The sequence below is a fragment of the Thalia democratica genome, chromosome 3 (genome assembly GCF_965202585.1).
Source record: "Thalia democratica chromosome 3, ktThaDemo2.hap1.1, whole genome shotgun sequence".
Taxonomy (NCBI): domain Eukaryota; kingdom Metazoa; phylum Chordata; class Thaliacea; order Salpida; family Salpidae; genus Thalia; species Thalia democratica.
In genome coordinates this window covers 41,494,267-41,638,445 of record NC_139167.1, presented here as the reverse complement: position 1 = coordinate 41,638,445, position 144,179 = coordinate 41,494,267, and the positions used below count along the sequence as shown (strand labels likewise).

Sequence of the window (144,179 nt, the reverse complement as noted above, 5' to 3'; positions counted from 1 at the left end):
ATTTTGTTGTCTTCTTCACATAAAAAATCAGTAAGATTTTTTTGTTGTATGCTAACATATCAAAAAATGTATCGAAGAAGAAAAGTTAAACAATTTTAGAATAAGTTTAGAATAGATACGTGTCTTCATGCATTAATATACACTTAAATAAGAAATTTTCAAGGGTTTTCTTTAAACATTTACCGGTTAATCAAGTTTACTGAAAAATATTTAATATTAAAACATTAATTTATTTGTGAAGTTACACTCAAAAAATTAATAAAGAAATCTGCAATACTTTATTTGCTTACTTCTACAACTAGTATCGATTATCAATCATTATCAAGTAGAGACAAATTTTTGATTTTGTAATTTTTCTCTACTTGATAATGATTGATAATCGAAACTAGTTGAAGAAGTAAGTAAATAAAGTGTTGCAGATGTTCTTATTAATTTTTGAAGTGTAACGTCACAAATTATTTAATACCAACAAAGGAAAAAGAAATCCAATAGAAAACAAGGCTGTGCAAAAAGGAAGATTTAAGGTAATTTTCATATTATTTTGTATTCTGTATTAAAACATTAAAAATATCTTATATCTTCATAAAAAACAAAAAATCAATGATTCTTTAATAATTTTATTATACTTAAATATAAAAATATTAAATCACTGTAAATATTGTTTTTGAAGCATTTTTCATTTAACTTATGGAAATAATGTTGATTACAAAGTTTTACAGTATTATTAAAGATAGAAATTATAAGGTTATTAGAAACAATTGTAGTATATGAGATACCAATACAAGTAATAGTAATATTACTAATGATAAAATAAATAAAAATAGACCTACAACTAGAAGCATTCTTAAAAATCTAACTAAAGTAATAAAAGCTACAGTTCCTAAATATTTTTATTCTAATAACAGAAGTAATAACAGCGAAAGTAAACCTAATTCGAAAAAGTAGGAAAATGAAAGCATAAATTTTTAAGTGTCGCTAGTAAAAGAAATAATTCTACCATTTAAGGTGACTAAATGATTAAAAATGTTGTATACAAAGTAAACTTTAAGTGTAATAACAATAGTGATGGTAGAACTATTATCGGATCGACGGCTGGCCATCTAAAAATAAGTGGTCTCAAATTTACTTTTAATTACGTTAGTAAAATAAACAGCACTAAAATTATCAGATTTTACTTGGCAATATTTTTACAGGTACGGTATTAGCCGGAAAATTAATGCAATATCCATCACCATGTCATAAGTAACATGTCGCGAGGAAGATCTGCTAAACATGCAACGTTGAGCGTGTGGCAATAACAGATGAAAATAAAAACACCTGATAAACAGAAGGGGAGAAATTTTAACAAGTTTGTACACAATCAACGGTTTTCTTCAAATATTTTATTCGATTATTCACTTTTTACTTTCATACTTTACGAAAACACAGATATGTATCCAAAACATACTTATACACTTGTATAAATAACCTAATTAAATACATCATTATTTTTTATCAATTTTATTCTGACTGCATACCTCTAATTTTATTACATTGTGTTTTATGTGTTACTTTTTTACTGTAATTTGAAGTCTTTACTCATTTAACGGTAAATCCGTATTTTTTTAGTCTTATTCACATAAAAAATTAGTGAGATTTTTTTACTACAGGCATAAATAAGAACATGCAGTTTGTTTTGTCACTTTACATTTATAATGACTGTAAAAGATATACAAATTTGTTAGATTCTAAATGCTTTCAAAAAAAATAGTAAGATTGTTTACAAGTAAAAACTATTTTCAAAGCTATAAAAAATTATAACAAATTATTAAGTATAATAATACAAAATAATTATACTTTAAAAGTCTATCGATACTGTTGTAGCTTTAAGTAAATACTTACAACTGCATTATGATCTTTTTGTATTTTGTTTTTATTATGACTAACCTGTTTTAAACTGTTCCTAACTTAGATCGTTTTGAATAATATAAGTATTTTATTTTAAGTTGTATTACACAGTTATTTTACAATATTTTATAATTTTATAGTTTGAGTTATAAGTCGACGTTTTGTAAGATAATACATTATACTATTAATACATGTTGTAAATTCATAACATATTAGTTTGTTTAACTATGCTTATAGTTTGTACATGTTTATGTTCATAAAATACACACATTTATTTTATACTCTTCATCTTTTAAACTTAAAAGCTCTTATTGTTCTTGCTAAACCAAAGTTTGTGTAATATATTTTTTTAAACGTTTTATATGAAAATTTTTGTAAACAAGATATAAAACATTATGAGCATCGATAGGTTAGTTTTAAATGCATTTTTATATTGTTTAAAAATCTAAAACAGAATAAAATCAAAGCTGAAGCTGAAAAATTAGAAACAAAAAAACTTACTTTTTGTTGTTTTGTAACAACAATTCTTTTTACTAGACATGCACAAAGAATACCTAAAGTAAAGCTAAAGAAAAGCTGAACCAACTTATTCAAACGTATTGATGCAGCCATGTAAATAAAAACTTTTTTGTAGCTTTACTCAACATGTGCAATTAGTATTTAACGTTGCTATCATTAAGCCTAAGGCATTCTTGTATTTTTATCGAAGTAAGTAATAACTAAAAATTTATAACAAGTGTAAATATAAAAATTAAACTTTTCATACAGTGTATAAAGTTTAACAAAAATTAATTTGGAATAAATTATACTTTAGTTTTTGTTATAAGTATCAAATTATAGTTACAATAATTCTTTAACTGTGACAGGTTGGTTATAATATAAGCTTATTTAAGCTGTTTTGTACTTACTTATAGTTTAAATGTAATTAAGAATTATTTTACAATCATGACTAAAAAAATAGAATGAATACAGTTTTTTCTAAAAATCATTTTTGTACAGAAACTTGCTTAGTTGCGCTTTTTAACATTTTTCACATTACAGTAAGATTTATGCCTTATAAAAAAAATTAACTTGTAATACTAATTTTGCATTATTTTTTATTTTTTGTTTGTTAACTAGTAAATTTTGGATATTTTTATTTATTTTTTAACAGTAAAATTAGAGTTTAAGCCCTTAAAAGTAGTGGTATTTTGAGTTTTTTAACGAAAAAAATTAGCATTAATGGAATAAAAAAATATATTTTCTATCTTTTAACCGCGATGTACTTTACTTTTATTAGTTATCAAACAAATCAAAAACAATCTACACTTTGACATGCTGTTATCATTTTCACTGAACCAAAAAATAAATCTTAATTAATAACGGAGTATTAAGAGTGATTTTAACTAAACAAACGAGTAAACATAATTATGATTAAACGGCAAAAAAAAGTAATTAAAATAAAAAGTTATATAAATACATTTAAAAGCTAGCTTGCTAATGTTAAACAACTATTTTGGTTTTACAGGTATGAAACTAGTGTTTTTTTTATCTAATTAAACTGAACAAGACATTTTTATTTTTCACTATTTATCGCTTTTGTTTTCTATCAAATAATAAAACATAAAGCAATAAATATTTTAATTTCATTTTTTAATTTTAAAAGATCTGAAAATTATTTTAATCAATTTTTTAGAAAAATAAAATGTACTGAATTATAAAAACTATAAAAAAGTATAGTCAAGACTCGATCTTAGCTTTAATCTTGTAGCTTTAACAACAAATTTTATTTTGTTTCAAGTGTATAAGTTTTAATACCATTGTCTTTAAAACAAACTAAGTTTATATATAATTATATATTTTGTTATATTTGAAAACTATGAAGTTATAGCTTTGTTTAAGAAATGGGCTAGGGTTCGTTTGATTTTAATGAGGTGTAGTCCAGGTTTATTTACTTAAGTTCTTCATGTCGTTGGTTATAATAATTTACAAAAATCTAAAATTATATAGAGAAAATATAAAAGTTAATATAGTTTATTATAAATTTTCGAATTCAAAAAATACTGCATAATAATTTCATACAAGCTATTGCTTGTAACCTTCAGCTGTTTAAGTTCGAATTGAACTTTAGCATTAATACACAAATTATACAAAAAAAAACATAATGACGGTTTTATAAAATTTTGCACTGGACAAATTTCAATGCAAAAATTTAAGTTATATCTAAACAAAGAACTAAAAATAACAAAATCACAAATAACGGAAAAAGAACAAAAATTATTTGACATCGAAATTTTTCAACCCCTAGTGTGTGCAAATAGTTTTTAAGATTTTTGTAAGTAGTAATTTAATTCAATTTTTTACAAAAGATGTAAATTCTGTTTGTTGTTTTAAGTATCTATATGTAAACTAGGATTGGATCGGCATAGTGCTAATGAGTTGGTATGCCAACTGACCAAGAATGATTTTTAAGCGTAATTTTGCTTTAACTTTAAAAAGCATGCGCGAGTAATTTTTGTTGGATTGATAAATGGCATGCCTGAGTTTAAGTACATATTTAAAAAAATCTAGCTACGTATTTCAAGGAAATAGATATATCTTTTATCTAAATTGTAACGTTATAAAAATTTTAGTCAACAAAATATTAATTTTGTCTTTAAAATTAGTCAGAAAATATTTTTTAGCCTTTTGTCTAAATTAAGGAGGTATTGTTACACTTATTATTAAAAAACTTGTCTGATTAAACTTATAATACTTTTTAATAACTAATTTTTTTTACATTTTTCAAGAAATTTAAGTTTACATGTTCTTTTGGTAAATAAATTAAGCCTAAATTAACTTTTATGTAAGTTGAATCTAGTGGACACGGACAGTGCATTTAAATAAAGTTTGGTAAAAATCTAATAAATAGTTAGTAAATAATTTTTTTTTAGTTTAGTTTTTCTTTAAAAATAACTAAGATGTTAAATAAAAAAACCTTGTTGAATTAGAATTAATTAGAAAACGTATGGACTATGGAGTGATAAATTTGTTATGAGTTTTTTTTTTTGATTAAAACCTAACTTTACTTTATGGTCATTGAAGATTTTTTTTTTAAACATGTAAGTTTTTTTATTAAAAAAAATTAAATAGTAAATAATTAATAAATTTGTTTTACACGAAATGAAAACGTTTAATTAATTTACTTAATTGTGATAGTTATAGTCATTCAGATATCAATTAATATTATAATTTAGAAAGTGTTTTAACGTAGTTTTCTAAAAAGGGTAAGTTTTAAATATAATTAACATACTAACCATTAGCAACTAGTAAAGCTGTATGTTTTAGAAGTTTAGAACTTAAATCATTTAGCAAATATGTGCATCAAAATAATATCCAAAATTTCATCAACTTCTGACTCAAATCCCTGAATTTAATTTTTTTTTTTTTATCAAATTTCTTTTAATGATCTCCAAATGCTTTTATTCTAGGGATATTGTCAAAAAACATCAAATACCAGTTAATTTGTTCCAAAAATCTACTTTCAATTTTTTAATTATAACTTGTCCAAAAAAGCCTCAATTCTCTCATGAATATAGCAATTCCTTTAATGGGATAGTTATAGATTTTTTTTTAAATACAACTTTTAGAATTTACTCTATAATCTTTATTCAAAATCCAGTTTTCAGTTAAATTTTATGATTGGCTTACTAATGTAAAACTGTTACCATAAAGTGTGAAGAAATTTGTTATGTACTGTATAATAATAAGGTAAAAGAATAGTTTGTTAAAATAACTTTCCATGTTCATTTAGAATATTAAGATATATGTTTAATGCATATAAAAAAGAAAAATAAGTTAAGTATAGTAGCTATTATTTACAAGTTGAGATAAATATTCGAAATCCATAAAAATAACTGCTTTGTTAATATATAAATTTCAGTGGTCTTTACAGTAATCAAATTTTGTGCCTCTAAACTAGAATAAAAACGTTCTGTACATCCCAAGCTCAAAATAAGCCTAAGGCCTTTTTTTTCTACATCAGAAACTCCAAAATGTCTAGTGTAAATATTTTAGATTTACCTGAATAAATAGTGTAAGTTTCAAAATTTTGAGGTAATATCTAGTGTAAATATTAAACTCCCTACAAAAATGCCTAATATTTTAAGATTTGTGTATTCCAAAACAATTTTTGTTTACACTGTGAAAACCACTGCTATAGATAAAAATATCAAATTTTTTATGTTGACAAACATAGCTTTACAGATGTTTTTGTAAGATTTTTTTTTTGATCTATTTTAAAGACAAGTACAATGATTATTGATTTTCATTTAAAGTTTCGGTAAGTATAATTCAATCTGTAAGGATTTAAAAGTATGAAGATAAATGAAAAGAAAACTACTAATGAACCTGGTTAGAATTTTAAATTTTTGAATTTCTTTATAATTAAATAGTATTTATGCTTGTAAAAGCTCGAACCAAAAATAAAATTCAAGCTAATTTATTCCTAATTTTAACATTGCTTTTGATATAAAACTTAATTTTATTTAATAACTATTTTTTATAACCATGAAATTTTACTAAACTTTTGATATGTGCTTTTTATTATACTATGTATATCGTTCAGATAGCTGATATATTTTCACTGTACAAGTAGCACTATATTGCATTTTATCCATAGTAATTCTGCAGCATTCTAACCTTGATTTCATTTTTAACTTTAATGCTAAATAAGAACTTCATTTTAGTTTTATCAAATAGCTTTAGATAGTTTAGCACTAAAGCATCTTTTTGTATAAAGTTTAAAAAGACAAAACTAAATTGTCACAAGTCAGTGTCTGAGACATAGTCAGTTTTAATGTGAAATTGCAGTTAAAGGCTTATAAATAATCAGTAATAGTCAGTAACAGTCTTAAAACTTTCCATCAAAGTAAAGATGCTAATTGTATGAAACATCTATCATTTTGTATGATAAAACTTTGTTTTGGATTTACATTAATTTTTGTTAATCATTGCAATTACTTAACATTTTTTGTCATCATATTTAGAGTGTAAATAATTTTTTTGTCACAACTACTACTAAGTTTTTAATTCTAGTTATAGTGGGTAGAGTTTTATTTTCATTACCTGCTAAATTATACTTTTAACGTTTTTTATTAATAAAATGTTATATTTTAGGTTTATAAAATTGTCACTCCAAAATAAGTTTAAAGTTAATGTTTCAGTTGAGTTACAAAAAGTTAGATATGTAATATATATTCAAAGTTTAATAAATATTTCTACAGTTGAGACAAAGCTCACAAAAAATTGTAGAAGGAAGTTTAAAATTATCTAGTTTCTAGAGTGTGTTTACAAATCTTTGAAAACAGCTTGTTTGAACTATTTTGTTACTAAAGGGAAAAGTAGTATAAAACTGTTAACAAACTTTAGAGATTACTTAAATTGTAGCTTATAGTTTTACTATGTTGGATAAAGCATATTTTTGTATTTATTTTAGAAATAAAAGATGAATATAGAAGCAACAGCTTATCAAGTTCGAAATCAAGTTGTGATAAAAATGCTAATAGCAACCAAACTATCAACTCCTCAAGGTATATAATGTTCTTGTTTTGAAAAATAATTAATACAAAAAAATTATTGAAACTGACTCAAAGTTTGTTCCAAGATGTTGTTACATGAACTTTTATAATCATTTTAAGTGTTATTGATTTTGCAAATTTGTTTGATAAATGTTTTTTTTAAGTATTGCAATAGTTAATAAAATGTTTTCTAATATAGAGTTAAACTTAAAAAACCACAAACTAAAAAATACATGTGTAATAGAATTTGTGTTCTTTAGATACCAAGATTAATTTAGCTACTTGAATGTTTGTTAGAAATTTAAAATTCTTATAGACTATATATAAGTTATATGCTATATAAGACATATGTGTTATACAATCTATCTAATAGATCCATTTGTATAAATATGGTTTTTTTTTTCTTTGCTGCTTTAATTTAAACAATTTGCAGTGTTTTTAGTCAAACATAAATATAGTGATTTGACATAAAGAATAACCACTACTTATTTGTAATCGTTATGCATATGTGTGTTTTCAGATTATGTACTATTTTCTTTCTATTAAAATATTTGTTTATATTATAACAAACTCAGTGTTTTCTTTATATACAGAAGTAAACAAGTAAATTTTTAAACCAAAATTTTGTATTTTTTTAGATCTCAGAAAACCTCTACATTTATAAACTGTTTTTTTTTACAAATACGTTAATATAAAATGAATTATTTTTGTATTTATTTTTGTAGGTTTTAGTCATTAGTTTAACTTATAAATAGTAATTTTATTTTAAAACAAGGGATTTCAATTAATAATGTTTTAAAAGTTTCAAATACAAATCAAGAATAAACTTTATCCTTTATATGAATAAGTATTGTCACAAGTAGTTAAATGTAAGGTAAAAAAAATTCGAACATTTTTATAACTGGTATAAAGTTTAAATCAAGTTAGAATTGCCATAAACTCAGGTTAACTCCGGATATATAATTTTATCACAGTATAATAGATTAATCACAGTATGACTCTGGAAAGCTCAAAATGTTTTATTTTCTTTTTTTAACCAAGGCTGACTCCAGATATTTTTGTTTTTTTATAAAAAACTCAAGATATTTTTAAGAGTTTTAAAAATCTTAGTAAAGATTTTTATAGATTTTGAATTAGATTTAGTTTCAGTATTTACTACTTTATAACTAATATTTTGGAAAAATTTCATTTTTATAATTTTTTTTTAAGGATTAAAAAACTCAAGATGAATCAGGACAATTTTTTTGACTATAAAAGTGTCAACCCTTTTAGATATTTTAAACTTTCGTTAAAGTTAAGTTGTTGTTACCAAACTGTTTTCTTTGTTTATGGTTTTATTTTAGTGAGCAGATTTTTTATCATTAAAATATTTGTTTAGAGATTCAGCAACACAACGGTTAGTTCATCAAAACGAAACTATAGATGAAAATGCAAACCATTCAACAGTCAATTTTTTTAAAAGAAATTTTAACAAACTGAAAAAAAAATCAACTTTTTACATAAGTGGTCAAAATGGTACAGCTCTGTTAGTCTATCGTACTATTTAGATTATGATTTTCTGTATATAAAATTTTTTGATGGTCTAGGAATGTATTTTGAAATTTAAAGCATATACATCTTTAAAAATAAAAAAAAAAGCTAGCATATTTAATATATTTACTTATAAAGCTCCTACTGTCTTTTATAAAATAATAAAAAACAACAACATTCTTTTTGTTATTTTATTTATTATTTATTCTATCTTTTATTAAAAGTTATAAATTCTATTTATTTTTTTATCTACCAAAAAAACTACAAAGAGTTTTAGTTGGTTCAAGGATTTATTCTTTTACTGTTGTGGTAAATAAACTTATCAGACAGTTATAAACTGACTAAACTTTGATTAAAATCTATAGATCTTCGATGTTCCAAGTTTGGTAAGTTATATTTTGAAACCCTGTCTAGTTTTCTAGTTTAATCACAATGTATTTAAAGAAGCATAAAAAAAGTTTGAATTTATACACAACTATCAGTGTCAAAATGTTATGTCTTTTTAAAAAAACTATATTTTGTCATGTTGTATTGTGACAATTTAGTAAAGCATAATAAAAATTGTTTCAAAAACTGTAATTTTAATTTTTTGGGTTACATGATAATTCAAATTCGAATAGTTCAATTTTTTTTCATATTAAGGGACACAACTCAAGTAGTAATATATATTTGGTAAAAATAAAAAATGTGTATGTAGGTCTAATTTATACCTACAAAAACTTTTTTTGTTTTTGCAAAAAAGTTTATTTATTTAAAAGATTTTTATAAACTACTATACTTTATAACTTAATTTAGCCATATCTCCAAAAGTTTTAAGTTTTTTAAAAAAATAAAGTTTATAGTTATCAATTGACCTACTATGTATTTTTATTTTTTTCAAATATATATTAGATGTTGAGTTGTGGCCCTTTTAAAAAATTTAAGAATTTGAATTGTCCAAAATGGAATAGTCGTGCACTTAATTTTTTGCGTTTACAAATAAACCTAAATTAGTTTATGTTTTTGCCTAGTAAAATTCGTAAAGAAGTTTTCTGCTTTCTTATATTTGTTTTTAACCTGAAACACTTTTCCTTTTGTAAATTACTTAAGTTTTGTTGTCTAATAAAACTTTTAAACATTTAAAGTTCTTTTTTCAATGTATCACAATCTTACAATGTTTTGCTTTTTTAAACTGAATGAAGTATATAAAATAAATAAAAGCATTAATAATATATTTGTATTTATTTAAGTTTATAAATACAATTTCTTGTAGAGTTGAAGTATACTTGCTAAAAAACGGTTGGAAAAGGGATTTAGAAAAGAATTGCGAAGAAATTAAATTGCGTTGGTGTGAAATTAAAACAAGCAACAACTACAGTGAATTTAGGGAAGGTATCTAATTGTTTAATGTAATGTTTTTTAATTATTTCGATAGAAACAAAAAGTGTAAATGAAATATTTTCGTAGAAACATAGTTATATTTTTAAGGATAGTTTTAAAATCTACATTTGATTTAATGAAATTTGGAGTCCTACTTGTTTTTTTCAAGTTTTTTTATGTTTTATCGCAGCCACCAGATAGCTTGGTGAACTTTACACTTAAACAAAACTCAAAATGTTTTTTGATATTTAAGAGATCAAGTTTGGTGAGTTCAATAACTTACAAATACAAGTTGCGAAATAAAAAGTAAACAAAGATTATTTTATTTAAATTATTTCTTCTTGTACAATATTAAATCAAGCATCTTGAAAATTTTAACGTTGATTCTCAACAATTTTTTATAAAACTATATTTGGAATATTTTTTAGAAGAAGTTAGGTACTCAAAACTTTTATCTTTCTGAAATAAAGTATGGGAGCTTTTTAAATAAGTAAAAGGGTTATCTCCTGAAAATTTGAAGTCTCTAGCTCAAAAAATAATAATTTAGTTAGACTTTTAATCTTTTTTTTTTCGATTTCAAGAATATTGACAATAAAAGAATTTGGGTCTATTATACGCTTGTGTACCAAGTTATTTATAAAACTATCTAATAATTTTTTATCTCTTCTAAAAAATGTTTTATAGTTAATACTTGAGTGTTTCATATAAAAGACAATATATTTCTTCAAAAATTTATTTAGCAAACTGAGTTTTGCCCTTTGAGCTCTTCAGTGCATTAAATAAATTGAAATTAAAAAAACATGTTAAAGTCATGAAGAATTTCAATCATTAGTTGAGAAATTACTTTTAGTATGGAACAATTACAAGACTAGAAAATACAAACCGAAAACAATTATTCTTTTGAGACAAAAGCTAAATTAAGTATTTCATAATTTTTAATTAAGAACTATAGTTTAAAAACTTTTAAACTCTAAAATTAAATTGCTAAAGTTGCTCACTTGCGGTTTAAACACTTTAATATAATTGATCTGTGTAAATAGCACAAACTAGGCAACTTATATAATAAAAATCTGCATAATACTCTAGCTGCTTTTTAAATTGAATTACAATTTAAGTTATAGTTTAGCTGTAAATAGATAAAAATAGTAAAAGTAATAAAGCCTAGTAATTACTTCTTTTTCAGCTGTGGACAGTGATAAGCATTAAAAATAAATACCAATGTACTTTGCTGTTAAGGATAGATAATGTTGAAAATTAAAAAAAACATACTTAGCGATATTTAGTGCAAGAGTTCAGTAAAAAAAAAGTCCTCATAGGGTCTAAACTTCCACTACCCTTAAATTTTTACAAGTGAATCACTCAATTAATTTAATATAAATTTAAAATAAAAAACAGTTTCGTTTCTGTCAACTAACTTAAAAAGTTGTTAAAACAAAAATGAGATTTTATTCAAAAGTTTCAAAAAATTTCACTTACCAAGTTTACTCGTGCTAACTTAAAGAAATGCTCTATGATGTCTAAGTTTCGATAAGTACTTTAAGTAAAAGAATATATTTAAAATAAGTTAAATAAAGTTTTTTTTTATATATCAGTATAAACAAATAGAAAGCTTTTGTTTTCTAAACCAAACTTTGCATTGTATAACTATGAATGCAACATATACAAAGTTTATAGTAGACAATATACTATCAAAATTAAACAAACTAAACAATAAAGATATATTTTTTGTATCTGAAACGTACAGTTGTATCTTTTATACTACTCATTACATTTCTAGACTAAAAAAATAATGTCACATGTAGTCTGAATTTTTCTTTTTAGTTTTAGTAAATAAGTATATGTGGCCAGTATCCTTACCTTTTAAATATACGCTTGTAGAACTCATGCAAATGTCATCTGAAACACAACCTTGACTATTTAAAATTAACTGATTTATTACTTAATAAAATAGATTTGGGAAAATTAGGCGCTTTAAATTTTTGTTTAAAAATGATTACTAGTTTACTATATTTACAACTATAAGTATTTTTAGTTTTTTCTACATAATATTTAAAGTTAAAAATACTACCTATAAAATAAAATCAATAATTACACCAAATTATCAAACTAATTTTGCTAGCACAACGTAGTGTCGTAAGTCTTGTAACATTGAACAACTTTTAAAGACTGGTATCAAATATAAACGATTTTATATTGTCTAAATCTCTTATTGTTACAATTACTTAAATACTAACATTTTAACATAGTATGCAAAAATCAGAGCAGTTTTTTTTTAAGAATGTACAAGAATATATGTTTAAAACATAAGCAAGAAGTATACTCTGATTGTGTATTGAAGTTTTAACAATAAAGAGCTTCACAATTGAGGAGCCTTTATACAATTATGACAAAAGTTAAATTGTTAAAAAGTTTATTACTTAACAATTGTTTCACGCTAGTGCGATGATCACAAGTAAAAACGTAAACAAACTAATAAGTTGCAACGGACAAACATTTTATATTGTTTTAGATAAGTAATTAGTTGATTAGGTGATTGGTTAACTAATTAAATTTTAGTAATATTCAGCAAGATAAATTATAATTAACGTAAATACAACTATAAAAAAAATCAAACGACAAAACAGAACTATATAATGAAAACAAAGGTAGATTAAACTAAAATTTAGTAAATTAAGACTTTAAATAAAATTTTGTAAAATGTCTACATTCATTTTTACAAAGAAAATGCTAAGAATATTTATATGAACTTTAATTCAAATCACCCATACCCAATAAAAGAATTGTCCAATCACAACCAGAAATTACTTCAAAACTCAAATGATACAAATGAAGAAAACTGCAAGTTATGCAACTGTAGATCAAAAAATAATTGTCCAGTTAAAGGTGAATGTCTTACTAAAGGAGTCATTTATAAAGCAACAGTATGCATAACAAAAAAGAACATATTTACATTGGTTCAACTGGAAGACAATTCAAAAGTAGATTTTACGAACATACACAATCCTTTAAAAATGTAAAGAAGAAAGAAAGCACAAGATTAAGTAGATCCATTCACAAAATCAAAAATTGCAACCCTGATTGGAGAAAAATAATAAAATGGGAAATTATTCATCACAGTAACCAAAATAAGCCCAGTAAAATTTGCACCCTATGTAATTTGGAAAGACTCGAAATTGCATTTGCAGACAACAACAAACTTTTAAACTTGAGATCAGAATTGGTGGGAAAATGTAGACAGTTTACAAAATTATATTTAAAGTCTTAATTTACTAAATTTAAGTTTAATCTACCTTTGTTTTCATTATATAGTTCTGTTTTGTCGTTTGATTTTTGTTATAGTTGTATTTACGTTAATTATATTTTATCTTGCTGAATATTACTAAAGTTTAATTAGTTAACCAATCACCTAATCAACTAATTACTTATCTAAAACAATATAAAATGTATGTCCGTTGCAACTTATTAGTTTGTTTACTTTTTTACTTGTGATCATCGCACTAGCGTGAAACAATTGTTAAGTAATAAACTTTTTAACAATTTAACTTTTGTCATAATTGTACTCTGATTGTGTCTTGAGTCTAAATTTATTAAGATAACTTTTCATATGACTAACTTCTGAGCTTCGTATGCTTTGAAATGAGGTTGAAATTGACCATACATTATATATTTTATAATACATATTAGACAGTACATTAGTATACATTTTATAAATTAAATGTCCTTGTTTTTATATTAAAATTCGTTATAAAGTCTACCTTTTTTTTATTTGCAAATGAGTGTCAATATGTATACATTTTTTTACCTTTTTACTTTATTAATTACTTTTAACTAAACATATAAACTCCTTATTAAAAAGTTCTAAAAGTGTTTTGGAAATATTTTATATATTTGAAATATATTGAACAGCTTACTTATTTGTTAATAAACTACAGGAGAACAGATGATATACCAAATACCAAATAACAAACTTTTAACAACGAAAATTGGCCTACTTGTTTCTCTTCGAGATTACGATAGAGTTATGACTAAAGTTCACAAAGGAAAATCGAAGTAAGTTCGAGTCAAGGTAATTTTTAACTTTCTTTAGTGTTTAAAATAATTTAGTAAAACATTAGTCGTCAAAGTTAACTTTTTCTAAATTTTCAAATCGTGATTGACTAAAGGCTTTTAAAATATAATAGATAAAAAGAACTATAGAAAGCATAAAAGTAATATAAAAGTTACTTATTGCTCTAAAACTTATTGTTAAGTGAAAAAAATATGCACATTTTGCATTACAATACGTAAAACATTTAGTGTATTCGATAAACTTTCTTTAATTTACTTTAAATTATATTTTTGTTGAATTTAAAACACACACAATAAGTATGTTTCTATTATTTATTTATAAATCTAATCATAAAATTTATATTATTTTTTGTCAGAATAATGCCATACCAAAACTTCTTTCAAGAATCTTACAGACTTGACGTTAAAGATGATAGAAATACTTTCTTTGACACATACAAAGGTAGTGCTTTAAATAGTTATTTTGTAACTTAATTCCCTATTTGAAAGTTCTTAGAATTAAAGTTTAAATACTTTCATTTTTTATTAAAAACTTAGTTTTTGTTTTCTTTAAAAATTACTAATAGTTAACTTACTAAATCGTGTTGGCCTTTTGATAATTTTTAATTATGTTTTAATCTATAAAACAAATAACACTACACATTTCAAGTAGTCATAAACTATATTCTATGTAAGTAATTATTTTAACGATCTTAGTTCTGCAGTCCGTTTTTTTTTTCTGCAGTATATTTTTCCAATATTAGTATTATAACAAATATTGTCTTCCTCAAAAGTTTTTTTGGTGAAGTATTTGTTCACTTGTATACATATTATATGAACTAAGTATACATATTAGGACTACTTCTCACTCAAACTCACTTAGATGTTTTGAAGTATATACGGTAACGTTAGACTTAAGCTTTTTTCAGTCAGGCTGGATTTAGAATAGACTAGCATTAAATACAACTAGTTTTAAAAACTTGTATTTATTTAAAGGAACTATATAAACAACTTTTTATCTAACTTTTTTCATTAAAGTAATAATTGCTCTTACACTTATAAAATACTCATATACTATCTACACTTTGACATGCGTGCTTATAAATTTTTTTTTATCGGCATTTTTTCAATTAAGATATATGGTAAAGTTTTGTTAAATTTTATTTTATTAAATAAAACTGTCATTGATATTACTTAAATTTTTTAAATTTATTAACAACTGAAGATCTCGTTTATTTTTTTAAACTAGTGAAACATTGTTTTGATAATGAAATTAAAAAGTTTGAAGTTGTTTTATTCTCCTAAATCAAAAGTTGAGAACTATGTTTGTAATCTTAAAAGTTGAAAGTATGCAATTGATCTTTTAACACTTGTAAAATGTTCACATCGAGCTAAACACAAATCTATTAATTCACGAAATGTTCAACTTAACAAGCTTCGTTGTTATTTAATTGTAAATGCTTAAAGAAATAAAACTTAGTTCTTAAAAAACTAGAAAAAGAGTTATGGATTTCGAAACCTACCGGAGCAAATCAAGGCAGAGGAATTTACCTAATAAGAAGCACAGAAGAAGTAGAACGCATTAAGTATGATTTTCTTGTTTAAAAAGTATTAGTAAGAGTTAAAAGTTTTCTAAAACAAGTTTAGTTTTATATTAAACCGTTCTAAGTATAAATATTTTAGGTGTTATTAGCAGCTTTTTTATGTAACATGTTTTTGAACAGTGTAAAATGTGTTCTTTTTTTTAAGTCTTGTTTTTAGTGTACGATTTTGTTGTTAGCTTGTGTTCTGATTCTTATTTACAATTAATTAGTTCTTTTATATAGTCATAAAAGAGTTTTAAATAAAATTGAATGTTATGAGAGGTTTAATAACAGGAGCTTGTATACTGAAGTTGAAGAAAAAACCAAAAAGAGAAAGAAAATCCCAGCAGCAAGATTGGTTCAAAGGTAACTAGTACTAATACTTTTTTACTTATTAAGTATACTTTATCCTCGTAAGTAAAACAGTTTGATAGTTGATAGACGTTATTATACGTATAGAAAGCTAGCGTAAAAATTTTTATTAATAGTTTAAGGGCATAGGGGGGGGGGGGGGGGTAAACACCCTTTTTTGGTTTTTTATCTTATTTTATATAGTTTTTACTAAGCTACAAGATGCTTTTTACAGATTTAAAAAATTCAAAATAATTTTTGAGATATAGCCGGTCAAAGTCGGAGGCAACAATAGGATCCTTATGGGAGGCGCAAACTAAAACGGCAAAAATAGACTATTTCACTAAAAATCTATCTCCTCCTACATTTTTTGAGATAACTACTTCAAACTTTTAGGAAATGTTCCTTGATATATTTAGAAAATTCTGTCGGAAGGAATTTTGAAAAAAATAAAAAATAAAAATTTTATATAAAAAATAAACAAAAAAAACAGTTTTTTTTTTGTTTTTTTGTTATAAAATTTTTATTTTTAAATTTTTTCAAATTCTGTTCCGACAGAATTTTCTAAATACTGCAAGGAACATTTCCTGAAAGTTTGAGGTAGTTATCTCAAAAAACCTAGGAGGAGATAGATTTTTAGCAATTTCTAGTTATTTGCTGTTTTAGTTTGCGCCTCCCATAAGGATCCTATTGTTGCCTCCGACTTTGACCGGCTATATCTCAAAAATTATTTTGAATTTGTTAAATCTGTAAAAAGCATCTTGTAGCTTAGTAAAAACTTTATAAAATAAGATCAAAAACCAAAAAAGGGTGTTTACCCCCCCTATGCCCTTAAACAACTTTCATTTTCTTTTTTCAGTGTAAAACTCCGTGTTAGAATAGGCTTTCGAATTCGACACTTAGAATAAGTACTTTAAATCTAGATCTAGTACTTTAAATTTAGTTTTTATTAAGTTACACTACAAAATGTGTATTATGTCAATTGCTACTTAATGCAGTTCGTTATTGGTTTTTTACGTAGGGCATAAATAAAATGAGTGATTACAAGAATATTACATCATATTTACCTTAATAACTACTGAAATTATTTTATTTACTTTTAATTCTTAGAAACAACATTTATAAAAAGATCAAATCAATTCAGACTTATTTTAATTTTATGGAAATGTTGCTATTGGGATACTTACAAGAACAGTTTAGCTTTTTTTTTACTACAGCAGATACGCTGTTGAAGAATTTTTCTTTTATTGTAACTGGTGCTAAAGAAATCAAGTAATCTATATATTAAATTTCCATTTTAAATTAAAACAAGTATTATTTGTTTAACAGAGAGATAAAGCTGGCTATAAATAATAACTTAATTTTAAATAATAATAATATAAAATACTGAACAAATAAGTTAGGAAAGCTTAACTATGAAAACATACTATGTGACTTAGTAATAACCAGCTTATAGTTTTCAGTTTAAAAATTTCTATAGCTAACCAAATTATAAACCTGTAAAGCTATTAAAGTTTCAAGGAAATTGTTTGTAGAGCAACCAAAATTATCAATTTACTCAAACTTTTTCATTATAAAAAAGTTTATGCTCAAAATATTTTATATATTGTTAATTAATTTTTTCTGTTTCAAATCATCGATACACTTCATTGCTAGTTAAAAAAACTCACAAATATAACAGGTATGTGACCAACCCTTTACTGCTTGACGGCAAAAAGTTTGATGTGAGAAATTATATGCTAATAGCAAGCGGGCAGCCTTATGTTGTGTTCTATAGAGATGGTTACTGCAGACTCACTTGTACTCAGTATGATAAAAACAGTAAGGATCTTTGCTCCCATCTTACTAACCAGGTTGTTGCCAAATAAAGCTCTAAACTTGTTAATTCACGTATAATTTAAACACTATGTGCATTGTGCATTCCGTATGCTATAAAAAGTTCAATATGTTAAGTAAACTTAAGGACTAGTTGATAAGTTAAATGATTTTGTAAAACTTTAGTGAAATATAAAACTACTGCCTAAATGTTTTATAATTAAAAAGTTTATCTTTGAAAATAGTGTCTAGTTGGTGCTTAATTTAAGTTTTCGATTTTCTAAACTAATTATTATTACAAAAATGTAAAAGAATTATTTTGAATGAGTAAAAAGGTTATATCAGCTTTCTCCTGAATGACGCCAGTTTTCTATAATATTTAAACTCTGAGACCAAATGTATTGAAAACAACTAATTTATTTATCTTTATTTAAATAACTAATTGTTTCATCTAAAAGATTTATCCTGAAACAGCTAGCGGTGTCCTTTTTTGTATACAAAATTTCATCTTCAAAAGTATAAGTATACTTAATGAGATTTTCAATGTAACGTTTTTTAAAAGTTCTTTTGTGAAAAAAATTAATGACGGTTGTATAGTTTTGAAATTTATGTGCAAAATAGATAAAGAAACACATATCATATGTATACTAAAATTTAACACTTATATGTTGTGCTTTTATTTTCTCTACATTTTTATGACTACATGATGACAAAACATATTTTAATATATCTGAATATGCTAAAATTTAATAAAAAATATGAAGTTTTAAATTTTTGGAAAAAAAACATGAAATATCATAAATTTTAATATTATAAACTTCATTGAGTTTCCTTGAGTTTTGAGCATTTTTTTATATGCTAGACTTATTGACTATTTAAAGTTTGACTGTTTATTTTTTTCTATTTGTAATAGTAACTTATGAAATTAAGTAATAATTATTGCTAGGGCTGACTTGGTTTTTACAAGCTAGTCTTATTTGTAGATCTCTATGTTAGAAACTAAGTACTTTTTAAATTTGTAAAAATTTCACAGTATTAATTGACATGCAAAGGTGGGTTTAGTAGATTTTTATACAATACACGAACTAAAAAGACAAAATAAATATCATATTTAATTAAAACTATATTTTCGTCTACAATTTTAACCAATCTTATTTAAGTTTTGACAGCTAATCAATCGTAACAATTTTTATCTAAATTCAGGAAGTTTTGTAACTTTGATAAAAAGTCCCTTTGATATTTTATATAATTAAGTATGTGAAATTTTAAAAACTAATAGAGGAATGTTCCCCAAAACTCAAAGTCTCTAGCTTTAAAAAAAAGTTTTGTTTTTAGTGAACTTTCAACCTTCCAAGAACATTAGCAAATAAAAAATTGCAGTCATTGCGTATGAATACAAAACTTTTTGAAAAGCAGCACGAAGTATATCTGAGATAACTCCTTGGAAAGCACTAGGCAGTGACGGCATACCGGCGTATTGATTTTGTCACTGCAAGTTGATATTCGATGGACAGCTATTCAACCTTGCATGTCTGATAGCAAAAAGAAAGTTAACTGTACGCGTCTTTGCTGATGATTTTATCCTCGTAGCTCACTCTACCTAAGATCTGCAAACACGCATGTCTCAGTCTTATAAAGTCAAGAAACAAATTTTTCACTAACAATTAAAGTTAATGACAAATGCATTGTAGTGTGCAAAGCCTTGTATACTATTGTTCAAGTACTTGATCTAACGCATAGATGGATAATGAAATAAAGGCCATAGGGAGTCCAGCATTTTTTTTACAAAAAAATAACATTGGCCCTTTATGATAGCTGAATTGTATACTATACGACACTTTTCAAGAACAAAAACATTTTAATTTAATTTTTTGATACAGTAAGTCGTGTAAAAATTTTCTGATACAAACGTATGAAATAGAAAAAAAACTATCGAATTTCTCCGATTTTTAAGTTTTTTATTGAATTCTATGTTTTTCTGCATTTTTTAATCAAATATCAAATTTTTAGAAAATGATCCTTGTATTACAATTAAGAATTATTTTGTAACAGTTTTTTAAGTTGAAGTTTAGAACTTTATGACCAAAAAAACAATACATTTCACTCAGATTTAAAATATTTTACAATAAGATTATTTGTTTTTTAGTTAAGTTTAAGCTGAGAAAGTTTGAGAACGATTGCTTAAAAACCGTAGGAGAAGATAGATTTTTGATAAAAGATTTTTTTTTCCTTTCAGTTCAGTTTTTACATAGGGACCTTATTAAACTCTTTCGCTTTGTATCCTCACATCTCAAAAACACGCTAAAGATCTTTAAGATAAGATTAACATGTATACAAGTGCATTATTTCTCATGACCTTAATTTGTAATTTTAAGCGCATTTTTTCGACTGTCTGCGATTGATTGGAATTTTTCCAAACTATTCATCCGCACAGATTCGGCTGCATATTGTGCTTGTGTATGCAGTAATTTGCTGTACAGCAGTGAGACTTGAACTCTGGCAACTGTGCGTAGAATAAAGTTTACACCTTTCACCAACAATTCCTTCGTAATTTTCTCAAAACTAAATGGCAACATAAGATTAACCTTTAGCTTGTTTATGCTCTGAGAATGAAAAAAAAACTTTACTTAGTTCCTTGTAAAAGCTTACTTGTTACTAACAAAAGTGTTTTTTGCAACAGTTCTTACATTGAAAAACTTTCTTCAATTTAACAAAGAGTTAATTCACATACTATATAATATATGAAAATATTTATATGCTGTTTAAAAGTAGATCACTAAATTTACTTTTAAAGAAGTAATAAAAACTAACTTTTCTTAAAATTTAAAATTTATATATTTTTAATTAATATGTTCAACCAATATTTAAATAGTATGAACAACAAAATAGTTTTACATGCTAAACTTTTATAATGCTAAGTAAAAGATGATGAAACTGTTTTTACAGGCTATGCAAAAGAAGTCACCATTATATGAAGAAAACAAAGAAGAAACCGTTTGGTCGATGGACCGATTTAACAACTATATAAATGAAAATTATTGCAGTCAAAGTAACAATAAAGTTCCATTAAACTGGGTTAATACTGTACTTAAAGTAAGTCAAAAATGCTGTTTTAAATTTTAATTATAATTTAAGTTTTTGATCAAATACGATAAGTACCATTTCAATGCTGTTTAAAACATCTTTTTTAGACTATTAAGGATATAAAATCTTACATTATTTTCAATTTTTTACGAACCCTTTCAATACCTTGATGACCATTAAATTTAAATTATGTATTTACCTATTCTAATTTCAGTACTAAACCCCAACCTACAAGACTCAAAGTCGATTTTCTTGACCATATAAAAGTACAACAAAACTTAATTTATAAAATTCTGTACATGTTTATATAGATTCCCAGCTACTATTTCAGTTTTTGATAACGATCACTAGAGCAAATGAAAAACATTTGTTTAAGTTTGAAGTCATGTAATTTTTTACAAGTGTGTTTTATTAATTATTTTTTTTTTTCTTTGTTTCAGGTTTCAACTCAGTGCACATTTAAGTCTGCCCTATACTTTTAGTCTAATAACAAAAATATGTTGATCGTTCACTATTTTTAAACTATATTCAATTATAGAATTATTTATAATTAAGTTATAATTTTTTGCTGTAAAATTTCATTAAGTTTAAATGCATTTTTAATCTATAATTTATATCCGTGTTTAATTAATTATAAAGTTTACTTTTTCCACAACTTTTTTTTGTAAGAAAAAATTTGAAATTTACTCTTAGTTTGGTTTTGTTACATGATAGCAGTGCTTATTTTATCATCTTATCATTACAGTTGTTTTGGTTGTCCGACGGGCTTTGCTTGTCTGAATCTTAAAGGTTGAACATCTTCTCCTTAAAAAGTACATTTATAATGTTTATAACTTTGTTAATTAAAATCTAGATAATAAGAATTTCAGTCACCTAAGTTGATTTAATTTTAACAAACTTAAAACACTAATCAAACAAAAACTGTGCATAGAATTACGTATATTGTTGTATATTTTGATGTGCGTTTGTTTTAAATTAGATTTGCAGAGGTCTTATTGATTTAGAATTGTACAGTTTTTGTTAGATTAATCATTGATTTCTGCGCCTAAAAGATTTGAATTTGATATATTACTATCACAATTTTTGTTTAACTTGTAGTCTTAATTCTAAAAATTTTAATAAAATCATTAACATTGTTTGATCCTAAATTTGTTGTTAAGATGCAACAGATAATTTAAATAAGTTTAGTAACTTGGATTTTTTACACAAATTATCATTTTTATATTAACCATTTTTAATTGTTTACAGTTAAAAAGCTTTTATATCTGATACTTAAAAACATACATAAACAGAAAAAATGCCAACAAATCATGTTACATTGTTTCAACGCTGTGCGTCATAGATTGGACGGAAAGCGCGGATACTTCGATCTGATTGGTTGTGATTTCTTGGTTAGTGACGACTTTCAAGTGACCCTGTTGGAAATGAACAGTAATCCGGCATTACACACCAACTGTTCTGTTCTTAAAAACGTCACCCCACGTGTGGTCGAACAAACTCTTGGTCAGTCAATTTACAACTCAAACGATCCTTTGTCTTATATTTTAAGTGTGAAAATAGATAAAGGAATTTATATTTTTTAGTACGTACAGTTGTAGAACTAAGTTTATATTAATATATGAGTTACACAATGAATAATATTTAGTAAACTTAAGTAGTTGAATGCGTTAACGTATGCGCAATATAATAGATTTAGGCATTGATATCAGGTCTATAAGTCATGTCTTAAAAAACTAAAACTTTTGATAACGTAGATATTTTCGTTATCTTTAGGTACCGTTTGCTGTAACTCAATCTTGTTTATATTTTATTTAAAAAAAAATTAGATAAGTTTGAGATCTATAATAATTAGTTTAAAACTTAAGGGCATTAAAAGACTTTGAATGTTGGAATTTTACAAATATTAAAAAATAAAAATTTTAGATTAAAACAACAAAAAAATAGGTGGTTTTTTTTTATAAAATTTTTATTTTTCAAAATTAAAAAAAATCCTGCATTCAATCTTTTTAAAATTTAATAATACACTTTCTGTGAAAATTTAAAGAAGATTGCTTAAAAAATGAAGGAGGAGATAGAATTTTAATGAAATGGTCTTTTTTCGCGTTTTTAGTTTGCACAATCCATTAGGAGTTTGATCGCTCATATCTCAAAATTAACTTTGATTTTTTTCAAGCGGTTAAAAATGTCTGATAGCTCAGATAAATCTCTATAAAATAAGATCAACTTGTAAAAATCAAGGTGAACACCCCTCCCCCCTATGCCCTTAATGAGTTTTTAACTGTAAAGTTGTACTGACTAAATAAGCTACCTTTGAAATAAAATGCCGTCTAAACTTAAAAAATAACTAAAAGTAAGATTAAATTTCAGATATATTTTTGACTCAATACTACAACCGCATATCTAATTAGTTTTACTATTACTTACAGCAGCTTAACGTTCTTGAAAATATATTATAAGTTTTTACTTTATTGTTGATCCTAGGTTTATCGATTGAAGTTTTTGAGAAAGCGTGCCGCGGAGAGCGAATTTTACCTCTGACAACCCAGCATGACTGTGTGCTCTTGTACAACGATGATCATTTTGAACTTATTGAAAAGCAGGAAAAAATTCGTCAGTTGAGCGAGTTACGACGGCAGGCTAAGAGTGCACAACGTCGTAGAAATTTTAACCCTAAAAATTTTATTGTTAGTTTTTAAAATTATGTATTTGATAATAATAAATTGATTAAACTTTTCTAATGTATTTTGTAGTACAGAAGAAGCTTTAACACGTCTAAGACTTCCACAAAATCAGATCAGCAAAAAGAAAGTCCGGCTAACTGTGTAAATGCAAAAAATAGTAGCACCTCTATTAACAAATCGGCTATCAACAAAAGTACCACTTCTACATCTGGTATTTTTTAAGTGTTAATTTTGTATAAAATAAATACTTGTAGTGATTTACTCATCATTTTTTGTTGTACAACTAAAGGTGTTAAACTAAAGAACTTTTAACTACATCATAATTTATTCAAAACCAATATTTCAAAAATTTCTCTCTATTTGTAGCAAACTATTGCATGTATAAAATGTTCGTAAAATTAAGGAGCTCAGTCCTCGAATCGCGTGTCTTCACCACCCAATGCAGTGACGCTTTACAATAGAAAGTACAAACATGTTGTCAGTAAGGTTGGTCAGATGTTCAACGTACCAAATAACAAATCAGTGAGTGATTGTGAACTTACTTCTACAGAAGCCACGCCAACTGCGATTGATAAAACTACCAATACAGATCAGCAGAACAAAAATGGCAAGTTTTTATTTTGTTATTTTTTGTTGTATTAATAAAAGCTTTAATTCTATTGAAAAAAGTAAGAAAATATATTTATTAAGTATTATTTTATTAACTATTATTCTAAGTGTTTGATAATCAGTAAAATGTGATGTTTTATCTAAAAGTACTTTGAGTAATTAGTTGTTTGAAATATTTAAAATAATGTAGCAGGTTTTTCATAATAGTTTTATTGTTTTTTCAGATTAATTTATGTAATCATATAATTTTATAAACTTTATACTTGTAATGTAAAAGTCTGCTTTGTTTTTATTTTTATTAGTATTAGTACTATATTTTAATTGAAATGTGCTATATTCTTTTAAGTGTTGCCTATTTGAACACAAAAGTTTGTTTTGTGCATAGTTCTTTGTAATACTTGCGAAATTTTAAAATCCTGTATAATCTCAAAGTAAATACATCTTAAAAACTAATACTACAAAAGTGCAACAATTTTTTATATAAATATTGAAAGATGGTTTCTATATAATTTGAATAACAAAGTAGTATTTGTATTAAAATTCTAATAAAAAATTCCAGAAATTTCAATTTAATTATAAAAAAGTTACAAAATTTCCTATGTTAAAATGTAAAATAGCCTACTTTTAAACATTAAAACTTTCTATTTTAGTTTACCTTTAAAATGATATTATATTTTTCACTACTGAACTCGTATATAAACTTTTTTCCCTAGAAGTCCTAAAATTGAGTTAATTTTTTATTTAAGTGCAAAGCATGACTATTGCTAATTTAGGTAATTTTTCTACTCATTTAATAAAAATAGAACAAAGTTGTGAAAATGAATCAAAGGTGTGTGATTATGCCAAACAATCTGGTAAGATTTCAACAATGCCAAAAAATCTTAAATTAAGATCAGTTGATGTCAAGTATCCACCTTTGCTTATACGTTCTCAAAACGAAAGATTATTAAATAGAGTAAATCGAAAAAGTACTAAATCTCATAAAATTGCATCAAGAAATTCTGATGAATCAAATGAAGAACAAAAAACATTTTCCAAAAAAAGTATTTTTGTCTTTTTTATTTGTCTAAACTATGAAATAATAGTATTTATTTAAAGTTTTTTTATAGAGTTTTTTATAAACATACAATATTAAAAATGTTAAGACTATTGTAAAATTTAAGCTATTTAAATAAACTTGCATAAATTTGTATTAGGTTGTACTAACTTAAATACCGAATAACATTTTATTTATACCAGTTTTAATATAAAAAGTAGTAACCTTTTTGACAAGGTGTAAAAAATTTATGTAGACTTTTAAGAGTTACATTAAAATAAATACAACCAAGGTTTATATTTTGTTTCGAAAAAACTAATTAATACAATAATGTAGTAAAGTTCGCAAAATAGTTTAATTATTCAAGCTATATGTTTAGTTACTACGTTTTTATTTCATATTAACCTTCCCACAGCTATACTGCTTTCAAAACTAAAAGTTTTTGTTCATTACAGCTAATGTTTGTAAATTCACATTATCACTCGCTAAAACAAGCCGAAGGAGTATTTCCTTTTTTTTTAATACTTATAGTTTTTTTTTTTCATAGTTAGTTATGTAAAACAATAATTAAATATCAGTATAGTTGCAAAAATATTGTAGTTTTTACCAATATAAGAAGTTTTATAAAATGCTTTTAATTAAAATTAGTACTGTTACGTTCATATACAACCACTAAAGTTTAGTTTTTTGAAATTTAATTAATCGTCTCTCAAATTTTACAAAAACTGTGCCAGTAAAATACTTTTTTTTAATTATGCACACTGAACAATTTTATATTTTCTTAAATACTTGCGAGTTTTTCTTATTCAGGTTTCATTACATTACAATATTTCTCCCAGTGGCGCTCTTAACTTGTAAGTTAAAGTGAAAAACTTGTTATTTATCGATTTAGATCTAAAAGTATAAATTTTCAGTTTTGTTACTGAAAATATCGATATTTGGTCTGTTCCTTTATATTTTTTATTGAAATATTAAAACTCCTTTATGACTGTTAAAATTAGTTTTTGATAAATAAGTAAGGGAGAGTACAACTTATATTTTAGAAACACTGGTACAGTTAAACACTGGTACAGTTAAAAAAAGAGCCAATAAAAATATTTATGTATAAATCAATTTTGTATAAATTATATAAAATATGACTCATTTTAAAGACAAATAATAGGTTTAAATAGGCAATGTTTTTTTTTCTAAAAGTTTATTCTTAATTCCGAATTTTAGGTTGAAAAATTTTTAGTGAAAACTATAAAGATTTTATTGAGAGTTTTTAAACTTTTATCATTAAGTTTCTTATTTGCTTCACTGTAGTCAACGATGAGAATGAACTTAGTTTTTAAGGATTTTCAAGAGCATTGATAATAATTTCAAGTGCATTTGCGTTTTTAAGCGATAGTTTAACTATCATGTTATGTTTAATAATTAATAATTTAGCACTTTTCCATAACAAAAATAAAGTGAATAAAGTTTTGTAAAAGTTCAAGCATTTTGAATACTTTCAACGTTCTTATTTTTAAAGATAACATGATAGCTCAATTAAAAACGCAAATCTTATTAACAATACTCTTGAAAATCTTTAAAAACTAAGTTCATACACAACATAAAATTTTGTACGGGTTTATTCCACAGAAACACAAATATTTTAAAAACTATTATTGTTACTACATTAGAAACTATAGCTACCTTAGTTATTGTTTTATTTAGAGAATATTAAAACCAAATTAAAGTTTAGTTTTATCTTTATTGCCAGCTTTCTTAATGTTATAGTTGTACATTATTTTGAAAGTTCAGCTTCTTTTTTATGTCTTTTTTGAGCTAGAAATAATAATTGTTACAAGAGTCTTTTTTTTTAGGTTGTAAGCTTATGATTGTATGTACATTGATTCTAACGTTATAGTTTAAAGCATTATGATTATTTTATAAATTAAAGTCAGTAAAGTCACCACTGAAAGCATTAATAGTATAAATTATGTTCATAGTTAGTTTATCAGGCTCATAATTCGTTTTATCTCTTAGGTTTCAGTCAAAATTCAAATTGTAATTTCAAAAGTATGTCGACAACGTCAGTTAGTTCTTTGAAAGAAGCGAGATTGCTCGGTTGGTTACTTGTTGGAAATGAAGATGAACAATCGAATACATCTTTGTGTAAACCTTCAGTGGCCCATTACAGTCGTTGCTTTTATGTACGTTTCTAAGAATAAAACACTGATACAGATTAGTTTTATTTTACTCAGTTTTCTATTTGTTTAAAAGCTAGAACAATTAAGAGCAGTTGTGCTTTAGAAAGACTTGAAGTAGTTTTAGTTTAAACAAATTTTGACACAGAAATTTTTTTTTGTCAAGAAAAGTTTTTATCAATGGTTAATATTCTTTTAGATTTCACAAAACATAATTTTATATACTAACAAAATGTTTTTAGTTAAACATTATCAAGTAAGCTTTAACTATTCATGCCAAAAAACTTATTAAGTATATTTTGTTTGCTATTTATTACTAAACTTTTTTTCATCGATTTATAAAATAATTAATATACTTAGTATACTACAGCCGAGCTAAAAACGTGAGCTTTTTTAAGTATAAAAAACAAATTCATTTTTCCAAATCATGTAGTAAATTTTAAACTTAATAGTGTTAATGATTTAAATACTGAAGCGATCTAACATTTTTAACGTTTTCTGCCAAAATTTTTACATTAAATTGTATTAAGACAACATATAGTTAATATAGACATATATTAATATAGACACTTAATTAAATAATTATATATCTATATAATTACTTAATATCATAAACAAAATATTAACTTTTTAATTAACTTCTTAGTTAGAACTTAATTGTTATAAATATAATTTTTTTTGTTAAAATAAGGTTTTATAGTTGTACTATGTTATTAACAAGCTAATTCGTATCAATTATAAAGGTTTACTCAAATTCCAACTAATGAATTTTAGGGTTTTAGTTATAATAAACAAAAACTAACTTTTTTGTTAAATTAAGTCTATTAGCGTGCACTTTTTTATTAATTATATTTATAGTTTGGGTATCGGACGTTTTAATGCTATGACGACTTTTTTCAAACTATATGAGATAGATCTTTGAAAAATACTGTAACTCATCTAACCATATCTTAAGCGGTCTTAAAGTGACTTGTCTTTCTAAATAATTTGTAACTAAACTACTTTATGAATTCGTAATTTATTTACTTTTTTTGTCTATTAGCTCATTATTTTCAATTTTAGATCTTTTTTTGTAATTTTAGTAAAACTAATCTACTTTTTGTTTTTTCAACAGAAATAGTTCGTGAGTTTCCAGTGCGTTTAAGTTTGCAGCCGAGCACAATATCAGTTGTCACATCTGACTATGATGACAACTATTTCCGCTTGTTGCAATTCACGTCTTCTAGGAAAAAAAATGAAATTTTAATGCACTACAAAAACGTAAAAAATAGTTTTAGACACAAGCCGGAAATGCATTGGGGTGATCAGCAAACAAAAAAAGAAAATTTTATTTCGTATCCCGTTAGTCATTTGACAGATGTTGATTCTATTTTCTTAAAATTTTATCATATGTTTTAAGTTTAGGTAGTGTTGTAAACATCGGTAGACTATAATGTTTACCCTTATTAAGTAAGTCTGTTTTTTTTGCGATGCTTGTCCAGGCTTGCAACTAAGTCAGGAAAAACGAAAAAAAAAGACAAAAGTGAGGAAAAATAGGGTTTTTGAAAAAAGGCAGGAAATTTAATATAAACATGCTCTTAGAAAGTAAATTTATCTTCCATAAAAACTGCATTTTGCTAATACTATTTTCTAAATGATATTGCTTTTGCAATTTTTTATTTTTATGGTCTTATTGAATTTTTGGAATAGGTTAAAGTCTTTCAAGTCTATTTGTGTATTTTTGAATCGGTTTTAATTAAGAGTTTGTTTAAAAAATTCAAGAATTTTTTTTCAGCTCGACCTGTGGCAACCCTGCTTGTCTATTGTACAAACTCATGTACAAACTAATTGTCAATGTCGGTATTATGTTTCAAATTATAATAATTTATGCAAGCAATCTTTAAAGTGTTAACTTTTACACATTGAAAATGATTTATATTACTTTTTACCCTTTTCTTATACCATTGAAACTTCAGGTTATTTCTACTTGTTTTATTTCATGAGATGAAAATAATTAAAAGAGTATGTTTTAAGCTTTAACTATGCCGTTGATGCAGTTTGAAACTTATTATTATAATATGCGGCTCATTGGATTTAATGTCTTCATGGACTTAAACTTAAGTTTCAAAATTACATTAAACAAAGTAACTACTAATTATATATATTTTTTTGTTAGATAAAGGTTTGTTGTAAAATATTTTCCTGCAGCTAATGGATAACAAGTTTATCAGATACTTGGAAAAATTTTAATAAACAGTCATACAATAATCTTTAATTAGTAGACTTTAGTTTTAAAGTTAAAAAGAGAATACGCATCTTAATTTATTTTTTTTGTAAAGTGTTTCTTTTAGATGTACCTTGTTTATAATAATATTATTATAAAACTTTGTAAATTTAAAGTTTTTTTTTGACCTTCTATTTATACTAAATATCTTTTTTTTTGTTACATCTAAGGTTTAGTACTATAACTACAATATATATTTAGAAAAACATCAATTACGGCTTGTCGTCAACAAGTATTAACATACCAGCTTACACTACCAAACTAGTTTCTCCTTTTATTGAGAAAAATAAGCAGCACAGTTGTCGAAACGAGCCTATAACTGTTTGGAAAAAGCAAGCTCGTTTGCAAAAAAATCATCTTCGTTTGCAACACAGGCACAAGTTTGACAATTCAGCTGTTGAGGAGCAGCTACAAGTTACCAGTTTCAATCACAGCTAGTTGAGTGTATTGCATTAGTTTTTTTTCTGCAAGTCATAACTAATTACTACTTTTTTCTTTTTTTTACGTAAAGCTAAAAACTGAAATGTGCCAAAAACAACACTACCTTGTATTTTAGCCTGTTTTGTAGTTTTTAATTATTATCAATTTTTTTTGCTAATTATCAAGTTTTTTTTTTTTTGTTTGTTATGTTTTTGTAAAGTCTTACACTAATAACTCTTGTTTATGCAAATGCTGTACTACCTAAATAAATAAACACTTTGTGTTTCTTTTTTCAAAACTCGTTATGATTATTTTTTATCACAAAATGTTATTATCAGCTCATAGAGACTTAAATATTAAGTAGCTTAGATTAACACTTTATTTCATAGTAATTTACGTCTGTAAGGGTCTCTTGAAATGTACAGTACGTAATATGTTTATATAAGGGCATTACTTATTGCTATTATAGTTCATAAGTAAAGTTGAAAAACAGTTTAAACTTTTGTTTAATTTAATTTCAACAAGTGCTCGGATGCCAAACATCTTTATTCATTTAGCCAAATTGCAGATATAAAAATTTAATTGAGTCGCAAAACGAACTATGGTTGTTGCCTAACCAAGAAAATGTTATCGTTAGAATATACAAGTTTTTGAAACACGTTGTAATTGACAAAATTTTACTCGATGCTCTAACAGCAGAATTTGTTATTATTTTAGTATTTACACCAAATGTTATAAATAAGTTGTAACTAGGTGTATTCATAACTTCATTTAATCTTTAGTGGGATGCATAAAACTGTTTTAGGTCGCTGTGTGGCTCGCGGTCCGCCGGTTTGAAAATAACTAGTTTATAAAATTATTTTAATTCATTCTAGAGAAATACTGAGTTACTGAAGAACTACTTATAGAAAAAGGTTATGTCGCGTAGAGTCAAACAAAGTTTAAACAATAAGGCAGTCTTTTCGGGGTTCCAAATTTACTAAATAAAATACCTTGTTATAAACTTGGGTATAATTAGATCAATTAAACAAGCTTAAAGTGTTTAGAGTTTTGTAATAATTTTTAACAAAGGAGTTAATTATAATTAAAAAACGAAGATTGAAAATATCTAATCAGAGAAAGTTTTCTAGCTTAAAACTATGTATTTTAAAACAATCGTTTTCAGCTAACCGCGATCGGCTTTTAGTCAGTTGACCACAGTGATTTAGAAAAGATGCGAAATGATGAGTTATACAAATTCATTTAACTAAAGACTATTTTACCAAAAAACTAAAAAATTTTGACTGAGTGTAGATTAAAAACTAATAAAATTATCTATAACTAATTTGATACAGTAACCTGTCAATTAGGTACGAACTGCTGGTATATTACACACTTTTTAGCCGAAAAACGCTGTGTTCAAAATGCAATTTTTTTGGTTTAAAATTAAAAAAAAACCTTACAATAGTAATACAAAAGCATTATAATCAAAAATAAGTTGTACTGCATCAAGTTAAAACAATTTCAAAATAAAGAAACCAGAAAAAAATTATGAATTTAAGAACTGAATATCAAAACCAATTTTCAAAACAAATTTGTTACATAACTTTTTCGGGGTACAAAATTTGAATAAAAATTATCGATTGCATTGCATTTTTATTAAAGTAAAAAATTTTTCGATACAGACTTTTCAACTACTATTGTGTATAAGTAAGCTATAAAATATAGTTAAAACATTTGTTACGGCTTGATAATAAATACGTCATGTTGAGTTTAAATTAAAAATCTGAAAAAGAGTCTTGTAAACTTAATTTTATCAATTTCTTATCTAAACAGTATTTATTTCACTTTTTTTTTTAATTCATCGTGACGTATTTATTATTAAGCCTTAATTAATGTTATACTTTATAGCAGGGGTTGGCAGGCTGAAGGGGGCCAAATTTGAAACATGTTCGGTGGCCGCAGTTTTAGTTTTAGGCAGACATTTAAAATTATTTAGTTTTAATCAGTCTAATACTTGATTCTAAGTTATATATGCATATAGAGATTATTATTGAAAAATAAAATTGCAATTTTTGTCTCAATGAACTCACTATCATTCTAATTAACTTATATACTTAGTAGTTTAACTACCACCTACTAGCACGAAACAAACGAGCTTAGATTGTAATTTTAGGTCTTTTTTTTTTTAATTTTCCTTATCAATCTCTTTTTACAAGTTAAATATACTCCATACTTAATGTTTAATAACTTTATAAAACTTTAGTTTTTGCTAAATTGAAAACTAAAATAAATAAACAAAAAAATACATTATAAAAATTAGGTTAACTTTAATTTTTGATATTTAAACTTTTTCAAAAGCTGTTTATTTTGCAACAAAAAGGCCACATTTTGAGACAAGAAATTTAACCTAAGTAATCTAACTTGAGTACTTTATAATTAAAATAATAATACTAATAAGTATCATTACTATTATTGTGATAACTTAAGTACTTGGCTAGAAGATTTTTAAACTTTGTGGCTATTATCTAAACTAGCTTTAGATTTGCAATATAAAATTTTTAAGCTAAATAGATTCTCAAAAAAAAAACAACTAGTTTGAAGTGTACTAGCTCTTTCAAAATGTTAAATATCCAAAATTTTTGACAACCCTAAATAGTTTTTTTTTTGGCTTTTTACTTTGGTTCTTCCATAATGAACCTATTGAACTCTCTGACTTTGTACGCTGATATCTCGAATTTGAATTTTACAGAACGGTAAAAAGTAGCTGCTAGCTAAGTTAAAGATCTTTTAAATAAAATCAACATGTAAAAAAGTGTTTCCCCCTATGGCCTTATTAATTGCTTTAATTATTATTTAGTCAAAAAACTAAACATAATAACTTTAAACAACTAAATCTTTCAAGGCCACAAGGGTGTCTAACTATTTTACAAAAAATAACGATCTTATATGAAAGCTATAATATATATTATAAGCTAATTTTTACAGAATAAAAAAATATAAATTAACTTTTTAGATATAGTCAGTTGTGTAAAAAGTTTCTTATAATAACGTATAGAGGAAAAAGTTTTCATAGCCAATTTTCTTAGAGTTTTGAAAAATCCACTAAAAATCTATCTTCTCCTTCATTTATTGTTCAATTAACTTAAAAAATTCAAGAATAGTCTAAGCAATATGAAAACTATTTTAACAGAAACTTTAGATCACTAGGAGCAGGAAAGACCCTGGTATTTCTACTGTGAAAAAAACTCATAAATGTACAATCTGTCTTTCAACTTTTTAAGTTTAAGCGGTAAAAATAGTAGAGTATTTTATATATGGAACAAAATATGGAATAATTCAAAAAACAAAACTTTAACCAATAAAATCAAATTATAGTTAAGTTTTTAGTTGGCCAGATCAACATGCTAGCGGGCCACATAATTACCTTTTGCGGGCCGCATCCCAATAAAAATGCTCGCGAGACGCAGATTTACTCTTCGAGGTTGCCCACGTGTTGCCGACCCCTGCTTTATAGCTTAGTTATAATCAATAGTAGTCGAAAAGCGTGTATTGAAAAATATTCTACTTCAATAAAAACGCAATATATTTGTCGATATTATTTATCTAGATATATTAAAATTCATTTGTCTAAAGAAAATAATGAACAATGCAATTCAAATTTGCATACCCCACTATTATAACATATGAATAAAATACTTAGAAATTAATACAAAATTTAGATAAACGAAAATAATGAACAGTGAAGTTAATGTTTGCATACCAAATGATTGTATAATAAATGTAAAAAGCGATATCAATGAAAGTAAAGAACATTGAAATTGAGATTTACTTAGAACTATGAGATGCTTTTAAGAACATTTATGTTAGTGTAACTTGTTGTATGGGTTTAGCAGACATTTTTTGTTACTTTTTTTCAATCTCAGAACCTTAAACCAGCGTTTTAGAATAAACACAATCAAATAGAAGCATCGTGATCGATTTTTTCATGAACACTATTTATTTGAAAATAATAAATACATTATTATGTAGAATATGTAATTTTTTAAGGTACAAATAATTACAGGACATATTAAAAAAAAATTGTGGGTTGAATACAAACTACATACATAAACAAAATTAAAATTTCCTAGGTACGCACTGTCGGTTGGGTACGACATTTTTTTGCTGTCTTCAAAGTGCGTACCTAGTTAGCAGGTTAATGTATATACCATTATTTTAATGTGATGCTTAAATTTTTTAATCACTTTTTCTTGAAAAACAGTTTAAGGTTACGTTGCTTGAACAATTAATAGTAAAATTTATAGTTGGAAAGTTAGTTATTGATAAAGCTAATATGTACTTAAAATACTATAATAACAGCTAAAGTTGAGGTTAGACTAAAAACAATACATTTTTAAATTAAATCAAGTAGAACAATTGATATTTTTTAAATCAGTAGTCAGGTGAAAAAACTAGGATCACGAGATTTTACATGTTAAACTCTATATAACAAAGAATCTTAAAGTTTAAAACATTATTTTTTTATCTTAGTTTCGGCTACTTTAAAGTTTGAAATATTTCTTAAAAGTACAACCGTTTATAACAAGTTTTTTACAATCTTGATAATGCATAACAGCTTTAGATTTTTCATCCTTTCTAATATTTAAGAATCGCGGGTTTTGACAATTTTATTAAGAAAATAAAGAAGTTTACGATTTGCGAATATTAAATAGATAAACTTGCTTGTTTAACACGAAACAGCTTTTGTAATCTAGTTTTTTTTAGGTTTATTGAAACTAGAGTTTAATGAACAACAAAAAAAGCGCTCAAAATATTTGGTCCTAGGACCTGGTGCACAAAAAACCTTTCGGTTATCGTAACTTTAGAAACTGTTCCATTTATTTCAGTGAAGTATGATTTCAAGCTATAGAGCTGGCAATTGTAGATTAAAGAAAAAATGAAGGATAAATTTAAAATAATTTATTATTTTAAACTTTAAAGCTATGAACTTTAATTTATAACTATTTATTTAAAACCATATAATAAGTTTTGTGCTTAGACCAAGTCCATTAGACCGATTTTTATTGATAATTTTTGTTTATTTTTCGTTTTTGTTCAATAAACTTGTTCTAACTTTCATGCAAAAAAAAAGTTCTATATATTTTACCTATCCTTAAACTGTTATAAAGCCATATACAAATTTTTGAAAACCGCTTGAAGTCCAGCTTCAATTAATATAAACAATTGATGAAAAACGAGTTCGATTTTTTTTGTTTCGCAATTCACGCAGACCTGGTTTCAAATTTTTTTTAGATATTTAACTGCTAAATGATATCATCGAGCTGTAAATCTATAACTAAAATATTGATTTTATGGTGCTGAAGAATTCTTTATAAACTGTCTGCTAACTTTTATTAATTTTAGTAAGATAAGTTAATTTTCTTCAAAAACTGCTTGATTTTTATTTCGTTTTAAGTTGTTTTGCATTTTCTTTTTTCTTGGACATACAAACTTTTTTTTGGTGATTAAAGTTAATTGTAAATGAAACTACAATACCAAGTTTTATTTCAATGCAAAGAACAGAAACAAAGAAAGTGCTACTTTTGCCTGACTTGCAAGGTAGTCAGATGAACAAGTATTACTTATTTCTTTCAGTTTGGGCGTTTGGTTTACACTAATATCTTTATACCTTCTATCAAGTTTTGTTACAATTTTTTCTGTCGGTAGCTTTGGATCCATAAACTTTGTTATGCACGTGTAAGTTCCTTCATTGGCTTGAGTTGCTTCATCTATTATTAAATTTCCAGGCCACTTAACTAAAAACAGATTGTTTTGTACTGTTGTTTCGATTAAATTAAAGTCTTGTATTCCGATTGCTTTTGTAGCTTTGAAATGAAGAACTTGATTGAAATAAATTTCAAGTACACTCATTGGTTCACTAATCCAAATTGATGTGGTGCACCTTATTGAATACTTCCTGCCTATTTCTAGTTTTAAAGTAGTAGTTCGCTGAGTTTCGCAAAAGCTCAGGAAACAAAAAATTAAAATGAGCGTGTATAAGCTTTCCACAAGTTTCATTGAGTTTGCATTAAATTACATCAAAAACTATTGAAAAGTATTTTTACAGGCCTTGTTTCAACTTATGAAATAGTGAGGTAATGATTAGCAACAGCTTAAAATGCTATTTTGTAAGATTTTTTTTAAGTTATTTATATTATATTGTAAAATTTAGAAAAAAAAGTTATGAATACAGAAGTATTTTTTAATAAGTAACTTGAAGCTTTACAGTAACCTCTCGCTTATTTACGCACATTGTGTCCACAGAAAAAATGCGTAAAGATACGAGAGGTACCAAATATACTTACTATAATGGCTGTTTTTTAATATTGCTTCTAGTTAAAAGCAGACTGTGGTCTTTTCCACTTTTAACAAATTGTTTACTTTATTCATAAATATGAAAACAAAAGATAAAACTATGCATTTATTAAAAAACAAAGGATTAAATTTGTATAAAATAGTTATACTTGTAGAAAAATTTTACTAATCTTAACGATAAGTAGATTTTATCCTTATCTTTGTTTATGTGTGACTTATTTGATACTTAACATTTATATTGAATTCTACTAAGCAAGTTCAATTTATAATTAAGCATTTGTTTACAATTAATAAATGGTGTGGTGTCTACATTAAAATTTGTTTCTATAGTCTTTTACAAAAATATGCATTTGGTGCTGTAATGGATTTCTTCTTTTGAACAAAATGTATAAAAAGTATAAGAAAAACTTTTAATAAAAGTTGTTTATGTTACTACACCTTTTTTAATTTGACCTTTGCCCACATAAGGATAAACTTGTCTTGCATTGTGTTAAAGATATATTAATGGATTTTTTGAGTAGGAATGAAATTTTATGACATTAGAGTTTGAGGAATTGCAAATTTTTAATTATTTAAAGGTATAAAAGGAGGGTCGTTAAGACAACCTAGTTAAAAAGGTCAAAGCCATAGATTACAGTAGGCTCCTATTAATAGGCTTTCATTTTTTGAATTTTTTAGAATTTTAAAATGCGAAACTAAACGAGAGTGCGTAACGTCACGAGTGCGTAAAGATGCGAGATGTTACTGTAATTTAAAAGATTAGATAATCATTAGACATATTATAAAAAAAATTTATAAAATGTAGATAAACCAAGCGACAAGAAAACTGTATGCATTTATACTTTTGTTTACTTTGCTCAGTGAAACACTCTAATCTTAATTGAAAAATAATTGCCCAATTGAAACTTTGTGTACAACTTATAAGAAATTACTGAAATACTTGTATATTTTATCAAGTAAAAAACGTTTTAAAAAATGTCCGGAAACTATTTAACCTAATTCAAGCAACATACGCAGCTAGTAGCATTCTAAGTTTCAGCATTTTTAGTCCAACTTAACTATTATTTTACATGAAATAGTTTTAACTTTAACACCTAACTGGTCTATCTAAAAAGTATAAAAGTTTTTTTTAACGAATTGAAACTGCAATTTCAAAAATTTTCTATCAAGTGACCTTTTTAAAAGTTTGTATATACGATTACTAGTTAGCAAAGACAACTTGTTTTGTTGTAACTTATTTTAACCTTGAATTACTAAAAGTAAAAACATTTTAAAACTTATAAAAAGTACAATGGCTAAAAATAAAACAAAGAAAAGTAAGTTTTACTAGTTTTCGTACAAAGAATAAACATGATAATTGTAGTTGATTTATGTTTGAAACTTAAAATTTCAAACTGAGAACAACTTTTTATTATAAAGTTAAAATCACTTATGGTATTATAAAATAAAAGATTTCTTTTTTCATTATTCAACAAGGAGTATATTATTTTAACTAAATATATTTTGATTAACTTCCATACTCTTCCTGATGAAGTTTCCTTATAAGTTTTATAGTTGATAGTATTTAGTTTATTTTTTTTTTATTTAAACAGTTTTTGAAGTTTTATACTACTTAAATTTTATAACTGTTGGGTCTATAACTGTAACAGTTGGGTTATTTTATATTTTCTGCTTTTAACACAACAAACACAACCGACTCAGTACCTACTTTTGAAATGAAGTATTATACAGGGTTAAAAAAATTATCCCTGAAAAAATAAAAAACCAGTATTTTATTTTAAAGCCTCACAAAACCATAACACATTCTACTTTTCAATATTTCCTTCTTCAGCAGGAATCACTCGCTTAATTCATCCAACAAAACTCTCTACTGCTGCACCTTACTTCTCCTGCAGTTAGGCCCAAGCTTTAACCAAAGACTTTTTCAAGGACTCCACAGTTTTGTGTCGTTAGCGACATGACTCAGTTTTAAATATGGATTCAAAACTGAAGTGTTGAGATCGAGCGATGAAAGAAGCCACAATTACTTGCTCTAAAAACCGCGAGAAATGATTTCTGCACCAAGACTGGGTTTTGTTGCAGGTGTTAAAAGATGAAACTTAATTTCTAAAGTTATATTCCATATCAAGCAAGGTAAGGGCTAAAATGTCATCAATGTAAACGCTTATGTTAACTTTGGCCATGTTTCAGAAAAATTAGTAAAGACTTCAAAATAGAAGAAAATAAAAATACAGTAGTTTAAAATAAAACTGAGTGTCTGAAATTTTATATATGCGTTGCATAATACAAAAGAGGTAGATTATGCAATAAAAAAACGATGTTTTGTTCTTATCCGGCCATACTTACAACAAAGGCTTGCCCAACATAACTGGCTTAGCGCGGATGCTGTAATCAGAGTTCGTGCGCAAAGTTTTTCACATTTAGCTGGACACTTCTTAATTTGAACTGATTTGGACTGAAATTTTCCCAAAGTAGATAATATTGTCCTTTGGGGGCGATTATGACTGTCAGGGAGTCGGTGTTAATAATAAGTAAGGCGAAAATGTAAACTATTATTTAACAAGTATTGAGACTTTTTTTTTGCCAAAGGAACTTTTATGAAGTAAATTTTTGGAAACCCTGTCCTAACCTTTGTTGGTCGTTGCCTAGTACAGTTGGTATTATAACCAGATGAAACGAAAGAGTCTGTTATAGTTTGGTAGACTATTAACAATAGGACTTTCCAGAACGTTTTTTTAGTTTTCAAATTATGTTAAAAGACATAGCCCATAGAAAATATCATAAAGTCTCAGTTTTCGGAACTTGAATTGTTATGCTACTGCTGCAGCCAGGAACGGGTCAAATATGCACGAAGTGACACTTTTGCACGAATACGCTTTTGCACGGAGGGTAACTTTTGCACAAAGGGTCATTTTTGCACGAGAGTAAAAAAAATAAAAAACTTTATAAAAAAAAAAGAGGAAAAAATAAGTACCGACCGAGGGTAAGGGGTAACAGTGATAGTAAAAAATAATGATAAAAATAACTAATGAAATTTAAAATAACCAAAAAAACTTTATTTTTACGAAAAAAAGTTATTGACAGAGGGTAAGGGGTAACAGTGGTAGTAAAAGTAAAAAATAGAAACAAATAACAACTAATAAAAAAAACAAAATTAATTTTAAAAAAAGTTACCGACCGAAGGTAAGGGTTAGGGGTAACAGTGGTAGTAAAAATAAAATAATAGAAAAATAACATGAATTAAAAAATTAAAAATATTAGAAAAATTAAATAAGTTTAAAAAAATCAAACCGTGCAAAAGTGTCCCTTCTTGCATGTTTGAATATAACAGACAGTAGTTCACAAAGAGTATAGCTACAAAAAAACAAATTTTTACTGAGAAATAGTTTCATATTTTAACAATCCACTCATAATGTACAAAAAAGTTCTATTTTAATTTGAAACTTAGAAATTTTAAAGCATTTGTAATGACATTTTGCACTCAAAAGCCAGTGATTGTTTAGAAAAAAATCTGAAAATTTCAAGCTATTGAACAGACATTCAGATATTTTCATGCATTTGAAAGCCCTGTGTAATACTTAAAACATCACTAGTTACATTACATGTTTTGTTTTAATTACAATTTTTAACCTTTAAAGCAGCAGTTTTTAACCTTATTTTCATGTTTTGGAAGGTTGTTACCAAGTTTACAAAATAGCGATTAATATTGAAGAAAAAATATATTTTTTTGAACTTTTAGCTTATTAAATATGACAATCGTTAAACTTCAAAAAAGAGTTTATTTAAGTTTAAAAAAATTACAGTTAATCACTAACTTATAAACTAAAAAGACAATCAATAAACATTAACTAACATAATTTGTAATAAAACCTCTAAAACAAGGGAATTTACCCCAGGTTAAGAATCGCTGCTTTAAACTAAAGAAAAATTTTAAGCAATGTATTCTGAAGCTGGAATTGCGCATTTTAACGATTACCCTTTTGCAGCACATACGTATAACGGCGTTGTTGAGCAACTTTTTTAATTTATTTGTTAATTGATATAAATAGTTTTATAATAGATCATCATTTTCAGAACTATATTTCTTATCTCATGGTAAATTTTAACTTTCATTAGAAATACTACTAGTTTATAAAAGTTTCACATTTTAAATGATTTATTTTGACCCAAAAAATCTTTAGCTTGGCCTAATACAACCGTGATTTGTATTCCAAGTAAACCAAATATGTCTACATAGGTTAAAAATAATTAGTAGGCCATGCCTGAGAAAATATAAAGTATTTGAAAAAAGTTTAAAAAGCGGTTGTAAATCTATGTATTATGGTATTAAAAACTAAAAAAAATTATTAAGAAAATCTTCTAAATTACTGTCTTGAAACATATTTTAGCCATATCTCAAAATATTTTCTTAAATGAAAACAGTAGTTGTAGGCAATAATTAGACCTTCAATTTTTTTCATATATATACTGTATTTTTGATTTACGGTCCTTTATAAAAAACTTAAGAATTTGAATTGTCGCGCACCAGTCGGCATATTAGAACATTTACATTTTTCAAGTAAATAAACGTCTTAGCTTAATATTTGTTTTCCTTTTTAGTAAACAATATTTGACGCCGTTTCTGTAAACGCCATTTGATGAATGACTCAAGCGTTTAATTTATTATAAAAGCTTATATACAATATTTTTCACTTGATTCGATTCTTTTTTTACTTCAATGAAAAATTTTAAGAAAAATCAAGTTAACTCGCTTAATAAGATATAACTAAAAAGCAATTTCAAAGACATTTATTTTATTATTAGCTCCTTTTTTCAGTTTAAACTTTGTTTGTTTCTATTTTTGTACTTTATCAAACAGTGCATTTATTACTTTTCCTGGTTTCTGATTGTAGTTTTTATAATAAAAATCAATTCTACGTCAGTTATAAAAAATTTATTGTCTCATATTTTACAAATTTACAAATTCTTCTAAAGTTAAAAATAAACCTAATTGTATGTGAATTTTACAAACTTAGTTGAAAAAATTTGACCATTTAAAAAACTGCTAAAAAAGATCTTAAAATTTAAAGCAAGTTAATAGTTTGGCAAATGTAGTAGATGAAAATTACGAAACTTATAATTACTTACGCATTTGTTAAAGTAAATACAAGCGAATGAAAGATGGTGTTTTAAACGAAATCTATTGATCAAGTCAAGGTTGCCACTGTTTAATGCAAAAAGGCCAGCATGAGTAATCAAAAAATTAATTGAGTTACATCAAAATAGCATGAATGTTATGAGATAAATTTTAAAAATGATAAAAAAACTGTTAGTTAATTAAAACAATTTATTCCCTAGTAAAAAATAAAACTTAAAGAGAAATAAGTTATAAAAACTGGCCTGAGATTTATGAAAAATATCTTAACTAACCCGAGTTTTGCAAAAAAATTCCAACGGCCTGAGTCAAACTAAGATTTTTTTAAACTATCCCAAGTTGGGCAGCCTGAGTTTTTCAAAAGTATCAAACTAGCCTGAGGCTTGTGGCAACCCTGATAAGTAACATTTGACATATCTAATTTATCTAAAACAGCTTTCTTATAGATAATAAAACTTTAAACGTTTCAAATAGAAAAATAAGTCAACTACGCAATACTGGTTTTTTCTACTATTTGTAAACAAGAAGGTAACAAAAGGAAAATATTTAAGTACAGTCAAAAAGATCGTTTTTAGTTACACTAAACTAAAATTATAACCGGCAGATAAAACTTTTTATTGTGTATTGTTTAAAACAAAAACTACAGATTATTTTACAACTTTTGCATACGCATTTGAAGATACAATAATTTTTTTAATTTTTAACTTGATTATTTACATCAACAAAACTGAATCTTAATTTATTTTGAATTACAGATCTTCAAAAAGGAATTACTTGTTTGACTAGTGTGACAATTTAGACAACCTTAACATAATCAGCATTTACAAATTTTAGCATTATTACGCAATATTAACTAAAAGAAGAATACCGAGACTCATAAAAGATTATCGACTATAAGAAGCAACAAGTCAAGAAATATTCATTGGAAATCATGTGATAAACTACAATGGGGCGTTGCTGAACAAATAAGAAACACTCTCGCCGTTGTGCGTTCTTCTGATTGCTTCAGCGAGAATTGGTGAAACGTCGATAACCTATTGCGTTAAACATGTTGTAAGTGTCAGTAGAAGTAAATTTTAAGTTTTGTACTAGTGAAACTTGTTATGATAAAACTGCTTATAATATCAACTGATAAAAAACCAAGTACTTTTTAGAAACTAAGCTTCAATATTATTTAATTCCAAAATTATATGATACTAGTAAAAAAAATAATAATTAACTTAAACATATTATAGATGTTGGTCACTACACTATTAAATCTAAGTAGAAACTATGAGTAACACAGTGGTGCAATTCCACATAGTCTATTAAGTAATTCATACTGAGCTGCAAATCACACAAGAAATTTGAAAAGTAAAATCTGATCAACACAGTTATTTTAATCAATTAGTTAATAACATATTAAATTTTTTGAAATACTACAATTGTTAAAATACTATGCTCATCAAAACCGCAAAGCAACAAAACCTAATTGGGAACAGCAATAATTATTACGTCATAAATATTAGTAAAGCTGCAAAGTGACGAGGATTAAACATATCTAATCTAATTAGCTATTTCATATCGTTCAATGTAGTAATGAACTCAAATTCTACCATTTTATCAACCACAGCTTATTCTTAATTTTTAAAGTAAAGTTTAGATATCTCAAAAGATTAACCTAATACTGTACATAAACTAAATTACAAAACACTATAATTATTAACTATGACAATAAGTATAAAAATTGGAGCGTATTATAAATAGCCTATAGCAAATGTACAACAATACTAAGCTTTTTATTGCAATAAGATAAGATTATATTTAACTATATAAATAAATAATTAAAAGTTGTTTTTCCAACTTATAACAAAGCAATACCTTTCAGATAAAATTATTCTAATTTTAATTTTCAAGGTATGCCGTGTACTTACAAACAGCTTAAAAAAAATACACTGAAATCAAATTTCATACATAAAATAGACAATATATGCTTAGGATACTTATATAGTTAGTATCTTATTCTAAATAAATAAATAAAATTTGCATCAAAACAAATTAGTATAGATTAGTTAGGCAATAATAAATCACAAGCAATAAAAACATCCATTAATTAGATATTTAAAAAAAATAACTTAGAAAGATAAAAAATATTATAATTACAAGAAATCCTTTGTAAACAAAAGTTAATTTAAAAAAAAAAGTTTTTTATGTTACCATATTAAGTTTTATTTTATCAGGTGGAGCGTCTGTTTGAACTAGGAACAAATTAATTTAAAAAATACTAACCTAAACACTTTTTCTAACTATAAGTTCATTATGCTAAACTCTGCTATTTATAAACATAACTATAGTGCAATTTACTAATTGTATTTCTACATTATACGTACATCTAAAAAATACTCCCAATATGCAGTTTTTATAACTTTAAACTTTTTGTTAAACATATTGCTTATCTACAAAAATATTTTTAGATAACTTTATCTTTTATGTGTAATAAAGTTTCAATGACTTTGGACTTTAAAATACACTCTAAGTTGCTGTACGAATGAATAACCTAAACATCACCGTTCTTGTACGTGCAAAATTTGTACAAACTTAAACTTCTACTTACAAATATTTCAATTCAAGTAAACAGTTATTTGACTAGACTATAACTATTCCTCAAACTGCATGTGTGTAACAGCTTATTAACTAACCTTTATCTTACTCGATTCTGACTGATGATCATCTTGCGGTGTTGTATTGGTAACAACGACAGCTTCAAATGGAGCTTTATTGATCCTACTTATCGCTGGACCACTCAAAATTCCGTGAGTAAGTATAGCGTACACCTTTGATGCTCCAGCTACCACAAGTCTAGATACAAGAGTTAATAAGTATTAGTTCAAACAATGCTTAAAATTGTTTAAGAACAATTTAAATTTTTGATCTAAATGGTAGAACTTTCTATTCTTTTCTTTAATTTATATTAATAATTTTCCTCCAACAGCTAAGACAGACATACTTTTAAATTGAATAACATTTAAATACCCTGTTTGTTATTGAGTATAAAGATTTTAGGTGTTGAAATTTTGAATAAAAAGTGTTAATATTTCAAATTTAAATATAATTAGCATGATTTTCAATAATGCTTTTTTGATTAATTTCATATAATGTGTAAATTAAATATGTTATTAATAATAAGGTATGTACTGTATAAAAACCTGATACCAAAAGCAGTTAACAATTTAAACAATATTTACGAAAATAAGCATACTTGTCGGCAGCACAGCAGATAGTGCCGCAAGTATCGGCCATATCGTCAACCAAAATAGCGACTCGTCCTTGCACGTCTCCAACAAGCACCATTCGATCAACTTCATTTGCTCTCTTTCGCTCCTTGTGGATCAGTGCAAAGTCCACGTTCAAGCGATCAGCAATTGATGTTACACTGCACATTGTTAAAACAATTTTTTTAAACTGGTTTTTAAGTAGAATTTTTATTAAAAAAAATTTACGTAAATTTTTTAAACTAAAATTTTCAATAACTATAAAAAGGTTTATAAACAAATAGTTTAAGCTAAACACATATGCTGTTTATTTTATTTAATAACTCAAAATATGATTAGTAAAAAACAATAGATCCTAAAATGTTAACCATAAAAATATTGTAAGAAGTATTACTAAATAAGATCAAGTAAGCATTAAAACTGATTTTTCATTAATTTAAAAACCCGTAAAGCAAAACTATTGGTTGTATAGAAGGCAATAATTATCTTAAATAATTTTCTTCATTTAAAAATAAATATAAACAAATTAAAACTTTTTTTTTAATAGTAATAGTAGTAAAAAAAACTAATGAGGTAAATTTTGAAATTAAAATTGTATTCTGTAGTTTTGTTACTAAAAATATACTAGTTATTCAAAACTACTATATTTAAATGTTACATTATCTTATTTTCCAACTTTACAAATTACAGCTAGCATAACAAACGAATTTTATCATCTATAAGCAATACAAACTGCACATACTAAGAGCAGTGAATAAAAACGATGTATATCTTAGTTATGATAAAAAATTCAGATATAACGTTTTGTCATAAAATCTATGCAAGATTAAAACAGATTTATTGAATAATAATCATTGCAAATTAAAGCAAACTACGCAGAACTAAATACTTTGATCCTAGTATAAAAACCAAGTAATTAAACTATTAAAATATCAATCTGTAATGCTAAGACCAACCAGATAAAACATACGGATTCACTTTTATTTTTTTGAGCAATAATATTTCTTTTATACATGTCTTTATACTTTTTAAAATAATTTTTTTATTTAATAAATTATTTGTTAAAATCAAATAACATAACAAACTATTAGCTTAAACATTTAAGTAAATACGAACTTACTATTTGGAGAAAATACACAATATTCTATAAACAAAACACAAAAGACTTGTGTAAAGATATCAAAAACTACGGATGAAATTAAAAAACAAAAAACTTATACTTAGTCGTGAAAACAAATACATAAAAATTAATTTCAATTACTACTTAATGATAAACAAACCAGGCAGTGATAACAAAACTTAAAATAATCATTATTTTAGCTAATTCAATAAAATTTAATATAAAGGCAAAATATTCGTAAGAAAATAAATTTTTGAGTTTTTTTTTTAATATGTTTTTTGGTTGAAAAAACATAGTGTGAAAACAAATTAACTAAATCGCACAACTTAAGAGAAAAATTTAAACTTGTAATACGCAGTCGCTATACTAAAATTGTATATAAAAAATAAAAAATGCAATAACTGTATGTAATGCAGTTACAATTTTTGTTGCTGTAATTTACAATGAAGTTGTTGTGCACTTCAATTAGCTCTAAACTATTTAAGTAAAAAAGAAGTTTTTATGTGCTGTAAAAATATTTCCAACTTGATAATGTAAACAAGTCATAAGCATGAATGATTTAAGCATATTAATGCTAAATACAATTCAACTCACGATAGCAAATTTTGTGTGCTGATCATACTGTTGTTGAAAAAAACCCATAAAATGCTAATTTAGTTTATAGTACAACAATAGGCATAGAAATATTTTTCAACTGAAACAACTTTAACTTATACAAAAACTTTAAAAAAAATTTAGACAAACAAGCTAATATTTAAATCGTAATTGTTTTTTTTAATGAAACAAACCGTTTAGCACCACCGGCGTCGGGAGACACAACAACAGATGATTTCCAATCTTCAACGTTGTCTTTAATCCATTTCAGTACAGCTGGCTCAGCATACAAATTGTCTACTGGTATGTCAAAAAAACCCTGTTTGTAAAAACATCAAAACTCAATTGATAGGTTAAACTTTACTTAATACAACTGGAACGTTTATCTTTACCTCACAAGCTTGTTTATAAGCTTATCTCTGAGAATAATATTTCTAACGTTGAGTTTTTTTAATAATAATTGTGTTATAATATTTCAAAAATTGCGCACATATGAGCAGTTGAGTACATAATTTTTTGTACTTGAACTGTTTTGACAAATATTTCAAAAACATATATGAATCATTTCCATTTTATTTTTAAAATTGTTTTTTGCAGTTCTTAAGTTTTAAGATCACTTTATAAAATTTAAATAAGACTTTACATAATGTTAAAATTATCTACTAAACGTTTTTTTATTGCTTTAAAGATAGAGAATCATTGGGCTAGTTTTCAAAAAGTTGAGCACTATAAATAAAAAATTTATCAGTTTTATTAAACCACCAACATATATACCAACTTTCAAAAAAATTTAAAGTTTTTTATAAAATTTGGTTCACATTATTAAAATTTGGAATTAAACTTCGCTAAAAAGCTTATTTAACATTTTAAAACAGTAACAAAGAAAAGTAATTACCCTTCAAAGTTATTTTTAGAATTTAAATACACAGCGAGTCAAAGAAATAAAGCATTCAATACTTAAGTACATGAAAACAAAAGACAAGAACGTAGCTAACAATTTCAATATTTCGTAACAAGTTTTCAACTCATAAGTAACAAAATTTTAGCACGTTATTTATGTATACAAATAACTTTCAAATTTACATAATGTTTAAAAATACTACAATTTATAATGAAATTGACAAAAAGTTTATTAATGCTTTAAAAGTACAGCTAAAAACAACTAATTTGAAAATAAAATAATAAAATAATTTATTGAAAAAAAATCTACAAATATTTGTTGCACATTCAAGTTCAAAACTTTTTCAAGGGTTTCACTCTCTTTCTTATAAAACTTAATAAAACTTATTATTGTAGATTGACTGTAGATATTTTTCAAAAAATCATTCGATTATTCTATCTAATTGATGAAGTGAAAAAAATTACAAACGAACGTTGAATGTTCTGGACAGATTTGAGTGTTATATTCTAATATAGTTTGTCTTAAAATTAAAAACAACAACTTTTGTTAAAACAAATATTTTATAAACTAATATTTAAAGTTAAAAATTTATACAATCGTTTACACAGTATGAGCTTGTTTTAACTTTTTTTTTTGAATTTTTGATAGTAAGCTTTTAATGATTATTGAAATCTTAGTACAATAAATTAAATAAAACCCAATTTAAGTGGTATTAGTACAATGAAAATTAAAAAAAAAGACTAACTAAAAGTTTTGTGAAAGTAAAACCTTTATGCAAGTTATCTAAACTATAACCTATATCATATTTCAGAAATCTTCATTAACTACTTTATACAAAACTCAATCAACTAAGACCTTAAGAAAATTATTCAGAAAGAGTTAAAGAAAATAAAGTAAGCAAATTTATTGATTTTATAAACATTTACACAAACTTAGTCAATAAAAAAACTCAGTTTTATTTAAAAATAATATAAGATTTTAACCATTATAAAAATAAAAAGCTATCTTTGATAAATTTGTGTAAACAGCTTAAAAAAATATAAGCTTTACAATTAAAGTTTAAAATAACTCAAATGGGGTCAATTAAATTTTTGAATTACTAGTTGAAGTATAACTTAGTTCTTAGAGCATAATACATTTGTAATTGTTATATTTAATATTAAGTCTAATGAAATCAGTGTTTTTACTCTTAAAATAAAAAGTACATTAAGTTTTTGTGTTAAGTAAAAAAAAATGTTTCACAATTTAACTTTACTTTTTTAATTTTTGTATAACATTTTCAGTTAAACAATGTACTTACACTTAATAATCTAAACTAAACATAACAATTTTTAAAAATTTACTATAATGTTTAAATTAATTAGTACTCGGAACAAATTTTATTTTTGACAGCTAAATTTATTTCGTTCAACTACTAACATAAAAATAACTTGATTGCCAAGTTTTAAAAATTTAAATCAGTTAATATCATGCTGCAAAAATAACAATCGATAAATTTTATTTCGAAGTATTAAATAGCAAAGTGAAAAATGTATAATGGATAAAAATTTTATAACTACTATTTATAATTCTTCACCTAGCTTTGGTTTAATTCAACTATATCAAAGTTCTAAAGTCTAAACCAGATTCTTTCAAATTTTAAACACTGGTCTGAATTAGTCCAGGTGGCATAAAAGATTAGGATACACAAATATACTATTTAAAACATACAACAATAAGAATTATATATTAATTTGAACTGTTTAAGTCTACCCATTACATACAACGTCAGAAAAAAAGAGTACCTGAATTTGAGATGCATGCAGATCCATAGTTATAATATGATCAGCTCCAGCAATAGATAACATGTTTGCAACTAGCTTTGCCGAGATAGGTGCTCTGCTCTGATAGTATTTTGTTTGAAACATTTATTAAATCTAAACACAATATAAAATATTTTGCAACAATAATTAAGTAAACATTGTTTTTATAATAACTCTATTTTTGATTTAAAACTAACTTTGTCCTTCTTATCCTGTCTTGCATAAGGAAAAAGTGGAATGAGAGCAGTAACTCTATGAGCTGAAGCTATTTTACAAGCATGAATCATTATAAACAACTCCATTAAGTTATCATTAATGGATCCGCAACCACTTTGAATAATGTACACATCTTCACCACGAACACTCTCCCCAATCTCAACACTAACAAAATTATGATAAAATATTAAAAACTTCAACATTGTTAGTCTAAATGTGAAGGTCTTCTTTTACATTATTAGCTTTCAGTTTTTATTATAACTAAAATATTTACGCTGGTAATCAACTAAATAATATTCAAATTCAAAATACTTAAATATTTATTGTAAAAACACAAGTATAGTATAATGCAAAAAAAAATTAAAGTATAATTATTTGCAATTTAGATTCTTTGGACATAATTACCATGTTTCTTGATTGCTGAATTTTCTTGAAACTACCTTTCCCAGATGACCACCAAGTCTATTGGCAATTTTTATAGCCAATTCAGTGTTTGAGCTACCACTAAAGATTTTAATATTTGGCATTCTGACTTTTTGATCTTTCTTAAAGCTTTCTTTGGTAATTGGCAAAAACTTGATATTGTTTTGCTGCTCACAGTATTCTTTTGTGAAATCAAAAATTTCTGTTAATAAAAAACAGCTTTTAGATTAAACTATAAATAAGGAAAAATTTTTTAAATAATTACGGTATAAAAATAAATAACAAAAAACAATGCTTAATAGTGTAACTAATATTTTTGCAAAAAAAAGCTATATTAAGTACAAACAAAATAGTTAATTTAGTTAAAACATATTCTCAACCTTATACTTTATCTTATATTAAAATATATAACTCTTAAAAAACTCATACTTGTTAACTTATATCTGAATAATTTATAGAATATTAACAACTAATAAAAATCTTAATTACTTGTAAAAATCTGCATAATTTAATTTTTTTAACTAGTTTTATTTAGATACTAATATTAAATTGTTAAAATTTAATTCTACATATGGCTGATAAAAATTAGATATTAAAGTTAAAAATCAAACATTGAGTAAATTGCAGTTCCAGCAATATATTTGCACATCTAAATGAAAAAACTTGTCAAGTTTGTATTTAAATAGTTATAAATAAGCATTTTCGAACTGATAAGTATTTCTACTCATGTAAAACAAAACTTCTTTTTCAAACCACAAGTTATAAATAGATCTGTATTTTGGAACGTTGATATATTTCAATAATGTACTTTAAACTCAAAAGACAAGTCATGAACAGCATTTGATTTTGAAAACATGTAGCAAACAACATTGTAATCGGCTAATGAATAACAACTATTGAAAAGTAATAACAAGTAAAAATTCAGTCTCTCTACATAACTCAATGTGATAAAAGCTAAATTAATGTCTATTTTGTTAAAAAATATTGTATGAATTCTTTTGTAATTGTTTACATATTTGTTATCTGTATGAGATATAAAAAGACAAAAAATTGCAATAAGTTAAACACTTTTATACTACAAAAAAACAATATGTGGGTTCAACTAAACCTATAGTGAATAGGAAAATGTTTTGACTATATATTGGAAACTAAATTAAATATAACTAATAATTCTATCCTGTGATGTACCTTTAAATAACTTTGAAAATTATCATAACAACATTTGGTTTCTACATTAAGTTTACAGAGCTTTCTACATACTTTAAAATTTTAATTTAACTTTATTTTCACAACTGTAGACATTTAATTACAAATTACAACCATTTTATTGCAGACAATTCAGTTTGGTAAAGTTAGTAAATATTAAGAAGTATTCATACAACTTTATATCAACACAAATGTTATTTTATCAGAAATCTTTTGTAGAAACTCTATACTTTTGTTATTCTGCATTAATGTTTTTGAAGATATGCTGTGAAGTTATATTAAAACGTTTAACAACAGCATCTTAATATTTTTTATACCTATTTCTAAGGTATTAACAATTTAATTTATTTTGTGTAAGTATTAAAATCATTAGAAACAAAACTCTATTTTCTTTAAATAGTATATTTTTCATGCTGTAATGAGTAGATTTTTTTGATACTAACTATTTTAGCATCCATAGATGCTAAGAAAGACACAATATTTAACTTTCTTCAGATTTTATATTTTACAACGTATCAGGAGATTGACCCATTTAAAACTTGTTTGTAATGCTCAATTTCAACAACTTATGATAAAACATAAGAAACAAGAAACAAATAAGAAACGTACTAAATACTATAATTCACTCGTGAAATAAAAATAAACTACTATTGCTGAATAAGCATGAATATTTTTTGCCAAACTATGACAAGCTGGGTAAAAACTATTCACCTGAAACTGCATTGGCGTGAACTCTTTTTGACATTTTGTTCAACTGATGTTGTTGTAACTATTTGAAAAGATGTAGCAAACAGTTATACAACTTAAATACAAAAAGCTAAAGTAAATATTTTTTTAATAATAAAGAGTTTGATAAAAATTACAAGTTGTTTACAAACCTACTCTATGAATTATAAATATAAAACAAACTATAAAAATTGTAGACAAAACATTATTTGGACTATAAACTTTTTTGTAATAAAAAAAAACTATATATTTAAACTCATAGAAGTCAATCGAAAAACTTATAAATTAAACATTGTTAAATTTTATTCAATTTTTTAATTTTACACAATGAAATGTTATAATTTACTATTTAAATATTAATTTTATTTCTTATTTACCCATACCTCAATTAAACAAAATAAAATTAAGCAAGATCTTTTAGCTAATTACTAACTACTTAAATCTATATCTATTTTTTGCTAGACTCTCTAGATCAGTAACATTAATTCTAATAGTCTAGACCAATAACCAAACTATACTGATGATCTGCTTTAGATTTCTTCAAACTAAATAAAAAATAGATTACAAAAAATGGAAGTTTTTTTTTGTGATTTTGAAGTGTCATATATGTTGGTAAAACTAAAACACACACATGATTAAAAAAAAGTAACTATTTTATACTAAGTTAGCACATTGCACTAAATACATTGTACAAGGTTCCTACTGAAATTAAAATAAACCGTTGACTGAAAAAAGTGTGTTTTTTTTTATAAGGTGAAATTTGTTAAGCATTACAGAACTATTTGCCAGAAGATGTAGCTAGCTGTTGTATAAATATATGTATAAATGAGTAAGCTGGCAGTTAAAGTTGTTTAGTCAGTTTTTCTAGAGTCTTATGTTAAGTGTGCACAAAAACTAGTAAACAACATTCATCAACTTAGTATATGGTAAATAATAATAACAAATTTAAACAGTACTCTTTCTTTATTAAACTAACACATGTTTCTGTGTGTTAACAAGTTAAAACTTTAACGAAGCTCTGTAAAAAAAACCTTAAGAAAAGAATAGAAGCTAAAGTAGGTGTGTATACGATTTTGTTAAAAATAAAATAAATATTATAGGTTATTGTTAATTGATGATTAATAATAGATACAATATATACCTCTTTTTATTCACAATAAATTACTTATTATGTATTTCAAACAATTGTAAAATAAAATTTAAACTTAAGTGCCTGATTGCTTTTTTCCAAACATAAAGAATAAATTATCGGTCTTTCAAATGCAAGGTAAAAGATTATTTTAATGTAATGTATTAGAACATAATATTGTGACATAATTACAAAATATTTTTTCAAAAGTTTAACGACAATTTTGTCTTATGAATCTGTATTTCTACAACTTTCATGTGAGTGCTTTAAATTTTGATTTGTTATTTTATTTTGTATTTTACTTTACTTAATCATAATTTAGGTTTAATAATTACAAATATTATAGTTTTATAACAGTCTGATTTAACTTTGTATATTGTATCTATTATTAACAATTAATCTACAATAATCTGTAGTATTTATTTTTAGTAAACACATACACACAGCTACTTTAGCTTCTACTCTTTTCTAACAGTATTGTTTTACAGAGCTTTGTTGAATAATGTGTTAACTTGTCAACACACAGTAACATGTGTTAGTGTAATAAAGAAAGAGTACTGTTTAAATTTATTATTATTATATTATCCAGTGAACTTGTTCAGCTAGGACCTTAATTAGCAAACAATAATTTTATTAGTTTAATGGTAAATATAAATAAATTATGATTAAAGTAATTCATGTTTAGGAATTACATTCTCTTTACCATCCAGTAAGCACAAAATTTATTCTTTTATTATCTACAGCACACAAGTTTTAAATAACTTACTTAATATATAGGCTTATTAGCCAATTACTGTATTAAAAAAAAAATTGAAGAAATTATGTTATCAAAGCAATTTTTTTTAATTTATCTAAAAACGTTTTAAAATACTCTTCCAATCAGTAAGTTAATAAAGTTAGTAACTAATTTTGATTTTTAACATGCAAATAAAACTATAATGGGTAAAGACATAATTTCATTCAAAAGTTGTAGTGTAAATGCAAAGTTGTCAGAAAGAAAATCTTTACGACTGGGCATAGGGAGGTAAACAACTTTTTTCACTTTTATATCTTATTTTATAGATTTTTAACTAAGCTACAAAATGCTTTTTACATATTTTAAAAATTCAAAATATAATCTGATATATAGCAATCAAAGTTGTAGGAAATTATAGGTTACTTATGGAAGGCTCAAACTAAAATCACAAAAAAAAAGACTATTTTTAATTATTTGCCTTTTAAGCTTGCGCCTCCCATAAGGAACCTACTGTAGTCTCCTACTTTGACCGGCTATATCTCAAAAAATTTTTAGAGTATTAAAAATATGTAAAAAGCAACTTGTAGCTCACTTAAAACTCAATAAAATAAGACTAAATTGTGAAAAAGCTGAAATACTTCCCTATGCCCTTAAGCAAACTTAAAATAACAACTTGTTTATTATATAATTATTGCCTGGTGACTGTATAAGCCTACCTACAAACTTGTACTTTTTACTAATATATCATTAAAAATGGGTCCAACACTAAAATTATATGTATAATATCTAGGGTTGTTTTTTGTTATATCTATGTTTAGATGTTACCAACCCTGCTATATTAAGATAGTTTTGTCAGTAATCTAATTTACACAACAGCTAGATTACAGTTTAGTATGGATTTACTCATAACTTGTAAGTATAAAAGTTCTTAGATAACTAAAAATGAGCTATTTTGTTAAATATTTTGTGGCTTGAGTTTCTAACCAATAACTTCTACATTTATGTACATTTAAAACTACAAAATAGGTTGAAAGATAGCTAAATGTGTCATGTTCTTAATGATAAACTGATTAAACAGCTAATATGTTAACATATGATAGCTATAATCACATTTAACTTAATGAACAACTAACTAATGTGTTATACTTGATAAATATTAACCATCTATCATTTGACACATGATTTGAAGAAGATTTCAAAGGTCAATATTTCAACATTAAAAACCATAAAGTGATGAAAAGATTTGTAACTATTTATTTAAAAATTAATAGCTGTTTTTTACAAATTAAAAACTGAATAGGATTAAACTAAATGTGTTACTTACTAACAGATTATATATCTAATTATTTATATGTAAAACTTTCACTTAGTTTAATGTCTATCTATTGTGTGGAGCAAATATAATTTCATTTTTTAATCATTTCTACATATAGCACTGTACTTATGAGCAGCTGATTAAAAAGTAATATACAAAATGTAATTTTCATAGAAGTTACTCTTACAAATAATGGTATTACCAATTATTTTTTAAAGTCTAACTGCACTAAGTTCTTATGTATTCTTAAAAAGTTATCTATTATTGAAACATACAACTTTTTTGTAAGACCTCAGCAAAGATTCTTCAAGTAGTGGTTGTTTATACAGATAACAACCAAATATCATACTACCAAAAACAAACACAGCCGCAAATTAGATTAAAATTAGATTAATATTCTTGAATAATTAAAAATTATAAACATAATACCATACCTTAGATTTGAGTGCTTAGGGAGAATAGGAGCAATGCAGGGAAGGAGATTGAAAAGGAATATTTAAATTTTATAGAGATTTGGCTACTAAGAGAATGAATAAAAAGGTCGTGCATTTTTGAAAAAATCCAATTAAAATATTACCATTTTTTCTCTACACATAGTTGCTTTAAGAGAAAAAAAATAACAAGGCTAAGTTTAATATACCAAAATGTGAAAATTAAACTATTGGCTCGACATATCCCAAAGTATTTACTATTTAATTTCAGTTCTAATAAAAAGTATTAAATTTTTCTAACGAATACATTTAAGAAACTTTAACATTTATTTTTTTTAAGAATTCCTGGTTACATGTGCAAAGAAATTTTAGATAAATTATACTCTTAAGTTTAAAACAGTACATATACTAGTTACTTATAACTCGCTTCTTTAACTTAATTTTTTTTCCTATATCTGAAAAGAAACTAAAAATCTGAACTTAATATTGATTTTTAGTACGATTCTGAACTTAAATGATAGTAAGTTGTGTACGATTTATTAATCTAAAGATGTTTACGTAAGTATCGTAAAGAATAGCAATTTGTTATATATTCTGAATTTATAGAGTTTCAACAAATAAGTAAAAATGTATAACTTTATTGTTGCCTCATACTTAAAAATCATTATCTTTATCAGACTATAAAACTTAGTTATAAAAATTAGTAAAAAATATCTATTTAACTTAATTAGTTTTATTTTTTAACAAAAACTATTTGTTAAGTTCTAATAATGTAGCAAAACTTATATACTGGAATGAGTACTTAAAAAAATTAAATAGCACTAACTCAAATAAAAACAATTAATAAAACATAAAGAAACATATATCTATGTTTAATGTTTTATCGTTTTAAAGTTTAAATGCAATGCTGTTTTTAACTGATTTTTCAAATAATTTAGCAAAAAGTTATACTTGAACAGATTCTATTTTAGCTTTACCTTTACAAAGATTGTGATTTATTAGCCAAAAATATTAGCTTTTTCTAAGAACCTGATAGTTTTATTTTTCTAAAACAAAATTCCTGCTTTTATTTTATAAACGCTTTGTAAAGTAATTTTTTACCTATTATTAGTTTTAGTACTAGTTCAAACTTTTTTAATAAAAGTTGAATAAGGTTTATAATGAATTATACTTATTTTAATCAGTCTAGATTTAAGTGATAAACTATTATTAAAAATTAAGTACTTAATAAATCTATAAACTAAAAAGCAATATCTTTAAATGCTTTTAATTAACACTTAAATTAATACTTAATTACAAACCTATGTAAAATTATTTAAACAACAAAATATTTTTTTTTAAGTATTACGTAACTTTATATCACATAAAAAAAATACGAAATAAGTTGTTTTTATGATAAAAACTGAAGTAAACAAGTTATTTTAAAACAAAACAATAGTGTATTTATTTTTTTAGCATGACTTTTATAAATACTTTTTATTAAAAATATAGCTAATTAGGTATTTTGAAAGTAAAACTATTAATATCTCTAAAATTATTAAGTGATAGTTAGATTAATTAATTTAATTTAAGTAACCTCATAACACAATAATCCTCAGCAGTAAAAGTATACCAACCGAAAGATTACGGATGAATTGCTAAGATAATTTTTAAGCAAAAAAAGATTAAAAAGCTTTAATACAAGATAATTATAGATATATGCATTTTAAATATAGTTTTAAAACTAGCTAAAAGTAACTAAATCAACTAAGGAAAAATAACTTTTACTAAATTGAATTTGAAAGTAAAAATATTAAACAGCTTTAATTTTTTTTTTTTGAGCTTCTATGACAAAATTAAGCAATAATTTTTAAGCTTCAACTAAATTAATAAGTTGTGTTTATAAGCTGCTAAAAATTTAACGTAAGTGAAAACAATAAACGAAATCAAAAAAAAATTCAAAATACAAAAACTCAACAATTTTGACAACAAACCAGTAAAATTTTTGAGTCAATATTATTAGTAAAATCTAGTGAACATTTACTTCAGAGAAAAACAAAAGCAAAAAAATATTTAATTTGAAATCAATCTATTTTTCATACGATCAATTCTTATTCAACTGTAAAAGCTTTGATATTTTTTAAGCTTAAATAAACATTAAATTTGCCATAAAACATGTATAATTTTTGTTTATTTAAAACTAAAGGTGACGAAGATTACAACACCTGGGTGCATCAGTTGACCGTTAATAATGGTTGATGATAACAATATAAAAGGTTACATGACTACTCAAATTCTTAAAAAATATTTAAGAAGCTGAAACTCAAAAAGTAGTAGAAATTTGAACAAAATAAAAAAAGCGGTTGTTACCTTATTTATTAACTACAAACACTTTTTTTCTTTTTGGAAATTTTTTTTTAAAGATAATTTTATAAATTACTAAAAATTACTGTATTTTAAAACTTATTTTAGCAATATCTCATAAAATATTAAAGTTTTTGTAAAAAAAAACTGTCTGAAGATATTTAATAACATTAAAACTGCTTTTTAGTTTTTTTTTTTAAACAGATAATACTTTTTGAAATATGGCCTCTTTGATGCTTTTTTAATAACTTGAATTTTCGGAATTTGAATTGTCCGAATTTGAATAGTCGTACACCGTAATTTAAGTTATCTGTTGTCATTAAAGTAAAAATTAATAGTAAAATAACTTTAAATGTTATCATCTTTAATGTTCAAGAACATAACATCATTTCACTATTTTTTTTATAAAGATGTTAAAAAAGACTTTTTGATTATTTAAAATATATTTGAAGGCAAAAAATTAAATGAAAGCAAACTTAAACATTATGCCGTTTTACAAAAGGGGTACAGCAAGACTTATTATTACATAACTTGTTTAGTGCTTAAGGTTTTGTTGTTTTTTTAATAAATAAATTTATGATACATTTAAAAAAAATATTAGTTTTAATTGTGTTACATTCTTTTAATTTATAATAATAAAGCATTTTTTTAAACTTATTTCGTTGCATAAAATTACTACTTTTTAAGTTTAAAATGTTTTGATTTAAAAACAATATTAAAACTCTTCCAGCGTTTTTTATTGTTTAAACAGCCAAAATTTTAAAGCATAGCTAGGTCAAACATTTATAATTTAATTGAAAACAAATATGTATATAAACTAATCAACTACTCAAATTTCACCCCAAGAAAAACTAACCATTACATTTTTAGTGTCTATCAGTTTAATGAAGCCATTTATTTACTCAATTAATATATAATGTATCATTTTCTTAAAAGCGTTTTTTTTTTAATAGAAAATAATTAATTATCATAAATACATAGAATTTCTAGTGGAATGATTTAATTTATTGTTCAAGTTGTCCTAACTTAGATATTCAAACTTTGAAATGTTTTTACTTGAAATGTCAAATTTGAGTTGTCGGATTTTGAATTATCGTATTTGGAGTTTTTGTAATTTCAAATGTAAGAAGCAAAATTGCTTCTTATTTAGTAATTTAAATTTCAAACTTAGAATAAAAAATTATTATATATTAAATTAATATGAATTTTATCGATTGATAGTATAAGAAGTTTATCCCTTATTTAAAAAAAATATTTCAATAACTAGACATTGCATTATATGTAAGCATAAAAAAAAGAATATAGCGAAAGGTGTTTACATGATTTTATATACCAATCAATTGCTAATAACAAATTTTTTTTCTTTTAAACAGTTTATTGAGCAATGCTTTCAATTTTTAACTAATTTCCTTTTCAAAACAAAATAAATACTCACAAAAATTAATTAATCAAACAAAATACGAGTAAACTAAAGAAGCAATCAATATAAAACTAATCATTTTAATTATAAAAACTAAAACAGATAGTCAGAACAAAAATGGACTGTTTAAAAATGTTAAGTGTAATTCTAGATTCTTTATCAGGACATAGTTGATGATTAAGTTTAGGTCTAATTTTTTTAATCATAATAGCCTCAACTGCAAGTAAAATATTTCTATTTCTACAAAAAAAATTAATTACATCAAAACAATTAAAAATATTATTATGATTTTGACAGATTTTACATATGTAAAAATACCGCACTATTTGTAGGTTTTGTATATTCTTTAATTCTGACGAACAGTTGTCGCTACGTTTCTCAAATATATTAGGTATTCAGGTCACCTGGACATTGAAACTTATAAACGATGCAATTTTTGTAGTGTTTATTGATCTTTTCTTTCCATGAAAAATAGTTTCCAACTTTAGATGTTCTGAAAGCTACTTTAATATTAATTCCTATTGTTTCCAAATTTTTTGTTATATTTCTGCAGAATTTTTCTGAAACCTTTTTTATATAAGGAAATTTAAAAAACTGTTGTTAAAGAATTTGTAACTTATCTTCTAATTTATTTATTTTTTCTTTTTCATTGTTTATGAATTTAATTGGATAACCGTTTCTCAAAAGAAGATTCTTTATTCTAATTGGATTCAGAAAAATTCAGCAGAAATATTAAAAAAAATTTAGAAACAATTGGAATTAAAATTAAAGTAGCTTTCAGAACATCTAAAGTTGGAAACTATGTTTTATTGAAAGAAAAGATCAATAAACACTACAAAAATTAAATCGTTTATAAGTTTCAATGTCCAGGTGATCTGGATACCCAATATATTGAAGAAACGGAGCGACAACTGTTCGTCAGAATTAAAGAACATACAAAACCTACAAATAGTGTAGTATTTTCACATATAGAACAATGTAAAATCTGTCAAAATAATAAAGATATTTTTAATTGTTTTGAGATAATTAAATTTTCTTAAAGTAGAAATATTTTACTTGCCGTAGAAGCTATTGTGATTAAAAAAATTAAACCTAAACTTAATCCTCAACTAGGTCCTGATAAAGGATCTAGAATAGTCCATTTTTGTTCTGATTATCTATTTAATTTTTTTTCAACTGTCACATAAACTATACTTTAAACATAAAATAAATATATGAAAATAATTTGTACATTGTTTTTTTAAGGCTGGACTACTAGTATATTAAACTAACTCATCCTTTATTCTAAAAGCAGAACAATTAATTTATTAAAATAAATGTACGCTAGGGTGCATCTTTGAGGAGTAAAATATTTTCATTGTGGCAAGTTAAAAAAAAAGACAGCACACAAAATTATTTAAAGCTTTTACCAAGTTTGAGTAATGACATTTGAAAATTTTGTTGCCTTTTTTTTTGCCAAAATGTGTATAAAATATGCCAGAGTTGGTGACCTATCAGATCCTCAGAATAACAATCCTATACCACTTTTATAAAACTTTATAACGGACCTAGAATTGTTTAAAATAATTTATTTGTTTTTAGACCCTTTATTTTGACTTAATAGTAAAGTAAATTGCTTTCATAAATTAAGATATAGGTTTGATTATACCACTTTTATCATCAGACCGCCAGTTTAACTTGAGCTAATCTCATATGACATACGTAAGTTCGGGCTTAGGCTCTGTTTGACTTTCGCCGATGTTTTCTTTAAAGTGTTTTAAAGTATCAGTAGCTTTTTAAGATGTTCAGCAGCTTAAAAAATATATTAATTTTTAGTTACTCTAATATGCTTTTAAAAACTCATCTAAAATAAAAAACATAATTACAATATACTTCAGATTTTTGAACCTTTATCTATTTTCTAAATGCTTCAAAGAACTAGTGAATGGTTGTTTTATTAATAAACAATGTTAAAAAACTTAGTGAGTTTTGTTAAGTACACACTCAATAAAATACATGCTCTATAAAGCATTTAGAAAAAGAAGAATTTGAAAAATCTGAACTTCAAACAGTTTTAAAGTTCAAACCCAAAAAAAAAAAATCTTCTTCTCAAACTACTAAATTTAAATCTTAACAAAAAATAATCATAATTCAGTTTTTAGCAGTAGTTTTTAAAGAAGTACTAAAATAAATTATGCTGTTGGTAATAGAAATAAAACTAGTTTAGTTTTACAAACAGGCTTTTATATTTTTTACTTAAAAACCCGATTGTTGACCAAAAAGTTTAATATAATTTCGAAATTAAATTCTAGTCAACTTTTAAAACCTTGACTTAGGTTCTTTATCAATTGTCGAAAGCCTTACTTAACGTTTATAAATTTAGAAATATAAAAATTCGCTTTATTATTTTTTATGAAAACATTTTATGGAAACTTTAGAAATACCTTGTATGAATGATTTATTATATTGGATCGTCCGAATTCATAAAAGTTTACAACATTGTCTTAAGAGCTTCAAGTTATAATAACAATATTTAAATAAAATTGTACATAACCATGTAAAATAATTTATTCTGACAACAGAATTAAAAAATTGCAGAATTATTTTGTTAATATATTTAAGCAGCCTATCAAATCAATATATATCTAAAATAACAACTATAAACTATGGTATTAACAATTTTAAAATTTCTAAAGAAAAAACTGTACGTAATAAGAACTAAATAATTTTAAATTAAAAATACTTTAGTTGAATAATTCTCAATCGTTTCATAATTTTCAAATATTTTAATAAAAAAATGTACGTAGCAGGAATTAAATTATCTTAAAAAAAAAATATTTAAGTAAAATAATTCTCAAACGTTTCATAGTTTTCAAATTGTTTAATTTGCATAACACCAAAATAAGCTAACAAAAATGTGTTTAATAGATTCAAAAAGAAACTAAAGTGCTCTGTAGAATTTTGACATAAACATAAATTCATCTACCACTTTCCGTTTTTCTTCCTCCTTTTTTTGTTTTTGTTCGGCTTGTTCGCTGTCGGCTTGGGTGAGCTGATGGGAGTTGTTGAAGCAGATGCTTTTTGATTCACGCTTTGCGAGGAACCTGCTGCTTTCACCGACATGTCACTGTGAAACATATACGTTATTAGTTCCATCGTGATATAAAATATAAAGAATTATTACTATACTGTACGAATACCATAAAAATTGATCCAACTAACTATTGATTGTCCGCGTTACTCGAGCTTGCCGTGCCTTGAGGTCCCTTCATCAGCTTTCTTTTGTCCTTCCTTCTCTTTTTGTATGTCGACCTCTCTCTCAACGGAATCCACCTTTCAGGATCTGGAACGAAGTCTGGCTGGAAGTTTTTAGGAGCACGGTTCTTCTTTTTCTTCTTCTTTTTGAGCGCTTGCTCTCTGAAAATTCCAAACAGTTCTAATCAAATGCATAAACGTTTTTTCTCTTAAGCTCAAAAGTAATATATGCTACTCACCCCTTTTCGGAGACCACGTGACTTTTGCTTTGATTTTTTCCCTGCAAATCTCCGCTCACTGTTTCTTTTTCTTTGATGCGTTTGACATACCGTGGCTTTATGGCATTTGCTTCCAACTTGTCAACATCTACGTCTATTGAAAGTTCTTCTAAGCTTGGTAACAGCTCACAAATGCTTGGTAAAAATTATTATTTTTGATATAGTATAAAAAATGTACCTGAGCTGCTAGCAAAAATTAGAACAGTTTAAATAGGCAAAATCTGTTTGCTTTAAATTTTCGTTAAACTTAAAATAATAAAAGTAATTTACAATGGAAAATTAAAGTTTGAATAAAAGTACTACCCAATTAAGTCATTTAAAGTATAATTATAAATATCTTGCTTTGTATAAAAACTCAAAAAAAAAGGTAAGTATTAAGAAAAAAAAGTAAACTATATTTTAGCTTCTACTTACTTGTGAGCCTTGTCCTGACTAATGTGAGAATAAGTAAATATTAACTGCGCCATTATCTTCGGGTTTTTTGGATCCAAACTGAAAAATTTGATAATTTAAAAATAGTTAGTTTCTATATTGTAACATAAACTTCAGTACATTTTAGTATTTACTTATGCACTGTTTGTAGTTAGTTTAGCTATTAAATTTATAAAAAAACATAGCTCACTCGATGTTTTATTGAAAATCTAAAGTACATTAGTAAATATAAAAGCTTTTAAAAGATTGCAATGAATTTATGGGGTGCACGACTATTCAAATTCGGACAATTCAAATTCCGACAATTCAAATTCTTAATAAAAAACTGAAACGACTAAAAATAGAAAAGTAATGTATATTTGTCTAAAATAAAAAACGCATTTGTAAATCATATCAATATCTACAGGCCATTTGTTTCTTTTTGTAAAACATTTAATATTCTTTGAGATATGGCTTAAATAAAGTAAAAAACATAGTTATTTTTATTAATTTTAAAATATCTTGAAAAGTAATTTAGATTTTGAAAAAAATAAAAAAAGTGGTATTAGATATTATTGAGATCTACATATGTATTTTTAATTTTTTTCAAATTTATGTTTTTTATTGAGATACAGTCCTTTAACTATTTTTTTAAGAATTTGAATTGTCGGAATTTGAGTTGTCCGAATTTGAATAGTCATGTAACCGAATTTATGTGACTACAAGCAAACGTTGTATTACAGCTTCAGTTTTTAAAAAAGATTCTAAGACAAGAATTAAGTTTTCAAGCTAAATAGTACTTCAACAATGTTAGATTACAAATCTTTGTTTATATATTATGTAATTGTTTAGCACCTAGTAGTTAAATTATAACTTGTTTATAATACATCCTAAAAAAGAGGAATTTGACTTATTATAAAAAACATCTAATTTTAAACTTAATAGTTAAAGTTAAGTTTAGAGTCAAAAACGAACATTTCAAATTAAATTAAAGAAAAAACTACATGATAATTGAACAAAAAAATAAATTTGATTAAACAGGGTTGTCAAAAGTTTTTTTGTAAATTTCTCCCAGGTTTTTAAAATAGAAGTTTTTTGCTTCTTTAAAGCGCAAAATCAAACTTAAGTTTTAAAAACTGTCTTAAATAGTATAACAATATTGTAAAGATACTGTAAAGCTACTTTAAATGTGTTTAAAAAAAAAAAAAAATTATGATATTTTTTGTACTTTATCTATATTTTTCTACTTTACATGTAAAAATTGTTTCAAACTCCTGTTTTTTTTGCCTAAATAGGCAAATTATAGGATTTCAGGTTTTTTAGCAACCCTGATTAAATCGTATAAGTAATAAAAATTTGATTTAAAAAAGTTTCTAACAAACCTTAACATATTTTCGAGAACATTAGCAGCTTGTTGATTTTTATTTTTATTTAGATGAAACAAAGCACACTTCCACATCATCAACTTCAATGCTCTGTTGTCCTCCTAAATTTCGTGATTAGAAAATTACAATAAGTAAATTACTAATAATTTAATGTACAATTTTTTATATCAAAACAGCTTTACTTTTCTTATATATGCACAGATCAGTTCTGCTTTATAAGCTAGAGAGAGCTACTAAGAAACTTTCATGCATATAAAATAAAAGTAGCCTATAAACTGTTTATTTATTACTTATAAAGCATATAGGTTTTATTACAAACACTGAGCTTTAACACATTTTATTTTATTCTTCATCTATTGGCTTTGTCATGCAATCCATTTTTAGCTGATGTTAGTGGAAATTGCCAGAGAATTAATGATAAGTAAAGCAGTAAACATATCATTATAGATTTTAAGAAACAAAGACTGAATAAGTACTAAAAAAAGTAAAAAATAATCTGCCTTGACTATGGTTCAATGCAAACAGTATTTAAAAAAAAAGTTTTGGCTTTTTTAGGTGATAGAACTTGTATTTTAAGATTTACTTCTTTTGACAGTTTACATAGGAATTGATAAATATAACTAAAAATATAATTTAACTTTTGTTTTATATCTATTTAATAATTTTCCCTTATTAAAAGTTTGCTTTAAATTTCAAAACTAAATATAGAATCAAAGAATGAAAGAATTAAAATCAAAAATTTACAGTCTGTTGAATTAATTATAATTAGACTAGTAGTAAGTTTTTGTATTGAAAACTTTAAGCTTTGTTATTTGTAAGTTTTAATAGGTTAATTTTAACCTACAGATTAAAAAATATATATTATTGAAGTCTGTTTATGTTCCTGGTGTCTATAATGGGGTGCAGAATATTAGTATTCATGCTTTCAAAAATTAGACCAATCATTTTAAAAAATATCGATACCTTTGCTAATTGAATTTTATTTTGCTTTGCTTCTTCCCATAATCTCATCTGATTTTTAATTAAAGTTTTTTTAAACAGTTAGTACTAGAATACTTAAAGATTTTTTTGATAAAGCTTAGTTTTAAAAAATTAAATAACGATAAGATCAGTTCAAGTTTGAAACATTTATACAAAATAAAAAAAGTACTAATAATTTACATAACTGATCTATCTGAAATGTGAAACTCATAATACTATATTAACATATTCACAATTTTGTCTAATTGTTTGTAAAATTTAAATAGAAAACAGCAAAACTTCACTAAAAAACCTATCATTAGTATAACTAGTTTATGAAAAATACAAGTATTTTAATCAAAGTTTACATTTTTTGTTTAATTTTAGACATACTTAAAAACAAATAAAACTACTTATTTTTCAATGAGTTAATAGTTGTTAAAAATACATATATTGAACAAAGCTTATACTCAAAAACAGTCTTAATAATCATTAAATTTCACAATCAATTTTTCCAAAAACTAGTATTCAGCAAAATGTTTTTTTTTTCACAATTTAACAAAAATATTACAAAATGTCTTAATAAGTTCATAAAAATAAATTTATGAGACAGATGAGCTTTTAAATTAATTACATTACCTTTAATGGTGTTAAATTTATATTTACTGTACTTAAAATTATTTAGAAGTCAACTTAATAAAGAGTAACAAAATATAATACTTTAAAAAAGGTAAAATTATAATAATAGTTAAAATTATTAAATAAAATTAATTGACATAAGAAGCTTAGAAATTAAATTTTTAGCTACCTTCTCAGAATTATTATATTTTAAAATAGACTTATCTTTGAATAGTATAAAATTACAAAATTGTTAAAAATATAACTAAATTCTATTGTGATTATTTCAAAAAGAAGTTGCACTATTTTTATATGACTTTTATAAGCTACTTGATACAAGTTAAAAATTCAAATGTTCATTATATGTCAAAATACCTTGTCTTTCATACTATATTCTATAGCACGGTCGAAAAGGTTTGAAATAGCATCTTCATTTTGCAGTTTGTTGTACAAGGTAGTTAACAAGCTGACTGCTGCTGGCTTGTAGCAAACTTCCACCATACTCTCTAACAACTTACAAGCCTCTTGAATCTGTTTAAATTTTATTTTTTATGCACTAAACTTTTGACTAAAGAAAATGCTTTAGTAAAATAGAGTTTAAACAATTTCTTGTTACTACTAAAAATTGGATAAATAACAAAATATAAGTAAATATAAATCTTTAACTTTAGTTTTCTGTCTACTTACGTTTTATTATTTTATTAATAAGACATTCCAACATCTTCTTACTTCAAAACAAACAATTAATGATTAAGTAAAACCAATTTAAGTAAAAAATAACTGCAACATACTGCGATTTTTAAACTATTTACCTTTTCTTAATGTTATTGAATTTAGGAAATTGTTAATTTAGGCCAATAAAGTTGGATATTTTGAACAACAATTAAATGCTGTTCATAGCAAATAAATATAATTCAACATTTTTTTAAAAACTTACTAAAACAGTACGTCATTTAAAAATACTTAAACCTATAAACTAAGTATACTTTCATAGTAATAAAAAGTAAATTTCTTAGACTTAACATTTAAATAAAGCTTAAACGAGACTATGAAACATTTGTTGTTTTTCACCTGGTCAGTTTGAAGTAATAATTGCAAAATAACAAGTTTAATGTTTGTCATTTTCTCAGCATCAACATCTTCATCACTCTCCATTTGGTTTATGTAGTTCTAAAATTTTTTGTTTTATTAGCTTGCTGTTTATAAATCTAAACTTTAAAAAATTTAAGTATAAATATTCTTTATAATTAAAAAAAACTATAGTTTGGTATAAATTTTAACTGTTTATGCTTGAAAAATAATAAGTCATTAATAAAAACAAAACATGTCTACTTACTTATACTTTTCAAATATAAGTTATTCTTAAAAAAATAAGTTTCAAAGTGCAAGCTAAAATGATAAAATAAATATATACAATGAATTACAAACTAGTTAATTTTATCCAAAATAATAAATTTCGTTAACTTTATTATTTTAAATGTATTAATCAACTATACTAAAAGATAAGTTTTAATAAAATATAAATAATATAAGAAATCTAATAACAAAAAAAATCTATTCCAATGGTATAATTGCTTTGTTACAGTAATTAGTAGATAGTTTAAAACCAAAACAAGTTTGATTCAGATTACCAAAAAACTAAAATTTATTTAGCATGTACTTGAAATAGCAGATTAAAAAAAAATTAAGTTTAAAACAAATTATAAAACAATGAAGAAGAATTTTATTTCAAACCGTTAAAAAAGTAATTGCTTCGGACTTGCTCTTTTCTTTGCACAGCATAGCTGCTTGTATCAAATATGTCAGCTCTTCACCCCCATATTTAACTTTCATTGATTTCAGCAGATCTTTACACAGGTCCGTCTGTAAAATAAAAAAAATTAATACTGTTCTTGTTTGAGAGACATAAAAAATATCTATAGACATTTTTATTTAAACTATTTCTTCCCTTAATCTTTTTAATTTGATGCCTTATTAAATTGTACCTAAAGAGCATTCCATTTTAGATTGTTGCAAAAAAATTGACAAAATAGTAGTGTTATATAAACTTAAACACTATAAATATTACATTTTAGTTTTTATAGATACAGGGTTGCCTTATGTTGATGATTTTTTACAAGTTTTCTGAGTTGTTCCAATCTACAGTTATAAGTGAAAGAAAGCAACTATTTTTAAACATAATAAGTGGCTCAGTCTGTAAAAAATACACTAATATTTTTTTATTAATGTTGAAGCAACATAATAAAATTACGGAACATTAAGAAAAGCTTAACAGACTGTTAAAAATAGTTCTTTGTAAAATAAATGCACCCTAAAATTGTGTATGGTTCAAAAATAAAATATATACAATATTTAAATTTTATCTTGTAATTTTCAATTTGCCCCTAAATCAGTAAGCCTTAAATTAAAAAACCAATACTGATTAATAGTTTGATTAAACAAGTAAAAAAATAAATATTATGTTTGTAAATTTACTAAGTTAAAAATTTTTTTTTTGTAGATTTGTAATGACCATGTACATTTGTATTAGTATATAAGTTTTTTTTTGAAAAACTCGGAACTTTTAAATTATTATAAATTTCTCAAAATACGCTTACTAAATAAAAATGACTTAAAGTAATAATTAAGGTCAAAAGATATTTGTATACATACATAAATATTTAAAATAACATTTTGTAAAATTACTGAAAAAAGCTGAAATAAATAATTTCAAGCTGTTCAAAAAATAAATTAAACTTGTCAGACTTCGAATCCTAGCTGCTTAAGTGAATTTTTTTTAAATTTTTAAGAAAATTTTAAGTTAAGCTACTGCACAATACTACAGCTATTTATAAATTTAATGAAGCGTTTACATAACAAAATTATACAAATCCAACCTTATTTGAGTAGAGGTGAACAAGAGCTCGATTCAAATCAATTTTCTTCAGTTGCATTGGAATAAGTTTCTTCTCGACACCAGGAGCAGCTGCTGCCTTGGCTCGTTTACGAGAATCAAACATGTTTGTTTCCTGTTTTAAATAGGAGCTTTAAAAAAGTTTAATAAATTTCTCAAAAATTGTATACGATAGTAGATATAATGCCAGTTTTAGTTTATAATTTACAACTAGCGGATAAGATATTTTCATAGTTAAAAGTGAAATAACACATTGCTATTAGCTGTTAAGCCTATCAACAAGTTTTTGAATAAAAAAGTATTGATAGTAAAAAAAATCCAAAAAATGTTTTTTTCAAACAGTATCTGTTATTTTAAACTAGAACATGTATGTATATTACGTAGGAGTTTTACAATGTTTTCAAGTAAAAAATCCCTGAGTTAGTATTATATAAAGTTAACAACATAGCATACTATGAACATTTTGTCTTTGTAGAGCTGTGAATATTTCATGAACAGTGAAACGTCTGTAGTCAATAAAATATTAGCATTAAATAACTTTTGGTTACATATTAGGTTATGTAATGTTGTTTAAAAATAAAACATTATATAAAAGCTGAAACCACAAATTAGCATTACTTTATAATATGCAATCAACAATAGTGATACGCAATAATTCTGGATATGAGGGTTATTAAAAGTCCTTTAAGCAGTAATTTAAAAAGTCCTTAGCAGAAATAATACTAATTTATATGAAAGATTAAAACTTGATTTACATTAACTACAACTAAGTAAAATAAACTAATACCTATCATTTTCCTGAGTTTTTTTAAACCGTCTATGTATAACACTATATAGTTAGTAATACTTATAATTAAGAAACAAAAAATATTATATTAATTTGTTACTAATGAAGCACTTAAAAAATATACTAAAATGTATTTTTAAATCGAGAATCAAGTGGCTTTAAATATTATTCGAAATTTGTTCTTTAAATAACTAGATTCCATACGCATTAAATCAGTGTGATAGGTATCATTTAATCAGTAACAGATCAAATGAAATAGAAAGTTTCTTGCAAGCCACAGTACTTTTGTGAACTTATTATAAAAGTTTTTAAATACCACACTTTTTTACAAACAGACTAATTATAATGAATTAAGCGATATTCGAACTATTGCATATTAAAAGCTAAAGCAACTTAACGACCTAGGTTATTTTTGCACTAACTGTTTTAACTAAAAGTTATTCACAGGCTAAATTCGGCTAGCTTAGTAAATACAATATACTATAAAATGGTCCATACTTACCCTGTTAATAGTGATGATGTTGTTATTGGTAACAGCCATTACTGCAATATCAGATGGTTTCATTTTAATTATTTGGTTGTATAAAACCGACGATTCTTCTTCTCTACCAAGCATTTGCAATGTGTACGCTAATTGAACTCTAAAAAAGCAAAAAAAAAATTATATGAGCATTAAGAAAACTATTAGATTTATTTATCTAAGCAACTAACAATGGAATAAATAAAGTTATTTAGAAACCAACCATTTTAATAGAATTCATTCTAAATTATTTAAATTACTGTTGTCTTATTTTTTATAAACCACGATTGATACATTTTATTTTAGGTTCTTAATTTTAGCTTACACTTTAAAAGTAAAATTATTTTTTTTACTACTTATACTATTAATGTATGTATTAAAAAAAAATTGTGTATAAATAATGCTAGTTAAACATGAAAATTTTTAAACTTTATTTTAGTACACAACGTTTCTAAATAAACACCAAAATAATTGTATAAACCAACTAACAATTAAATGTCAACTAGTATTATTAAAGTGTAAAATTTTAGGAAACAAAGAAACCAAGAGTATATTAGAATACGCGAGTTGCTTTTAATACATAGTTTAGCAAATACTTATGGTATATTTAATTAATAAACATTTAAAAATAGGATATTTGATAGTGTGAGTAGCAATAAGTTTACTGTAACCCTAAAACTAAATCTGTATTAATTATTATTACATTAAAAAAGTTATAAGTATAAAGTAAACATTTCATTTTAACAAAGCTGAAAAATTCCTACCAGTAATATATGACAACAGCTGCACAAACAATAAAAGTGTAACATATATGGAGTGTGTACGTATTATGTATCATATACTCAGATACCATTTAAAAATAATTATTTTTCATAGTAGTCCTATAAACTGTTAAAAATTTAAAAATAGTGTTCAATAATAAAATAAGATATTTTTTTAGCTATGTTCAAAACTTGTGAGATTATTTTTTGTTAAACTATAGAAATTATTTAAGGTAGGCAAAGCTCTATTAGTTCTATAATAAAATTCACCAAGCTTAGTATGTTAAAAAACAATCAAGGAGTAAACTCATAGTTTAAAAACTTAAGCGTAATCAAGGGATTCCTCACAGCTTTTAAAAGTCAATTTTTTATTAGATATTTACAATGTTTATATACAAGTATTTTATAACTGCGAGCTTTTATTATACGCGTCATAAAGTATTTACAGTAAACTAAGTACAATTATGTTTGAGATAAAATACTAACTTTGTTGTGTTGACAAACCAAAGCTTAACCTGTGCTAGATGGTCCTATACATTCCCATCTTTTAACCTACTTTATATTTTCTTAGCAATTATTAAATGATTCTTTATTTTTTTACTTAACTGTTCAATCTTCATCTCTAATAGCTTTTAAATGCATGACTATTGATTTAGATTTTAGAATATCCCTTTAACTTTATAAAAACATAGCATAGAACTAAAAAAACTGAAGTTTTTTATATTTAAATTGTGTATACTTGAATAAAATTAATTACTTGATAGGAGCGAGTTCAGATTCAATTTCATCTTCTTCCAAGTCTTCCGATTTTTCCACTTTATTCTGGGCTTTTTCAAGCAGCACTTTTGCTGCTTCATAATGCCCTTCCCCAAGTTTTATACAAGCAAGATTGAAACATTGCTCATATGTATCTCCTTCACAATTCAAGTTTGTCTGTTACATAAGAAATTATTATTCAGTTGAACACCACAACTAGAAATTAAATCTAATGGTTTTAAAAAATTTGAAACTATGAAATAATTTTAGTTCAATTATTCTTTCTAAAAGTTCAAGATTTTAAAAATAATTTAAAAAACTTTAACAAATAAGCAACTAACTTTTATTTGTTATTATATTTAAAAAGTGTAATATCTATGTAGAGTAACAAACATTTGCTTATAATAGGTTTAACTTAATAATATACATAACAAAGTCTTAGACAACATAAAGTAAATTAAAAAAAATTAGAACCCTGCTAATCTATTTTCTTTCAAAAATAGAGAAACTTTAGTCTTTTGAACAAACTATTTTATTTAAAACTAACTAAAAAACAGTATATCAATATGTTCTACTTTAATTGTTAAAAAAAAATATATATGTTTCAAAACATGCAGGAAAATTAAGAAAAATATTAGATACTTCTAATAACCTAAAACTAATAAAAAATATTAAAAAGAAACTCAGCCTGTAGCAATATGTTTATTTAACTATCAATTAGGACATATTGTACCTCAGTGTTTTCAAACATGGATAGGGAGGCATTTACAGCAATGAAGTTTGTCATTCGTTCATCTCCACTACCATCATAACATTGTTTCATCAACTTTTTGTATAAAGGTGCACATTCAGAGTATTTCCCAAGTTTGTAGTACTTAAAAAAAGTTTAATTAACACAACCTCACTCAAAAAAAAATTGTTAAAGTTTTGTTTACACCTTCTAAAAATCTAACTTATCAAAAATTTAAATATTAAGCTAATAACCTCAAATTATATCATATATAAAACAATAGGAAACTAAAATAATGATTTTAAATTTTTTGGCTAATCTATAAATTATAAAAGCAAAAAAAATCACGGTGAAATTAAATCTAACAATTTGTGCTTTCAATTCTAGCGCTTTAAGGTCATTAGGGTCAGCTTCAGAAATAGTCTCTAATGCTGCAGACATTTTTTGTTCCCGGTAGTAGCAGTATGCTTTTTCAAAAACAGCATGCCTGATTATTTATTATTATTTTTTATTTCTTACACACAAGAAGAAAAATACACAGATAATAATATTAATTTTTCTATATCCTACGAAAATAAATATATATCGTTCTAATAAAATAGTTTGAATTCATCAAAGATTAAAAGTTTTTTTCTTTAACTTGAGCATTTATAAAGGTATTTACATTTTAATGTAGTATTCATTTGTGTTAAGACTAACAGTATGTATTCAGAGAATCTAGAACAAATAATTTTTAGCTAAATTGCTAAAAAATTCAAAAACTCAAAAATAAAACTTCTTGAAACATGTTAGTAAATGATTTCAAGTGATTTTTATTTATTGACACAGTCTGCACTACTTTAAAAACTTATTTTTTTAAATATTTAGCTCATAAAAGTAGTAACAAAAACAGAATATAAATGGTGGTTGAAGTTAAATGCTGTGAACAATTCATATATATGTGTTTTAAAACTATGTTATAAACAAAAAACAGTCATTTGACTTCCTGTATTTTAAATTTAATTGAAATACTATTTGCCTAAGCCAGCATTGCTTATAATAACTTTAGTTGTTAAGTATTTAAAATTTTAACAGCTGGCACAAATAACAAAAAATAACAATGAACTATTTAGTATTAGATAGATAAGATAAGACACAAATTTTTTAAATCAGAAACTAGTATTTAAGTTGTTTAATAACTAAATTGTAATCATCAGTTAAATATATATTAAGAACTAACTCTTGAATCTCAGGAGTAGTTGAAATAAACTTAATTGCTTCCTCAAATAGATTCATCTGAATTAGACAGACAACCTTAGTTTTCATTGCCAAAATTTCTTGCTTACCATCTTTTGTGTGAATTACTACAATAGTTATCAAAAAGGTAATATTTGTACTGATAGGATAAAAGATTATTTTTTTTAGCTCTAATGTATCTAATAAATATTACCAGGGTTGCCACTCGTTTTTTCAATTTTTTTTTCCAGGTTTTCCAAATTTTTCCAGGTATTTTTAGTTTTAAGTTAATTTCTATTTTAGAAACTGTGTTAAATAATATAAAAATATTGAAAAGATTCTGTAAAGTTAGTTTTTCTGTAAACACTTTAAATGTGTTTTTTAATTTAAATTTTTTTTTTGATGATGACAAAAAATCTTAATAATATGATAGATTTTTTGTGTCAAATCAAAATTTTATTACTGAAAATGTTAAAATTATCAAAAATTCCAGGTTTTTCCAGGTTATTTTAGCCTAAATTGTCAAATTCCAGGTTTCCAGGTAAAGTGGCAACCCTGTATTACAAATTGAACTAGTTATCAAGTCTAGAAAAAAAAAATTGGTTAACTTATTAATAAAGCAAAGGTTAATTAACCTTATGTATTGTTAATTAATCCTTGCTTTATCCTTATTACTTTTAGGTTAACTTATTAATATATGCCGTTTAACTTAATTTAAAAGAACAAACATTTTCTTTCGTTTCTTTAGACAGGGTTGCCACTCTCTGAGTCAAAAAATCTTCCTTGAGTGACCAGAAACTTCCCTGAGTAACCTTAAACTTCATGAGTTTCCCTGAGTTTTTTTCAAACCCTTAAAGTTATTAATTTATTAAAAAATAACTTTTTAATTCTAAGAATATTGAAGAACTTGCCGCAAGGCTTAAAATTTTTAAATAAGCACTTAAAAATGAATAAAATAAACTTTTATGAACAAAATATTGAAACTGGATGAAGTAAATCTCATTCTAGATCTAGAAAAAAAAATTCCTGAGATTTTTTTAAAAATCTTATAACTTCCCTGAAACTTTTAGAAAAAACCAAAACTGCTCTGAGTTTCCCTGAATTAAAAAAAGAGAATCAAAATTCTTTGAGTTTCCCTGAGATTTTCTACAACTTTAAAATTCTTTGAGTTTCTAACAGAATTTTCTAAATATATCAAGGAACATTTCCTGAAAATTTGAGGTAGTTATCTCAAAAAACGTAGGAGATAAATTTTTAGTCAAAAAGTCTATTTTTGCCGTTTTAGTTTGCGTCTCCCATAAGGAACCTATTGTTGCCTCTGACTTTGACCAGCTATTTCTCAAAAATTATTTTGAATTTTCAAAATCTGTAAAAAGTGTCTTGTAGCTTAGTAAAAGCTATATAAAATAAGATCAAAAACCAAAAAAGGGTGTTTACCCCCCTATGCCCTTAAAGTACTGCTGTTAATTAAATTTTGTATCTTAATTTGAAAAACTATTTACAAATATGGTAAAATAAGATTTATATTAGAGTATAAATGTTAAAAAAAGTGAACTCAAACTGTACAGATAGTTTACAAAACTATATTACCACTCATAAGATGAAAAAATTTAAATTAAAACCTACATAAAAATTTGCACTATTCACATATTACAGTTAGTAATATACTAAAAAACTTATTTAAGTATAGAAACTTGATTATTAAATTTCATTTTGAAAACATTTGAAAACATTTAAAAATTTTAGTTATAATACTTAGTTGGAAACAAAAAAATCTACAGATACTAAATATTTTTGAACTTTATAAAAGATGTGTTTTTAAAAGTTCAAGATAAAAATTGTTTCTACTATACTGCAAAACTTACTTTTGTTACAAGTTTTAAGTATCTGTTTAGTATCAGTTTCAGCTTTAGTAAGCTTATCAAGCTCTTTGTACATTGATGTAATGTTTACTTCTGCTGCCTTTTTACTCATTTTGTTAGTTATTTAAATATCTGTGATTTGTTTTTAGAACTTTAAAAAATATGGTTAATATAAATTAACATATTACTGAAAATTAGTGTAATTTCAAAATCAGTCAAAAAAAGCTGCATGTAGAGTTTGGAAATAGTTAATGTATTATAAAAAACATTGAAAATTGATGCTGTTTAAGCTACATAAAATTATATTTACTAAAACTTTAAATTTTTCAAAATGTAGTATTTAGGAAAAATCCATTGCTGCCAATGTGTTATACAAAAACCATAGCATAATATAGGTACCACACCATTTACTTTCAAATTTCTTTTTTCCTTTCTATAACAGCAACACACAACCCAATAATACTTTAAGAGTAATTTTAAATCAGCTAGAATATTTAGCTCATGCAAATTAATTTGTTAAAATATATATGCTTGAAAAAAAAAAAAATAACACAATATAGCTTATAATTAAAAAAAAGTTTAAAATTACTTAACTAGTCAGTAAAGTTAACTGAAAATACAATTATGACAAAAAGTTTCAACCAAACTAAAAAAAAATGTTCCACTAATAATGTACAATACAGTAAAAAATATAAAATTAGACTAGTCCAATGTCACCTGTATACAATCAACATAACAAATAATGACCAGCTTTAAAGATTAAAGAATTTTCCTAAAACATATGAAAATAGTTTCTAGATGTAACTTATACAAATATATATTTATTATTTTTCAAATGATTTTTAAGGAAAATATTCATTAATAAAATCTGAAACATTTAAGATTGCTCTAGAGCAGAGTTATTCAAAGTTATTCTCATAATTTCCCCCTAAGCATAAATTAAAAATTAATAGCCCTGTTTTATTAAATGTTAACTCTTTACTGTTTAATATAATGATATTGCCCACTTTGGAAAATCCTGCTCTAGATTCTAGTCTTTTAAGTAAATGAAGATTTCAATTTACTGTGTACTACACTGATAATTGAGCTAACATTCACTATAGTATCTTGGTATAAAAAAAGTAATCTTTGAAGATTTTTATAATAAGTTATATGTTTTATAACCAACATTAAGAGTAAAAATTAAAAAAATAAATGGCACTGTCATAAGATTAAACCATTTTAGGTTTTATAGTATTTAAATATCTTTAAAGATGAACACAAATAGCAAATTCTAGAAAAAAGTAGAAACTTCATTAGTACAGCCATTTTATTTTTGTTTTAATGGTAGAACATAAGTCTAGTAGTGGACCTTGTGAAATTAAAAACACTTTATGGGAAAAAGTGAGTGTGTTACATCATGTGCAATGTACCTGCCTCATTATTAATTGATTTTTAAATAACAAAGAATAACAAAAACTATATTTTAAATAAAAACCCTTGGTAACATGCTATTTAGAGAACACTCATAAGGCTATAACCTCAACAAAAAACACCAAGTGTGGAAAAATCATGGAGCTAAAATCCCTAAGAAAGTGTTCACCAGCAATACAACAAAATATTACACCAAAACTCCAAAGATTTTACAATAATGGTTGATAAACCATTAGCAATTGAAATGACATCGTCAGTTTGCAGTTAAGGGCATAGGGGGGGGGGGGGGGAGGGGGGTAACAGTTTTTTTTTGTTTTTTAGTTATAAAATTTTTATTTTTTTATTTTTTTAAATTCTGTTCCGACAGAATTTTTAAAATATTGCAAGGAACATTTCCTGAAAATTTGAGGTAGTTATCTCAAAAAACGTAGGAGGAGATAGATCTTTAGTGATTTCTAGTTATTTGCCGTTTTAGTTTGTGCCTCCCAAATTTAATATTTCTCTATTCAATTTTTTATAGTAAAAAAAAACATCAGTCTCAAACTATACCCCTTGCAACAATACATTTAAAAAAATAATTAATCACTTAAAGTTTCCAATTGTTCTGACTAGATAAGAATACTATAAGTTGATACACAGAAGTAGTAATATTTTTAAAGTTTAATTGTTTATCTATCATAGCATTTAAATTTGTGTTTCTTTCTAAAAAATATCTTAAATATGATAAAAGAGCATGCATCTAATTTGATCAATAAAAAACTTTTTTTAAAAGACAATCTGAAACTTCTTCAATTCATACATTAGTGCAGAGAATTTTATCCAGGTTTTCAAAATTTTCTCCAAGTTTATATAAGTATACACTTTTGGGTCTATTTTTAGATTTAAGATAAGTTTCTAAACTGTGTTAAATAGTAAAAAAAAATTGAAAAGATACTGTGAAACTAATTTAATTGTGTTTTTTAATAAAAAATTTTTGATGATGACAAATTTTTTTTTATATGATAGATTTTTTGTGTCAAATCAAAATTTTACTGATAAACATGTTAAAATTATTAAAAATTCTAGATTTTTTTTTAGTAACTTTGGTTCAAAATTCAAGGTTTTTCCAGATTTATTTTTAAGAATTCTCAAATTCCAGGTTTTTTTAGGTTTCTAGATTTTTTGGCAACCCTGTAGTGAAACTTCACTGTGTATATTTAATTTATTATTTAGTATTTTGAAACACAGTTTTAGATAAGAGTATTAAATGCTTACATTTATACTTACACAATAAATTTATAAGAAATTAAGCAAAATATATGTCAAGAAACAAATATTTTAACATTTTATTTTGGTGTAGTTATTATTTTATTTCTGCAAATATTCTATAGTACACTGTACACATGAATGGCTTAGTTTCAAACAACTTATTTTATTTGTTAGTGAATAGATTGGAATGACCAACAAATGCTAATACTTTTTAACACGTTTATGAGGAGAATTATTTACTTTTAACAAAATTCCCCTAGTTTGAATAGCTTTTATTTTTTAATATTTTTAAATGCCGGGCTAAAAAGTAAAATAATGACCACTTGATAAAATAAAGAATGCAATAGCAAGAAATAACAACCATAAGATCGGAAACCATATGAAAGGAAGTAAATAATCTTAAGAAAAAAAGTATTATAATATAAAAGATTACTATTTTAATTAAATTAATAAATTATGTAGATTCTGTTGTTCGTTTAAATAGTTTAATGGTATAGTTATTTATTAAACTGTTATTTAATAAGTTACAGCAAATGTTTTAATTAGCTACTTACGTTTTATTTTTTTAAATGAATCAAAACTTTACATATACCTATTACTTTAAAACTTTTATGAAGTGAAAATAAACTATTTCAGTATCTTATAAAATTTAAATTAATTAAATAAGAATTTAAATAGTGATAATGATCTTGAAAATGTAGTGCAAAAATAATTACAAGTATAAAGTATCAAAACTAAAAAAATAAAAAATAACGATTTAAAAACATAAAAACTTCGATAACATACGTAATGTAAAATAAGGTGGATTTCTTATATTGTGTATAGGAAATTGCAATTTAATTAGAGTAGCAGGAAACATGAAAATTAAATTTCTTATAATTAAATTTAATTAGGTACATCAAAAAAAAAACACCTGAAAATAAAATTATGTCAATCAAGTCAAGTTAAAAATTTTACAACAGTTTGAAAAAAAATTAAAAGAAAGGTATTAATATATATATATAATTTTAAAAAAACATAAATTACTGAGTTTATAAACTTTTTTAATCTATGCTATGCTTATTTTTACTAAAATTTTTTATAAAATATTCAAAACATCCTAAATTCTAAGTTTAATCAATTTAAGATAAAATTATTAAAAATAAACTAAAATTATAAGCTTAACAGTTTTTATAAAAAAACCTTTCAATAAACAAACTATTTAATAAAAAATACAAAAACACTTAAAACGTCTTAAACAGATCTTTGTAAAACACTGTTTAAAAAAATGTAAATTGAGCAGGATTCTTAAACAGATGTTTGTAGTTTTTTGTTGTTTCCTTAAATATGCTTTGTCTGCTAGAAATAGTTTGAAGGCGGTCTGCGATTAGGATATGTTTAAAACATACTCCGGATGGTTAGACTTGCTTTTTAAATAAAACGTATGTTCATATGGTTTTTATATACGGTTTGTAGCTTTCGTTTTGTAGGTCTAAAGTTACATATAGAAAGTATATTACAAACGAATTTCTTAGTTGTTTAACTTTTCTCTCTATACTTGGTCCCGGTAGAATATCTACCACTGCCAAACCATCGTCACAGTATATGCCAAAGTTACTATCACTAAAGATCTTGTTTTTCTTTCAATGTTTCTAGATATATAGACCAACTAACTCGCAAGTTTCTTCCCCATGGAAGCTTCCTATTGGTACATCAAAGCTGTTCTTGTTATGCCGTTTCAACCATGGCTCACCTTCGTGGAACATTACTGTTTTGCTGCAATGTCTGGTAAACTATTTTTCATATTTTCAAGTTAACTTTTTCAGAGTAAATAAAGTTCCCACTCTATTTCAGTTTGACTTGCAGCAAAATTAATGGAGTTTTCCAAAATTTTTGCCGAGATGCTTGGATAAAAGCAAACTATATCGAATTTTATAAACGTTGAAGTTGATTTATTATTTAAGTTGTTGAACCAGTTCAATACTTTATATGTATTTTTCAATAGTTTTAAGTTACTTTTTAGTCTTTTTAAATTGTTGATTATTTATAAATTTGTTTGAGCAGGTTTACCAATAAAAGTTTTTGCTTGATTAATTATTCTACAGCTTAGTTTGTTAAGGAAATGTGGTTTGTGATTCTTCAAAGTAATATAACAAACAATCCTCTTTTTCCACCAACGGACTTCAAAACAAGTATTTATATATTAACTACTAATATAAAGCTTACTCTCAGTTAAAGTTCTTAAAGCAATTTATAGCATTTAATAAGTCCCTATAGATATATGAGCACATACTAGTTTGTGTCCTGGACAAGACGTTAAAAGATATCCGTGGTGTGCGGCTCGACAACCGAAAGGTTTTTTCGCGCACCAGGACTAACTATTTGGAGCGTTTTTTGTCGTTCAATAAACTATTACTATATCTAGTAGTAATAAAAAAGTATATATTCAACGGTTATAATGACAAAAGTGTAAAGTTTAGAAGTGTTATACCTTGTAGCATTTAAACACCTTAAATCATTAAAATACTGTTAGCTTTAAGTTGAAAAAACAAGTTTTAAGTTAAATTGTTACTAAAATAAAAGTATACCAGTTAAGCTCTGTTAGTGATTAAGTATCTTTAAAAGACAAAACAATATTTTAGTTAAAATGGCAAGTTTTTAGAAATAGTATATGTGCTACTAAAGTAATGCTGTGATCGATAAATCTTTAAAAGTAATACTGACTTCATTAGTTCTTAGTGAACATATCAAAGTAAGAAATAAAAAGATTAATTTTTGCTATGGATATTAACTCTTTTATAATAATAGATTTTAAATTTTGAAATAATTTTTATAAGTGCTCTTAGATATCCTTTATTTTTTTAGCTACGTTAACACATTTATACTATTAATACTTTTACCTAACTTAATGTTTTTAAATTTTTATATTTTTTTTTGTACTGCTTTATGTTTATTTAAATACATAATTTTATTTAAAAGTTTCAAAATTTATTTTGTTATACTTTTTAAGATTATAACATATATTTAAAAATTTAGTGTCAAAAGTTCTTTTGAAATTTATTGTTTATATAAATGTAGATGTATCATTAACAGTTTAAATTTTTGTTAACTTACTGCTTTTAAATACACTTAAAACAAAAAAAATATATACTTAAATTTTTTTTTTAACCATATTAATTATGGTTTTTAAAGAGTTATTTTATTAAACAATTTTATAAGATAGTTACAGTACAATTATTACTATTGCAAGTTATGAAAAAAAAAAAGAATTAATAACTACTGTATTAATTGGTTTCGTTATGCACTCTATTTTTATTTATTTCATAAACGCTTTTCAATCTCCTTGTAGTCATATAGATTAAAAACAGTTATAGTCTGAAAAGAACAACGTATTAAGTCGTACTGACATGAAACAACAAACCAGGGGCGTGCTTTTGCTGGTTCTCTTTTTCCTTAGCGACCCATCAAAAAAAAAGCTGAAATAATAAATATTTATAAAAAAGCGATTAAATTTAGTTTTTTTTTAAGTATTTTACGTACTTTTTAATTTATAGATCATAATTAAAGTTCCCGACTTGCTTATAAAGAGAGTAATCAAATCAAAAAAAAAAATTTTTTTTAAGGAAACAATGTTTCACCCACTTGAAATAAGTCAATAAAGATCATCAGTTGGATATAAAATTTTATTCAAATAGAACAAAGTATTTTACTAAAAATTAATATTTATATATTCAATTTTTGATATAAAGTAAAGGTTAGTTCAAATTTAAGTTTATTTATAGTTTTAAATTTTATATAATTTCAAATATAGTTTCATTTCAATTTGAATTCAGTTTTGTTTAGTAAGATACAATTTTTAACAAGACTTACTTGAAAGTACTCAAATAAATTTGAGAAAAAAGAAATGTGTCTTGTTATATTTTTTGAACAAAGACGTAAGTTGCACAATTTGCAAATGAAAACTTTTCATTCAAAACCTGCCAATCAAAAAAGTTTAAAAAAACTTTTTTTTAATGACTTTACAATCCAAATGGTTTAATTTTTACTTTGGAAACTTTAAACCTTTAACCTTTTAACCATATCACATATTGTTTTTACTTTTACATCATTGAAAAACCGTAGTTTTACAATTTGTTTTTTTTTTCATCAAGTTGTATAACATAAGCGTTCACGTCTGCTACTAGTTTGTTTTTAAAATTATAATTTGTTTTTGATTTAAATTTGATATTAAACTGAATTATTTTAACTGGAAATATTTTTCTAAGAGTATTGTTTATTAACAGATTAAAAAAAGTGCTCAAAAAGTTTGATCCAAGGACCTGGTGTAAGAAAAAACCTTTTGGTCATCGATTCATACACCACGGATACCTTTTAACATCTATGTATATAATATGAGTAAATTTAAATAAGTAAATCTATAAGTAATTTATTAACAAATAATTTATACCTTTTTATACTTTTAGGACAAGGTAATTACTTATTTCGATTGGCAAAAATATCGGCGAAAGTCTACAGAGCCTAAGCCTAGACTTTCTTATGCCGTGAGACAAGCTGAAGTTTACTTAATTTTGATTATTTAACTTTTTATCGATATAATATTTCATAATTCATGTCTTCAAAATGTAAAAGAAAAAGTTCACATTGTCAATAAAAACAGACTTAGTTTTATTTTTAAATTATTTACTATAAATTAAAGAATTCGATTACTTGTTAAGATTTTGCATTCTGTTTTACTAATATTTTCGATTTCTTTGAATTTAAAACATTTTTTTCTACTTTAAAATTTTTAGACAGCTATGAAATTTTCTTAAGTGTATTATTAAAAACTACTACACAAAATACTCTAGTATTCAACAAAAAATGTGGAACCCCACTAAAAAGTCTATACATGCCCCTGCAACAAACTAAAACTAGTCATTGAAAAGGTTTAAAGAAATTCATCTTTAATACTCGAAGGAAAAATAGACTTATGAAAATTATTTCCGAAATAAAATTCCTATTAAAAAGTCGATTAGCTTTCAACGATAGTATTCCTTCAAAAAAATAACAATTTTTAGTTAAAAAAAACTTGCATATATATTTATTTTTTTCTCAACTTAATAGTTTAATGAATGAAAAAAAAAGGCGCTGAAAATATTTAGTTCTAGGACCTGGTGCACGAAGAAACTTTCGGTTTTCAAGTCGCACACCACTGGGATACCTTTAAAAGTCTTTTACAGGACATAATAATAAATTAAAGAAGAAAACATTACCGAGCAGTCAAGTAGGTTTACTGTAGGGTGCTTATAAATTTGGCGACCTTGGAGTTTTCAGCTGGAAGTTTTTAACACTTAGCAATTATCACAAAAACACTCTGTGCAAAATTTTAGCTGACTTAAAACATTTTTATAGAGGCTATTTTATTTTTCTGAAAACCATCTCAATGCAAACTGTATGGGATCCAAAAATTCGACCTTAGAGTTCTTAGCTGATTTTTCTTCACAAGTGGCCTAATATTTGTAAAACACATTATGCAAAGTGTTAAAAAAGTTTTATTGTGGCAAATATATATTTTTTGAATAAGCTAAAATTTTGCATAGGATGGTTTTGTGGTATTTGCCAAGTTTAAAACAATTCAGCTGAAAACTCAACGGTCGCCAAATTTTAAAGTACCCTAGTGTACAGATATTGAACGTTTTAGTTAAAGATTTTTAACATTCTGGTAACTGTTTAAACTTAAAAACAAAGTGAAATTATCTGATATACTTTTTTAAATATTAATAAACTTATTTGCTGTAAAAACCAAAATATACGCGTTTTCACTATATTACAGTTTAATTAGCTGATAACAAAGCATTTTTTTTCTTTAAGAACTCTGAGAAGGTTGCGTTCTTTTAGACTACTACAATCTAAGAAGAATTTATCAAACATGTATTAGTATTCGTTTATTTAAAACAAACATTTGATTGCTAATATTATTTAAAAAATGTTAATAGACAAGAGAGTATGAGTAAAAAAGCACATAAATAATCTTTAATAGAGGAATAATACGATATAGTTACATTCTTTAGATACTAATGTAATAAAAGTGATCACTAAGTGCACAGTATAGATTAAATACTTATAATTCAAAAAGTTGTTTATAAAACCTGTCTAGACCCTGCCCATCTAAACAGACCCAACTTCAGATGGGCAAAAAAAAATATTGTGTTGTATATACATATAATACTTGAGATGAAGTTTATAAAAATTTACTAAAAAAAATAAATCCTAATTGTTTTTCAACAAAACTAATATTAGCTATTTAACTTACCAGTCAATTTATTTTAAATACAAAAGTACATCTTATTTAAATGGTCGACTGTGCTTTTTATTAAAAACTTAGTAAGAAATCTAACTATCTTTTTTTAGTTTGTAAAAATTCGTAATTTTTAGGTGAATCATTTAATTAAAATTTACTCGTACAAACTGAATAAAAATGTTATAACTGTAAACGTATTTATATCAAAAACTAATGGTTTTGCATTTTGCTCGCTAGTATCTTTTCCATTTTAGCTAGCATATTAAAAATTCAACGACTTAAAACAATCTAAATTAGTGTGTCTTTATCATTATCCTTCAAGAACTAGTCTTACTTTCTATAAACAATACTGTATTTTACTTTGACGGTGAGTACTTAAAATTTTTCGGATGGAAGTCTTTGACAAAAAATAGCCAAAATACACAGTGTAGCGTAGATATAGGCTTATATTTTCAGCTAGGAGTAGGGAGCTTTTATAGTGGCTGGCAGATTTACTAGAATATTTTTTTTCAAGCCTGGTAAGTTTACCAACTATACTATCAAAATTAAGACAAAACTCTTTAAAAGAAAATCTTTAATACACTAGTCATTTAAAAAAGAACTACTGTGTACTTAAAACCTAATTAAAAGCATATCGGAAAAAAAAAACTATTGTAAGAAGTATTTTTAAAGCTAAAAAGCTGTCCAGAAATTTATAATAATCTACCAGCGGGCCATACGTTGTTCGTACATAATTTAAGTGCACAGTGATCAAAAAAATTGCCTTAACGAATCGTAATGACTACATGACTGATTATGGCGAAAGAAATAATTAATATATAATCACAATTTATAAGTACTTCAAAAAACTAATAGTATTTGTCCAAATAATCAAACGTAATTGCAATTAATTATTTAATGAATATACATCATGATAAAATAAGCAGCATATTACTTGATTAATACAGTAGTATACTTAATTGATTTTAATATTTATTTTTTAATAATGTATTTGAAAAAACCTTTAGTAAACAAACTTACTAAAATAGTTCAATAAAAAGTGTAACACTATAAATCGACATATAAAGGCTAAAGTATAATAGAAAAAAAACTATGTTCTAAAAGGGCGCACGACTATTCAAATTCTTATAAAAATATTCAAGAAGCCAAATCTCAAAAAGTTAAATAGATTAAAAAAAAACGGTTGTAACCATATTAACTTTCTACAAACGCTTTTTATCATTTTACAAAAGTTTAAATATTTTTAAGGTATGACTAGTAAAACAAGCTTGAAAATATAGTATTGTTTTGTAATCTTTAAAATTATCTTTTTATAAATGTTATTTTGCAATTTCTTTTACTATCATAATGTTTTTAATTAGATCTACTCTTTATGTATATATTTCAAATATCTATTACTATTTGAGATATTGCCTCTTAAACATTTTTTAGGAATGTGAATTGTCGGAACTTGAGTTGTCATGTAACCGTTCTAAAAATACTTGCAGCATAAATTAAGTTGCATAGAAAAAATACGTATTAGTTTTAATTTCAAACAAAGATAAAATCTTATAGTAATAGAAAAGTTTATGTTGAATAAAAAGAAAATTTTTAACTAAACTTCATTTAAGTTTTAAATTTAGTCATTATAAAAAAATAATAAATAAAAAAATTATAAGATATTTCAATTGTTATACATGACCAATGGCCATATTGAAAAAAATGTCTGGTTTTTGATTAGATGCATTAAAACAAACAAAAATTAATCTTAAAAAATTAATACAAATACATTTATAAACTTAAATCTAGATTTAATTAAAATATTTTAATTAGTACTAAACTTACTTTACATAGTAGTTTAGAGTGACAAAATTTGTTTAAAAGGAAGTTATAAATTATATATGGTGGATATAAAAAATAGAAAGTCAAACTTGATGTTACAAATAAGCATTAAGTACAGTCCTATGTTTATATAACTTAGTTGATATGATTATATGCGAAAATTGATTACAAATTAAAGCAGAGTTTATTGTAAAAAAATTGTATTATCATTTGGTTAATATCATTATGAACTACTCAAGCACGTTAGCAGCGGCCAATATGTGAACACACAGCACAGAAAGTTGTTTCTTAACTTTTTCATACGAGGCACCACGCTCAGCCTCAAATATGGCATCTATTACACCAGGAAATCCCGAACCGCTGTAGCTGTCATGTTTGCCCGGAGCAAAAACTACGTGGCGAAACTTCTCTCTTCCCGGTATGCCGGTGAAATCAAGAAAGGCGCGGTCCAGGTAAAACAACTTATCGTTCAATTGTCTTAGCCTCATGCTATTTTTATGTTCGTTGTAAAAGGCTAAGGTCTTATTGAAAGTTATTATGGAACTTTCAAGTTTTTTAATACATGAATTCAAATTTTCAAGAGAAATTCCAACACTTTCAAGCTTTTTTCCGTAGTTTTTTTTAAGCTTCAAATACATTCTATGAAGTTTATACGCATAATCTATAGGTGATAAAGGTAAAATTTTATAAGAAGACAATTTTATTATTAAATCTGCTGATATCTGTGCCATTGCAAACGAATATTTAAATCCTAGGTCCAAAAACTTTTCAAAATATTCAAAAGAATCATGAAGAGAGTGGTAAACTGGGTAAGAAGAAATAAAGTGATCGAACGTGTAGCGCATGTCAATTGAAGCTACTCCTGCACGTTGAACAAACATAGTGTAATCACTTCCGGAACCTAGCATTCGTACCCAAGGATTATTTTTTGATTGGTCATCAGGGTGAACATGTAACCAAGTGTCAAAAACGGACGGTCTACCCTGTTTTATTTCTTCTTTGTTTGGATTGGGAATATCTTTAGTAGTATCGAAAAGCAATTGGTACAACGTTGGAGTTGCCGAAGCTCTAAACGTCGCATTTCCTTGAACAGCAATGTCAATGTTTATATACGCAACTGCACGTTGGATGAGTTTTTTTTCATACTCCTCAACCCATTCGGTCGACCCGATCAGACCGTGTTCTTCCGCACCCCAATTGCAAAACATTATTGTGCGTTTCGGTCTCCATTTACTTTCCTTCATCACTTTACCGATTGCACGGGCTGTTTCCAACAAAACTGCTGTTCCACTGGAAGGGTCTGCGCCCCCAAACTCCCAAGCATCTCGGTGGTTACCAAACAAAACATACCGATCAGGTTCCAGCTCTCCGTATATGTAACCGATCACATTATGTATAGTTTTGCGCTCAACATAGTTACCAACGTGAAGCTCTACTCTGCTGCTAGCGTAAGGTTCAGCAAATTTCCGACCAATTTTGTATGTAAAATTAAAACCACCTTGCCAGCTTTCCGGAGCTTCAACACCGCCGAGAATGGATAAAAAGGAGTAAGCGTCGTAAAAACTGATTGGCTGAACTGGAATTTGGGGGAGATGATTTGGCTTATCTCTGTAGGTTATGTTTAAAGATGGATAAAACATTGTCTCTGGATCTCCTCCCATGTGAAGGCTGCCTCTTTGAAAGCCTGTTTTTGGTAGCCACCAAGTATTGGGATAACTATTTGAATCGTTTACATCTGGATTCCATGAATGCTTGTCGTACCCTCCATAGTTTGAAGGGTCGGAAAAAATTACAAGACCAATGCAACCGTATAACTGAGCGTTCGTTGCTTTGTCGCCTCTGAAAATTCGACCGTATCTCGCTATACAAATCGTATTATTACAATCTATTGATTGCTTCTTGAGATATTCAAAGTCTTCAACTTTTGCAAAATTAACATAGATCAGATTACCTACGACATGACCAGCTGGAGAATAAGAATTAAATCCATCAATTACATAAGGATCGTTTTCATCTAATGTTAACGGTGGTTCTTTCGATTTGCTTTTCTTTTGAACTTTACCTTCACTAGACAATAATGCTATATAATTAGGATTTGATTTGTTAGGGTAAGATAGCAAAACATCATAAGATGAAATTTCGACATGTTCTAGCGATTCACTTAACCTTGAAGAAACAAAATCAACTAAAACTTTTTCGTCTTGTCTTGAGCCTGCAACATGCGGTTTTTCCGTAAGGATTTTCAAGTTATTACGTAAGTTGTCATGCTTTATTTCAGATTTAATAAGACGTTGAAAATGATCTATATCATCAGATATGTTGTCTGAATTTACAAAAGGTAAACCGTAGTAACCGATTAAAATTCCAACTACGACTGCTAATACTGCATGGAAAAGCGAAAGTATCACAAGTGATTTTTTATTGATTAAAACAGCTTCATTGTTTAAGTTTGCGGAATTAACAGTAACTAGCTGTTTGTAACTTTTAGATAACATTAAACAAGTTTTATCTTTATATGAGCCTAAAAATCATAAGTTATGTCCTTTTAAATGTTTTGTTATAAGGAAAACTTGGATGATTATCATTTTTATCATCAATGAAAAAGCTCTAAAACTTTAAGAAAATTAACCAAACAAAAACAACTTAATGCATGTCTTAACAAGTATTTAAATTAAAAGTTTATAATAATTTATGTCAAAACAAATAATTTGAAAATGGTTTAATTTTATTAACATTTATCTTCTTATTATTATTATTATTATATACATAAATTGTTGTTTAATATTATTCAGTTAATAACTTATCATATACAGCTTTTACAAAAAGCAAAACAGACAAACTTAAACAATAAAGTAAGAAGTGAACATATTAAAAATTTACTTAAAAGTTAAAAGTCATTGTGAAATTTGGCATAAGACTAGAAAAACTTAAAGTGGACTGTTCCAAATAACTCAAATAAAAGAAAAACTTTAAAAATATTTAAATTTTTACAAGAGTTATACATCATCAAAAACTCCGTTAACATAAAAAGATCATAGATATTTTAAATGAATAAAACAAATTTAATATCAACACTTAAAAATTAAAAAAAAAAAAAACCTTCTTTAAACAAGAGCATTTTTGTAGGGGAAATGAGAAAAATTAAGTACAGAAAGACCTTTATATGCTTTAATATACCAATTTATAACAATAAATAACTCTAAATTAATTATATTTCAAATTCAAGCTGGCTTAAAAAAATAACTTATTTCCTTATCAAAAATAACTAAAATGCTCACCGAATAAAAAACTAACATAATTTAGAGTAAAGAAAAATAAGTAGTAAATATTTTACTACTAATAATTACGAAACAGTAATTTAACAAAATAGATTGTTTTAACACAAAAAAGTAAGCAAGGCAACATGGATTATTTGAATATATTAGTAGTTATACTCGATCCAATATTAGGACCAAGTTTATTTTCGTTTTAGTTTTTTAATTAGTAAGGCTTATACATATAAAAAATATTATAAAACTCACACTTTTTTGGAACTTCAAAACAGTTATAATTGTTATTGTGATTTTGACAATATCACAATTCTCAATGGGTTTAAAAACTGCATCGTTTGTTGGAATAGTAATCGTTTATTCTAATAAACTTTTGTCATTCAGACTCACCAACATACTGGTGCTCAGATTAGATTGTTTTCGTGCTCAAACAATTAAGATGCAGATAAAAGATTTTAGCTTAACAATCCTATCTCTTTTTAAGATTTAATAAATTAATATTTCAAGGTAGTCACATGGCATTAATTTTCAATTCTAAGTTTTATTATAACTTCAGTAGTTAAAGTTCAAATTTTTTAGTTAATCATAGAAAAAACTTCACATTAAGCTAATTAGATACACTTATTTTATAACTTTAACTATATATATTAAATGCTTTGAAAATTCTCTAAAAACTTAAAACTAATTTAATCAATTATTTTAATAGTTTGTTACTAATATTTATTTTTTTTAAAAATAGTTGAAATAAACAACAAAGAAGCATAAAAAGTTAATTTTTAAGTTTTCAATAACTTAAAAATTTGTAAACCAGGGATTTTCCAAAAAAAAAGATTATTTGAGATACTTTTTTAAACGACTGAACTCACATATATTTAAAAAAAATATTGAACAGTAATTTATTTTTGAGCATAGAATAAAATACTTTTATTTAGCCATTTGAAATATACTTTAAAAAACTAAACTTATAGAAAAAACTATTAAATGTAGTAAATAATACAAAATAACTTGTATAAAAATATATTTCTTTCAAACATTAACGAATAATTTAAAACATAAACAAATAACACATGTATAAACATTATAGTAATTTGTTTATACAACTAAAACTTACAACCTTTTAGTGAGTGTAAAAAATGTCTTATGAAAATAGTTATTATTTTAGTACAAAAATAACTATTCTTCAGCTAAATCATCAACTAAAACTTGACTTTTTAAAAGTCTCTTAGATCTTCTTATTTTTACTTCTTTGGTTTTATGGGAAAAATGTGGCATTGGAGGCATAGATTTTTCTTTGTTTTTAAATAATCTAGTGCTTCTAGGCAGTGTTCTAGAATAATCTGAGTTTTTGTATGGGTCATTCAAAGATTCTTTAGCATAGTTAGTTCTATTAAGTATAGTCATGTCATCAAATGTGTGAGATGGAGGTCGACTATCAAAGTGTTCAGTACTTTCCTGGTCAATAAGTTCTTCTTTAATAGGAGGTTGATGGGCTGAATAAAAATTGTTTGTAGAAGTACTACTTTTCTGTATAGTTTTACTTAAATTGTACATTGAGTATGAATCTACCTGATTTTTTAACCTGCTAGAATCATTTGCAAAACTGTTTTGATTATAATTTCTATGCCCTGTTCTATTACTGTGTACATCCATATTATCAGGTAAAGTGCGGAGATCCATTGTACTGTAACTTTTCCATTTTTCACTAACAACAGCTTGTCCTTTTACAGCTGCATTTACAACTAAATTTGCTGCTAAACTTAAGCCTTTTGAACCTACGTTGATAGCTGTTTTGTAACTATTAACTTTTGCATCTTCAAGAAGTTTATCAATTGCATGCTCATTGCGATTAAAGTTAGGATGTATAATTTTCCTATATATAAAAGTTGAGCCCTTTGTAAAGGGCATAGCTAACCACAGAACTATAACAATTTTACTTAAGTAGTAAAACGGTAGCCAAGAAAATAAAATGTCAGTAAAAATCTCAACAACAGTAAAAAGTGAAAAAACTATCCAATACATAATCCATCTAACATATTCTTGAAAGCTAGCTGCTTTTATTGCTTTATAGGAACTGTAGGCAGGAAATAATAAACCAATTACAATAATACAAACCTTTGAAAGAAATGCTTCTACCATAACTGTTTTAATAATATACTAAATATATTGTTAAAAATAACCTGAAAAACTTTAAATTATAAATTGCATTTAAATTTAGATTTAGGACATTTACAAAATTAAATTAATATTTATACTTCATGATTGTTTAACTGATAGTTGTTTTACATATTAAAGTTGTAGTATGAAATAAATTTGTACTTAGCCTAATATTTACTTACACTTAGAGGTATATTATAAGTTAAATTTTAAAATAATGTTCTACAAGGTCAACAATTTCTAATTAAATTAAATGTTTCAAATTAACTTAAGCTAAACTACACATAACTTTACTATTATTATTAATTATTATGTTAGTAAAAAAATTGTAAGGTTAGATATATAACTTTAGTTTAACTGTTCAAAATATAGGTTTAATCGCTTGCTAACAAAAGATCCTAGTGAAATAACTTCACTGAAATATAAATAAAAACAAATTATACAGTAATCTTCCTTTATTGAATCAACACACTTCAACTGGGTTCTGTAAAAAAATAATTACTGTAATGAAAGAATAGAAGCATAGAATAAAGTGAGTGTATACATGTTTTTTATTAAAATAAATAATTACTACAGATAATGAAGCTTTTCAAAACTACACTAGTTTCATTGTCAAGTGGTTAATGTTAAGGGCATAGGGAGGTCAGACATTTTTTTTACTAAAAATAATATTGGATCTTATATGAAAGCTTGAAGTACAAACTACAAGCCAGTTTTTATAGAATTAAAAAAAATCTATTTAACTTTTGAGATATTGCAATTTTTACAAAAATTTTCCAATACAAACGTATGGACCGCAAATTTTTAAGGTAAATTTTCTCAAAAATTTTAAAAACCACTAAAAATCTATCTTCTTAATATTTTGAGCTAGAGACTTCAAACTTTCAAAAAAGTTCCTTTTATAGTTTAAAAGACTTTGAAAGTTGGAATTTATAAATATTAAAGTAAAAATTTTAGATTAAAAAACAAAAAATAGGTGTTTTTTTTAACAAAAATTTTATTTTAAAAAACTAAAAAAATTCCAGCATTCAATCATTTTAAAATTTAATAATACATTTTTTGTGAAAACTTGAAGAAGATTGCTTAAAAAATGAAGGAGGAGATTGATTTTTAGTGAAATGGTCTTTTTTGCGTTTTTAATTTGCATCTCCATTAGGAACCTATTGAGGTCACCAACTTTGATCGTTCATATCTCAAAAATTACTTTGAATTTTTTCAAGTGGTTAAAAATGTCTGATAGCCTAGATAAAACTCTATAAAATAAGATTAACTTGTAAAAATAAGGTGAACCTCCTATGCTCTTAGATGAATTTAATTTCATTTATAAGAGCTATTGAAAAAAAAAAGATTAATTGTTCTGAGTTTCCATATATAACAATAGAATTTTATACAGGGTTGCCGCTCTTCGAGTCAAAAAAACATATATTCTGAGTGACCAAAAACTGTCCTGAGTGACCTTAAACTGCTTGAGTCACCCTGAGTTTATTTTTAAGCATTAAATATTTTTTGCCTCTGACAAAAACTAATTGTACCCCATGTTCATTTTTCTTTGCAATAATTAAAAGGAAGGTTGTATGTGTATGCTTATACATTAGATGATAACCACACTTATGAGAAATACAGTTTTCGAAAATTAACAAGACTAGTCTATACTCATTTTTTAGTATTTTTACTGAATACAAGTATTTATAAGTTATAACAAGCAACTATATCTATGAATCAAGGACATAGAAAACAATATAATTTTTCTAAATAGATGAGTAAATAAAATTATAATTTTTTTATTTGATTTATTAATTTTTTTAATGCATAGTACTTTTATAACTCTAAACTATTTCTGTTTAATATACACTCAAGTCATAAAAACATAAATTTCAGATTTAAAACAAAAACTACATTACTATTTGTAAGAATTATATAGAGCTAAAAGAATTTTAAAATCAATCAAAATCATGTTATTGAACAATATTGGCCACATAAAAAAAAAAGTATTGAAACTGGTTCAATTAAACCTCACTATATATCTAAAAAATAATTAGTCAGAAGATTAAAAAAAAATCTTACTCTCCTGAGGTTTTGATAAAAAAACTATCCTGATACTTTAAAATATTAAAAATATCATAAGTGTGTGATAACTGTGATTTAATACTACTAATCATAATATACTTTTATCAGTAATTAAATTTATTCAAATGAAAATGTTTTTGTAAATTTTATAAAAATAAAATACATTCTACTGTGACTTATATTGTTGTTTCTGATTTTGAACTTATAACTGTTGGTACCTGGATACCCAATATATTGGAGAAACGGAGCAACAACTGTTTGTCAGAATTAAAGAACATCCAAAGCCTACAAATAGAGCAGTATTTTCACATATGGAACAATGTAAAATCTGTCAAAATCACAATGATATTTAGTTTTCAGGAAAATAAATTTTGTAAAAATCAAAATGTTTTACTAGCAGTAGAGGCAATTATGATTATAAAATTAAACCTAAATTTAATCATCAACTAGGTCGTGATAAAGGATCTAGAATAACATTTAACATTTTTAAATAGTCCATTTTTGTTCTAATTATTTATTTTAGCACAAAGAAATTTTTGGTTATCAAGTCGCACACCACGGATACCTTTTAACATCTTGTCCAGGACTAGGGACTAGGACTTAGGCTCTTAAATTTAAGAATTACTCATTATTAGTGCTTTACTACTGCTTATTTTATCTCATTTTTGGTTTAAAACAGTATTTTTATTTTGATTACTGCAAATATTTTTAAATAACTGCAACCACAAAAGAGTACAGTGAGTCTAAGAAAAAAATCATGTGGCTTATAAAAGGCTGCCAACTCCTGTACTTAATATGTTTGGAAAAGTATAAATTGTTGTTTTAGAATGGCATATAGGACTTAATCATTTATTAATTATTTATGTTAATTTAGTGCACTATTTGATATACTAATCTGTTTTTCTTAATAACTCTGTGTGGCCTGATGGGGTAGGGGTTCCTAAGGACAGCTTTAAAACGCTTTGAGTTGAACGTTGCAAGATCAAAACCCATGGTTAACACATGTACAAGTAGTAATAATAATGACTAAGCACTTTAGAATTTGTTTTGTAACAAATAATTGTGGGTTAACTTTATGGTAGTGTTCACGCATTTGGATTGTTGGTGTACTTTACAGTTGCAGCATAGGTATACTTTTGCCTGGGATTTGGACTTAAATTTTTTTCTTAGTTTGTGATTTTTATTCATGAGACTTAAATTATTGTAGAAAAACATCAGTTGAACTCTTCTTTCTATCATGATAAACAAATTTTGATAAAAAGCTTGTGAGTTTTTGCCAAATGACAAGAAAAAAACATTAGTTCTTTTAAACTAAGGTATATGACAGACAAAATGTAAGAGTCAACTTCTAAGAACAGTTTTGTTAAACTTCCATAGAAACTAGTAAAAACAACTGCTGTTTCTCTGTCTGCAGGTGTTTTTTTATGCTTTACTGCACACAAAAAAACATTTTACATTCAAAACTTACTTCATGACAATCTGTACTAAAACTTATAGGAGCATTAAAGCAAAACTATATAAATTGCTAATGTTTCATAAGCAATGTTTCGCTCAATGTACTGTCAGTATCAAAATAACTCTTTAAAAACACTAAAAGAACAGTATTATATTAATACTATTTAACTTGGTTAAACTTAAAAAGAAAACAAACCAAAGTTTAAATAAGAAATAAAGTAACCTAAGTAAATAATTTTCGTTTAATTTCCATATTTAAGATTTCAGAAGTTTTAGCAAAATGTATTTGCTTTTAGTGCGTAAATTAGTTTAATAAGTTATAATAGAAAAAGTTCAGTAATTAAAAAGGTTACTTAATGAAAAAAAAAAGTTAAGTAAGCTATCTACATATCATCTTTATATTGTAATTTAGATTTTTTTTAGTCAAATAAATAGCAATTGGTATCTTTAATATACATATATACATAAATTGAATATAGATAAATAACACAAGTTGAAACCTGACTATCAAAAAGATATATATCAAGATAGGTACACCGGGCATAAGTATACTTTTAAGCATGTAAATAAAAATAATAGCACAATATTGTCATATTTCATTTGGCAGTATTTGACAGGTATGGAACTAAACCAGAAATGAAATGGAGCATCCTTCACCACGCCAACAATATCATCAGTATCGCGAGCAAGATCTGCCAACTATGCAACCTTGAACGAATGGCAATTTTAGCAGAAGATAGTAAACAATCACTAAATAAAAGACGTGATATTTCAAATAACTGTGTACACAACCAACGGTTCTTTTTCAATTAACACTTTAGCGCTTTCTCACCTTCCATATTTTTCACTCACCTTTCACATAAACACACACATTCACTTGATATATATTAATATAATTATATATCCTAAGTAAAATATAGTTTTATTATTTTATTAATTATAAAATGCCACACATATAATAACTCACACATGACCCTTTCTATTTTCCGACATTTTATATATTAACTTTATCCTCCGACTATAATTCTTCACATCGTTATGTGTTAAGTTCCAAGTTTAATTGGAAGCCTGTAAACAAACCACAGATAAACCGTGCTTTTTTACCTACTACGCCCAATAGAGCTAGAGGTCTTTTTACTGCAGGTTTATACTTAGCATATGACCACCTTATTGTTTTATGTTTTACATTTTAACTTTCATATATAACACAGTTTAATTATTAAATTCTTTAAATATCTGTATGGGATCTTTAATTTAAACACCCGACTGCTACTTTATAAAACAACAATCAATTATTTTTATAACTATTATATACAATATATATGTAATTTAAGTCATTGTGATTTTATGTATGTCGCTGTAACTTAATTATCGGTCAGTGCTTGGTAAGCTTAATAACAAGTTTTTTTTTTTCTTTTTGTGCTTTGTTATCTTAATATTTTACATTTTTAAGTTTGACATTTAAACAAAATCTGCTTCCTAATGTATCTAACTTTGGTTTTGTTATAATTTTATATTTAATCATTACAAACATTTGATATATAAAACACACGTTATACCAAGTTTCCTGTTACTTTTATTGTCTTTACCGTTGTTAAATTTTATAGTTCATTAACTAATGGTTGTTATTTCATTTTTATTCAAAATAGATTACACCCTACTTTTCATATTAAAGCGCTTTACAGCTTTCCCAAACATAAAAACTAAATTAACCAACTTAAAAATATAACTTAAACAGCTGTCTTAATCTTCATTTATATTGTGACGTAATTATTGAATGTATTATATTCAATCATTGACAACAGTAATATAAATTTGAATCAGTATTTCTTTCCATTAAAGTAAGTTGTTTGTTTATATTATGATTTGTTGTTTTGTTGTGTATTTTAGTCTACTTTACTTAGTTTAGACTTAATAATTACAAATTTTATATAGTTTTATAACAGTCGGATTAAACTTTAAGTACTTTACCTATTATTAACTAATAACCTGTAAAAATCTGTAGAAATTATTTTGTTTAAATTTAATGAAAACATGTATACACTTACTTTATTCTATGCTTCTATTCTTACATTACAGTAACTATTTTTTACAGAACTCAGTTGAAGTGTGTTGATTCGTTAACACACAATACATATGTTGGTACAATAAAGGAAGATTAGTGTATAATTTGTTTTTATTTATATTACGGTGAACTTTTTTCACTAGGATCTTTTGTTAGCAAACAATTAAATCTATATTTTGAACAGTTATATCAAGTTAGTAAATACGTGTAAAACTTTATAAATTAAAAAACAATAAATGACAAAGAAAGACGATGATAATTCATTTGTTGTGCAAGTCTTTTTTTCTTTAGAGCTGAGCTTTGTGACCTAGTAGACACTTAAGTTTAAAGTCATTTTTAATGATATATATTATTATTTTTATATTATTATATTGTTTATTGTGCAATGTTGGACTCAGGCATCAAAACCTGAGCCACTTAAACAGGACACACAAAAGGAGAAAAAGAAAATAAACTTATATTCAAAACTTTAAGATAAATTATATATATAGATATATACAAACATAATTTAAATGAAAACACAAAGTTAAACACAATATGATAAACAAATGAACTAAATTGAAAATTAAATTCAAAAAATTCAAACTTATATATTACTTAGTACACACAGTCAAGAAGTTTGTCTAAAATCATGGCTTATAAAACAAAATTCATAACTACAAAATATATAAGTAAACTAATAGTTTGTAGGGGGGAGGCGTAGGGAAACGAATATTTTTCTTTTGTTTACAGTGTAAAAATTAGTGAATTTTACTGGATTTATCGTATTTAAATCAAATCTTTTTAGCTTTAAACGAAATTGTTCTACCCTCTCACAAGATACGATATCCTGAGGTAGTCTGTTCCACATAGCTTTTGCTCTGTGAAAAAATGCGCCTTGCCACTGACTGTTTTGAAAATCATGTTTATATTTTATTTTCAAATTATTCCCTCTTAGTTGGTATTTATTTTGGGAAAAATTAAAAAACTGGTTAAAAAAACTTTTATATTTGCCATTGATAATTTTGTAAAGAGTTAATAAATCAAATTCCCATTTTCTATATTCCAGTGATTTCAAGCCAAATTTAATCATTCTATCATTATATGACGTGTAAGATATGTTGCAACGACTACAAATACAACGGGTAAAACTCCTTTGCACAGATTCAATTTTGTTAATATCCTTTTTTAAATGGGGTGACCAAATTTGGGTACTAAACTCAAGTTTAGGGCGAACGTATGTTTTAAATAGTTTTGTCAGAATTGAAGCAGAATTAGTTTTAAAACTTTTTGATATTTAATAACATGTAGTTTTTGCAATCTTATATAAATAGTTGATATGTTCACTCCATTTCAAATCTTTGGAAATATAAACTCCTAAATCTTTAAAAACTTTAATTTCTGGTAACTTGATGTTATTGATTAAGAGGTCAGTTGGAGAAGATTCTTTTTTGTTAATGGTTAGAATTTTACATTTGCTAGGATTTAAGTTTAGTTTTCTTGTTTTTAACCATATGTAAATATTATCTAAAGATAGTTGTAATGAAGTATTTGACTGATTAAAGATTTCGGCATCATCTGCAATTAAGCTTAACTCACTTTTAATATCAATGTTTGAACAAATATCATTAATATAAATTAAAAATAGAAGGGGACCAACTACACCACCTTGTGGTACTCCACTGTAGATTGTTAAAGAGTCAGAAAGCGTATTATTGATGAGTACTCTTTGTGATCTATTATTTAAAAAGTTATCAAACCAATCAATTAAGCTTTCATGTAGCCCATACTGATTTAAAATTTTTAATAATCTTTTTTGTGATACTGAATCAAAGGCTTTTTGAATATCCGTATAAACTACTTTAGTAAATTCATTTTTGAGATAAGGAACTAACCAAGAATGTAAGCATGTTAACAGTTGAATGGTTGATGAGCGGTTTGGAACAAAACCAAACTGTTTGTTAGTTAATAATTTGTTATCAAAGAGGTGATTGAGAATTTTTACAGATACAATATGTTCATAAATTCTTGAAAAGCCACTTGTTAGAGATATTGGTCTGTAATTTAACGCATCGTGTATATTACCTTTCTTGTTCACAGGAATAATAAAAGATGTTTTCCATTGTTTAGGAACATCAGATAGTTCTAGAGAGCAATTAAATATTAATGAAAGTGGAAAAATTATTGTTTGGATAACATGCTTGATATAATAGGGTGGAATGTTTTCTGGCGTTCTTATGATTTTATCTTTTAAGTGGTTAATTGAACTTATAAATGTCTTCATAGGTTATGAAAAAATTTTGCATCTTACTACAATTCTTTTAGGGTAGCTTAAAAGACTGGTAACTCTCGTCTTTTTTAAAAACTTTTTAAAAATTTATGTTAAAAAGTGTTGCTATTTCAAAATCTGAGGTTACTGTTTTGTTTTTATCATTAACATATAAGAGATGTATGGAATTATTTAACTTAAGTTTAGATTTCACGTAGCTATAAAACTTTTTTAAATTTGGGTTTTTGCAGAATTTGTTTTCATATTCAAAGTTGTATTTTTTAACAGCTAATTGATATTCTTTAGACTTGTTTTTGTATTTTATCAAAAGTGATTTATTTGTCTTACTTTTTTTGTATAGATTCGCTTTTTCTTTTAATAACTTTTTAATATGAGATGGATATTTTTTACTTTTGTTATTTTTAGAATAAATTGGAACAAAACGTTTGATTGAGATTTGGATTGAGCTAATGAATTGATCGTAGAAATGCTGGAGATTTTCTGAATTTTTAAATAAAGAGGTCCAATTAATTTTTGACAGGAAATCATTGATGCTTTCAAAATCTGCTTTTTTATAGTCATATGAGACTTCTTTAGCAATAGGTACTATTTTATTTTCAATTTTAATTTTTAGTGAAAGCAAGTTATGGTCACAAGTGTTTGTTAATGAAAAATTAGTTGAGTGTGATATGATTCTATCTAGACCAAAATGATTGCAAATTTATAAATATCAATAAATTGGACTATACAATACAACATAGTTTTTTTATGTTTTTTCATATTTATGTACATGTACTACTAGTGCACTAGTGCTACACATTGAAATTAGTTTGAAGTTTTTGAAAAACTTAGAACAATTCAGGCTAGTTTGAACTTCTTAAAAAAACTTTAGCTGATTTAAAGTTGTTAAAATTTTTCTGAAAATTAAGCTAGCTTAAAACGTTTTTCAAAATCTTAGGATAGTCTTTTTTCGAACAAAACTTGTTTTTATCATGTATTTTTGTTATTACTTTCGTACTTAAACATAATTAAAAGTAAACTCTTCAGTTTTTGGCTCAAAAATTTTTCAAACTCAGGATATTTTTCACTCAGACAAGCTTTTTTTATCTCATGAGTTACAACCCTTATATAGACCTTATGTAGTTTTTTTTTCAGTTAAGAATGTAGGTGTGAGTAATTGACATATGTATATTTAGACAAGTAATTTGTTTTAAAGTTAAAATAATGATGAGTGTTTTGTGTTTCAAAAGAGAAACTAATCTAGTATTTTAAAAGCAAATCATTTTACTAAAACCTTTCGATCATAAGAAAAATTCTTACTTTAGACGATTATTATATCTGATTAAACTCCAACTGTTACACAACAGTAAATTAATACCTACTGATACTATCTCTCCAACAGTTATGTTGTGTATGTGTCGAGAGCTGACCACTAAGTACCGTTTTTGAAACGTTTAACTTAAAAAGTTTTTTAAGTTGTTAGTTCATTAGGATCCCTACGCTGCAGACGACGCTTATGAATGTTATTTTTTTGATTTTAATGTTAATTTAGAGTTATCTATTTTTATATATTGTTTATTGAACGATAAAAAAAGCACCCAATAAGTTTGGTCTAAGGACCTGGTGTACAAAGGAACCTTTCGGTTATCGATTCGTACACCACATATATAGACGAGCTGATTGAGCAAAATAATGTTTATCAATTAAAAATAAACTTTTAATGTTTTCTCTACTTCGCTAAAAACTTATAAACTTTAATTGTTTTATTAGCAACTAGAGTTATAATAAATTCTAGTTTTAACAATGTTCAATTATGTCTATACTCTATATAATTAATAAAAGTCAGGAAAACAATTTAATCGACCTAAAACTGTGAAATAAACTTTTCTAATGATAAAATTCTATAAAAAGCTGATGTCAGGCTTTAAAGTTAATTAACTATTTTATGAAGATATTTGTTAATAAATTTGAAACACTGTAGTAAACTGTATAAATTTTATGACATAATCATTTTTTTTTTTGCATTAAGCAGTGGGTATTTTGTCAATATGTAAGAAACAAAGCAAATAAAAACTTCCTTGTTAATATTCAAAAAAAACATGATAAACTGCAAGTTTTTTTAACGAAATATCCTGTTTAAATAAGCTAAATTCTGATATTTAAAAGTTTTTTAAAGTTACTAACTGATTAAATTTTTTTTTTGAGTTCTGACTCTCGTTTTAAAGCGTTTTTCGTTTTTTACTTTTTCTTGTTACTAAGGATAATTTTAATTGACAAAGAAAAAGAGATATCGTAAAACGAAAACTAATAATAATAAAAAATCTAAACATTAATCTAAAAACTGTAAAACCAAATTTTTTTGAGAAAACCTCCAAATGAATAAGTAACGTTGATATACACATTAAAAAACAAAAAAGATTTAATTATTCCCGGTCCCGAACAAGACATTAAAAGGTATCCTGTACGACTTGATTACCGAAAGGTTTTTTCGTACACTAGGTCCTAGGACCAAATATTTTGAGCGTTTTTTTTGTCGTTCAATAAACAGTATATTCATATCCCTTTATCTTTTGATTCTTGTAACCCTGTTGTAAAAATTTAGCACAAAAATTTTCTCATTAATTAACTAAAAACAAAAAAACAAATAAATCATTTGAAAAGTTTAAGTTTTTTGAACTATACTTTTCTTTAGCGCTTATTAGCTAAAGGTTGGTTTTTTATAAGGTTTAAAATATAGTTGCGTTACGTTGCAATGACATATATGTAAAACGTTTGAATAAAAACAAAGGTATCATTGTTGGATTAGAGCAAAACTTATATTTAAAGTTGCGTTTTAATTATAGTAACAAGTAGGCTGTAGAGTATAATACTTAATAAAATGTAATAAAAGCACCACATATGATTAAAAAGAAAAACCAATAAATAAAAACATATGACTTGTCTAACGTCGTTGCTTACAAGTTATCAGCATATAAGTTTAATATAGATGTAAAAGTTAATAAGTGTTTAAAGCTCTAAATTAAGTTTAAAATCATGTAAATTTCTGCATAACTTAGGCTATATTATTCTGAAGATTATTATGAAAGTGTAACTGCTTAATTTAAGGTTTTCACTTAATTAAAAAATAACGTTCTCAGCTTCTTTGTTACTTGCTGTTTTCGTCTAACATGAAATTGTTGACATGTACATTTTACGTATACGACTCATTTGATAATGACTTTAGTGACAACAGAACACCTTGGTGTTGCTGAACAAGGTGTTGCTTTACTTTTGAAGATGTGTAACATTATTTTTTTATGACATTGACTGGATAGTTGGTCTCTACAAATAAAACACTATCAAAGCAATACTAAAACTTAACTTTAATGAAAAACTGGTCTAGAAATTTCCTTTAGTTTTTTTACTGATATTTCAAATTAATCAAAACTAAACTAGGCATGGATGTGGAATATTTTTGTTATAATCATCTTAGTCTGCATAGGTACCTGAAAATTTACAACTAATAAGTTTTGGCATCTTTTACTAATTTATTTTAGGATAATAGTAAACTTAAAAAGTTCGAATAAATAAAAATACAAGCAAGAAATGCATTTTACTGTTATATGAAAGCTAAAGAAGTTTTATTTTTAGCAAGTTTTATTTTAGCCAAAGTTGCCAAAGTGCTTATTTTGCTATGCCGTGCCAACTAAAAACTAAATAAGCTTTTTCTGTTTTGAACTATAATGTAATGTTCGAGAAGTTTTTTCAAGTTAATGTAAGACTTTTAAATTGACAAATGGCATATCTGGTCTGATCTGAGCTATTTTTATTGTCTACCTTCCCTATTGGATTTATCCATAATTGTATTAAGACTTATGTAATAGTCTAATATTTGGAATGGAATTTAGTATAAGATAAATAAAGACCTTTAATAATTCTTTTATTGTGATGTAACTTAGATAAAAAACTATTCTGATTAATGTCTTTTTTTTTGTTGGTATGTAATTTAAAAAAGATAAAACTTAAGAAAACTTAATATTTCTTAAATGTGCACAAATTTCTTTACAAAGAGCTATATAAACTCTCAAAATATTTTAAGTTATTATCTTTCAAAGCTTGTTTTTAAGAAAACTCATTAAAGATAGTTAATTAAATCTTTTTGTAATGTTTTCTTGTAAATATGAAGTGCTAGCTTTTAGTAAGTGCTATAAAATAAAGAACATTTATATGAAATAGTATCTTTGTTAAAATAAATGAAATGATGAAAAGATTATTTATCAGTTATAATAAATCAACTAAACTTTTTGTGACGTTTCAATTTATCAAGTAAACTGTTTCTTTCGTTTGCTGTAAATTTTATAGTTTATTTCGGGTGTTAATAGACATTATTTTTTTTGATTGTTGAATGTTATAGTATGTGAAATCAAGTGTACAGATTTGAAAATACCCCAGTATAATCTGGTTGTAAGAAAATTAACTAAAAATATGAAATAAATACAACAACTTAAATTTAAAATTATGCATGATGCTTTCATAGCAATTATATTTTGTTTTGCAAACATTCGATTAAATAAAAAAGCATTATTTTTCCATTAATTTAGTTCTCGTTTAAATAAAAAAATATATGTTTGTTTATTAAGTGAGTTTTTAGACACATTTTTAAGTAAGCAAATATGTCTGAAAACAGTAGTTATTCAAGTGATGAAGAATTAGGTGCTGCATTTAACGTAGGAGGAAGCGATCAGTCTTCTGATGAAGATAACCATGTCGAAAAGCAGGTTTGAATTTATACTTATTTAGGCAATAGAAGTAATTTAAACTTTTCTTATACAAAATATAGCATTGATTCTTACTTGAAAGCCCAAAGCAGGAGTTGGCAGCCTTTTATGCTTAACAGACCTGACTAACAAAAAAAAACAGCTACAGTATTTTTGAAAGACTTTATTTAAAACAAAGATGAAATATGTTTAAAAGCAAATGATTGTGTACTGATGGTGTAAGGGCCATCAGTCAATCAAATCAGGGTTACCTAAAAACCTGGAAACCTGGAAAAACCTTTATTTTGACAATTTAGGCTAAAAAACTTGAAAAAACCTGGAATATTTAAGAATTTTTAATGTTTAGTAGTTAAATCTTGATATGACAAGAAAAAAATGTATCATATGGATTAAAAAATTTTTCATCATCAAAAAATATTTTTTATTAAGTATTAGCTTTACAGTATCTTTTCAATATTTTTATACTTTTTAACACAGTTTCCTACCTTAAACTTAACTTAAAACTAATAATTGACCCAAAAGTATGTACTTTCACAAACCTGGAGGAAATTTTGAAAACCTGGAGAAAGTTTGCAAAAATTATTTAGCAACCTTGTCAAATAATTGCAATCAAATAATTGTGGACCAGTTGACAGCATTAAAAAATCTCTTATATTTATTTTTTTTAGAAATATATTTCACTTTTATTACAACAATTTTTTAACCTAAAAATTTTAATGTAACTAAAAGCTTTTTTAACTTCTAACCTACACTTATCATCAAATTAATGATTTTTTTTTTTAGTTTGTGAGTTTTATTTGTTATTGCCAGGGTTGCCACACTTTTTTATTTCTGAGTAAGCTGATGTATTTTCTGTTTTTTTTACTTTAAATATCTTGCAACCTTAAATTCATAGTTAAAAAAGCTTTTAGTTTCATTAAAATTTTTAGATTAAAAAATTGTTGTAATAAAAGTGAAATATATTTCTAAAAAAAATTAAATTTATTTTCAGAATAATTTTAGAGATGTATGTATGCATTAAAACTTAAAAAGAAAGTGTATTTTATAACCAGATAGTTTTGTTTTCTATAGATAATTATAGCAACTGTTTTTAGGATACAGAGAGAGAGCAACAAAATTACCATGTCAGTGGTATGACATCAAGTTCTGAAGATGAGGATTTTGAAAAAAATAATGATGATCCCAAAAATATCTCAAATAGTAGTGAAAATGAACAGGATAATACAGAGAATGCTAATGCTTCTCCAAATTTGCAATCTACCAATGATTCAGAATCAGGTTAATTAAATGTTTAAAACACTTTATAAAGTTTTTAATGTTTGCAACATGTTTAGGTATAGAATAAATTAGTGCTTGAAAAGTACTGTTACTTTATTTTTTTAAGTTAAAAACTGTATAAGTTATACTCGGTTTTTATTTTTGTTTTTTCAATATTACAAAAAGTACGGCTGTATTCAAAGTTTTTTAGAGCTAAAATTTTCCAAGCTAACTTTTGAACATAAGTTTTTGTATTTAAACTCCCAAACAGGGATGAAGGAGTAGTTTAAAATTTTTAAGTACATATATTATACACCTATAGTAACAAAAATATTAAAATCAGAAAATGGTGAAAAACCAAAAGAAGTTAAAGATAATTTATTTGGAGACATGAGTGATATGTCAACTGATGATGAAGATGAAAATCCAAAAGGTAATGAAAAATTTGAGAATATTTATTTAATTTAATATATTTTCTTTGCCTGACATTATAAATTTAAATTAATTTAACAATTAATAAAAAATACATTTTTTAAGTGTATGTAAACTGAATCTAATTAATAAGAATAATTTTTTCTCCTTAAACACTTGTTTTTTTTTGAATTTTAAATTTTGATAATACTAATACAAGTTTGAGAAAACAGTAGTAAAAATCTAACTAATTTATGAATAAACAAATATTTTAACTTCAAAACTTCCAAAAATAAATAATATACAGTAGAAAAATTAAAATTTTACGTAACTTAAACCCAAGCAAAAAAGTGTACCCTACAAGAAATTAAAGTGATCTTTACAATTTTAAGACTAATTTTAATTTCTACTAGATTTTAGGCAGTTTTTTTGCCATAAATTTAATTTCCACTGAAATTGGATACAAAAAGAAAACTTTCAAAAATCTGGAAAAAATACTGTTGGCAACCATTAGAAAAAAAAAGAACTTTCTATTTCTTACAAAGTTTCTTCAATGTCTTTGAGCTAAAATTTTAATCAAAAAAATCTTTTTGTCAAACAATATTAATTGTTAAAAATTTAAATTACTATTTCCAAGTTTCTTAAGTTACTCAACGTAAATATTTTTCAATTTTTTTAACACATTGCATGGTTTTCAAAAAATGATAGGTTTGCCTTACACTTAGGATACTCAGTATAACTCTTTCTAATTTAAAATAATAAACATTAGGCCAACTCCAGCTAGTTTAAACTTTAAGAAAAGCTCAGGTTCACTCAGGCTATTTTGATTTTTTTGCAAAACTCTTGACTAGTTTAAATTTTTTTTTCTAAATCTAGGCTAGTTTTTATGACTCTTTTTTCATCTCAATTTGTGTTGCATTCTTGTTGTTATTCTTGTATTTTTAAATATAAGCTTGATTAAAAGTATCTTTTAGTCATTTTTTAATACATTTTTTTATAATATTCTCCAACTCAAGCTAGTTTTTTTCATTCAGGATTAACATTTTTTCCTTAAATTTTGATAATCCTGAAAAAAAAATAAAGGAGTTTTTTGACTCTGCTTCAGTAAAATACAATATGTAATAAGCAAGAACTATGTTATTGCACAAAGTGTATCATAACATAGTACTTTGTGAATAACATTCAATTTAAAAAAACAATCATGATTTACTTGGTTTAGTAGGGAATGTCTGAATAGTATATTGACACCAATTAAAAAAGGCGATCAGATATAGACTCAAATAAATTCCAAAGTTTTTCTTCTAATGACTCAACATATCAACTATATAAGTCCTATCTTTTGTAGCAGTAAATCCAAAATCTTATTGTATCACTGCTGCTAAAAATGTGCTAGAAGTTAACTCCTTGGTGGTGCAGAAATATTTGGTTCAAGCAGGTAGAATTTTTGAAAACTTTCCGCAATTCTCTCTTTTGATGGGCTTTATTTTATTGCTGTTTTAATTATTGCTTTAAGATCAGGGTTTTTTTTGCATAGACACACAGTGTACTAGAATCAGATTTAAACTAAAAAAAGACATAATTGCCAATATTTTAAAGTATTTTCAAACTTGAGATTTCAAGGGAATAGTAAAACAACATACTATTAATAGTAAACATTATACATACTTAGACAAGCTACTTGTTACTTTTTACCGCTTGTTTAAATTCAAAGTAACTTATGTGATATATAAGCAATCAAAATTAGAGTGTTCAATGGGTTCTTTATGGGAGGATCAAACTAAAAGGGCTATTTAACTAAAGATCTATCTATCCTTCATTTTTGCTGCAGTTGTTAAAGTTTTTTCAAAGTAATCTTTAATAAATTCTAAAAAAACTTGTTGGGATCAGGTTTTTTCAATTATTGTAAAATAAACAAAAAAAATTTTTTTTTTTTGCTCATAAATTTTTTTGTAGATTTTTTTTTCAAAAACCTGCTTACTACAAGTTGTTTGTAATATTAAAGAGTACATTTTCTGAAAGTTTGAATTAATTTGCCTTAAAAATTACGGAGGAGATAGATTTTTAAGTAAGTTTTGTTTTTAAATTCTAAGAAAATGGCCTTGAAAATGTTTGATTCCTGCTGGTTGTATTGGATTTTTTTACAAAACTGGTTATGTCTAAAAAATTAATTGATTTTTTTTGTTCTATCAAAAGTATCTTATAGTAAATACTCTGAGATTTAAAGTAAGAGTCAATGTTAAAGTTAGTAAAAAAAAATATCTGAATCCCTATGCCCTTAAGTAACATTAGTTCAACATGTTTTAGCTATATGGTAGAAAAGTTTCTATAATTCTTTTTTTTTTTTCAATAAATAAAAGTAAATAAAGTGCTGCTTGTTTGGTAGTTAAGTTGTTCATGACAATTAACTTTTAACAATACTGATTTTTAATTGTATAATAAGAGAATTTTTAGTTATAGTCATCAATATTGCAAACTTATTTAAATTTTTTTTTTAAAATAACCTTTTAAATTTGTTTCTTTTTGTTTTATAAGTGAAAAAATATTTTTAAAGATTATTTTAATTTACTAATATTTTACAATAAGTTGCAAATCAAAAATATTTTAAATTTAATTTAGATGTATTTTGTTTTTAAAACTGAAACTAACTTTAAAAACTTACAATTTTTTTTGTTGTCAGTAGCATCTATCAAATTATGTTAAATTGCTCAAAGTTTATTAACTTTAGTTGTAGAATTTTATTTCAATAAGCGCTGTGATACTGGTCCTAATTTGCATAAAGAAATGTGACAATTGTTAATTAGAAAATCACTACTTACATTTTTTTAATATATATGTTCATATATTTTGGTACTAATAAATTAGCTTTTGTTTTATTTTTTCAAAAAATCTGATTTCAGCAGCAAGTTTTTTATATGACTTATATTTGTTATATACTACTTAACTTTAATTTTATATTATATTATATTATTGCAAATTAGTCTGCAATGTGCTTCTTTTTTCTACATATTTGAATGAAGTAGAACTATGTTTAATTTTCTTTCTGTAACGTAAACTAGCTTACTTATAGGTAAAGTTAAAGGTATTGTGTCATCATCTGAGGAGGAAGACGAAGGTAGAAAATCAGGCGATGATGAAAATGAAGGTGCTAACATGATGAACATGTTAAGAAAACAGCAGTATTCAGGATCTGACTCCAGCGACAATGAAAAGCAACCTGAAGTTAGTTAAAATTAATACAAGTTTCTAAAGTATTACGTAATTTGTAGAACTTTATTACTAAATTTAATTCAGCATCATTTTTACACTACTGGAAATAATCTGTGCCATTAATGTTTTATTTTGTGTATGATAAAAATCAACACCTTTTAAACTAAACTTATAGTTATAAAATGCAGACAAATTCTTTAAAAATTGTTTTTCAGTGTTTATTTTCAGCTTAAAATACAAAAATTATTTAGGTCAATGTTTTTTTTTCTTATTTTTCGAAATCAAGGCTTTATATATATTTTATTTTAAACTGCTAAGCTTTGTTGCTACTTATAGCAAAAATTACCTCAAACCTTTATTATTAACATTAGTAATTACATAACTTTTTGATGAAGTTACATTTGTCACAAAGTTTCCAATAATTTGGAATGTATTTGGTGGAATAGCTATGTAAAACATTATATTATTAGTTTAACTTTTGTAAAATATATTTTTTAATAGGCGCCTGAACCTGAAGCAACTCGTGTTGAAGTTGAAATCCCGAAAATTACAACGGACCTAGGTAAGAAAATACATTTCGTCAGATTTCCCAATTTTCTCTCAGTAGAATCAAGGCCGTTTGACGCGGCGACATACGAAGATGAACTGGAAGATGACGACACTTTGCTCGACGAAGAAGGAAGAAATCGTCTGAAACTGAAAGTTTGTTTTAGTATTACAACTATTACACAAGTAAATACTTTGTTTATATATTTAGTTACTATGCTTAATTGGGTCTTAGAATACTGTTTTAGTTGTAGTTTGATATTTTATCAAGACATTTTATGTGTGTTTAAATTTAAAACAAATAAAGTTAAACAACATTATATATTTTTTGACAATTATTAGTTTATTTGGACTAAATATTTGTTCTAATTAATCTATAAAGTGATTTTATTAGTGTTGCCATAAAAAAAGCTACATATACAAGTGGACTTTAAATTAAATACCAAAAAAGTTTTGCATATTTTAAATAATAAAAGTACTTTTTAAGTTAAAAAAAGTTTAAAATGTTCAAATTAGAGTTAAGAAAAGAAAATTATTTTTTTGGTTTTTCATACCTTATTTCATTACATGGTAAAAATTATCAAAATTAAGTTTTAAATCATAATTATGTTTTGGATCATTAAAGTTTCACATTTAAAGTATATACTAGTAACGACTAAATTTAAAAAAAAAGTTATAAGAAATATTCAGTTATTCATATCAGATTCACTACTACTAAGTTATCCTGATAAAAGCGAGTCAGTAATATTGTATCGTATTATTATTAAAGCTAAGAAAAAAAAAGTTTAAAAACCTAATTTTCTTATTTTTTTAAGTTTTGTAAACGCCGTTTTAATTTTAAATGGTATTGTCGGAAAAAATATGTACAGGTTGTTTGAATTTGAAGTATCACAATTTAAATTGAGTTTAATTCTGGTTAAACTAGTTTTGACTTATGTAGGTGCTGACTAAGTTCAATTTAATAGATGTATAAAGAAAATGACCTGAAAAATAACTATACTTTGCAGCTAAAACTAGATTGATCTTCCTTCTATAACTTAGTTCTTAGTCTAAGAAGAAAATATCTTATACCAAATAAATACAAAAGTTGAACTGTTTAAACGGTTAAATGCTGTTGCACAAGCAATAATAAAGGCCAAACTTTGAGGTACTTATTAACGAGAATCAGGGAACATGTTCCTAAATGTGTTTTGAATCAAATTAAAAACCAACTAAGTCCGATATTATTGCAACTAAGAATGCTATGAAACGATCATTAATAGTAAAGGATTAGATTTTAAAAAAATCTGCAGGGAGTTATAGTGATTCAGATTTAATTAAATTAAAAAAAAAACTAATGTGTTTGATCTAGTTGAAATTAAGGCTATATGAATATATTTTAAAGCAAATTTTATGCAAACAAAAGAGTTCAAATTTACAGTTTCTATATACAATTAAGCCATTTTAGTTGTATTTTGACGTTTAAGTGTCATATTCTGAATTGCCATATTTTGAGTTGTCGCCAGTTGATTTGTCCTAGTTTGGGATGTCAGAATTTTAATTTTCCGAACTTTTAATGTCATGTAATAACTTCAAATAAAAAAATAGTTAATGTTTTCTTGTTATATAATTAATTGTAATAAGATTATAAAGAGCAAATCAGTTATATATTTTTTTTGCGTTTTTAGCTCAAATATAGTGTCTTTTAGATTTTAAGTATCATTAAAAAAGAGTAAATTTTAAGTATACTTAGGAACTAACAAAATTCTTAATATAAAATAAATGTTTGTAGTTTTGATTTTAGCATAAATTTTTTTATAAACAGGTAGAAAATACAATAAGATGGAAGAAGTACAAAGATGAAAATGGAATGGATATTGAAGAATCGAATGCAAGGATGGTCAGATGGTCGGACGGTTCCATGTCTCTTCATCTTGGGAGTGAAATTTTCGACGTTCATCAAATGGCACTCATGGTTGTTATTTTTTTTTAATTATCATATAAGTTTTTATGTCCATCAACAATAAAATCTACATTTAACAACCTTTATCATAATGTTTATACTAAGAACAATTAAATTTCTTATATTTTGTTGTAGTAAATAAAAATAAAAAACATCTTATTGTTTAAAAGATTAAATAAAATATTTATCTTATCTAATTATTATTATTATATATTTACTATACACTGTACAAATACTCTTTAGAAACATGTATAGATTTTGTAAAGTTGTAACTAAATATTTTATTCTAATGTTTAACTTTACAGAATATGTATTTATATTAATTACATTAAAAGGTGTTTTGCATCCAGAATTAACTCGATACATTTACAAACTTTCTACAACTTTTTTACACATATTTTATTCACTAAAGGATTTTATCTTTTTAAGATAAATATAACTTTATATTTTTGAAAATAGTCTAAAATAATTTTCGTTTATTTATATTTTTTTTAGTAGGAGGTGTGGTGTTATGATCACAAAGCTTTACATTAAGGAGTCTTTAATTTATATGTTTAATTTTTTTTTGCTAAATCCTGTTATTTTTGATGGAAACTGAAATCTAATTGTTTGCAGAATGACCACAACCATCTGTTTATCAGACAAGGTACCGGTTTACAAGGGCAAGCGGTTTTCAAGTCTAAGTTGACCTTCCGCCCGCACAGCACCAAATCGAACACCCATAGAAAGATGACAAATCGACTTGCTATGAGACATTCTCAGAGTCAACAGAAGGTTTACAAGCATAACTGTAACCTGTGATATTAGAAATTTAGTTTTTCTAATTTTTTTTTTTAATTATTTTAAAAGTTATTAAATCTTAATGCTTTAATAAAGTGATATTTATTTTGAAAGTTTTTATGTATTTTATTTCTAATAAAGTCTTAAATATAAACATCTATGAATACTAATGAAACTTATGTCTTGATTATGAATTAGTGCTATTTAAAATAAAAATATTATTGATAATTCACTGTTAATTGTTTCTATTTAAGAACGTATTTAAGCATCAAAAATTAAAATTAATATAATAATTATAAAATAATTTTAAATGCAAATAAAGAGTTTATTATTTTAATATAAGCATGCGAGTTTTAATAAAAGATTCTAAGTATCTTAATACATATATAAGCACTAAGTATTTTAGTGCTGATATTACATATTGAGTATAGCTTTAATCTTTTCTACATTTTATTTACTGTTTCAATGGAGTGTTTATTTAAAAAAGAGTTTTCGATAAACTTTTGATTCTTTGTTTTACAATGATTTTTGTAGTTACGCTTACAGTTTAAAGCTTGTTAGTTATTAGCAAAAGTTTATAAAAATTATCAAGTTTTTTTTACTGCTTGGTTCGTATTACAAGTTGTGTTTCAACAGTTTTTAAATTCAGGTGCGAGTCCTGTCCATGCCCGGTCAAGACCCTGAGAGCAGGAAGGAGGAAATGCTGCGCAAAGAGGAGGAGGAGCTGAAGGCTCACGTGAGGAGGGAGGCGTTGAAGCGCAAGAACAAGGAGAAGGCTCACCAGCGCGGACTGATGAGCAACTACGTGGACGAGGAAGACAACGAGAACACTTTCAGCGTCAACGCCATCAAAAACAAAATTAAACCGGGTTTCGTAGAACATACGTTTAAATATAATTATTAGTATTTTGTCGTGTTTATCATATGTTTAAAGTTTTTTCTAATATTAAAAAAGATTTTTGTGTATGTGATTTTTTTTTAGTGTAAGTAAATTTTTGTTAGGTTATTAAGTTAGAGTTAGCTTTGACATTTTATATGTTTTATATTTTGATATCAGTAAATAAATAAAGAGCTTAATATTTAAAAAAATTACTGATTGCTTCTAAAAACAGTTGTTTTTTTTTTTCGATGACCTCTGCTTATTTAAGTTAGAAAACCTTTACAACGTTATATCTTATCTTAAAAATAAATAATCTACCATGTTCAAACTTTTTTTGTAGTTTTTTATTTGATTGTTGAAATGATCGCAATATAGTTTTTTATATCATGATAATCAAACTTGTCAACTGTTAGCAGGATACAACACGAAACCAGATTCTGATTCTTCTTCCGACGACGGTATGAACTCTCCAAGCGGTGGAGGAGTGACTTTGCAATCCACAGACGAGGACAGCGAAGATGGTTGGTAGAAAATTTTTTTAATTTATTTTGCTTGTATTAGAATTTCAGACTTTTCATAAGAATTGTATATTTTCATCTTCTAAAAAAGGGCAATAGAGTAATCTAGAAAATATTTAAACTTGAAAAAACTGAAGTTTTTATTAGAAAATGCATATAGTTTTATTAGAAAATAAAACTTAAAAGGATAAAAAAAGAATAATTCAATCTAAAACCTGAATTATTTTTTGCATTGCTAACAGTTTATAATAGATAAGTTAAATGTGCTAAATTATTAATCAAAACATAGCTGTTGTTTCAACAAGTTTGTGTAGCCCCAGAATATGTCATCATTTAGTTGAGCCGACTTGCGGAAGTTTTTAAAATCTATAAGTATTCAGAAAAAGTTATAAATAATATGGACAAGTTCAAATACATGTGTTTTTTCTTTTAGTTTTGATAGAACTTATGTTTTTTAATTTTTTTATTGCTAATGAAAAACGTGATTTTTTTGCTAATTAAAAACGTGTTTCCCTTTAAATAACTACATTATAGAATTAAATACCTAAATTTTACTACAAATAGTTTTAAAATTTACATGCAGATTTTCATATAGATAAAATGTTGTCGAAAAAAAAATTAATGATAATTAAATAAATAATTAAAGAAGTTTATTTTGGATTAGCTTCAGCTTGGTAAGGTGCTCAAAATTAAATAAATTTAGACATTAGAACATGGCTATGTATAAATTTTAAATACATTTGATTTTTGATGTGTCATAAAGTTTTTAGTAAGATGTTCCCTTATGAATAAATTTATGTTTAAAGGCCTTCAGAAGGTTAATAACACATTTGTTATTGTAAAATACATTGCACTTTAAATAATTAAATTTCTCAGTTAAGTCTATTTAAAAAACATTATTAATAAATCATTTATGTACGCAAACTTTCAATATATAATCAACTGAAAACTGCTGCTTTTTCGAAATAGCACAGTAAGGAAACAAATAAAAATGCATAAGCTACAAGAATAGAGCTTCTTATTGTTTAAAACTATACTTGTGCATCTCGTTCACAAAAAATTCAAACAGACGCGAAGAAGCGTCGCAGGTCCGACAACTTGGAACCGCACCGAAAGAAGAAGCTGATACTGAGCGATGACGAGAGCGATGATGACGTCATAGACGGAGGAAATTCCCGCCAACAATCTTCCGGAATGAGCGATTCGGACGAATAGAGATATTAATAGTTGAAAGTTTGATTTTTGCAAAGATAGTGGATTCTATTTGATTTGTTATAGAAAATTGTGTTAAGTTGATTGTTTATAACGTTTTTGTCTAGAGGATTGATCTTTAGAGTTAAATAATTTGAGTTATTGTACTTATATGAACTGATACTTGAAATTTTTGGAATCTTTAAAGTATTAGAAAGAATACTTAGTGTTTTGTTGATACACAAAAAAACATTTTTAATAAAATATTTGTTTTTGTTTTAAGAACATAAATTTTACTTCATTTTAATAAACTTACCATGTGTACGGAAACCTTTCAGGTTTTTAAATTTTTATTTAATGTTGTTAAGCATTTATACCTGTTGTTGAAAACTTAAGTATACAATTAAATGTAAAATGTATATTACTATATTTATACATATAATAAAAATTTACTACAGTTATTGAAAAATTATAAATTTAAATACATTTGATAAACAAATTTTATTTTCAAATTGTTTTGTAAAGTTTATTTTAACAAATTTTTATGAATTGAACCCATTTAATTTGAAATTTTACCTTTAAAAACCATTTATATTTGTAGTAGGAATATTTTTAAAATCTTTAAAAAGCTCCCAGTCAATGCATAAAAATTAAAGGAGTAAATTTTTGAGTTTATAGTCATGAAATTAAAGTAGCCCTTTACAAGCCATTAGCTCATAGTTAGAAAATTAATTTTTTTGATGTTATTTTAAAAACAGAAATCAACAAGCATATTTAATTTTCTTTGTTTCAGCTTCAATCTAATTTAAGTAACTTAATTTCTTTAAATGATGAAATTTTCACGTAAAAACTTTTTTAGAAATAATCTGTGTTATTTGAAAAATATTTAGAAAGCACAACTATGAAATTACCTATTAGTAATGCAACACTACTAGGTAGAAACAACTAATAATTTTAAAGCATTACAGTATAAAAAAGTAATACATAAGCATTAAAACAAAAAGTTAAGTTTAACTATTGTTGTCATTTACTTTACTACATTTTCTCTTCTAAAAAGATTTATGTAACCGTAAAATTTACTAAGACTCTATATATTTAGGATAAAGAGACTTATGGCTAAGTTAAAGTTAATGAAAGACCAAATAAAATTAGTAAACGAGTCAATTTTGAATCATAATAATTGTTTCACAACCGTTTTCTCGATATATACTTATTAAGACTAAGAAGAAGATCAATGATCAATTAAGTTGCTTGGTTTTTAGTTAGCAACTAGTATTTTTATACTGACCATGTACAAACATAATCAATCTAATTCATTGACGTCGGTTTACTTTACAATGATTATAAATATTACATAAATAAATTAACAAAAACAATTGAGTGTTACAAAACAAAAAAGGTTTTAAACACATGTACAAAACGCACAGTAATAGTTTAAGTAAAATTTGTATAAAGTAAATTGTAAATTTACGCTAAAAATTTTTACTTGATTAACTGACTATTGGTTTATTTAAATTTTTTAATAATTAATGGTGAAATTCGAAGAACTCCGTTTAGAATATCTTAAGTACATTGGTTCTAATTTGCAGAATGATAAATTTATTTACAAAATTCAGCCAGCAAAGAAAGTTTCTAATTGTATTTATATTAGCGATCTGCCGGATATTTTTCAAAGTTTAGGATCCGACCGAATCTGAATATAAAAAAGAAGATCCAGATACAAACGTAAAGTGTTTGGATCCGATAGATCGCTACTTAAAACTTCTGTACTTTAAACTTAATTAGCGTTTAATCATTAAATACACAGAGTTCATTTTGCATATAAAAAAGTTAAGTTAGTAAATTCAAAAGACTAATAGTTTTGAAGCATAAATATTTTTATTGAACTTTTTAAACTTAGCACACTTATTTTATGTAGCTTCAAATTCATACTACTTATAAAAGTTTTTTATAAACATAAAATATATGGATTATTAAGAAAACTGAAACAACCTTAGTTTAAAAGTTTTAAAATCAGCAAATAAGAACAGAAACAAAAATATTATGAACAAAAGGTTTTAACTTAGATAAAAATCAAAATTAAATCTTTTGTAATATTTCAGTAACAGTAATAAATAGAATTATTAAAATCTTGTAGCGTTTTTTATATAAATTAAACATGATAAATATAAACTTTCTTTTATACTTTGTAAATTGGTTCAAGAAAAAAAAAAGTCAGAGATAAGCAACGTTATGAGCGGACTGAACTCATAAATAAAATAAACACAAATAAAATCATATTTAATGTTTTAACTTAATACTAACACAAAAATACCTGGTGTCAGTTTCAGACCTCAAATAGTTTATTTTTTGATTTTACTTATGGATCTCAGAATATTTAGTGTAAATTATAAAAAATTCACGTGCTTTTAGTCCAAATAAAAAAAAATCTTTAAATTTCTAAGTTTGCCTTTCGCGGGTCGTAGTTTGCCCGTCCCTGCTTAAAAAAGTAAACCTCTATTTAATTTGAGTGAAGTAGATTAAGCTGTTAGTATTTGTTAAAATTTAACAAAAAAAGTTTTTAACTGTTTTTAAAAGTAGTGATTACTAAATTTTTAGTTGTTTTTATTGTAAAGTTCTTGATGAACAACTATAAGCTACTTTTCCTTTTAATAGAACTTAAACTAACTTAATTAGATATAATAAATATTCTTTTTTAAAGTTACTTTAGGTTTTAATACTTTTTCAATCTAATTGTAATGTTTGTTTTAAAGTCCAATATAAAGTTTAGTTTTTTATTTTACTTAAATTAGCGTTATTTTTTCTAAACTAAGTAATCTTCATTGTTAAGCTTAAATTCATTTTAAGGAGTTAAAATCCGCTAAAATTTATATTATAAAAATTAAAGTTTGATAAAACACTTAGGTTTTTAGCTATTTTTTTTTAATTTAAGCTATAAAATATGTAGCTTGGAAACGAGTTTAAGTTTGAAAAAAATTAATTAAATAAAGAAAAAGTAAAACATAAGTCTTGAGATTTTTTACAAAGATTATTTTAACTTTGATAGCAACTAATAACAATTTTTGAATATTTATAAATCTACATAACTACAATTTGTAAAAATACTAGCAATAGGTAATTTTTTTTTGCTTGGTGGTCAATTTTTGTCTTTTAAAGGTTTATTTAAAAAAACAGGCGTTTTGTTTTTATAATTAAACTAATTAAGTAAGTATTTTTGAATTATTGGATCTAGATTCGGATGCGGTAGAAAATTAAATTATATTCCAATTATATAAATGCTTTTAATAAAAAAAACATTATGAGCCTGTACTATTAAAATCAGTGGTCAACAATTCAAATTCGATTTAAAGTATTTAGGGACTTTAATTAAAACAACTCTAACGTTATCTTTTAAGTCTAAACCACTTTATATGATATTAGGTCAGTTATTTTTAATTCAGGTCTTTTAACTAATAAAAATATTAATAAGAAAGTATAAAAATAACAGTATAAAAAAAACTATTATCATACTTGTTTCTTAATGAAGCAAATATTGATAAATAGTTTTTATAAAAACAGTTACAAATATTTAATACAGTTTATATATAGAACTTTGAAAAGAAATGAGCACACTTTCTACAGCTCGTTTTTAAGGGTAATTTTTTTTACCTTTATTGAAATATTATATACGATGATATACAAAAACCAAATTCAATAAAGAAATATCATTATTTTCAAAATCAAAAACTTATACATATCCTTTATAGGATTAACATATAGTTTGAACAAGGGGCAGTTAGCATGTTAAAAAAGTTTACGTAATTTACGAATTGATATTATTTGTAAAGTATTAGTAGTATTTTAAAAAGTTTTTTATCACATGTTTTTCTAACTAAAGTAATGTGTTCACACTTTGAAAAGTTATAAAGTTTGTGTTTATTATGATTCAAAGAAATTTTGATAAGTAAAAAACTTTAAAACTATTAGAAGACTGATCTTAAGATGTTTTATTGTCCTGATACCGCATGTTCTAAAACTTATGTCTGTTGTGCTCCATAGTCCAGGCATTGCTAAAAACGCAAAGCGATGAAATGACAAAAATTATTCGTCCAATCCATCGATTTGGCTAGATGCTACAAAGGAAGCATCTGAAATCGCAGCGGTAGTTTAGCGGTGCACCATCATGCTGATCATAACAATATTCATTTTGTAAGGTTTCTTTAATGCTCTGCACAACAAACTGTTGCAGCGGGTTCAAGTAAACAAGACCAGTCACTTCAAAAAAAAAGGTTCTTGAGAAGAAAAAAGATTGGCCTCACCACCTTGGAGTTTTTGCAAAATAACATAGAGCTTTGTCGTAACATGTGGACTGTCAACTTTCAACTGTAACATGTGGACTGCCAACAGTAGGCGCAGTTGAGTTGTTAACCGAACCATTAAATTCAAATTAAATTTCCTTCATTTAAAATGTTTAACCATTTTTTAGACACTCTGTATCAAATATTTTTCAAAAGTTTGTGAATCTTTAACTTTTTTTGAGATGGTTTTCAGTAGGATCTAAAGTATTTATGTATGGTGACAAGAGTTGTTTCAACCTAGAAAAAATGCTTGTGTTAGACTAGGGGTGGACAACCTTTTCAGTCAGCGGGCAGTATGTGGAAAAATTTAGTCTTGGCGGGCCGGAGAATTTCATGTAGTTCACGAAAATTACTCAGTTACCCAGTTCATTTTGAAAAAAATATTTTCTCTTTACTTCAAACCTCAGAAAATCTAATGCAAGTTTCATGATTTTTTTTCGCCAGCTGCAGTTTGTATTATTATAAGCCGCAACATGTTTCACCCTTTATGGTCTGCAGTTATCCGATCCCTGGTTTAGTGTAAGCTTTAAAGTGGTTTAATAAGCCGAATTCACATGCTCGCAGGCCGTAGTTTTACCTTATGTGGGATGGATTCCAATTAATTTTCTAAACATTGGCCTGCCGAATCCGGACTGTGGGCCTAACTTTGCTTGACTCTATGTAAGACATATGCAATTGTAGTTAAAAAATTTGAAAAATTAAACTAAAGGGTTCTAATTAAGTTAAAATACCTTCTGATTGACAGTATTATTGCAAGAACTATTTAATACTTTATTTCTATTTGTTAATTAGAAATGCATATATTGTTTGTAAGTAAGACTTTGTTTCCATGTTAAATTTACTTTAATTAAACAAAACTTTGTTTAAGTGTTGTATTTATGTTCAACTACATAAATATAATTTAGTAAAAAATATTTGTTCTATTTTTATATAACGCGTTATAGCTTCACATAATTTCAATGTAATTTTTTTTTTTACATCTATTAAGTTTTAGCATATATTTTAGCTTTGTTAAAAGCAAATCTTACTGTTGAGGTAAAACAGCCTCTGCACAATATATAAGTAATATAAGTTATGTTTACTTAGATAGATATAATTTTATGTAGTTTGTTCAAAGAAGTACTTATCAGAGCTCATTAACTCAAAAAATTAAAGTACAGCCAATTAACATATGGCTAACATTCTGAGAAGTAAACTTTCGTAAACTATATCTTCTAACATGTTTAAATTATAGTCGTATTACTTATTTGTGTAGCTTAAAAAATAATGAACATACTTGAGAAAAGTTATGATACATGACTACAAAACTTTTGTCTTAACTTATTTAAAATATGAACAAACTTTAGTTCAATATCATAACTAAATTGTCAAGTAGCCTTATATCATATAAGTTTACTTTGAGTATTGACGTAATGTTGATCTCAAATACAGTATTTATACTGTGTTATTAAAAAAAAGTTAAATAAATTAAAAAACTCAAAAAAAAACCTCCAGTTATAGATCCCATAAACTACGACAGTAAATCGTAAGTTCAAATTATTTAGACTTTAGATATTATTTTATAAGTATACATATCTATCTGTTTTTTATTGTTTTATAATGATTATACTTATTTTTTTAGGAACAGCAAAAAAAACAGTAGTCGATATAACATTGTCACGTAAATTAAAATTTTTTTTTGATAAACAGCCAATAAGTTATTTATACATACATGTAAACTAATAATACTTTATTTTACCATTAAAAAAGTCTATGATAATGTCATTTACAATTTTTAAATATTTAAAAGCTTACAAATAAAATAGAGTACTTTTAACAAGAGTATAAAACTAAAAAATAAGCTTATTTTTATAGTTTTTCACCGATTAGAAAAACCAGGAACAAAAGACGCTTAATTGAATATGTCCATGTAATCTTAAGTAAATGTCTTTTCTCAAGAAGCATAAAGAAATTTTTTGTGTCTTTTGAAGATTATCTATTTTCATATAAAAGTTTTATTTTTAAGTCAAACACATTAAAATATCAAGCTTTTTAAACAACATTTAAATTTTAAGACAACTTTTCGTTGAAAAAAATCTCTAATTAATTTGAATATCTACTATAAAATATCTTAATTTTTTATACTGTAACAACTTCATAATAAAATAAAAGCTTATTTTCAAATATGTTTGTGCCTACATTAACTATAAAATTGAGCATCAAAATAGTACAATGTAAACAACGCCTCACCTTATATTTGGACAATAAGAAAACATTTATTGAAAGCTTTACAACTCGTCAGATTTAATTTAAGAACTGACTTATTGTGCTTAGGTGTTTTATTCATTTTTTACTCTAGTAACTGAATAGCTTTTAGAGAAAATTAAAACAAAACTTTTACTGTCGTTTTAAACAAATATCTAAGTAAAATTTATATGTTCAAAATAGTTTTTTGGAATAAAAAGTTTTATTTTTATAAAAAAGTCAGATTAAGTTATTTCTCAACTGTTATGTTTAAAAGTTTTAGTTAAGTTAGTCGTAAAACTTTATAGATAAATTATTTTGAGAAAGAAAGTTTATTTTAATATTTTTTTGGTATTTGTGATTTTTCATTTTATAGTTTTTGAAGTTTAGTTATTAAAGTCGTGAAAAATGCAAGTTAAAACTTATTACTATTAAATAATAAACTGTTTTACTGTTTTAAAAACATGTTGTATTTTCAAAAACATAACATTATTTCAGATTTAGTTTCATTTTAACTAAATTTAAAATCAAGTAAATTTTTTAAAAGCTTTTTAAATGATAAGAATGTTTCACTTTACTTCGACTTGTTAGTAATTTATATTGTTTACAATGTTAGTAAAGTTATCTTTTAGAATACAAATAATGTATACAAAATGGTATCAAAAATAATAAGTGAATTTTATTATCTTTAAGTTCTAGAGTTGCTAGGGATACTAAAAATTAAATATGTAACTTGAATAAACTGTTAGTCCAGATTTTACAAGAAATTAAGGTAAATTTTTTGAAGCGTTTATATAAATTTGTTTCAAAAAAGTTTTTTGGTAGTTTTTATTGTTCCTATTTCTTGATACTTAAAGAAGAGCTTTAAACTTTATATTAGTTTGCTTAAAACTTTCTTGAGTTTAAAACATAGATTACGTGATTGTAAACAATGTTTTAAAGGATATTTATCTGATTAATTATGATAGTACTTTTATGTAAACAGTAGTTATAAAAATGAATCAAACAATTATGGAACTATTTATAGCTCGAAATATTTTGCGTGTTAATATAGTTTTTATAAAAATTTATTATAAATATTTACAAAATTGTGTAATAACTTTAAAATATAAAATATAAAAAAAAATGTAAAAAAATAAACAGTATACGGTTTTTAAAATAGTTTTAATAATGATTTAGAATAGCAATAGTGAAATGAAATAGAGAACTAACCGATAGCTAATTATAATATAACATAAAAGACGATATACTGTAATTTAACTTTTTGTATTTTATTAAAAGTATTTTTTTAGTTTATTATCATTACTTTTTTCATTACAGAAGTAAAATTATAAATGTTTAAGTTCACAAGCTTCGTACATGTATATTGTGTATAGTTTTAGAAAAAAAATATAGGAGACTTAAAATGTTGTGTAACAATGTGTAAGTTTATAGCGAAATATTTTAACCTTACAAAAACAAACGGTTACCACAACAAATAATACTACCGGGTTATCTTGTTTTAAATTTAAGACTTATTTTTAGATTTTTTCTAAAATTATCACGATGGGAAATTTAATTCAACAAATAATGAGACCGACACAAGTTGACAGTATGGGAGTTTCATCAAATATACAAGCACAGTCAACAACACCTCATCAAATTTATAATGTTAGGTTGTTAATTATTTATAATTAAATTCTTGTTAGAACTGAAACATTAAATTTTTTTTAATAAACTGTAATTACGGCAAAAAAATGTTTTAGTTTTTAAAAACTTAAACGAGCTTTTGCTAAATAAACTTACTAATTGAAATACATTTAGAACAAAATTTACTAAACTGCTGTGCTGATAATACATTTAATAATGTTACAAATTTACTATTATTTAAATATTTTAACTTGATTTTAGTTAAGAGTTGTAATAAAATGGTCAACTTTCATAACTATTAAACTAAAGTCAAGGTAATCAAAAAAACATAGTAAAACACTTAGTTTAAAAATAAATACTAACACTTTTTATTTTGTTATAACAGTTTATGTGTTTTATTGCCGTTCTACTTATCAAAAAATACTACAGTATTTTAAAAAATAATTTATAACAAGTAACTCATTTTATTTACTCAAAAAATTATTAAGAATACTTATATTCTGTTGTATATATTTTTTTTAATTAAAATAAGTTTTTCTTAATTTGATAAACTTCATTAAGTTGCTTAACTTGTTAACTTAAAACTAATTTATTCTTTTATAACTTGTAATGACATAAAACTAATAAAATAAGTGTGACAACAAAGCTTTTACTAATTAATAAATACGTAATAAAACATTCATAGCTTGTAAAGCCTCCTGTAGCATACGACAAAGAAAACAGGGGTATTCTGGTAGAAGCCGCGGCTGAAGCATTTAAAAACAAAGACCCCGAGAAGCTTAAACAGATTATAATGTACGTAACGTTGAAAAATACGATTTTGTAATAACAATTTGTTTCTTCAAAGTATCTAAAAGTAAAGTAATTTTTTAAAGTAAAAATTTATATGAAAATTTTAACTTTATTTATAAAGAGAGCACATAAAACCTTACTTGTACGAAGATGGAAAAGTAAAAGAAGTTCCAATAAAGCTTTTAGTTGAAAAGCGAAACATGGTCCGGAAAGCAAAAGCAATGACCAATGAAGACTCAAAGAAAAGCTTTTTGACTCGACAAGAATCATCTTTTAGCAATATTTTTAACTTTAAAAGTATGCTACGTTTTTCCGTTTGTTCGAAAAGTTTTACTTTAAAGTTTTTACATGGTTTAATAGTTAAAAAACAAAGATTAGCCAACTAGCAAAAACTTCTCTTTAAAGAAATATTCAAAAAAAAAAATTACTTGTTAAAATTAGTGTTAGTAATGCATTGTAATTTTTTTGAACAGACTTGACGGAGACAAGAAGATGCTTTTGGAACGTTGAAAAGAGAGCTTCACTAGGAGAAACAGTTTTACATCTTTGTTTTCTGAACAATTCTAGAGTACATACTTACCTAGCTAAAGCTATAATTAACATATACCCTGAATTACGTGAGTTTTATTGTTGTATAAATATAAGTCTTTAGAAAATAACAATTATTAAGACATACTAGATATAACACTTTTTGTTTTAAATGATTGCTTCATTATTAATGCAAAAAAGCTATAGGCTAAGCAAGTAAAAAAACCCTATACTGTAAGATATCTTTTGAAAAACATTTTTTGTAGCTCTTACTATTCACCTTTAGGTACAGATTTTTTACCTAAATTAATTCAGAAAATTAAAGCTTATATTTAATAAATGTTTTATAAATTTCTAAAAACCGGTTCATAATTTTACTCATAATAAATTATTCATAAAATTATAAATAACAGTATTTTATTGTTAAGGTATGATAAATATTTCTTACTTATAAAACTTAAGTAATGTCATAACGCATAGTTTTAATTGTAATTTTTTTATTAAATTTTTAGTTTTGGATATATACCTTACTGATGATTACTATGGGGAAAATGCTCTTCATATGGCAATTGCTAATGAGGATTTAGAAATGACTCGATTTATATTGAAAAAGGGCAAAAAAGTACGTAAAAAAATTATACTGTTTAAGGTTGAAATGTTATCTGCAAAAATTTAATAGTAAGAATAATTTTTTTAGTACTAACAACTAAAACAGTTATAAATTGTTTCCATAAAAGGTTAATATGAATATAGAAGAAAGATGTTGTGGTAAATTTTTTAGTCCAACTGATCAAAATGAAACTAGAAGAGACAGAACGGATTCAGAAACAATTACTGCTAGTTTAACAACAAATTATAAAGGGTAAATAAACCTACTTTGTTTTTCTGCTTAAATCTTAAAGCTTTTCAAAACGTGTTTTAATTTCAGTTTGATATATTGGGGAGAACATCCTTTAGCTTTTGCAGCATGTGCAAACCATAAGAAAATTTTCAATTTATTAATAAAAGAAGGAGCTAATATTTATTGCCAAGATTACAATGGAAATAATATACTACATCTAATGGTTATACACAATAACAAAGTTTGTTATCTAAATCTAAAGTTTGTGGTCAAAATAAATTACATACATTTACCTAAAAACACAGGATATGTTCAATGTAGCATACGAAGAAGGGGGAAAAGAACTGTTGGAAATGAAAAATAAGTTGGTGTTCAAAAAAATACATATTATTAATGTAGCACTTTATTTCAAGTTTTAAGTACTTTATAAAGAATTACACAATTTTCAATTGAAAAATGATAAAAAATGAACTTCACTACACGTTCTAAGTAAATAACTTCTTCACAAGACTTCTAGTGTATGAAATTGTTTATCATCGATTGAAATCATCTAAACTTTGTTGATAATAGCCGAAATAAATAATGGCTAAATTTATAGATGAAATACAATTAATAATAAGTTATGTTTTATTTATTTAATAAAACTAAAGGTTATTTAAATGGTTTTAATTTACATTTTATTGGATTGTTTAATACTTGTTTGTATAGTAGTCTTAAAATTTTTTTTTTTTAAGTATTCAATTTAGAATAATTTAGTACGAAAGCAAGCTAAGTATTGTAAATCAGACAGTTGCTTACGCCTCTTACATTAGCCGCACAACTAGCTAACAAAGATATGCTAGATCATATCATGGAGTTGAGAAGATCTATGGAATGGGTTTTTGGTGACGTATGGTGTGCTAAATACCCTTTGACTGATGTTGACACGGTTTGTAAAAGTTGTTCTAAAGATTTCAATGGCAATTTAACGTACATTTATACTTTATAATAAGCTGAATAACTACAGATAGTAAGAAGTGAAGAACAAGTAGAGTGTTTTATACAGTTTTAAGTATGATTTTAGTAATGTGAATGTTACTTTACACTGATATTTTGACGTTAAAAATTTTAGAAAAAAACGTTTATAGTTACATTTAACTTTAAAACTTTTGGGTTTTTTTTCTAACACTAAGTTCGTGTTTTAACCTTTTTCATCTGTACTTGAAAATGGCAGATAAATAGCAAAGATGGAAACATAAATGTGAAATCAGTTTTAAACATAATTATGGATGCAAGTTCACGGACACATCTTTCTATGTTGGATGGTTTGTTGTATCAGTTGCTTCATGAAAAATGGAAAATGTATGCCAAGCGTTTGTTTTATCAACGGTTTTTTCTCTTTATAATCTACCTGTGCTTCTTTATCCCCGCTGTAGTTCTGCGACCAAACCCGGTTTGGTGATGTTTAAACTTTTTTAATCAGTAAATCTTAAGTCGTTGCTTCAAATACTTTTAAAGTTAAATATGAATGAAAAATATACAGATTTATATTTTTTGTTTCAAAGAATGTTTTGTTTTTCTCTAAAATAAGTCACACTTTAATTAGGTTTTAATGTTTACTTTAATTATTTTTCAAGGCTATAATAATTAAAAACCATTTTTATTTCTGACTCCATAATCATGTAAACTTTAAAGGACTCCACAAATGCGTGTTACTTGTGGTACCAACCGCAACCATTGTATGGAGGTCAAATTGCTAGATTTGTGTTTGAATGCCTTGTACTTTTATGGGCCTTCGTTTATTTGTGTGTAGCTGTTATTGAATACTGGTATCAGGTATACTTTTGAGACTTTTTAAATTAGTTTAATCAAATAAACTACTTTTTTGTAGTTCAATATAGTCTAAAAAAATTATCCTCAGCAACTTATTTACTATACTGCAGTAGCTTTTAAACTATAGTGATGCAAACTAGTAGTTTTATGAGTATTTTATTATTCTAAATATAAGCAGTAGCATTATGACTAAAATTCCATTGATAGTTTGATAGTCTACAAGCTTTTTTAAGTTTTTAAAGAACTCATACTTAATTTTACTTAATTTTGCTTAATTTAACTACATAAAAAAAAAAGTTTAATTTGCTCTCAAAGCAGAACAACTTTGTATTCTAACGTTTTTAGAACTGCTACACACAACTAGTACACTAAAAAATGATAATAGTGTTTTATAACATTTATAAAATGTACACTACTTAACTTTTCTACAGAGTAAATATTCAATAGGAGTAAGAGAAGGTATACAAAACTATTTTTGGGCAATAAAAAACGCACCAATGAAAGCTAGCTTTATAATATCATGCATATCAGTCATTTGTATAGTTCCTTGCAGATTTGCATGCTCTGACCTTGCTGAAACAATTTTTCTTACAACAGCTATCACAACTGGAATACCTTATCTGCTCTTCTTTTGTCGGTAAAAAAAAATCATAAGTATAAAAGTTTATAAAGTTAATATTAGAGACAAATCTTTTTGCAGACTTTATTGTTTATGATTTATAGAAGATATTACAATTTTTTAAAACAATAATGTTAAGTAAAAGTTTTGAATTTGTATCAAAAAAATAAATAAACCGACAACTTAAAAAGTTTAAGTATTAAAGTATTAAATTAAATAATAAATAATAAATATTAAAGTAAAAATATGCACTAAAATGCAGTTAGTGGCTTCAGACTAGGATATGTACTATCTCATAAAAATTAAAAACAGTTATAAAGTGTCTAAAGTTAAGCATTTAAAAATGTCGATATAATAAATAATTTCTTTCTTTTTGTTTAAAAGTTTTAATCATAGTTAAAAAGTGTCATTTTAAATTTTGAAAATTGAATGAAATTTTAGTTTTATATTTACTTTAGTATGATTTCGTTAGATAAAATAAATTAAGATTGACGACTTAAGTTATATTGTTTAATTAACTGAAAACATTGTTATTTATTAAAAAAGAAAGCTTTTTCTTTAAATTATAAAAACTCTATGCAGTTTTAAAATATAATAATTCTGTTACTGATTAGTACTAAAATCATTGAAAAACGATACTTGTTCTAAGTAATTATTTTAGTAACATAATTAAAACATTTAGAATACTTATGCTTCTTACTACATTTTTTAGTGTTTAGAAGTTTTGAGAAAATGATTAAATTTATAAAAAGTAAGGTTTAGTGCCAACAAATACATATAGTTTTGTTTCAACTAATGATTAACATATAAACTTATATTTATTTTTAGCGTTTATTATTATTGAAGTATGTATAAATTAACAAAAGATGTTATTTAATTTCTTAAGTATTTTCTAAAGTCTAAATTTAGAACCTCTGCAACTTTCATAACTTAATTTTTTTTTTGTTTCATGACATTCTTAAAATGTTTTAATTATCAAAGCTATGTTTTTTTACGAATTATCTTACATTAAGTGAAATCTAAAAATTCCAACACTTTTTGTACTTTTTATTAAATTGTCTATCTTATTTTTTGTTTGTATTTTTTAGTGCTTCTTTACAGTTGTTTATATTTTTATTAATTAATAACATGATACTTATGGAATTGTCTATCTTATTTAGCTATGCATTTGAAAATTGACACAAAAGTAAACTTCAACTTGCTTTTATTTTATTGTGTAAGTGAAGATAACCAAATTTAATTTAACAAGTTCGGTACCATAAACAGATTATTTGTTCTAAAAATTTTGTACTTGCCATTTTTTACAAATATTGCTTTCAGATTTATTGTATTTACATACTTTATATTAATTTTCACATTTTAGAGCAGGGATCGGCAGATTTTTATGAGAAAAGGGTCAGATTTACTGAAAAAAATACACTGCAGGCCCTAGTACTTTTTAAAAGATTTATTAAAAGAGTTATTCAAAGAGTAGATAAGTAATGATATAAACTTTGATTGTGCAGGAGTTTGCTTAAAAAAAACGGATAGACTTTTTATATATAAAAGTTTTAGATACCTTTATTTGCTTTTAGCGAAACAGAAAATTGCTGGCCAAAAATATTTGCTTGACGAATCATAATTGGCTCACGGGCCGTAGTTTGTTTAAGAGCACACTATTTGTTTGATAAAAAATAAAAGGATATAAGTAGTATAAAAAAAACTTATATAACATTTAACAGTGGCTTCAAACTAGTTGGACCGTTTGTTACTATTATTTATAACATGATAATTGGAGATATGATTCGGTTTATGATTTTGTACGTACTTTTTTTAGCTGCATTTTCCCAAGGTTAGTTGTTTCCGTTTAATCTATTTCATACTATAATAAGAGAATTGTCTATGCTATTACTAAGATTTTAAAGTATCAGAGATAAATTTAACAAACCTAAAGAAGATAAAAGTTTTATATCATTTATTTTAATTAGTTGCTGAAATAAAAATAAATACTTGAATTTAAAAATGATACAAGTAGTAAGTATCAATATAAATGTTTTTTTATGTATTTAAAAACAGTCTTAAATTTATTAAAGTTATTATCTTGGTGTTGATATTTAAGTAGTCTACTACAACACAATGTTTGTAAATATGTCAAGTACTAATTGGTTTTTCTATAAAATTTTGTAAATAGAATTTATATTAAAATACTTTATACATTATATATGAATACTAGTCAATGCTAATGTAAGCTTTACATCAATAGATATTACAACAAACTATATGACACGTGCATCTATGAATTATATACTAAATAATTTAAGTTGCAAATAACTTAACTTCAGATGACAATAGTTAAAATTTTTTTTTGTTTAAAGCAGCGTAAAAATTTTTGCACAATCATATTAATGTGACAATTAACATCCTTAACTTACAAATCCTACAAAAGCAAATTTTGAAGTTTTAATTTATTATTTTTATTAAAGTTTTTCCTACTAATTTGTGCTTTTAAGCTTTTCTTAAACTTGTGTGCAAGCACTTCAATTAAGTCAAGTTTTTAATATTTTAAAATATTTTTTAATATTGTTTTGAATATTAAAACGTATTGATCAACAATCTAACTAAATAATACTTCACGACAATTTACGACTGACTACTCGTAATCTTATATTGAGTCAGAATTTTCGCTTGGAAAACTTGTTATTAAATTTTAAATAGTTTTAACAACTTTACAGGTTAAAAACATTGCTATCAAGTACTAAAATTAAGTTCATATCATATAAAATAAAAAACATCTGTTTCAACTTTGGTACTAATTATAACACGCACTTTAACTAACTAAAAGAGTACTTTAAAACGAATATAGACTAATTACAACACAACCCTTTTATAAGTGTATTTTTACAGCTATGTACATTATGTTTCGAGGAACTGGCCACTATCTTTTTTCATACCCGTTTTCATCGGCTATTGGAATGTTTATTTTAACGATGGGTAATTTTGAAGATATTTATGCAGACTTTGATACCGCTCGATCTCCATTAGCTGTAAAAGTAAGTGCAAAAAACATTTAGTTTATGTTTTGAATTTACTAAACTATTTATTTAGTGTAAAAGAATAATATAAAGATATAAAGCATACTTTCCAATTATTATTATAGTGCTAAGACTGCAATGTTTTTTAACAAGCTATCATCGGAAAGAAATACTTATTAGAAAACAAATACTTTATAACAACTTTAAATCTTATCTACATCTAAATTTAACCTAAATCAGTATTTTCCAATAAAAAGAGTTGATAACACCGCTAATAAAAAGCATTGATTGTAATAAATAAGTTTTCTTTTTTCAGAAGTAGCTTTTGCGACCATAGTAAACTTTATTTTAAGTACAAATTTAGTTTTATTTTAAAACTTATGTTTTCGTTGAACTCATACATTGTTTGTACAGCTTTTTTTATAGCTAAAACTATCATTAAACTTTAATTAACTTATAAAAGATAAACAAAATAAATTTCTTTATAAACTACCAGGCTTGACTTAAGCTAAATATGGCTCCTTTTATATTTGAAAAGCTTCAGTTATCCTAGTAAGCATTTATTTAAATAGTAACTTAATATTTTAGTTCTAGTGTTTCAAAACCTCTAATTTAAGAACTTTTTATTTGTAAGTAAATCAGTCTTCCAAATGCTGATTTTTTTTTCTAACGATTAAATTTATTACAACCTTGAAAATCAAGTAAGTATAATATAGCTAGTAATACTTGTATCAAATTCATAACAGCTAAGTTTTAAAATATTACCAAAGTTAAAAAAAAAACTAAACATCTAACTAATTTACACAAAGTTCATACTTTTCTTACATAAATGATTATCATCTTTAGTTTATTATGGTTATGAATAAAAATATCGAAATTAAAATATTAAATTCTAAACTATACAATATTTTTCTTATCTATGACTAAATTAATCAACTTTATTTCGACGATAAAAATAACACATTTTAAAAACAATACTTGAAGGGAATATTCATTGTTTATGTTGTCGTAGTGACATTGTTGCTTATTAACATGCTTATTGCCATGATGGGTTCTACCTTCAATAAAGTATCACAAACAAGGTGGGAATGGCAACGGCAGTGGGCAAAGATTGTTCTGGTATGCTTAAATTTATATCGTAGAATTTAAATCTTGTGCGCTAAAAGCAGGCACAAAAATTTTATATGTTATTGCTAGTTAATAGAGTCTGCATATTTAACCATTTAATGATTTATGTTTTAAAGTACTAAAATAGTTTGTAATATAAAATTTATAATAAAAACTACAGAAACTAGAATGTTCAAGTTAATTTGAAATTTTTTCAAAAAAAAAAACTAGTTAAAACTTGCTTTTGATGTCTTATATTAAATGGTTTTATTTAAACTTGGTCTAATACTAGTTTTAAAAACATTTCATATAATAATAACTAAAATACAAACTTTTCACAAATAAATTCGCTTACATATTTAAATACTCCTGTAATTCTGAGCTTATTAAAAATATCGATATAAAATCTGTTATCATAAACCTATACAAAAAATCAAACAATATATATATAACCTTTTACATGTTAGAGCATTTTAAAGTATTTATAAACTAATATTTATAGCAGATGCTTCACTTATTTTTAGCATACATGAAACTAACAATTTAATTCAATCTGAAAGTTCTATTGACACAAAATTTAATAACCTAATAAGAAAAATTAAAGATTTAACTTACAAAAATGTTCCAAATAAAAAATTATCTAAAGCTAAACTAAAATTAAAATCAAAACCTTGGATAACTAAAGCAATATTGAAATCCATAAAACAAAAAAATAAATTATACAAAAGTATCTGCAAAGATAATTTTAATAATCCAATTAAAGTTCAAGAATACAAAAAATACAGAAACAAACTTACAAAAATTAAAACAATATCAAAAAAGGCATACTATGAAAACAAGCTTAAAATCTCTGAAAAAAATACATCCAAAATTTGGAGAATAATAAATAGTATAACCCATAGAAAAAAACAAGAAAACCAATTTCCACACCAGCTAGATATAAATGAAAATTCTTATACCAAACCAGTTGAAATAGTTGATAAATTAAATACTCATTTTGCAAATATTGGCTTACAGACCTGTACAAAAAAAAGGGATACTCTGAACTCAGCTAATAAAATAAAAAATGTTAGTAACAGTTTCTTTTGGTTAGATGTAACAGAAACTGAAGTATATAATACTATCAAGAGTTTAGATCCAAACAAAGCCAGTGGTGAAGATTGTATATCTGTAAAGATCCTTAAGAAAGTAAACAATCTTATATCCCCATTACTAAGCAAATTAATTAACCAAGCATTTTATGAAGGTGTTTATCCAAGTAGCCTAAAACTTTCAAAAGTAATACCAATTTTTAAATCAGGATTAAAAACTTTACCAGGAAATTATAGACCCATTTCACTTCTATCTAATTTAAATAAAATAATCGAAAAAGTAATCTATGGTCGCCTGTACAGTTTTTTTTCTAAAAATAATGTTTTAAACAATTCTCAGTTTGGCTTTCGACAGAATCATTCCACCACTTTAGCTTTGTCTGAATTTGTTGAAGGGGTTATGTCAAATTTTGATAAAGGAAACGCAGTTTGTGCAGTCTTTTTGGATTTAAGTAAAGCGTTTGACAGTGTAGATCGAAATATTTTACTAAGAAAGTTGGAAAGTTATGGTGTGAGAGGAAATATGTATCTGTTAATCAGCTCATATTTAGATGGAAGGAAACAATTTGTTAGCTTTGGAGGATATGAGTCAACCTGTAAAGAATGTGAAATTGGGGTTCCACAGGGGTCAGTATTAGGGCCGTTATTATTCTTAATACATATAAATGACCTACAAAACAACACTGGTCTTAACATCCTCAACTTCGCAGATGACACAATGTTGTACAAAACATATACAAAAGACACATATCTAAATGACAGTAAAAATTTTAACATAGAACTTAAAAAGGTATCAGATTGGCTAATGGAAAATAAACTTAAATTAAATCTTAATAAAACCAGAAGCATGATTTTATATCAATCAAAAAATATTTTTTGGAAAAATAAAGATCCTAATGTAAAAATGGGTAAAACAGTTATATCAAACACAAATAGCTATAAATATTTGGGAATAATTATAGACAGAAATTTAAAGTTGTCAGAACATATAGAAACTATAAAAACAAAATTACAAAAAACATTGGGTATATTATATAAAACCAGACACTTCTTAAATGAAAAAGCATTATATTTGATCTTTAATTCTTTGCTTATGAGCAATGTTAGATATGGCTTGTTGTGCTGGGGAAGAGCAAATAAAAAATGTATAAATGATATTAATGTTCTCATAAACAGAGCACTTAGATGCATACATTATAAGAAATATGATGACAGTGTAAGAGAATTAAAATCTCAGAAAAAAATATTAAATGTTGAGAGTCTGTATTTATATGAATTAGGTCTTTTTATGTTTAAGTTTAACAACAATTTGTTACCAGATAACTTTAAAAATTACTATAAAAGTGTAAAAAATGTACATAATTATCATACCAGGTCTTCAGAAACAAATTTTTTCCTACCTAGATTCAACAGCAAAATAGGTCATAAATCACTATCCTTCCAAGGTAGTAAGTTGTGGACTAAGTTGCCATTAAGTTTAAAAAGTATAAGTCATTTTGGAAAGTTCCAGCATGAACTTAAAAGTTATCTTTTAAATAGTAATTCTCAAGGTCATTAGTGATCATTCCTACTCCCTTTTTACTTTGTTTAAGGAGTTAATAGTACTTGTCATTTAATATCCAAATTTTTATAATTTTTTTTATATTTTAGTTTTTTTTTTGTCCGAAAGTTGGTTTGTTTGGTCACAGTAACATTGGTTTAGACTGGATTTTATCATTTTCTATCTAATTATTTCTAAGATTGTAGTTAAAGTTAACTATTTAGTAATTCATTTAATATCCAATTTTTTGTTTATTTTTTAATTTTTTGTTGGAAAGTAGATTTGTTTGGTTACATTAACATTGGTTTAGTTGAGATTTTAGCATTTTCTGTCCAGTTATTTTTAAGACTATTCCTTAAGATACTTTTTTTTAATATATACTTTATTATTTTATATTTTTTATTGCATGAAAATGTAAAAAGAATAGTTATAGATGTTTATATTTTAGCAGAAAATAAAGTATTTAAAAAGCAAGCTGAGATAACTGTTTCAAGCAAATTTATATTGAAGAAAAATCTCTTTTTGAGCAAAGTAAAATTATTCTTTTTTATGTTTACAAATGTTGTTTTCTTTCTATTATTTCAGTTAAGACTTAGACAAGTTTTTCAAAGAGAAAAGAGTTTTTTTTTTTTTTTTGATTGATTTAGTGGAAAGAAATTTGTTGTTGTTAATATCATTGTTGTTAAAATTATTATTGTTTTTTTTTTTTTTTTTTTTTTTTGCAACGTATCTTCATGTTTTTATTTATAAAAGTTAAGTTCAGTTATTGTAAAAATCACTTCTTAAATATTCTATAAAAAAAAAAATTTTTACAATAGTTTATGTAGCTATTCAAATGTGAAATATTTTTATTTTCAACTTAAATTATCAAAAGAAAAGAAAAAACCTTTTTAGCACAAAATACTTAATTAAAATGATATATTTATTCTATACTTTTTATCTAGTTTAAGCAATTTTTTTATGGATACAGCTTTATTTTACTTTGTTTGAATATTGCAGTTTTACGTTATTTTTATTTATTTTTTCTTCAATGTTATAGTTATATTTTACTGTTACTTACTTTTTGATAGGTTAAAATAAGTTGGTAGTAGAGTCGAAATTCTTAAACACACATAAAAAAAGGAAATAACTTAATTTATATATATATTTTTTCTTTTTAAATTATATAACAGGGTAATTTATTTGCAAAGTTCTGGATTAATTTTAAAATTGAAATTTCAGATAAAAACTTAACCTTTTAACGTAAAGTTAGATATATATTTATGTGTATATAGTGTTAGATATATGAGTGTGTAAAAATTCTTTAATTTTTTGGAAAATTCTTTTTTTTTTCTATTTATTTTTCTTAAGAAAAATATTTAATGTTGTAAAGTTTAATAGAGTCTTTTTTTATAGAGCTTTTCGTTTTAGAGTTTAAATTTTTCATTTTTTTTCATTTTTAGCTCATTATAATATTGATTAAGTTGGGTGGGTGTCAGAATGACACAGCGACAAAATGACACGGTGCGTCACTTTGGCACGGTGCGTCACTTCGACACGGAGGGTCACTTTGGCACGGCGACAAAATGACACGGTGCGTCACTTTGGCACAGCGACAAAATGACACGGTGCGTCACTCTGGCACGGTGCGTCACTTTGGCACAGCGACAAAATGACACGGTGCGTCACCTTGGCACGGTGTGTCACTTTGGCACGGAGGGTCACTTTGGCACGGCGACTAAATGACATGATGCGTCACTTTGGCACAGCGACAAAATGACATGGTGCGTCACTTTGGCACAGAGGGTCACTTTGGCACAGCGACAAAGCGACACGGTGCGTCACTTTGGCACAGAGGGTCACTTTGGCACATCGACAAAATGACATGGTGCGTCACTTAGGCACGGTGCGTCATTTTGGCACAGCGACAAAATGACACGGTGCGTCACTTTGGCACAGAGGGTCACTTTGGCACAGCGACAAAACGACACGGTGCGTCACTTTGGCACGGAGGGTCACTTTGGCACAGCGACAAAATGACATGGTGCGTCACTTTGGCACAGCGACAAAATGACACGGTGCGTCACTTTGACACAGCGACTAAATGACACGGTGCGTCACGATAGCATGGATTAACAAACTTATATGCAAAACTAAACTTCTTCAGTAATATAACTTTTAATTGTAAAATTTTGATAGTAATTAGTTAAACAAAAGATTTATTATACTTTTTCCAAACTATAGTAGCTTGATACATTTGAAACTATATATGTTACATTGCTTTAAAATTTAAGTCATAGTATAAAAAAATAAATTTCTTAAGTTTGTTTTTTACGTTTCATGACTTTTCATATTTATGTAATGAATAAAATTTAGTATTTTTTGTTGTTAAGTTTAATTAATTATTATCAGGAATTGTTTAAAAAAATAACTAAGATTTAAATTAATACAGAGTTATTTCGTAGTAAGAATAAGTCATGCGTGTTTTAACTGTAGTTTTTAAAAATACAGAGTTAAGCTGCTTTTGTAGTAACTAGCCATTTATATTAAATATGTATATATATTTATATTTAACAAAAAATAATAAGTTAGGATGTTTACTTAAAACTCTGTATTGAAAATATGTTATAAACTTGTCTGAAAGCAAATAATTAAAATAAACGGACCTGGAGCCTAAATTTATGAAAAAGTTAAAAATAGTATTATGAACAGTTGAAAGAAAATTAAGAGTCTGATGCTACCATTCATGCGCATTTATATATTTATCACTTAAAAAAAAAATCACTAGAAGAGGTTATACATACAACATTGCTGCTGCAGCCTTCTAATTAAAGCTGCAGCCATTCTATTAAAGTTAATACTTTAAGTATTTTTTATTTTTACAAAACTTTTAAGTCTAACATATAAAAAAATAAACTTAGAGTATGACAGATATTATAGTATTTTATTGCATATAAGGATTTAATTGCATTTGTATTTAATACAAAATCAGTAAATAAATTTTATAATGATACAGTAAAAGCAGATTTAAATTTGCGTGTAAATCATTTCTTCTACTTTATATTCTTGAGCTTTATTACAAAGTTTTAAAAAACTCTGTTTTGTCTTAACTCTGTTATGAAAATAATATTTAATTTTCTATTTTTAATCTTGCAACCTATTAAGTCGCCAAAATAGCGCAAGTATAAATTTTTTTAAGCATAAAAACGTAAAATAAGAACCGCATTAGAATTTAGAATTACAACAGCAGAAAAGTTGCTTTCGATAACGTCTGAGTTTTAGTTTATAAAACAAATTTTCCTCTGTATTTACATCTACTAGTTTATTGTTTTGATGTACTGAATGATTGATCTAAAATGAAGGTTGTATTTTTTAAATCAGAATGTTGCTGAAGTTTAAATAATATGTTTATATGAGTTTTTATATTTTTAGTCGTAAAATGGCAAGTCATTTTCTAATTTTTATTACTCGTTTCAAGTTCTAGTACTAAACTGTGTTTAAGATTTTCCATTCGAAAGTAATCAAAAATAAATTTTCGTTAATTTTGGCAGTCGTATTTTGTTAAAAAAATTGCTGCTTATGCATCTTTGTGAACGTTGTTTGGTATAAACAACTAGTTGTTGTTTATTAAGCACAGCTTTTAAGCACACCTAACACTTGCTATTGCTTAAAAACGAGCATGTTTTTTATAAGTACGACGATGAGAATAGAAGGTATAAACATTACGTGTTTCACTTTATTTTATGAAGTCACGATCGAAAATTCCTGCGGTCTTTGTTTTTAAAGTTAATCAATGTGATTGTTGCTGATTCTACAAAACCGGTTAGAAGACAGGAAACCGAAAAGTTTCCTAGAAAAATAAGATCGTTGTCCATACCAATAAAAATTGAAGTTTCACAACAAATCGTTCCCTCCCTTATTAACCACCGTGTCATTTTGTCGCTGTGCTAAGGTGACCCTCCGTGTCATTTTGTCGCTGTGCCAAAGTGACCCTCCGTGCCAAAGTGACGCACCGTGTCGTTTTGTCGCTGTGCCAAAGTGACCCTCCGTGCCAAAGTGACGCACCGTGTCGTTTTGTCGCTGTGCCAAAGTGACCCTCCGTGCCAAAGTGACGCACCATGTCGTTTTGTCGCTGTGCCAAAGTGACGCACCGTGTCATTTTGTCACCGTGCCAAAGTGACCCTCTGTGCCAAAGTGACGCACCGTGTCATTTTGTCGCCGTGCCAAAGTGACCCTCTGTGCCAAAGTGACGCATCGTGCCAAGGTGACGCACCGTGTCATTTTGTCGCTGTGCCAAAGTGACGCACCGTGTCATCTTGTCGCCGTGCCAAAGTGACCCTCTGTGCCAAAGTGACGCACCGTGTCATTTTGTCGCCGTGCCAAAGTGACCCTCCGTGCCAAACTGACGCACTGTGCCAAGGTGACGCACCGTGTCATTTTGTCGCTGTGCCAAAGTGACGGATCGTGTCTATTTGACGACCGTGTCATTTTGTCGCTGTGTCATTCTGACCCGCTCCCATTAAGTTTGGGTATGCAACTCGATGACCGAGAGGTCTTTTTGCTATCCAGGTCATTGAACCAAAACATTTTTGAGCAAAAAGTTTTTTTTTTTTTTTTTTCGCTTTTTGTTCAACAAACTATTATTATTTAAAGCTAAAATTTTTATGAAAATTATTTTATGTATAAAATACTATTCATATACTTTAGTTTAAACATTTTTTTTACCGAAATTTAAAAGTTTGAGTTAATTTAGTTAAAGACTTAAGTAATTATCTATGTTTGATACTTTTTTTGAAAGGTAATGGAGCATGCCGTGTCACCAGAATACAGAATGCGGAAACAGCGAGGTTACTCCCAACCTGATGACAAGTCTGACGTATCTGGAAGATGGTTCGTAGTAAGGAACTTCAAGTATGTTTATTTCATTTATGAAACAAAGTAACTATCTATCTAAAACAAAGCCCAACGGTAAAGCTTGTTTATCTAGAAAACGGTAGAGAAAAAGCGTTGTTATATGTTATTCATTGTGCTCTACTAAAAATATATAAATCTTATAATCTAAATAATTATGATCATATTAAATAAAAAATAGATAAGAAAATTTAATCTAAAAAAACCATGCGTTTTACTACAAGCTTTAAAGTTAATTAAAAACTTTTGATAACAGTACGAGTTTAAAAAAATAGATTTTTTTAAATATAACTTTAAAAAATATTTAACATTCATTAAAAATACTTCTACTACACTTCGTTTTATCACTTTACTAAAAACAAACTTGTGTTTATACTATAATAATAATAAAAAAATAATTAACAGAAAAATCGAAACATAAGTTGGTGATACCACAATGAAGGTTTTTCAAATATTAAATATAATGCTTTGAAAAATGGACAAAAATTGACTTATTCTAAAAGATCTCTTAAAGAACTTAATTAAATTTTACTAAGTAAAAATCAAAAGTTTATTTTGGTATTTTTTAAAAATAAATAGTTTTTAATGTAATAAATAGTTTTCTTGCATGTATAGCAAAAGTATTAATTGTATAATAATTTTGACTCAAAAGACTAAATAATGTTGAAATAAAGAAAAACTAAAGAAAAAGTTTAAAAAAGTTCAACGTAATTTATTTTTCTTTTGTATAAAAGTGTTTAATATTAATACATGTACGCCTTTTTATTTAAAAACTATGCTTCTATGATGATTTTGGTTTAACTTTTTGGTGATTTATTACAAAAAAAAACTTTACTAGGACCATTTAAAAAAAAGTTTTAAAGAACAAATATTAGTTCTGTTATAGTTACAAATTTGTTTTCGAAAACATAATGTGTGTAGATAAAATGTTATTTATTTTCTAAATATAAATTTAAATATATATTTTTTTCGAGTTTAATTCCTTAAGAACATTTTCAACACAAAATGATAATTTAAAATTGTCTTTCTTTTGTGTCTGTTTACATAGTTTATGAAATTTTCGTTAAAGTTAATAATATAGATTTTTTTTAGTTTTAACAATATGTTAGCTAAAAAATTTAAGTTAACTATTTTTTTTTCTGGAAGCAAGTTTTTTAAAACTTTTACGATTTTATCTAACTTTATAATTTAATACAAGATACAACACGCCTGTAAATACTACTCAAATCACTTTTTTCTACTACTTGTTTCTTATGTTCTTATATTGTTTAAATGTTATGAAGCTTCAGTTTTTATAAAGTAAGTTTAAATCGTTTAAGTTTAAATCGTTTAAGTTGAAAGACTGATTGTTTTTATTTTTATTTGCTTTAATAGCAAAAAAGAAAATTTATATTTATTGAGATTAAGTTTCTTTTTTTTAATTTAAAGCACAAGTTTCCTAAAATTCTTTTAAAAATGTTATTTCACTGTTTACTCCAAATTTATCCTAATAAGATAAAAGTTGAAAATGTTTTTTTATCTGTTTTTCAAAGTATAAGTCGAAACCAAAACTATCTATAATTAGAACTTTTAATTACAATAAGATTCTTTTTTCTATTTTTATATTTTAGTATAAAATGTTGAAAAATTAGCTGTTCGGAATGACAATTGTATAAGAGTTATAATTACAGTTTGTACCTGAAAAAAACTATAGAAAGTGTGATTACGTATAAAAAAATTCAGATACACATGTTTGAAACAAAAGATGTTAAGATAGTTATCTATTTTTAGACAAAAATAACTTTAAGTTATGTTTAAGGTTTTAAATAATTTAGCATAAGAATACAGTAGACATAGAGAGTTATAAAGTTTTTATATATGTATTTGAGCGAAATATTTTCTAAAACTTCAGAAATTACTAATGAAAAATATTTTTAGATTTAGTTTTTAGAACTTTAACTTCATAAGTAAGTCTTTGTAAAATATAAGAATTAAAACATCCAAATATTTTTGAACCCTTTAAAGTAATAGCTAGCTACAATTATATTTTTTGTAAATATCCTTTACAATGTTAGGAAACAAATAAGTTTATTAAGTTATTCTTTCATGCTCTTACTTATTTCAATATTTTACTTCTTTCATGGACAGTAATTGTTTACATTCAAGTTCTTGTCATTATTTTTTCTATTTAATAACTATTTCATAGTTTTTAAAAATCCCCTTACACTGTAAGATTACAATTTTTATCCTTTACTTGTCTAGTTTTGATTTAAAAATGAAATTAAGATTTTTAATAAACCAGTTTTGGAAATTTGTTTTAACAGTTTTTTTTTTGATATTTTTAATATAGTTAAAAATTTAAAGCATTAAAACTATTAAAAGTTTTTTAAATATATCAAAAACATTTTATTTAAACACTTTGTCAATAACAACTAAAGCAACGGCTGTTCTAAATTGTTTTATAGACACAGGCTTGAACAGTTTATTATAGAGCCGCTTACGCTGTGCTCAAAGTTTAAGAGCTAGCAATAATTATCAAGGCTTTTCATAATGTTATTAACATTTTGAAATACTTTCAAAAATTTTATTCATATAGTCAGTTTTTTGTCTAAAAAGTGACTTTGAAGCTTACTTAATAAAAAAACTAAAACTACTAATAGTATTTAATTTTGTTCCAGTAAAGGATTTAAAGATTAAAAATATTTAAAAAGTCCAAGCATGTTAACAAATTAAAAAAAAAATTTAAAACCATTATACCAAGAAAAATGGAGAAATATATTTTTTGGCACTTTTTATTTGCTAGAGTTTTAAATTTACTGCGATGTACTAGTTAAAGAAAAGTTTGTACAAGTTTTAAAAATTGTGTTATGATGTATTCAATTAGTCAAAAATATAAAACCATATAAATATAACAAAGTAAAAAGTGGAACACGTTCAAAATCCACCCGCGATCAAAATCCGACCGATCAAAATCAATCCGAGTCATAATCCACTCGATCAAAATCCACCCGAGTCAAAATCAACCCGAGTCAAAATCCACCCGAGTCAAAATTAGTGATGTACCGGACTCACTATCCGGGTCCGGGTCCGGCCGGATATTGCCATTTTTGTCTGATATCCGGATCCGGCCGGATTCTAATTTGAAAAAAAAGTCCGGATCCGGTTCCGGCCGGATTCTAATTTGAAAAAAAAGTCCGGGTCCGGTTCCGGCCGGATTCTAATTTGAAAAAAAAGTCCGGATCCGGGTCCGGCCGGATCCTAACAGAGATCCGGCCGGACCCGGATCTAGTTAGTAAAAAAGAGCATACTGAAAAGTATTTTTTCAAAAACAAACCCTGTGTAAATTAATAAGAGTCATTTTTGTCAGTTAAAATTAAACACCTACCGTGATTGGCTCGTTTTGTACACATGACTAAATTACATTTGTTTACATTTAAATTATGAAATAAACATTTCATGAAATGCAACTCTTTACATATGTTGTAAAATTGAAAACTTTGGAATGAATACTTGCATTATTTATTGTTTAAAGTTCAGCTCAGAGAATATTTAGAGTTAATACGGTTGAATGTACAAGCCGATGAGAATCATCTGACGAAATGTTTTAAACTAAATACTGATGCAACAAAACATCAGAACATGACAGGCAGTTTATATGTAATCAGTTAGTTAGTTTGGTGTGTAGCTTGAAGCAACAAAATATCTTGAACTTTTTTGTGAATGCTTATTGTAAGTAGTGTTTTGTTTTAAAAGTGAATATTTCATCAGGTGTTTAATTGTTTAAATATTTAATCCAGGTTTGTAGTTTAATAGTTTATTAAAAATTTTACAGTTTCTTGTTTACTAATAGTTTAATTTAATTTTAATTTTTTGTTTTAAGTCTTTTGATATAGATTTAAATAGCTTCCAGTTTTTAAAGTGTTACCAAAGTAATTAATAATTTTGTATATGCTAGTATTTCTTGTTGTGTTTTATATAAAAGATTCATCACTCAAAACTGTCGTGTCTGATTATAGAAAGTAGTCTCAGTTATAATTTAGTATTTGTTAGATATTAATTAAATAAGGTAGGATTTAAATATGATGGGTAGTACTAATAAGTTAAGTGTACCACAATCAGTCCACAACTTTTGTCAACCAAATTGTCAACCTTTGCTAGCTGTTCTACTGATTATTAGATTAAAGTATTTTTTTCAGTTTTTAAAAATCTCATTCTGACTCAGGCTTATTTATACTCATTCAAGCTAGTTTTATTGACTTAAACAGTGGCAACCCTGCTAGTTTGAAAATTTTTGGGAATTTTATAAAATCTTGGACTACCTCAGGCTAGTTCAGTTTTATATAAAAATTCAGGCTAGTTTTCTTTTAGATTTTGAATGAGTTTGAGCTGATCCAGTTTTAAATATTTTGTAATTTTCTAGTGTATT

The 144,179-nt window shown here is 25.2% G+C and overlaps 7 protein-coding genes and 1 pseudogene across 10 annotated transcripts; 4 read left to right on the top strand and 4 right to left on the bottom strand.

The window, feature by feature from the left end:
* Positions 1 to 6,159: 6,159 nt before the first annotated feature.
* LOC145832299 (protein polyglycylase TTLL10-like) lies at positions 6,160 to 24,712 on the top strand. The gene is made up of 15 exons (XM_082939617.1): positions 6,160 to 6,258; positions 7,343 to 7,436; positions 8,803 to 8,949; positions 10,207 to 10,325; positions 14,246 to 14,363; positions 14,738 to 14,823; positions 15,856 to 15,946; positions 16,238 to 16,309; positions 17,976 to 18,147; positions 21,056 to 21,202; positions 22,486 to 22,696; positions 23,675 to 23,877; positions 23,944 to 24,085; positions 24,278 to 24,481; positions 24,708 to 24,712. The coding sequence occupies exons 1-15, from the start codon at positions 6,222 to 6,224 to the stop codon at positions 24,710 to 24,712; spliced, it is 1,848 nt and encodes a 615-aa protein (XP_082795743.1). The 5' UTR covers positions 6,160 to 6,221.
* A 580-nt stretch (positions 24,713 to 25,292) lies between these two features.
* LOC145831966 (uncharacterized) lies at positions 25,293 to 30,629 on the top strand. The gene is made up of 3 exons (XM_082939323.1): positions 25,293 to 25,526; positions 28,805 to 29,031; positions 30,155 to 30,629. The coding sequence occupies exons 1-3, from the start codon at positions 25,352 to 25,354 to the stop codon at positions 30,389 to 30,391; spliced, it is 639 nt and encodes a 212-aa protein (XP_082795449.1). The 5' UTR covers positions 25,293 to 25,351; the 3' UTR covers positions 30,392 to 30,629.
* Positions 30,630 to 41,626: 10,997 nt separating this feature from the next.
* Positions 41,627 to 52,125, bottom strand: LOC145831628 (ribose-phosphate pyrophosphokinase 2-like). Of its 2 annotated transcripts, XM_082938934.1 has the most exons (9): positions 52,068 to 52,125; positions 50,133 to 50,352; positions 49,709 to 49,892; positions 49,494 to 49,592; positions 47,003 to 47,127; positions 46,809 to 46,835; positions 45,082 to 45,255; positions 44,522 to 44,681; positions 41,627 to 42,877 (listed from the first exon to the last, which is right to left on the bottom strand). In XM_082938934.1, the coding sequence occupies exons 1-9, from the start codon at positions 52,099 to 52,101 to the stop codon at positions 42,785 to 42,787; spliced, it is 1,116 nt and encodes a 371-aa protein (XP_082795060.1). In that variant the 5' UTR covers positions 52,102 to 52,125; the 3' UTR covers positions 41,627 to 42,784. The 2 variants fall into 2 exon arrangements, with proteins under 2 accessions (XP_082795060.1, XP_082795062.1); XM_082938936.1 differs by lacking the exon at positions 46,809 to 46,835.
* A 9,880-nt stretch (positions 52,126 to 62,005) lies between these two features.
* Positions 62,006 to 76,000, bottom strand: LOC145831376 (signal recognition particle subunit SRP72-like). The gene is made up of 16 exons (XM_082938618.1): positions 75,870 to 76,000; positions 74,009 to 74,132; positions 73,156 to 73,276; positions 72,793 to 72,933; positions 72,061 to 72,236; positions 70,525 to 70,663; positions 69,219 to 69,350; positions 68,077 to 68,205; positions 67,414 to 67,512; positions 66,718 to 66,873; positions 65,728 to 65,775; positions 64,762 to 64,865; positions 63,383 to 63,460; positions 62,930 to 63,103; positions 62,658 to 62,852; positions 62,006 to 62,562 (listed from the first exon to the last, which is right to left on the bottom strand). The coding sequence occupies exons 1-16, from the start codon at positions 75,976 to 75,978 to the stop codon at positions 62,418 to 62,420; spliced, it is 2,070 nt and encodes a 689-aa protein (XP_082794744.1). The 5' UTR covers positions 75,979 to 76,000; the 3' UTR covers positions 62,006 to 62,417.
* Positions 76,001 to 86,674: 10,674 nt separating this feature from the next.
* On the bottom strand, positions 86,675 to 89,123 carry LOC145831791 (putative N-acetylated-alpha-linked acidic dipeptidase). The gene has a single exon (XM_082939127.1). The coding sequence runs from the start codon at positions 89,100 to 89,102 to the stop codon at positions 86,838 to 86,840; it is 2,265 nt and encodes a 754-aa protein (XP_082795253.1). The 5' UTR covers positions 89,103 to 89,123; the 3' UTR covers positions 86,675 to 86,837.
* Positions 89,124 to 91,031: 1,908 nt separating this feature from the next.
* LOC145831737 (receptor expression-enhancing protein 2 pseudogene) lies at positions 91,032 to 92,012 on the bottom strand (annotated as a pseudogene).
* A 12,481-nt stretch (positions 92,013 to 104,493) lies between these two features.
* On the top strand, positions 104,494 to 115,783 carry LOC145831457 (RNA polymerase-associated protein LEO1-like). 3 transcript variants are annotated; one of them, XM_082938725.1, is made up of 10 exons: positions 104,494 to 104,622; positions 105,717 to 105,900; positions 106,223 to 106,312; positions 109,370 to 109,509; positions 109,999 to 110,199; positions 111,848 to 111,997; positions 112,601 to 112,759; positions 113,415 to 113,634; positions 114,059 to 114,166; positions 115,233 to 115,783. In XM_082938725.1, exons 1-10 carry the CDS (start codon positions 104,518 to 104,520, stop codon positions 115,376 to 115,378), a joined length of 1,503 nt encoding a protein of 500 aa, XP_082794851.1. In that variant the 5' UTR covers positions 104,494 to 104,517; the 3' UTR covers positions 115,379 to 115,783. The 3 variants fall into 3 exon arrangements, with proteins under 3 accessions (XP_082794851.1, XP_082794849.1, XP_082794850.1); XM_082938723.1 differs by having other exon boundaries at positions 109,358 to 109,509; XM_082938724.1 differs by having other exon boundaries at positions 109,358 to 109,509; positions 114,062 to 114,166; positions 115,233 to 115,781.
* Positions 115,784 to 123,459: 7,676 nt separating this feature from the next.
* LOC145832298 (transient receptor potential cation channel subfamily V member 6-like) lies at positions 123,460 to 140,195 on the top strand. The gene is given in 17 exon segments (XM_082939615.1): positions 123,460 to 123,564; positions 124,229 to 124,338; positions 124,457 to 124,632; positions 124,809 to 124,952; positions 125,376 to 125,485; positions 125,601 to 125,725; positions 125,792 to 125,945; positions 126,010 to 126,068; positions 126,491 to 126,632; positions 126,918 to 127,136; positions 127,379 to 127,512; positions 127,971 to 128,153; positions 129,857 to 129,966; positions 131,019 to 131,164; positions 132,131 to 132,265; positions 139,662 to 139,774; positions 140,180 to 140,195. Coding segments are annotated over 17 exon segments (2,181 nt in total).
* Positions 140,196 to 144,179: the final 3,984 nt, after the last annotated feature.

What these genes read in the sequence shown, in the direction of transcription:
- LOC145831791 (XM_082939127.1), bottom strand. Translation starts at nt 89,102, where the DNA reads ATGTTATCTAAAAGTTACAAACAGCTAGTTACTGTTAATTCCGCAAAC.
- LOC145831376 (XM_082938618.1), bottom strand. Translation starts at nt 75,978, where the DNA reads ATGAGTAAAAAGGCAGCAGAAGTAAACATTACATCAATGTACAAAGAG. An exon ending in ACATCATCACTATTAACAGG is followed by an intron (nt 69,351 to 70,524) that starts GTAAGTATGGAC and finishes TATTTAAAACAG; the next exon opens with GAAACAAACATGTTTGATTC. An exon ending in GTTCTCGAAAATATGTTAAG is followed by an intron (nt 63,461 to 64,761) that starts GTTTGTTAGAAA and finishes CAAATTTTTCAG; the next exon opens with TTTGGATCCAAAAAACCCGA.
- LOC145831628 (XM_082938934.1), bottom strand. Translation starts at nt 52,101, where the DNA reads ATGTCAAAAAGAGTTCACGCCAATGCAGTTTCAG. An exon ending in TCACGCCAATGCAGTTTCAG is followed by an intron (nt 50,353 to 52,067) that starts GTGAATAGTTTT and finishes TTTTATTAACAG; the next exon opens with AAATTTTTGATTTCACAAAA. An exon ending in GACGCCGGTGGTGCTAAACG is followed by an intron (nt 46,836 to 47,002) that starts GTTTGTTTCATT and finishes TTTCAACAACAG; the next exon opens with TATGATCAGCACACAAAATT.
- LOC145831966 (XM_082939323.1), top strand. Translation starts at nt 25,352, where the DNA reads ATGCCAAAAAATCTTAAATTAAGATCAGTTGATGTCAAGTATCCACCT. An exon ending in AAAAACATTTTCCAAAAAAA is followed by an intron (nt 25,527 to 28,804) that starts GTATTTTTGTCT and finishes TTTTTTCAACAG; the next exon opens with AAATAGTTCGTGAGTTTCCA. An exon ending in AAAATTTTATTTCGTATCCC is followed by an intron (nt 29,032 to 30,154) that starts GTTAGTCATTTG and finishes ATATATATTTAG; the next exon opens with AAAAACATCAATTACGGCTT.
- LOC145831457 (XM_082938723.1), top strand. Translation starts at nt 104,518, where the DNA reads ATGTCTGAAAACAGTAGTTATTCAAGTGATGAAGAATTAGGTGCTGCA. An exon ending in ATAACCATGTCGAAAAGCAG is followed by an intron (nt 104,623 to 105,716) that starts GTTTGAATTTAT and finishes AACTGTTTTTAG; the next exon opens with GATACAGAGAGAGAGCAACA. An exon ending in TTCATCAAATGGCACTCATG is followed by an intron (nt 111,998 to 112,600) that starts GTTGTTATTTTT and finishes AATTGTTTGCAG; the next exon opens with AATGACCACAACCATCTGTT.
- LOC145832299 (XM_082939617.1), top strand. Translation starts at nt 6,222, where the DNA reads ATGAAGATAAATGAAAAGAAAACTACTAATGAACCTG. An exon ending in GCAGCAAGATTGGTTCAAAG is followed by an intron (nt 16,310 to 17,975) that starts GTAACTAGTACT and finishes CAAATATAACAG; the next exon opens with GTATGTGACCAACCCTTTAC. An exon ending in TGTGGTCGAACAAACTCTTG is followed by an intron (nt 22,697 to 23,674) that starts GTCAGTCAATTT and finishes TGTTGATCCTAG; the next exon opens with GTTTATCGATTGAAGTTTTT.